General features: G+C 37.4%; 38 protein-coding genes across 38 annotated transcripts in view; 16 read left to right on the top strand and 22 right to left on the bottom strand.

Annotated features, from left to right (window-relative positions):
• CBG09349 overlaps positions 1 to 603 on the bottom strand; it is a gene marked incomplete at both ends in the record, with an annotated part of 2,149 nt that extends 1,546 nt beyond the window's left edge. The window contains 4 exons of the mRNA XM_002636842.1: positions 1 to 74; positions 121 to 356; positions 401 to 479; positions 532 to 603. The exon at positions 1 to 74 is cut by the window's left edge and continues 91 nt beyond it. Of these exons, the coding sequence (XP_002636888.1) occupies positions 1 to 74; positions 121 to 356; positions 401 to 479; positions 532 to 603 (461 nt within the window). The remainder of the gene's footprint in view (positions 75 to 120; positions 357 to 400; positions 480 to 531) is intronic.
• Positions 604 to 921: 318 nt separating this feature from the next.
• Cbr-hex-2 lies at positions 922 to 4,426 on the bottom strand (the record flags this gene model as incomplete). Its single annotated transcript, XM_002636843.1, has 11 exons — positions 922 to 1,081; positions 1,127 to 1,334; positions 1,379 to 1,631; positions 1,681 to 1,823; positions 1,870 to 1,991; positions 2,037 to 2,167; positions 2,483 to 2,935; positions 2,986 to 3,057; positions 3,110 to 3,295; positions 3,351 to 3,437; positions 4,364 to 4,426. The coding sequence occupies 11 exons, from the start codon at positions 4,424 to 4,426 to the stop codon at positions 922 to 924; spliced, it is 1,878 nt and encodes a 625-aa protein (XP_002636889.1).
• Positions 4,427 to 5,715: 1,289 nt separating this feature from the next.
• On the bottom strand, positions 5,716 to 7,783 carry CBG09351 (the record flags this gene model as incomplete). The annotated part of the gene is made up of 13 exons (XM_045237725.1): positions 5,716 to 5,777; positions 5,827 to 5,948; positions 5,992 to 6,106; positions 6,155 to 6,250; positions 6,305 to 6,414; positions 6,566 to 6,731; positions 6,776 to 6,885; positions 6,932 to 7,029; positions 7,071 to 7,183; positions 7,227 to 7,339; positions 7,386 to 7,495; positions 7,542 to 7,651; positions 7,699 to 7,783. The coding sequence occupies 13 exons, from the start codon at positions 7,781 to 7,783 to the stop codon at positions 5,716 to 5,718; spliced, it is 1,410 nt and encodes a 469-aa protein (XP_045094070.1).
• Positions 7,784 to 7,984: 201 nt separating this feature from the next.
• On the bottom strand, positions 7,985 to 9,393 carry Cbr-srx-117 (the record flags this gene model as incomplete). Its single annotated transcript, XM_002636845.1, has 8 exons — positions 7,985 to 8,132; positions 8,178 to 8,371; positions 8,530 to 8,693; positions 8,743 to 8,800; positions 8,848 to 8,942; positions 8,986 to 9,059; positions 9,109 to 9,269; positions 9,316 to 9,393. The coding sequence occupies 8 exons, from the start codon at positions 9,391 to 9,393 to the stop codon at positions 7,985 to 7,987; spliced, it is 972 nt and encodes a 323-aa protein (XP_002636891.1).
• Positions 9,394 to 15,171: 5,778 nt separating this feature from the next.
• On the top strand, positions 15,172 to 19,532 carry Cbr-acy-4 (the record flags this gene model as incomplete). Its single annotated transcript, XM_045237724.1, has 16 exons — positions 15,172 to 15,484; positions 15,909 to 16,123; positions 16,175 to 16,252; positions 16,302 to 16,402; positions 16,650 to 16,820; positions 16,867 to 17,265; positions 17,383 to 17,581; positions 17,628 to 17,840; positions 17,886 to 18,053; positions 18,105 to 18,188; positions 18,233 to 18,364; positions 18,415 to 18,494; positions 18,543 to 18,660; positions 18,705 to 19,055; positions 19,108 to 19,344; positions 19,389 to 19,532. 16 exons carry the CDS (start codon positions 15,172 to 15,174, stop codon positions 19,530 to 19,532), a joined length of 3,003 nt encoding a protein of 1,000 aa, XP_045094069.1.
• A 277-nt stretch (positions 19,533 to 19,809) lies between these two features.
• Positions 19,810 to 20,332, bottom strand: CBG09354 (the record flags this gene model as incomplete). The annotated part of the gene is made up of 3 exons (XM_002636847.1): positions 19,810 to 19,830; positions 19,877 to 20,017; positions 20,069 to 20,332. 3 exons carry the CDS (start codon positions 20,330 to 20,332, stop codon positions 19,810 to 19,812), a joined length of 426 nt encoding a protein of 141 aa, XP_002636893.1.
• A 2,331-nt stretch (positions 20,333 to 22,663) lies between these two features.
• Positions 22,664 to 23,519, top strand: Cbr-memb-2 (the record flags this gene model as incomplete). The annotated part of the gene is made up of 5 exons (XM_002636848.1): positions 22,664 to 22,791; positions 22,849 to 23,046; positions 23,098 to 23,185; positions 23,236 to 23,340; positions 23,388 to 23,519. The coding sequence occupies 5 exons, from the start codon at positions 22,664 to 22,666 to the stop codon at positions 23,517 to 23,519; spliced, it is 651 nt and encodes a 216-aa protein (XP_002636894.1).
• A 123-nt stretch (positions 23,520 to 23,642) lies between these two features.
• CBG09356 lies at positions 23,643 to 24,135 on the bottom strand (the record flags this gene model as incomplete). The annotated part of the gene is made up of 3 exons (XM_002636849.1): positions 23,643 to 23,866; positions 23,917 to 23,978; positions 24,080 to 24,135. 3 exons carry the CDS (start codon positions 24,133 to 24,135, stop codon positions 23,643 to 23,645), a joined length of 342 nt encoding a protein of 113 aa, XP_002636895.1.
• A 3,177-nt stretch (positions 24,136 to 27,312) lies between these two features.
• CBG09358 lies at positions 27,313 to 27,901 on the bottom strand (the record flags this gene model as incomplete). The annotated part of the gene is made up of 4 exons (XM_002636850.1): positions 27,313 to 27,405; positions 27,594 to 27,672; positions 27,717 to 27,799; positions 27,845 to 27,901. The coding sequence occupies 4 exons, from the start codon at positions 27,899 to 27,901 to the stop codon at positions 27,313 to 27,315; spliced, it is 312 nt and encodes a 103-aa protein (XP_002636896.1).
• Positions 27,902 to 29,307: 1,406 nt separating this feature from the next.
• Positions 29,308 to 31,792, top strand: CBG09359 (the record flags this gene model as incomplete). Its single annotated transcript, XM_002636851.2, has 12 exons — positions 29,308 to 29,432; positions 29,498 to 29,584; positions 29,624 to 29,748; positions 30,028 to 30,147; positions 30,195 to 30,311; positions 30,358 to 30,469; positions 30,516 to 30,665; positions 30,717 to 30,799; positions 30,959 to 31,179; positions 31,224 to 31,289; positions 31,332 to 31,654; positions 31,705 to 31,792. The coding sequence occupies 12 exons, from the start codon at positions 29,308 to 29,310 to the stop codon at positions 31,790 to 31,792; spliced, it is 1,617 nt and encodes a 538-aa protein (XP_002636897.2).
• A 164-nt stretch (positions 31,793 to 31,956) lies between these two features.
• CBG09360 lies at positions 31,957 to 33,741 on the bottom strand (the record flags this gene model as incomplete). Its single annotated transcript, XM_002636852.1, has 7 exons — positions 31,957 to 32,154; positions 32,203 to 32,303; positions 32,349 to 32,403; positions 32,952 to 33,037; positions 33,107 to 33,204; positions 33,554 to 33,615; positions 33,661 to 33,741. The coding sequence occupies 7 exons, from the start codon at positions 33,739 to 33,741 to the stop codon at positions 31,957 to 31,959; spliced, it is 681 nt and encodes a 226-aa protein (XP_002636898.1).
• A 2,363-nt stretch (positions 33,742 to 36,104) lies between these two features.
• On the top strand, positions 36,105 to 36,853 carry Cbr-zhit-1 (the record flags this gene model as incomplete). The annotated part of the gene is made up of 4 exons (XM_002636853.1): positions 36,105 to 36,260; positions 36,327 to 36,432; positions 36,481 to 36,745; positions 36,790 to 36,853. 4 exons carry the CDS (start codon positions 36,105 to 36,107, stop codon positions 36,851 to 36,853), a joined length of 591 nt encoding a protein of 196 aa, XP_002636899.1.
• Positions 36,854 to 36,966: 113 nt separating this feature from the next.
• Positions 36,967 to 38,094, bottom strand: Cbr-crn-2 (the record flags this gene model as incomplete). Its single annotated transcript, XM_045237723.1, has 6 exons — positions 36,967 to 37,259; positions 37,304 to 37,372; positions 37,421 to 37,509; positions 37,556 to 37,746; positions 37,791 to 37,855; positions 37,899 to 38,094. The coding sequence occupies 6 exons, from the start codon at positions 38,092 to 38,094 to the stop codon at positions 36,967 to 36,969; spliced, it is 903 nt and encodes a 300-aa protein (XP_045094068.1).
• A 199-nt stretch (positions 38,095 to 38,293) lies between these two features.
• Positions 38,294 to 38,994, bottom strand: CBG09363 (the record flags this gene model as incomplete). Its single annotated transcript, XM_002636855.1, has 4 exons — positions 38,294 to 38,425; positions 38,475 to 38,652; positions 38,698 to 38,808; positions 38,855 to 38,994. 4 exons carry the CDS (start codon positions 38,992 to 38,994, stop codon positions 38,294 to 38,296), a joined length of 561 nt encoding a protein of 186 aa, XP_002636901.1.
• A 184-nt stretch (positions 38,995 to 39,178) lies between these two features.
• CBG09364 lies at positions 39,179 to 42,118 on the bottom strand (the record flags this gene model as incomplete). Its single annotated transcript, XM_002636856.1, has 13 exons — positions 39,179 to 39,727; positions 39,782 to 39,871; positions 39,923 to 39,985; positions 40,515 to 40,622; positions 40,672 to 40,811; positions 40,854 to 40,936; positions 40,982 to 41,118; positions 41,166 to 41,339; positions 41,386 to 41,608; positions 41,656 to 41,761; positions 41,807 to 41,889; positions 41,934 to 42,094; positions 42,116 to 42,118. The coding sequence occupies 13 exons, from the start codon at positions 42,116 to 42,118 to the stop codon at positions 39,179 to 39,181; spliced, it is 1,920 nt and encodes a 639-aa protein (XP_002636902.1).
• Positions 42,119 to 43,807: 1,689 nt separating this feature from the next.
• Cbr-pas-6 lies at positions 43,808 to 44,764 on the top strand (the record flags this gene model as incomplete). The annotated part of the gene is made up of 5 exons (XM_002636857.2): positions 43,808 to 43,957; positions 44,001 to 44,193; positions 44,241 to 44,311; positions 44,357 to 44,486; positions 44,541 to 44,764. The coding sequence occupies 5 exons, from the start codon at positions 43,808 to 43,810 to the stop codon at positions 44,762 to 44,764; spliced, it is 768 nt and encodes a 255-aa protein (XP_002636903.2).
• Positions 44,765 to 46,724: 1,960 nt separating this feature from the next.
• Positions 46,725 to 50,207, top strand: Cbr-klc-2 (the record flags this gene model as incomplete). The annotated part of the gene is made up of 6 exons (XM_002636858.1): positions 46,725 to 46,762; positions 47,658 to 47,800; positions 47,846 to 48,166; positions 48,212 to 49,127; positions 49,178 to 49,286; positions 50,166 to 50,207. 6 exons carry the CDS (start codon positions 46,725 to 46,727, stop codon positions 50,205 to 50,207), a joined length of 1,569 nt encoding a protein of 522 aa, XP_002636904.1.
• A 1,623-nt stretch (positions 50,208 to 51,830) lies between these two features.
• Positions 51,831 to 55,291, top strand: CBG09367 (the record flags this gene model as incomplete). Its single annotated transcript, XM_045237721.1, has 6 exons — positions 51,831 to 51,939; positions 51,983 to 52,299; positions 52,351 to 52,779; positions 52,895 to 53,124; positions 53,269 to 53,377; positions 55,070 to 55,291. The coding sequence occupies 6 exons, from the start codon at positions 51,831 to 51,833 to the stop codon at positions 55,289 to 55,291; spliced, it is 1,416 nt and encodes a 471-aa protein (XP_045094067.1).
• Positions 55,292 to 59,698: 4,407 nt separating this feature from the next.
• On the top strand, positions 59,699 to 64,041 carry Cbr-glb-6 (the record flags this gene model as incomplete). The annotated part of the gene is made up of 15 exons (XM_045237720.1): positions 59,699 to 59,828; positions 60,013 to 60,295; positions 60,344 to 60,486; positions 60,535 to 60,737; positions 60,784 to 60,907; positions 61,231 to 61,325; positions 61,376 to 61,480; positions 61,528 to 61,596; positions 62,583 to 62,691; positions 62,746 to 62,967; positions 63,012 to 63,091; positions 63,456 to 63,515; positions 63,647 to 63,703; positions 63,755 to 63,898; positions 63,937 to 64,041. The coding sequence occupies 15 exons, from the start codon at positions 59,699 to 59,701 to the stop codon at positions 64,039 to 64,041; spliced, it is 1,929 nt and encodes a 642-aa protein (XP_045094066.1).
• A 25-nt stretch (positions 64,042 to 64,066) lies between these two features.
• Positions 64,067 to 66,855, bottom strand: Cbr-glb-5 (the record flags this gene model as incomplete). The annotated part of the gene is made up of 9 exons (XM_045237719.1): positions 64,067 to 64,191; positions 64,243 to 64,378; positions 64,427 to 64,705; positions 64,755 to 64,980; positions 65,027 to 65,166; positions 65,213 to 65,302; positions 65,569 to 65,639; positions 65,685 to 65,754; positions 66,793 to 66,855. 9 exons carry the CDS (start codon positions 66,853 to 66,855, stop codon positions 64,067 to 64,069), a joined length of 1,200 nt encoding a protein of 399 aa, XP_045094065.1.
• Positions 66,856 to 68,422: 1,567 nt separating this feature from the next.
• Positions 68,423 to 72,540, top strand: CBG27112 (the record flags this gene model as incomplete). The annotated part of the gene is made up of 12 exons (XM_045237718.1): positions 68,423 to 68,533; positions 68,586 to 68,756; positions 68,802 to 69,052; positions 69,356 to 69,722; positions 69,773 to 70,083; positions 70,131 to 70,702; positions 70,745 to 71,532; positions 71,581 to 71,714; positions 71,769 to 71,885; positions 71,976 to 72,047; positions 72,303 to 72,440; positions 72,486 to 72,540. 12 exons carry the CDS (start codon positions 68,423 to 68,425, stop codon positions 72,538 to 72,540), a joined length of 3,087 nt encoding a protein of 1,028 aa, XP_045098930.1.
• A 999-nt stretch (positions 72,541 to 73,539) lies between these two features.
• CBG27111 lies at positions 73,540 to 73,566 on the bottom strand (the record flags this gene model as incomplete). The annotated part of the gene is made up of 1 exon (XM_045237717.1): positions 73,540 to 73,566. The coding sequence occupies one exon, from the start codon at positions 73,564 to 73,566 to the stop codon at positions 73,540 to 73,542; it is 27 nt and encodes an 8-aa protein (XP_045098929.1).
• Positions 73,567 to 74,651: 1,085 nt separating this feature from the next.
• Positions 74,652 to 76,556, top strand: Cbr-ugt-48 (the record flags this gene model as incomplete). Its single annotated transcript, XM_002636863.1, has 8 exons — positions 74,652 to 74,913; positions 74,964 to 75,062; positions 75,106 to 75,241; positions 75,287 to 75,484; positions 75,533 to 75,686; positions 75,732 to 75,896; positions 75,940 to 76,238; positions 76,286 to 76,556. The coding sequence occupies 8 exons, from the start codon at positions 74,652 to 74,654 to the stop codon at positions 76,554 to 76,556; spliced, it is 1,584 nt and encodes a 527-aa protein (XP_002636909.1).
• A 57-nt stretch (positions 76,557 to 76,613) lies between these two features.
• On the bottom strand, positions 76,614 to 81,250 carry Cbr-cft-1 (the record flags this gene model as incomplete). The annotated part of the gene is given in 20 exon segments (XM_045237716.1): positions 76,614 to 76,796; positions 76,844 to 77,122; positions 77,168 to 77,402; positions 77,449 to 77,615; positions 77,657 to 77,749; positions 77,793 to 78,233; positions 78,278 to 78,432; positions 78,477 to 78,782; positions 78,830 to 79,046; positions 79,093 to 79,227; positions 79,270 to 79,344; positions 79,391 to 79,780; positions 79,824 to 79,970; positions 80,017 to 80,088; positions 80,099 to 80,266; positions 80,309 to 80,563; positions 80,610 to 80,683; positions 80,732 to 80,944; positions 80,993 to 81,199; positions 81,244 to 81,250. The coding sequence occupies 20 exon segments, from the start codon at positions 81,248 to 81,250 to the stop codon at positions 76,614 to 76,616; spliced, it is 3,819 nt and encodes a 1,272-aa protein (XP_045094064.1).
• Positions 81,251 to 81,973: 723 nt separating this feature from the next.
• On the top strand, positions 81,974 to 83,609 carry CBG09375 (the record flags this gene model as incomplete). The annotated part of the gene is made up of 6 exons (XM_002636865.2): positions 81,974 to 82,114; positions 82,217 to 82,282; positions 82,330 to 82,415; positions 82,469 to 82,991; positions 83,100 to 83,202; positions 83,248 to 83,609. The coding sequence occupies 6 exons, from the start codon at positions 81,974 to 81,976 to the stop codon at positions 83,607 to 83,609; spliced, it is 1,281 nt and encodes a 426-aa protein (XP_002636911.2).
• Positions 83,610 to 84,019: 410 nt separating this feature from the next.
• Positions 84,020 to 85,211, top strand: Cbr-grl-1 (the record flags this gene model as incomplete). The annotated part of the gene is made up of 5 exons (XM_002636866.1): positions 84,020 to 84,145; positions 84,194 to 84,358; positions 84,408 to 84,821; positions 84,867 to 84,989; positions 85,032 to 85,211. 5 exons carry the CDS (start codon positions 84,020 to 84,022, stop codon positions 85,209 to 85,211), a joined length of 1,008 nt encoding a protein of 335 aa, XP_002636912.1.
• A 266-nt stretch (positions 85,212 to 85,477) lies between these two features.
• On the bottom strand, positions 85,478 to 92,306 carry CBG09377 (the record flags this gene model as incomplete). The annotated part of the gene is made up of 22 exons (XM_045237715.1): positions 85,478 to 85,573; positions 85,621 to 85,792; positions 85,841 to 86,052; positions 86,751 to 86,891; positions 86,945 to 87,179; positions 87,227 to 87,406; positions 87,449 to 87,541; positions 87,589 to 87,784; positions 87,866 to 88,192; positions 88,245 to 88,413; positions 88,456 to 88,686; positions 88,735 to 88,829; positions 89,323 to 89,401; positions 89,449 to 89,535; positions 89,582 to 89,682; positions 89,730 to 89,802; positions 89,906 to 90,088; positions 90,148 to 90,333; positions 90,386 to 90,457; positions 90,805 to 90,876; positions 91,784 to 91,900; positions 92,175 to 92,306. The coding sequence occupies 22 exons, from the start codon at positions 92,304 to 92,306 to the stop codon at positions 85,478 to 85,480; spliced, it is 3,249 nt and encodes a 1,082-aa protein (XP_045094063.1).
• A 1,232-nt stretch (positions 92,307 to 93,538) lies between these two features.
• CBG09378 lies at positions 93,539 to 98,623 on the bottom strand (the record flags this gene model as incomplete). The annotated part of the gene is made up of 18 exons (XM_002636868.1): positions 93,539 to 93,671; positions 93,943 to 94,106; positions 94,155 to 94,322; positions 94,426 to 94,774; positions 94,824 to 94,942; positions 94,998 to 95,180; positions 95,226 to 95,443; positions 95,493 to 95,685; positions 95,733 to 95,941; positions 95,985 to 96,131; positions 96,178 to 96,391; positions 96,441 to 96,602; positions 96,651 to 96,838; positions 96,884 to 96,969; positions 97,014 to 97,161; positions 97,208 to 97,409; positions 98,061 to 98,164; positions 98,527 to 98,623. The coding sequence occupies 18 exons, from the start codon at positions 98,621 to 98,623 to the stop codon at positions 93,539 to 93,541; spliced, it is 3,084 nt and encodes a 1,027-aa protein (XP_002636914.1).
• A 134-nt stretch (positions 98,624 to 98,757) lies between these two features.
• Positions 98,758 to 100,815, top strand: Cbr-hpo-15 (the record flags this gene model as incomplete). Its single annotated transcript, XM_002636869.1, has 6 exons — positions 98,758 to 98,817; positions 98,866 to 99,034; positions 99,082 to 99,238; positions 99,519 to 99,756; positions 99,803 to 100,587; positions 100,632 to 100,815. 6 exons carry the CDS (start codon positions 98,758 to 98,760, stop codon positions 100,813 to 100,815), a joined length of 1,593 nt encoding a protein of 530 aa, XP_002636915.1.
• A 155-nt stretch (positions 100,816 to 100,970) lies between these two features.
• Positions 100,971 to 103,372, bottom strand: Cbr-nhr-47 (the record flags this gene model as incomplete). Its single annotated transcript, XM_045237714.1, has 11 exons — positions 100,971 to 101,159; positions 101,208 to 101,493; positions 101,546 to 101,634; positions 101,679 to 101,863; positions 101,898 to 102,207; positions 102,251 to 102,379; positions 102,426 to 102,575; positions 102,624 to 102,805; positions 102,856 to 102,973; positions 103,203 to 103,300; positions 103,351 to 103,372. The coding sequence occupies 11 exons, from the start codon at positions 103,370 to 103,372 to the stop codon at positions 100,971 to 100,973; spliced, it is 1,758 nt and encodes a 585-aa protein (XP_045094062.1).
• A 562-nt stretch (positions 103,373 to 103,934) lies between these two features.
• Positions 103,935 to 105,452, top strand: Cbr-dnj-19 (the record flags this gene model as incomplete). Its single annotated transcript, XM_002636871.1, has 5 exons — positions 103,935 to 104,717; positions 104,769 to 104,860; positions 104,931 to 105,037; positions 105,085 to 105,215; positions 105,264 to 105,452. The coding sequence occupies 5 exons, from the start codon at positions 103,935 to 103,937 to the stop codon at positions 105,450 to 105,452; spliced, it is 1,302 nt and encodes a 433-aa protein (XP_002636917.1).
• A 193-nt stretch (positions 105,453 to 105,645) lies between these two features.
• Positions 105,646 to 112,550, bottom strand: CBG09382 (the record flags this gene model as incomplete). Its single annotated transcript, XM_002636872.1, is given in 26 exon segments — positions 105,646 to 105,911; positions 106,523 to 106,640; positions 106,687 to 106,830; positions 106,873 to 107,040; positions 107,087 to 107,220; positions 107,265 to 107,389; positions 107,491 to 107,762; positions 107,808 to 107,993; positions 108,036 to 108,220; positions 108,265 to 108,372; positions 108,413 to 108,515; positions 108,575 to 108,688; positions 108,737 to 108,921; positions 108,967 to 109,154; positions 109,203 to 109,292; positions 109,334 to 109,637; positions 109,682 to 109,857; positions 109,902 to 110,110; positions 110,113 to 110,132; positions 110,178 to 110,721; positions 110,765 to 111,286; positions 111,330 to 111,617; positions 111,665 to 111,985; positions 112,036 to 112,138; positions 112,188 to 112,285; positions 112,332 to 112,550. Coding segments are annotated over 26 exon segments (5,190 nt in total).
• Positions 112,551 to 112,710: 160 nt separating this feature from the next.
• Positions 112,711 to 114,646, bottom strand: CBG09383 (the record flags this gene model as incomplete). Its single annotated transcript, XM_045237713.1, has 8 exons — positions 112,711 to 112,907; positions 112,951 to 113,079; positions 113,124 to 113,436; positions 113,487 to 113,784; positions 113,826 to 114,134; positions 114,167 to 114,271; positions 114,319 to 114,455; positions 114,566 to 114,646. 8 exons carry the CDS (start codon positions 114,644 to 114,646, stop codon positions 112,711 to 112,713), a joined length of 1,569 nt encoding a protein of 522 aa, XP_045094061.1.
• Positions 114,647 to 115,250: 604 nt separating this feature from the next.
• Cbr-grl-18 lies at positions 115,251 to 117,198 on the top strand (the record flags this gene model as incomplete). Its single annotated transcript, XM_045237712.1, has 9 exons — positions 115,251 to 115,497; positions 115,544 to 115,712; positions 115,932 to 116,052; positions 116,100 to 116,188; positions 116,237 to 116,276; positions 116,324 to 116,468; positions 116,515 to 116,694; positions 116,750 to 116,964; positions 117,013 to 117,198. The coding sequence occupies 9 exons, from the start codon at positions 115,251 to 115,253 to the stop codon at positions 117,196 to 117,198; spliced, it is 1,392 nt and encodes a 463-aa protein (XP_045094060.1).
• A 111-nt stretch (positions 117,199 to 117,309) lies between these two features.
• On the bottom strand, positions 117,310 to 117,828 carry CBG09385 (the record flags this gene model as incomplete). Its single annotated transcript, XM_045237711.1, has 2 exons — positions 117,310 to 117,453; positions 117,523 to 117,828. 2 exons carry the CDS (start codon positions 117,826 to 117,828, stop codon positions 117,310 to 117,312), a joined length of 450 nt encoding a protein of 149 aa, XP_045094059.1.
• A 5,173-nt stretch (positions 117,829 to 123,001) lies between these two features.
• CBG27110 lies at positions 123,002 to 123,587 on the bottom strand (the record flags this gene model as incomplete). The annotated part of the gene is made up of 2 exons (XM_045237710.1): positions 123,002 to 123,124; positions 123,396 to 123,587. The coding sequence occupies 2 exons, from the start codon at positions 123,585 to 123,587 to the stop codon at positions 123,002 to 123,004; spliced, it is 315 nt and encodes a 104-aa protein (XP_045098928.1).
• A 1,365-nt stretch (positions 123,588 to 124,952) lies between these two features.
• On the top strand, positions 124,953 to 127,570 carry Cbr-glc-3 (the record flags this gene model as incomplete). The annotated part of the gene is made up of 10 exons (XM_002636876.1): positions 124,953 to 125,011; positions 125,535 to 125,681; positions 125,727 to 125,892; positions 126,211 to 126,486; positions 126,535 to 126,620; positions 126,667 to 126,802; positions 126,851 to 126,995; positions 127,040 to 127,143; positions 127,188 to 127,440; positions 127,485 to 127,570. 10 exons carry the CDS (start codon positions 124,953 to 124,955, stop codon positions 127,568 to 127,570), a joined length of 1,458 nt encoding a protein of 485 aa, XP_002636922.1.
• A 367-nt stretch (positions 127,571 to 127,937) lies between these two features.
• Positions 127,938 to 130,655, bottom strand: CBG09388 (the record flags this gene model as incomplete). The annotated part of the gene is made up of 7 exons (XM_045237709.1): positions 127,938 to 128,078; positions 128,626 to 128,697; positions 129,117 to 129,293; positions 129,336 to 129,419; positions 129,476 to 129,564; positions 129,613 to 129,715; positions 130,521 to 130,655. The coding sequence occupies 7 exons, from the start codon at positions 130,653 to 130,655 to the stop codon at positions 127,938 to 127,940; spliced, it is 801 nt and encodes a 266-aa protein (XP_045094058.1).
• Positions 130,656 to 135,887: the final 5,232 nt, after the last annotated feature.

Here is a 135,887-nt window from a genome sequence, read left to right as displayed (position 1 = left end):
TGAGGATACATTGGGCTTCCGACTGGGAGCATAGCTGGAGGAGGTACTGGACCAAGCATTGATCGATACATGTTCTGAAAATTTCATCAGTTACGGTATTTTAACTTTCTTCAAGTCTACCTGTGGCACTTGAATGGCTCGTGGAGCGTAAGCTCTCGGTGGAGGTGCTTGCGTTCTGGGTTCATCAGTGGGTAGCATTGGTGCCTGAGTTCCCGGTTGAATAGTTAACACCCGGCGAGCTGTAGGAAGCGGTGGCTTTGGGAGAGATGACGGGATGGAAGCTGGCTTTGGTGGAAGCTCTGCTTTAATTTCTCCTGACAAATCGACAAAGCCATTTGTTTCTTTCGGAATCTTTTCTTAAAGAAACATTAAAAATCAAGCAGATTAAAAAGAAACAGACCATCTTTAGCTGTTACAGGCTTGTTGAGATGGTAAAACTCGCAGATCTCATTGGCCTTTACGGCACTTCTTCCGAGCGTCTAAAAGTCCAATCAGAAAAAAAAAAGTTGACCAGTATATTGAAGAAATTACATTATCTGCACTGTTTAATAGTCCAGCTGGAACGTATTTATCGTCGTCGCTGTCGGATCGCGAAGGTATCATCTTTTTTACAATGAATGAGGTTAGGCACGTCGCAGAGAGGCGCCAGCGACACGTTGCATCTAGCTACGGTAGTCAACGTACTGCGTACACTCTCACGCAAAAATGCAGACTGTGTGAGCCGATCTCGTTGCCTCTGCAAATAAACCTGTTGTCTCCGGAAGTTGACAGTGGTTAAAAAAAGAGAGATAATATAGTTAAAAAATTAAATTTATTTCAAACTTGTAAACAAGGATAACACAAAAGGAAACCCGAACAGTGTCCGTGGCATTTTCAGCTCAAACGACCCGATTGGCAAGTTCTCACAATTAACAATTAGAGCTACTTCCTGATAGGGAAATGCCTCTTTGGCCAAGCACGAAGTTTATCCAGTCGTTGAATTTCGTCCACATAGCCATGGAGTTTCTCTGACATTTCTCCGAGATTCTCGTATATAAACTCGTCAATTGTGTTGTCGAAAAACAGATCCTTCATTGATGCTCTGAAAATATTTGTGATTCCTTGTTTATTTTACTTTTAAAGATACCTGAGATCATTTTCAACTCGTTCATATTGTTGTACAAGTGATTGAACAAATGGAAGCATTTCCTTGTGATACCAGTTTTGAGAGATATTGTATTTCTTGTTGTAGCGATTGGCCCATCCCATCAAATGATGATTTTTGCCCAGTTCTCCATTGATTCTACTAAATAGATTTGGCACTTCACTTTGATAAATTACATAAGTTTGGAATCCTGAAAGAAACATAATTTTTCCGGAATAGATAAACAATAATCACCTTTATAATTGCATTGATTACTGACGATGGTAACTCCATCCACATTAAAACCTTGACATCCCAAGAGCTTCCCAGCTTGCCGCCTAGTTGTTTCCATGTCGGTAGATGGAGCATTCAAAGCGATTTGCATTTGCAGCATCATGGAAGCTGTTCCAATTGGAAGCGTCTCACAAAGTCCAGCCAAGTGATCATAGCGCTGCCATCCAGTGATGATTATACCTTGGAGTCCGTTCTTGAACTTTCTCTCTTGTGCCTTAAATTGATTTGTTTAATGTAATTTTTGATTTCATACAATTGTTCACCTGTTTGGTTTTAATCCAGTTTCTATTATTTGTTTCGTAATGTCTCACTTCTGATGCAGATGCTGATGGATAGTTTGCTCCTTTGTAAGCCGACGAGGCCCACATGGTAGGGAAGTTATCCGCCAGTGTGGAGAAGATGTAGTCTGAGAAGGAACTGATTTCACAAATTATCATATTCTCAGAGCTTACCGTTCAATGTTATAATATTTTCGGAGTAATCCCAAACTACGGGTTGAACGATTTGACCCAGTTCCAGGTTTTTGATAAGACGCGGGTCAAAGTCTTTGAGCATATCGTGCCAAGCGAGAATTCTGAGAAACTTTTAATTTTCGGGGATTTGAAAATTATAAACTCACTGAGCGTCCGCATTAATTTCTTGTTTGGCGAACTCAGCAATAGCCTTCAGATGAGCCAGTGCCAACAACTGTTTTCCTCCCGTCTTTCCATTCTTTTTAATCCAATCCAGAGATTCTTGACAAACTCCAAACTAAAAAATTTCAAAGATTTTTTAAAGGTGGGGGGACATGAAAAAATTAATGTTCTCGAAATTTCGTTTAAATATGCCCCTCGAGGAGTTGAACGTGTGGGGCGAGGATTGAGGGTGCGGCGCCGCTACCGACTCAGCTACACGGGCAAAGAGAAAGCGGTCGTCCGATTGCATACATAAAGGCGAGGACGACAGCTGTACGCAGAGTGACATTAAGCGTTGTACACCGTGACGGTAGAATGCATACTCTAGCTACAAAAAAACTACGAAAAATCTCCTGTCCCCCCACCTTTAAGATCATTAATTCTAACTCACCTCAAAAGCCTCATCAGCTCCAATATGGAAAAATGGAATACCATATTTGGAATGTTTCTTCACAACCTGACGAATCATCTCCTTCACATACTCAACTCCTTCTTCGTTTCCAAGACACAAAACTTGTGGATAAGCGTCATTCTCTCTGAACTTTCGCATCTCCTCATATTTTAGAATCCATTCCAAATGTCCAAAAGTTTGAACTAAAGGAATCACATCTAGCTTTAGATTCTTAGCTTCATTCAAAATTGAATCAACATCATCATCCGAATAAGCATCTGTATTTTTGAATTGTTCCAATTTTCCAGTCCATGGGAACATATCCTCCCATTCTAGAAGTATCCCAGTGGCTCCTCCTTTCGCAATCAATCTCAACATTTCCAGGAAGTAATCCACTTTTGGTGGGGCTCCTTTTAGGTCGAAATGGATTATAACATTTTTGTAGAATTCTTCCTGAATCGACTCATTATTAATTAAATTTTTTAAAAAGAAAAAAAATTCACTTCTCTAGAAGGACGATCCATTTTTGCAGCAGGCTGTAAACTCTTCACTGTTGGCTGGGCAACAAATGGATTCTGAAATATTAATCATTTCAAAAATGACATTTTCTTCGCAAACAATTCTCACATCTTTCTTTGATTGTTGTTCCACATTGCTATCAATGCTTTCCTCGAAATTCTCTCTTTTCTTTACAGGTACAGGCGTCTGTTGCTGGTTTTGCATAGAATCGAGTGTCCTTTGACTAATCCCTCCTTTCGGATAAGATGAGGTCATATGGACAATGAACAAACATATCGTTGTGAGAATAACCCCCTGAAAACAATGAATTTAACAGATTTCAAGAATTGAAAAAAACAACGTTTATTACCTTCAGAATAAAATCCATGGACCGTCGTCTAATGCAGCGAATCGGGAACATCTTTTTACATTTGATGAAGGGTAAGACGGTATTATTCTGGAATAGAACAAATGGGAATGTAAGGGATGAGAAGACCGGTTTATGAAAAAGAGAAGAAGGTTGGAAAGGAAAAACCAAGACCAAACATGCAAATGGCCATGTCCTTTTTCTTAAACAAATAATAAACTATAAACCAATCATGGTAAAGTGAAACGATTTCCAAGTGAACACTTGGCAGACATCGATTGTTGCAGAAGGCAAAAGACGGGCACAATTAATATGTAGGTGTGGCTTCGTGTCTTTCTTGATAAGCATGTGTAAATAATGGGGCTTCGAAAAAAGGTCAAAGATAGAAAATGACAAAGTAAGGAAATAGAGAAAAGAAGAAAGAAGAAGAGACTTAATAAGGAAAAATAGAGAAAAGAAAAAGCATATGAGATGAGAAGTGTCCAACAACGGTGGCAACATCTTAGCAACGAGTTAATAGAGTCTCTAGGTCACGAAACAAAAAATAATTAGGATAATTCTCACTAGAGTGATGATGACACAAAACATCTTAAACGGATTGGAATAAACAGAATAAAGAATGGAGAAAACGATGTAACAGAATAGAGAAAAACTCCAACTTGGAATCCAATTCGATTACTAGAGATCTCCCTCTGGTTTCGAAAAAAAAAGAAAATCAGACAAATAGTGAAAAGAAATGGAAAAACATTTTTATTGGTTTTGTGAGTTTCTAAAAATTCGAAAATCGTTTCTAAGTTTATAATCCTTTAGCAGATGATTAAGATATTGCAAAATCAACAACATATAAGACAAAAATGGCTTTCAGAACAAATTATTGTTTTCAAGAGAAACGGGAGCTGTCCAGAATGTCCCTCGTGACTTTTTAGTGCAGTTTCTGACCAAAGAACTTCTGGAAAAAAAAATCTAGCTGTATGTCTGATTCTAACATTGGCTTCGGGATTCTAACATTTGCCAACGTTGGCTTCGACTTTAACAAAAATTCGGGATTTCCAAATATGTCTTTTTCTGATAGAACACATTCTGAAATTCAGAAAATTCGAAAATTGTTATTTTCTTGAATTTTTCTTTATCTTCATTTAGATTCTTACAAGTATCTTACAAGTATGCACTGTCACCTAGGAAAAATTTAAGATTCAGATTTTAGGAGTTGTAAAATTTTGGAAGCAAAAGCGAAAAAAATAGTGTTATGCATGTCTGACTCTATTTCGAAACCCATTATGAAAAGAAGTAAAATTGCGCCTTTTAGGGTTCTTTAGAAGTTGTCAAATTTATAGTTAGTTAAAATTTTAAGAATCACAACACGGAATCACTCACTATCAGAAAAAGTCGAAACAAGGGAAAGTATGGCTAATAACAAAATCTTGTTACATATAAAAATATTTGGGCAAGTTTTCTCCCCCTACGAATTCCAAATTATACTGCTATGGACAGCATAACAAGCTCTCCGAAAGAGCCACAAAAAGGTCTGCGTCTCTTGACTCTCTCCCTTTTGGTAACCAAGAGAAACCAGGTGACTGAACATTTTAGAGAGGAAACGGAAAAAAAGGGAAAAGGGAAAGGGTTTAATTATTGAAAGTGTAGTATGACTGAATGGGAGTAGGTGTGTACTTTTTTGAAAAACTAGATTTTAAAAGTGAGAGTCAGAAAATGGACAGATGAAGTTCAGTCTCTTTTTGGCACGATGAATGGATGGACAGCATTTATTTTGCTTTTTTGCAGAGTAGTGTTTATTCGACCTGGAAGTTGTGAAATCAAAATCACGGTGTTTTTTCCGGAACGTTCTTCGAAATAATATTTTTCCCGCGTTTTTTCCGATGGAAAACAAGAACAGCTGAGTAGCGACTCAGTAGTGCAATTTATAGCTATCGCGTTCCGACTATTGTAGTTTTATTACGTTACTGTAGTATTATGGTTATTTAGGCACATCTTCATAGCGTTTCAAAAAAAACACTTTGAAAATTATCAAGCATTTTTCTTCATGTTTTTGAGAATTATATTTTCTATACAAAATGCTAAATGACTTTCTCACGAGACAGAAATGAAAAAAGAAGAAAGGGAATATTCAAAGAGGCCTGAATAAGATATTGGAAATTCTATCTGTTCAGAAGTACAAAATGGTAGAGGGTGAAGCAAAACCAAATGTGTTTTATTCGTTTTCTCTCTATCTGACCACTGTCTCTCTTATGCACACGGTATATCTAACAGCGTGGTGCAAAGCAAACAATATAAAACGGTGCGGAAAATGAAGGAGAAAGGAAAAAGGCAATGGTATTGTTAGTAGAGACACAATTTGATAAAAAAACATCTGCTACCAGATATTGAAAAGTGTGCAGATGAAGAGAACAATTTTGATGTGACTGGTAATATGTTCTGAAATGATAAGTCTCTTTTCTTTCTCTCGTCAACACTAGAAGCTCACCTGAGATCTTTGAAATATGATATCGAACTTTTGCTTCTCCGTTGCTCGCCGATCCTGAGAAATTTATATTAACAGATGCTCCGATTCCTTCGGCGGCTCCTCCAGTTTGATTGCCAGTTATTCTAAATTAATTTTTCAAGTAGAAGTTAAAAAAAGAAAACTAACACAGTGCTCATTGCTGATAATCCTTTTGTAGTAAACACGGTGATTGACAGAATTTGTTGGTTGTAAACTGTCACAGATTCAACGGTTGTTGAAAAATGACGAGATTGATTGCTGCCTCAATATTCAAAAAAGTATACCTACAAACTTCAAAATAAAGACTTACTGAGAGTAAAATTCAAATCTGAAGATTGCTGTGGATTGAGGAAACTTGGTGTGAAAACATATCCGATTCTTTCATCAGACACCATGAAAAAGTTGTCTGAACATAGTTTAATTATATGCAAATAATCAAAAGTTTTTAATATTTTTCAACCTGGCATGTTCTTTGTTATAATCAGATAAATAGAGCAATCTGTAAGTTCTACAGTAAATTGGGAATCCGGAAGTTGTTGAGGGAAAGATATATCAAGTGGTGAACTTGGTCTGAAAATTCGAATTTCGATTCTCTTTTCATTCAAAATGTTTGATTTACGTATAACTGAGAAGACGCCTAGAAACAGGAGACGGCGTTCCACTGATTATTCTCATTTCGCATGTTTCATTCTCCTGAAAATGCTTCATTCAGTTTTCGAACCCTTCTGACTTTGTTACGATTTCATTAAACTTCAAATATTTAACATAAAGTTGATTGGCATCTTTTGCAATAAATGTTACTGCTATTGTTTGATTAATCGAATCCATTTGTCCTCCATATTGATCAATAACAACTGCCGCTTGATATTTTCGATAGACTCCAATATCTGAAAAATGTTCTGAAATAATTGAATACGATGAAACAACAAACTGGATTTGATGTTGGCTATTATGTTAGAATACACAACTTGCTTCGTGAGACCAATAATTGTCACAGATTGATTAGTTGGAATGAATGGAACTACCACATGGCTACTCATTCTGAAATTTTTTATCAGTTTGGGAACATATCAGGGAAATTACATACCTTCCAACAACTGGACTACTTGTATCTGGGCCGTCGAAAATGAAATAACTATCGAATTCATCAAGAAAGAATCCGGAATGTGCTATATTCAATGCAATCTGTTAAAAAATTTTAGATTGTGAAAGAAAAATTAACTTACCTTTTCTCCTTCTTCGGCGGTGAAAGTAATTGGATCCTGTTGAATGGCCATACAATCTACATTGGTACCACTCTGATTTTTCTTCAAATTAGCTGTCCAAGTGGAATTTGGCACTGAAAAAATACATTCACATTGGGGTATTAAAAACATACAAACTTTCTAACCATTGAAACACAAGAAGGGCTTTTGATCTTCCTTGTGGGCCAGTTAGAATTCGAACGTATCCGTTCCCAGCGGTAGCAAACAGTTCCTCGTTGGCAATACTTATTCTAAAAATATATTTTGAAAATAACACAATTTTCAGCATAAGTTTACACTGTAAGATTCTTTTTGTATCCAACGGAATCAACGAATTCGATCACATCTTTATCCAATAAAGAGTTTATTACAGACAGTCGAAGATACGCATTCTTTTGAACAAAAAACTGAAAGAATTCATTTTATAAAACATTATATGGCTGTTGTACTTGCTTCATATTTACAAGTAAAGTTTGCCTCTATTGCAAACGGAGCTGTTGAGTTTTTCGGAACATAAACTGTGCCTCCTACTGGTCTGTCAAACAGATTTAAATGACCACAGGCTGAAAAAGAAAATTCGTTTAAATAGCAAGAATGTTTTTAAACTCACTAAACTCGGTACAATCAGTTCTCAAAATACAAAAAAAGATCAGAAACAATAGAAGAGAAGTTTCAGATGTTAGTTTCAACGTCATGTTGCCAAGACTCTTACATATTACACCCGTGTAAATTATCAATTGAGTGATTGATAAAAAAGCGTTGCCGATAGATTCTTTTCACACAGAAACGAAAAAATGATAGTATGCAACCGCACATGGTTCTCGGTTTTTTTGGGTTTACTTAATGATACATACGAGTTTCATTTTTCAAGTTTATTAAGTTAAACAAAAAATTTATCAGTTCATATGTCTTGAAGTGCTCGATACATTCCATATCATCATCGAAGGAGCTCCTTGTAAAGTTTTCAGTTGGTCCGTCGTTTTATAACCGAGTAGTGCACGAACACCTTTGTTGATTCGCTCATTCATTGCGTACATTATAAATCTGAAAATTTAGAAAATTACAGTGTTCGGCTTACAAAAAACTCACCCTTCGAAAGCTCTAAGAAAAACCATAGAAAATGATAAAGTTAGAAATTGAAAAAATAGGACCGGAAATAGTTTATAAGTCATTGTAGTATTAAGAGTGTCGAGTAGGATCAAGAAGTTTTGCGTAAGAGTTTGGAATAGAATCTTCTTGTTTTTTGATTTTCTAGACGTCGATTGAATAGTGGACATTGTGTTCTGGAACTATTAAAGACATCAGTCACAAGGTTTGACTGATCAGATTTATTTTTATTTTAACTCCAAACTTTGATTGACGCTTGTTTTTGTTTTTCTGATTTTTAGATCGTCAACCCATTCAAAATCTATTATGTTCAAAAGTTTCAAACATGACTAACCGAGTCGGCAATCAATCGAAAAAACAGAAGGAAACCACAGATACTAGTAATAATAACTATTATAATCATTGACACTATAAATATTGAACGACGGACTGAAGTACAGAAACTCTCTTCAGGTAGCCATCCGATATCTTTTAGACTGTACAAGTAGTGACAGTCTTCTGAAAATCAGCAGGTTTTTTTTTCATTTCAGTTCAAGAAGAAACAAACCAGGAAAAAATGCAATAAAAAGAAGAAATGATAGCACGAGGCAAATTACTATTCCTACCTGAAATTCATGATTCAGAATAGTTTTGTTTGGTTTCTTGAACTCACATTGCTCGGTGCAAACCTATATGTTCTGTGATAGAGATGTGGAAAGAAAACAGCCAAAACTCGATTACTCGTCAGAAGAACTTGTGATAATGGACCTGAAGGGAAGTAAGCGTACTTAATTGATTGCAAATGTCTCACCTATACTCCAACCAAACCAACCAACAAGTTGACCCATGAATGCATTGAACATGTGAGGCATGAAATAGTCGTTTCTGAAAAATCATTGATGAGGAAATATTAGACAATAGAAAAAAGTCTTACAGAAAAGTGACTGGGATTGGCCAGAAAAGATATCCAATACACACTATATCATTACCGAAACTTTTTGTGCAGCAGATTTTCAGAAAGCCATCTTTCTTTTTGACTCGCAGTAGGAGAGAAACAAAAACTAGTGTATTGAACACGGAACCAAACACACTGACCTGAAAAATGTATTTTTTAATTAAATCTAAGAAACGAAGAACTCACAATTGTCAAAAGGATCGCCGACACAATTCGAACCAAATCACTGGGCTGGCCGGTAGATAAAAACTCGTCTATAGTCATTTCTTATATATCTGAAAGTGTCAAATGAAAAGCGGAAAAAAAGGAAATACTAAGGTATCAGAAATTGAATTACGAAGAGCCTAGGCTGTGAGCTGCGTGTCTATAAAATTGCTGGAACAATCAGAGAACTGGGATAATTGGCAGTTTATGACACAATAAAAAGAAAAAAACGACCAATTGGTCACTGAAATTTATTAAAAAAACATTTATTAAAGAAGTCGTTGTCTATATTTTTCGTGAGAGAACCATGAACATTGAACACTATTCTTATTGACATTTTTTGGGTTTGTCAGATCAGATACGTGTGGAATTATAGAAGATGAAGGAAATTCCGGTTTGAAAAAAGAGACTGATCTGGTATAAAAAAAATAATGGGAGGAAGTTTGGAAAATAAGTTGCAAGAAGGCAACTTATAATCTTTTTCTGCTTCGAGACAAGAAAGTTACTCTCAATTTAATCGAGGTCCAAACCAAATTGTTTCGGCGTCAAAAAGATCGAAAAAACATACGACAAGACAGAAATGTTATGGAGTAGCTAGATTCTTAAAACGGAAGCAAAAATAATCAGGGATAGAAAGAGATTTATAACTGGAAAGCGTGTGACTTCATGCCAAATGCGCATTGGTGTATGAAGAATAAGAGAACCGTTTCAGCGTTAAGATTTGTACATTAAGAAGCAAACTGAATAATTTAAATAAACTATGAATTGTTTCTTCTATGTAATATATAATTCACAGAATGTGCTATTCCAGGAAAATCTAAAGATCTTATAATTCCCAGTGGCAATTTTTAGTCAATTTGCATAAATACTGGCGGCTGTCTTAATCATAAAATGCAATTATCGGTGTTTAGTGATTTTTGTTGTTTTTCCAAAAGTTCTGACACACTGAGGTTTCGATTCCAAAAAAAAATACATTGTGGAGAACGTAGAGAAGTTAATATATCCAATTCCATTGTTTCGAGATAGATTCAATCCACTTAGTCCAATCAACTTTATCTTTACGAAGAACATTTCAATCTCAGCTCGTCACTAGGAAGTTCGAGGAAGGACAACGATGGAACCACAAAAAAGAACATTGGAAATTATCCAACAATGGTCCTCGGAGACATATTTTTTCATAGAAAAAATATTTTCGTAGAAAAAATTGTTTCCACTTTTCCAGATATGCTGATTTCTAAAAGAGACATGATAAGTTGAGACGCTTTTCAGTACAAAAACGGGTCAAGATGGGGTGTCTTTCAAAAAATCGGCAAATAGCTAAAAAACTAGTGATTTTCGAAAAATTCTGAGAATGCAATGAAAATGGACGAAATTAATTGAAAGATACCTTGTTATATATCTTATTGATCGGTACTGTATATGGGCTCAAAGTTGACGGTTTGGATGACCTGGCACCTAACTAGCGAGCTAAATATGGTGATTTGACCAATCTTCAGAAGATGTGGGCACCAATAGGCAAATACTACTTCCATGTAGTAATTGCCTCCTTTCTGAAACCTCTGAATGATGTTATCAGAGCGAAAGGAAGTGGATTCGAAAATTTTTGTGCATCTGAAATTACTTAATCCAAAACTGGGATGATCTGCATATTTAGTTAAATCTGAACATCAAAAACATCCAACTGATAATGTGCCTGTCCGGCGACCTTCAAGTAAAACTTAAAACTTTCCCTCTTCCATTTGATAGCAGACATAGTGTTTACAGTAACCAGCAACCTCGTCTTCTTTTTTGTGAAAAGAAAGGAGCGACCCAATCCTCCAAACTGCTCCAGCTAATTCATCTTCAATTCATTGGGATGACGACCGTTTTCCTTTTTCAGCCCAACTCGAAATATTTGAATAAATTTTTCATGATACTTTTTATTGTTGATATTGCCCATTTCAGCATCCAAATAAGAAAGAGAACCGAGTGAATCTCGCTTCCAAAAACCAAAACAATTTCTAATTCCGGGATCATCACATGTTTTCTGAGGACCACCTTCTAACTTTCTTTTTTCCCACAAAATTTGATTTATTGGTTGTGTACACAGAAGGGAACATTCAGCAGCTGCAGACGATCGTTTTGTTTCTGAAATGTGTGTTTCCCTTGGTCATATTTTGAAAACAGCTACGAAACACATCGAAGAGAAGAAAGGAATCAAATCAGCTCCGGAATTGTTTCCATCTTTTATTGATGCTCTCCTCTATTCCACCAGCTTTCCTTCTACTTGCTTTTTGCTTCTTTCCTCCCAATTTCTTTTGTCTGTGTCTGCTTAGGGCTCTCTTTTGGGTTTCTTCTTTTTTCTTATGTTAGACTACTTACCCATTTGAAACATTTTGGAAACAATAGAATGTTTCTATTTGGGTTGATCGTAGAAAAAATGTGTGAGTCTATGTGTCTATTCAACTAACTGACTTTGGCGGCGGCAAAAAACACTAAACTTGATACTGTGCAAGCTGACAGTAAAAAAAGTTGTTTCGGGGAAATCAACTGTTTCAAGAATGCCTATTTTTTCCCAGACTCTAGTACCGAAAAGTAATGTGGTCTCCGGAAAAAATTGATTGTAGGTTCTGAAGGTATTAATTTAGACTGCTGAAAAATGCTTCCAATCTGAAATTTATGGCTCTATCATTAAATGACACATTCTATGCCAGCAGGATGCGTAGAACAATCTGGAATTCCAGAAAAGGACAAATTAGAGAATATAAAATTAGGAGCATTAGGATCACAAGGCGCTCTGTCCTTTTGTAGAATTGTAGATTTTGTCATTTGCAGATATAGTGATTCCAAAGACCCTGAGGATTTGAAAAAAGTCCGAAACTTCGAAAAAACATTGTTGAAAGTGAACATTATGCTAAAAAAGGTTGCGAATAGGGACGAAGATTCGAATTCCCCCGCAGTCAGAAACCTACGCCATGGCGGGGCTCCGCGTCGCTTCGAAACCGCGACACTTCGAAACTGCGAAATTTTCACGCTTCAATTTTTTCTTCAATTTTAAGGCTGAAAATTTCCATTTTTTAATTTCATTTTCACGTGACCGTGTTTTTTTCGGTTTCGAAGTGTCGCGGTTTCGAAATGACCGGTTTCGAAATGACAGGTTTCGAAGTTGCACGTAGTTTCGAAATGGACTGTTTCGAAGTGTCGCGGTTTTGAAGTGACGCGGAGCCCATGGCGGCGGTATGCCTACTTTTAAGTGGCCGACAGTGGTTTTTTAAGTGGTTTTTTTTCAACGTTTTTTACGTACCGTAGATAAAAACGGAAATTTTCCGGAAAAATTAGCCACTTAAGAAAGGTGTCCCTCCGCCGTGGCCTAGGATTCTTGTGCAGGAACCCAAAAACTCGTCCCTCTTCGCAACATTTTTGAGCAAATTTGTTGCTTTCGACGGCGTTTTTCAGGGATTTCAGATTATTTAACTTTTTTTTCGTTAAAATATTAGGAGAACAAATGAAATTGGACGCCCCCCCTTTAAAAGATCCTAAATTACAACCCCGGGTAATTTGTTATCTGGATACTATTTCTGTCATGTTTAACGTCTAGTGTGGGAAATCATTATCAGAAACTCGGCTCTAACCGTCAAAATTGCCACAAATTTTTCCGATTTTTCTCGAAAAACTGAAAGTGATAAGAAAAAAGGGAAAGAGCTAAGAAGAGCACAGAGACGAGAGTACAGAACAACAAAAGATAACATGGTGGTTTATTGATTGCATACACACAATAAATGTACGTATGTATTCAACACTTTTTTCGTCCTTTTTTTTTCATTTTTCATCTATCTCTCTTCCCAATTTTCGCACCTTTTGAGAAACTTCCTGAATTCCCAATTTTCTAACATTTATACTCGTTTTCTGATGTTTTATTCACTGGATACTTCTTGGATTTTTTTTCGAGACTTTTACACAACTCCATACTTGTAATCCGGGCCTTTGCCGGGCTTTCGCGGGCCCTGCCATAACTTCTTTCAGAATCAATGTTTTCGAACCAACTCGATCAGATATGATAGAGCTCCACGAGTACTACAAAACGGTATTATTTGGAATACTGTATCTTGTCTATGAACAGTGTTACAGAGCAAAAGGAGCAAAAAAAAGCAGGCACGCCCCGGGCCTGCCGGGCCCTGCGAGAAAAGCCACTTTATGATCTGTAACTTTGTTCATAGATAAGATACAGTATTCCAAATAATACCGTTTTGTAGTACTCGTGGAGCTCTATCATACCTGATTTAGTTGGTTCAAAAATATAGATTCTGAAAGAAATTATGGCAGGGCCCGCGAAAGCCCGGCAAAGGNCCCGGGATTACAAGTATGCACAACTCTCTTTTTTGATGTTACCCATCTCTTTCGAATATTTCTTTCTCTTCTATTCAGAACATGATCCTTTCCATCCGTTAGATGGGCAACTAACTCAATTAGTCAACTTCTTGGCTTACGTCTTCCTTTCTCTTCTTTTATGTTTTTCTACGAGTTTCAGACGACAACGACTCCCAGTTTTTCATGTTTGAAAAGATGTAATTTAGGGATGACATCCCCTTCTTCTTCCTTCTATTCAGTTCCTTTTGGGTTTTTCATTCCACCACTATTCTTTTCGTTTCTTTCTCATTTCTACCAAAAAAGCAAAAGAGGAACTCTGATTGAAAACACGGGACAGACTACTGCTTAGTAGGATTAACTGCCCTCCAAAGTTGCGCCCGTCATTTTTCAAACAAATTTTGAAGCGAAGAAGGAAACAAGGAGGGTTGGAATAAGTGGAAGGAGGAGGAAGAAACTTTTAAAGTCTTAAACGAAAACAAAATTCAATTCTTCTGGAAAAATGTTCTCTATTATCTCATAGTATATTCGCTCTTTCTATCTCTATCCTGATATATTAAATTTTTTGTGCCGATGAAAAACCAACTCGTGGGAGATATTGCATTCTTCTGAACACACTTTTTTCGCACTTCTTTTTCTTTTTTGCACACAATGGGAAATAATTGAATTCTGTTTGGAAGCGGTGGTCCGAGAAGGTACAATTGTTTTGTTTCTTTTTTATTTGGGGGAAGCTTGGGTCCTCAGAATCTTGTTTTTCTGTCATTTCGGTTGAGAAAGTATTGTTGTTTTTATTTGAGAAGTTTAGCTACAATCTGATAGTTGTGTACGTCATTTTCAAGTCAGAATCTGAGTGGGATCTCAAAGTACGACCATTTTCAATTTTGATTCATTGAGCTATAGTGTCCTGACGTTTTTGAATGGACGACTCCAAGAAAAAACACTTGAAAAATTGCTAGGAGCCAATTTTGTATATAGGGGAAAACGAATACACAATGCAGAAAGAACAAAAAAAAGATCAAAACGCTTCCTGAACAATTTTCCTGTGAAGTGAAATTCGATACCATCAGATTGAAAACAATATAAACTCTTGAAAATTACTTCTCACTCTTTTTTCTTTTTTTTGTTTTTTCTTCTTTCTCTTTTCCGTCCATTTTCTAACAAAAGTTCGTTTTTATTTCTCTTCCACCTTCCCACGATTTCCTATTTTCGTAGCTCAACTTTTCTTCAGTTTTCAGTTTCAATTCCTTCAGTTTCGTTCTCATAATTTTCATATTTTTGCATATTCCATGAACACACCTACCTCTCATTTCCTTTTTTTTTGTCTTTCTCTTCTTTTTCTTCTTCGCCTTTTTTGCAACAACGCTTCCCCGGATACGGCTCATTTTTCGACAACGTCGACATACATACATACACACTTTTCTTTTCTCTTATTTCCACGTTTCTTCCGTTCCTGACACATTTTGGAATTATTTTCAGAAAGAGCACGTCTTCAGAATGGTGGAACGAACATACAACTCAATCAGAACACATAAACAGACACGATTATCACAAAGGCCCATTTCCAAGAAAACAAGTTCAACGATGCGGGAAACATTTGGGTTAGATTCTGAAAAGAATTCTGAAAATGTATTTTATTTCAGAAGTCAGGTTCTTCGAGAACTTGAAATGAAGAATCGAATGGAATGTCCGTCGCTCGATGAAATTTTTTCATTTTATCATTTTCCATGGGAAAAGTTTCGATATAGGAAGAATTCGCAGAAAAAGAAGAGATCAACATTGTATTCTTTCTATTTCGAACAAGTCAACAGTGGGAGAATTCAGGTGGGAAGAAGGTTCAATAGTTCAAAAACATTATGGTCTCTAATTTTCAGTTCTCATTTGTGATTTTGTTGAGTATTTGTATTTCGGAAGCCATTTTCTCAGTTTTAGGGAGCTCGTGGCTCAATTTTTCAATATTATGTGTACTTACTGTAAGTGCTACTTTTTTGCTAAACCACCGTAAACACAAGGCCACCCTAAACTTGCACTTTGAGACAATTTATCTCGGTTCCTTTGAATTATTTCAAAAAGTAGTCAACTGACACAATGTATTTGATATTATATTAAACATTTTATCAGTTGACCACCTTTCGATATCTCTCACAGGAAATGGGATAAATGTGCTCAAAGTTCAAGTATAAGGTGACCTTCTATTAGAGTGTTTACAGTATATAAACCTGGAATTTTTTCAGCTTGTTATTTCAATATTATCATTTTTCCATGCCAAAAGGACGGAACTCGTTTGTATTGCAAGTATCATTTCCTGTGTGGTAAATTTTCGTTTTTGAATTTTATATCTAAACCCCAAATTCAGATAATTTCCGCTTGCACATCAATGCGTACTTCTGTCACATATCTTCTCATATTTTCAACATATTCTCTTTTGCCAATGTCTTTTATGTTAATGGTGGGTTTTTACTAACTACAGTAATTCAAATCGGAAATTCGAATTTTTCAGATTTTTTCAACGTTCTCCTTAACATTTCTCGTAGCGTTTCTCGGTGTTCTGTCGGACTACACAATTGGATATGATATTGTGAGATTAAAAATTGAAAGATTGAATAATTGAAAGTCTAACATTTTAGATTCTCACCAGGATAATGATGGTGATTTTGGTGAATGTTGTGGGAAGTTTGGTTTATTATCCAACCGAGTTTGTCCAAAGGAAAACGTTCCATGAGACGAGGTTAATAAAGCACAAATGTACCATAAACACTCTAGTAGAATGACGTTCCTAATATTGAACTTTAAGCCAATTTATCTCGATTCCTGTGAAAGATATCAAAGACTGACTAACTGGCGAAATATTATCAATATTATGATAAACATTTTGTTAGTTGAGCACTTTTTGATATCTTTTAAAGGAACCGAGATAAATTGGCTCAAAGTTCAAGTATAGGGTGGTTTACGGTAGCTTCGGATTTGTTTTTCAGGAAGTGTGTTCAGTCCCGAATGTTACTTGACAAGGAAATGCACAGACAAGAGAAGATTCTACTAGCTGTTCTCCCGAAAAATATAGCGTTCGAGGTGAAAAAAGACATGCAAGACACGCACGAAGAACGGATGTTTCACAAGATTTATATCCGGAAATACGAAGATATCAGGTGATTTTTAGATCAGTTTGTAACTGTCCAAAGTTTAAATTTTTAGTATTCTTTTTGCTGATATCTGTGGATTTACAAATCTCGCTTCGGAGTACAATCCTAAAGATTTGGTTCTTATGCTCAACGAGTTGTTCGCTCGTTTCGACAAAGTTGCATCGATTCATCAATGCATGAGAATCAAAATTCTAGGAGACTGTTATTATTGTGTCTGTGGAGTACCGGAATATCAGAAGAATCATGCAATAAACACCGTTGAAATGGGTCGAGATATGATCGAAGCAATCCGTCTTGTTCGAGAAATGACACTTGTCAATGTGAACATGAGAGTTGGTATTCATACTGGAAAAGCCCATTGTGGAGTATTGGGATTGAAAAAGTGGCAGTTTGACGTATGGAGCAATGATGTGACACTGGCGAACCAAATGGAAAGTGGTGGATTACCAGGGTTAGTGGTGGGCGAGGAGTAAATCTATTTGAAAAATGTGTTTTGGTGGGAAAAGTCAAGAAGTATGAGTTATGACTTATCAACAAGAATCAGTTCTCCATAAGTCACAAACTTCAGACGAGTCCATATCACTGATGCAACTCGAAAGTACCTGAAAGGTGCTTACATTCTGGAGGAAGGAAATGGTGCCAGTAGATCAAAGTTTTTGGAGAAGGAAAAGATCAGGACGTGGCTTGTGGTAGATAGAAGTCCAGATTATGACATGATCTGTGAAGAAACTACCAACCATCCATTGACGATTCCATGGAAATCTACAGTATGCCAGTAAAGTCATTTTCCTACCAAAACCATATAGTTTTCAGAGAGGTATCAGTAAACAAGAAAGGCTGACTGGAATGTCTACAAGAACAAGAGGTGCCAGCACGAGAAATGGATTGTCTGAAGAAGAAGTTTTAGTTGACAATGTGGATTCCCATTTGAGACAAGGAATTCAAGCAATCCATCAGGAGAATTGGAAAAGTATGTATTGTAAGGAGTGGTCACTGAAGTATAAACAACTTCGGGTTGAAAACAAGGTTAGTGTCTGGATGTTTTAAAGACCCTTAATCGATCATTTTCAGTTTGTGAGAATGAAATACAAGGACATTCCATTCCAAGTCACTTTGTATGTTGTGACAGTTTCGATCTGCACTGGTATTAAATTCGGATGGGCGAGTCTGAACATGTTCTCATTCATCCCACAGATGTTCATTCTTATCACCAGTATTATTATTTTCATTCTAACTAGGGTATGATTTTTTTTAAATTAACATTCAAAATTATCCTCTGGGACTTTCCAGGTTCTCATCAAATATGCTCGATTAGTTGGGATGGTTACTAGTGTTCTTTTTGTTTTGCTTTCCATGCAAATTGTAGTTCTAATGGTAATTTGTTGACATCGAGATGTGATTCATCTAGAAATGTTAAGGCAATGTATCAATCAAAACTTTCATGTGATCTGGAAAGCTGCTTCAAAAACAGCTACACGGATTTTTTCGAGATTTTTGAGATCTGCACTCTGGCTACATGCGTGATTTTGTCAGTAGATTTTCTGACAAAGGTGAGACTAGAGGTTGAAGTAGATTTAAAGATAAATCAAAAAATTTTAAGTTAGTGATGTCGCTGATTTACTTCTCTTCGTTTATCGTTTTGATTACAATGAAACTACTATCCATCGACAACAATCAAAAGTGAGTTTTTAACAAGATTTTTGGTAAGTTTCCAACATTTATTTTCAGCCTATTTTCAACATATGCCAACTTCTGTGTTTTGGCTTGTGTCACACTTTTATTGCTTGTCTTTAGTACCAGAAGGAGTGAGCTGATTTCCAGATACGACTTTATTTGGAAACTCCAGGTAACTAACTTTTCCTATTTCGATATCTATGAACATTTTCAAAGGCTCTCGACGAACAGCTGCAGATGAAAAGGAAGCACGAACAGAATCGAAGTGTACTCGAGAACATTCTGCCATCCCAGGTAGCGAAACATTTCGTTGAAGATGCTACAAGTGTCTCGAAGCTCTATCATGAATCTCGAGATAATGCTTGTATAATGTTTGCAACACTGACAGCATTCGATAAATTTTATATCGAATGTGATGGGAATAATGAGGGAGTCGAGTGTCTCCGATTGCTCAACGAAATCATTTCGGACTTTGATCAAATTCTGGATAGATCAGAGTTCAAGAAGATTGAAAAGATTAAAACTATATCAACGACATATATGGTAGCAAGTGGATTGGCAGGAGAGGTCTGATTCCTTATTGATATGAAATTCAAAATCAATTTTTGGTTATTTTTAGGAATGTGCTGATAACTCTCATGTGGAAGCAATTGCTCTCTTTGCCAGAGAACTCCTTCTCAAACTAGAATCTATCAATATTCACAGTTTCAACGATTTCAATTTGAGAATTGGAATCAATGTTGGACCAGTGGTAGCTGGAGTTATTGGTAGTGATAAACCACATTATGATATTTGGGGAAACAGTGTTAATGTGGCAAGTCGAATGGATAGTGGAGGAGTTGCTGGAAGGATACAGGTACTCGGATTAACCAATGAAACCAATTCACCTAATATTTCCAGGTAACCGAAGAAGTGAAAACAATTCTTGAACCACTCGGGTATAAATTCGAGTGTCGGGGTCAAATAAATGTGAAAGGAAAAGGAATGATGACGACGTTCTTCCTTTTACCACCAGAGAATTACGAATGTCAACTTTACAAGTGATTCCGTAAGCGGCTCAAACTGAGATCTATGACAACAGGTCACACAATGTGATTGTGTATTTATCTATTAATTCCAACCATATGGTTTTATTTTCTTGAAATCCAAGCTATTTAATTCTTGCCAAACCATCAAATGATTCGTAATTAATGTGTATTTGTACTATGTGTTTGTGTCTAAAATGAAACAAATAAATGTTCATTTTTCAGTGTCAAACAAAATCTTATCCGATGTATTTTGGCAGTAATTGAAAACCTAGATGAAATGAATTATACATAATTTACTGCTCCTCGACTATCCTCTGAAATTAATCAATTTCTTTCTGGAACTGTGGAAAAAAAACTCACCGTAAGCAGTGGGAGCATGTATTTATGAACGGTATGTGTTGAATCAGTGAAAGTTACCCGTGCATCTTTGTCGCCTTTTTTGGCTTCTTTGAGCAGAATAATGAGTTTATCTTGTTTCGGTGGTCCTTCTCTTCGTAGAACCTAAAAAATTGTGAATAGAGGAAATACACACCTTCGCCTCATATGACCTACTTGAAGTTCTGTAGTTCCGCCTGGATCGAGAAATGCGTAAACTGGTGACACTTTGAAAACCTCATTGTTTGAGCATTTGACTTTGAATACAACTCGGCATGTACCATCATTTGTTAGAATATGACGAGAAGCGCCACCAAAATCTATGAATTCGGCAAACGGAGGAAAGATTTTGAGGGAAACGGAGGGTCGAGTCGGAACTGATGGAGTTGGGATAAGGCAGGCTTGTCTGAAAGGAGAAGTAGAAGAAGAGTAGTTGGACATAGATATGAATAGGGTGTAAAAAAAACCAAAAGGACAATAAAAGAGGGATGTCCTTGCTTTTTGGGTATACATGTTTAAGTAGGTGGCTTCAAAAGTGTACTTTTTGAAAGTATGTATAGAAATCCTGCAAATTTTTAGCTTTTTTCAGACCCTACGATTATAGATTCTCATTCAAATCATTTTTGTACTAAGAATCTTAATTTGAATTTAGACTTTATGAAAAAAAAAACTTATGAAAAAAAAGAACGAAACTTGTTTTTGATTATTACATTCGTTTATTGAATTGCAATCTTTGGAAATTTGAATATTCAGGATCTACCTCATCAATTATTTCTCTTGGATGTTTCAGCTGTTATTGATACCTCTCTCCTTGCTAGGAACTCCGATCCATTCAGTATTCGAAGAATCTTAACTCTGAAACCAAAAAAAAATGTTTTCGTTCCGTCCAAAAAAGAGTCGGAAACTTCGAAAGCACTCAAAATGAAAAAGAAACGATTTCCCTTGGAAAGGGATTAGAATAATCGAGAGCAAGCAATAGCAATTGATGCGCCACACAAAAACAGAAAACAGACACATATCTGGAGAGAGGGAACCTCTCCTCCCGAGGGTATTTACTTCTGAAAGGAGAGAGGGAAACAACGGGGGCACGGAAGTGTAGGAAAAGAAAGCAAAGAAAGTCAAGAATAAAACCAAAAGAAGAAGAAGACAAGGTCGTCTTTAGTAAGAGAAAAAAACGAAGACGATGGAAAAAGAGAACGACAACATAATAGGGTTGGCTGGAAGTAATAGAGCAGTTCAGACTAATCGCTACTGTCTGACGAAGGTGGCGTATTCCGCTGACGTATGAGTTATTTTGGGATTTCGATGAACTTTTTGAAGAGCCAATACAGTATTATGCTAATTCGGAGCTGTGGAAGAGAAAATCGCGTAATTAGCAAATATTTTTTCTGTATATTTGTTCGTTTCCCAGCAATTTTTCAGATTTAGAAAAATTTTATTTTCCGACTTGTTTGGAGATTTTCAGCACAAAAGTTGTCAAAAAGATATAGAAATTATTTAAAAAAAAGACCGAAAAATTCAGGTTACGGTGATTTTGGCCACGCCCACAAGCTTTTCCCTTTCACAGATCCGATTTTTTGTACCAGAATAATACAGTTACTAACTAATTCGGCTCTACTAAAACACAATATAGTTTAGATTCAGAGAATTTCGAAACCTGAACTTTCATAAGCGACTTTAGCAGAATGTATGTCAATTGAATTCTTTAGAAATCTTGAGCAGAAAAAAGTTTCAAGAGGAAGTATTTAGTAGGATACTTTGAACACTTTTTTCAAAAAGTTCAAAATTATAGAAGTTCTGCAAAAACCCATTAATCAATTTCTATCCTCGTAAATCAGATTCATAGTAATATATGCGAAGAGCCTTATACGTCAGAGACAAAAGAAAAAAAACATTTTTTCGTCCAAAAATGAGCCACTTGGAAACTCGGAAAAATGACGGAGAGCTCACCGAAAAGCTTCCCGTCTCTAGTTTTTTTCTTATATTTTGTTCGTCGTTTTTCTCTCCATTGAGCCAGATCATTGTGCTACGCGGGCCATAAAAAGTTCATTATAAACCCTCCCACCCTCTCGTTTTATCGGGTCATGTCTCGTGGGGATTTCCGAAGTGTTGAAAGCTGGGGTTGTAAACATGGTTCTCTGTTAAATTTAGTGTCAGCTGCATTTTTGATTCTCTTTTTATTCGTGGAAGACATGAATTTGAAAATAGAAGTTAATTCAGAAGGGACTTCAGTTCCATTCAACTTCTTTGAATCCGAAACTGAATTGTTTTTGGTTCAAACGGCTTCCAGATTCACCACAACACATGTTTCAGCTCTCTCCTTTCTTATTGTTACCCACCCTTTATGTTTAGTCTCTCTCATTTGAAGCCCTGGATTAATTTCAGTATTCAGGAACGGCCAGAAACGTCTGTTTCTCTGCCGTCTCTTGTCTCTCCCTCGTGTCGGTGTTCCGCAATGGCGCAGCGAAAATTGAGGTATTTTTTGCTTATTTTTCCGATTTTAAAGCAGTTTATACTCAATTTTAAGAATTTATCATCCTAAAAAGAGTATTTCTGTTGTGACAATGCTTTCAACCATGACCTAAAATTATCGTCGCAAAATTCCGAAAACCGTTCTGCAACGTGTCTGAGGAGTGATGACGCAAGCGTAAGCCGCCATCGCATTCTCTACGCATTTTGTATATGTTGCTGCGTCACTTTCTTCCGAAAATTTCAGTGAGATATAGCTAATTTAAATTTCTATTTCAACCATAAAAAAATTTTACAGTCCAGATGGATACGCAAATCAAATCTGTTAGAGAAGAAGTCGAAAACGTGCAACTTCTTCTGATTGCGATTGATCGTCAAACTGGGAATCACGAAGTAGATCGATTGATTCAAGATGCAAATAGTAGTCTAATGTGAGATTTTCTTATTTAAATTTCTTAAAATCATGATATTACTTCTTTTCTTTTCAGTAAAACAGAAACACACATGTTTCGACTCGAATCACAGTTGGGAAGAGAGCCGCCAGCGATTCGACAAATGGCATCATTCAAAGTAGATCAGTTGAAAAGTGACGTTTATCTCATCAAAAGTTCCCTGCGCACAATGACAAATCGTCATGATAATCGAAAGAAACAAGCCGAAGAAAAAGAAGAACTATTGAAACGAAGGTATAGTACTCCAAAAACAAAGTCGCTGAATTTCCACCTTTTTTCGTTCAGATTCACAACAAATCAAGAAACACGCGTGAATTTAGGATTCGACCATGAATTGAATATGAACGAGAAGCTGAAATATTCTGATAACATGGTTTGTCTATTTTTCAAGAGATGGCAATTACTCATAGACATAATTTCCAGCTCGACCAGATGATTGCTCAAGGAGCTAGCATCTTCGAAGATCTTCAGCAACAAAAGTTCAGTTTGTTGAGCATAAACAAACGATTACATTTTTTGACAAAATCAGTAAGTCTATCATATTTTCAAAACTTCCGAACTTTATTCGTTTTCAGCTCGGTTTGTCAGATACTACGATTCGACTCATCGAAAAACGCGTGCGAGAAGACAAGAAGCTATTCTACATCGGTGTAACTTGTTGCTTGATTTTCATGTTTTGTTTCTACTACTGGTGGCAATATTGCTAGTTGTTCGGGTGAAACGTTATAAACATAAAGTGTAAATAAATTATGATCAATTTCATTTTACAAGGGGAAAGACGGAGAAGTGATATGAGATTCTTCGATGAGTAGATATTAGAGATAAATCGATTACTTCTTCTTACCCATGAACGGGAAAGACATCTGAGATCCATAGCCTCCCATTCCATATGGAGACATTCCTGATCCATATGGGCTCATTCCACCCATTCCTCCCATGGGTCCCATCATTCCATATCCTCCCATTCCGTATGGGCTCATTCCGGGCGGTGGCATCGGTGGTGGAATACCTCCGTACATTCCATTCATACCGTTCATTCCCATTCCCATGGTACCTGAAATTCCATATCGGTTTTTATAAATGTAACAGTTCAGCTGATCTTACCAAGTCCAAGACTAGAAAGAAGTGGGTCATTCATCGATGAAGAGTATGACGCAGGCAATGCACTGAAAAAATTTTTTACAAAATTTTGCGTTGCGAATATTGTTGATCTTTCAAAATTCTCAAACAGTTCCCAGAATGAGGAATTTGAAATTAAAAATCTTACCTCGAAACAGCGATCAAGCACGAAAAAGTCAAAGAAAAAACAGTTGGTAATTGCATCGTTTTTTTGTAAATGATGATGAAAGGAAATAGTCAGGGAGGATCAGGCAGCAATTGACTGCACAACACCAGTTTGGAGGTCTTTTTAATGTTATGCTCTGGTGGGCGTGACTGTTCTTCTCTCTCCTTCTCTTCACCTCGTACCAGAAGATATTCGGTCGAGTAAGCGCAGATGATCCAACCGGTTAACTGCGATGAAAACTACATTGATGTGCTGTCAGGAGACCTTGCACTTCTGGGATTAGATGAGAGGGCGGGGAATGAGAAGACGAAGAATAAAGCAAGGGAAGAGGAAGGATAAGTTCAACAAGAGTAAAGCTGACGACAATTTTAAAAGATTCAAACTTTGAAGTGGCCAATTCGTTGTCTATTCGAACTTTTTTCAGTTGAAATTAACATATCGTTTTAGGCAGTTTTAACTAAAAAAACAGAAGACTGGAAAAGTCTGAATTGGTCTGTTTCAAAAGTTTTTAGACTCTCATCAGGATAATGATGGTGTTTGGGGACAATTTTGGGAATCTTAGTTTATCATCAAACCGAGTTTGTACAAAGAAAATCACGGCGTTTTTTCAGGACGTAAAGTAAATGCTCTCTATTTAACGAGAATACCGTAGATGAGCGCGCTGAGTATCGACGCGCATGCTTTAATTTGAACGGCCGAGTCGCTACGAACGGTAGCCTGCATACCAAAAAAAGTGCGCGAATTAAAAAATATTTTTTTAATGTCCCGGAAAAAACACCATGAGAAAAAATCCATGAGGCGGGGTAAATCAAACACATACCGGAAAACCTGTAATAGAACACCACACAAATGTCAACTTCGATCTTGTATATCTCGGTTCCTGTACAAGATATCAAAAAATGAACTACTAATAAAATGCTCATCATAATATCAAAAATATTTTGTCAATTGATCACCGTTTGATATCTTTCACAGGAACTGAGATAAGTTGACTCAAAGTTAAAAGTTAGGATGCTGATTCGTTCATGGTATTTGACGACCTCCGATTTGCTGATTTTTGTGTGGCGTTCTATTATGCTTGTCTGAGAAAAAAAAGGTTAGAGAGTATTTTTTGCAGTCTTAGTACGGTAGCCATTTCGAAGCGGAGAGCCTAAATAGCACACAAACGGTGGAGACGCAGACACTTTTTCTCTGCGTCTCAACCTTTTTTTCTCAGACAAGCATAATATACAGTACTGGCCAAAAAGGTATTCGCAAACGATTTTTTGAGAGTAACTTTGCTGAAACTTAAGGGATCGATCTGAAAATTTTACTGTGCATGTCGTACACGGTGACGACAAATTGCGTACAAGGAAATTGCATCATTTTCAGAAATTTTTTGTTTTTTTTCAATTTTTTCAATTTTTTCGTTTTTTCACTTTTTTCATATTTTTATATTTTTGGATATTATGGTTTCTAAGAATGTTGGTTTTGGCTCCTATGTATTTAAAACTGTTTACAGACATGGCCAGACCCCTCGGAAAAAAAAACATCTCTCAGGACATCCGTAAAGCCATCGTCATCGGCTTCAGAAGTGGATGTTCCAAGGACCTCTTGGCGCAGCAGTTCAATGTTACTAAACGTGCCATCGAGAAGATCTTGAAGCAGTTTCGGGATGAGGTAATATTCGAAAATAGTATAGTTATGGAAAAAAATGTTTAGGGAGCCTTGGTGGAGCGAAAATCGCCTGGAAGACCGCGTATCACGTCGAAGAACATGGATCGGAACATCGTCCGAGCTTCAAGAGAGGATCCCCAGAGGAGTTCTACGGACATTCAGATGGTCGTGAAGACTCCAAATGAAGTCACACCATCCCTGAGAACCGTCAGAAGACGTCTTCAAGATGCTGGACTCCATGGACGACGGCCAGCTAAGAAACCATCGATCAGCAAGAAGAACAGAATCGCCCGCGTAGCATGGGCCAGAGCTCATCTCCACTGGGGACGTCAGGATTGGGCTAATCACGTGTTCAGCGACGAATCCTAGTTCAATCTGTTCGGTACTGACGGTATCAAGTGGATTCGCCGTCCGGTTGGATGTCGGTTCGATCCCAGCTACCAGCTCCAAACCGTCAAGCATGGAGGTGGATCGGTGATGGTCTGGGGCTGCTTCTCTGGGACTTCAATCGGCCCGCTGAGAAGAATTACGGGCATCATGGATCGCTTTGTGTATGAAGACATCTTGGAGAACACAATGAGACCCTGGGCACGGTCTACTGTGGGCCGGGCGTTCGTTTTCCAACAGGATAACGACCCGAAGCACACCTCGAAGCACATCAAGGAGTGGTTCCGACGCCGCCACGTGGATCTTCTGTACTGGCCAAGTCAATCTCCGGACTTGAATCCGATCGAACACCTCTGGGAGCATGTCGAGAGACAGCTTAGAGGGATCCGTGCCTCGAATGCCAACCAGAAGTTCGACCAACTCCAAGATGTCTGGCAGGCCATCCCGATGTCTGTCATCGACACTTTTCTCGACTCGATGCCAAGAAGATGTCAGGCGGTAATCGACGCCAAAGGCTTCCCAACGAAGTACTAAAGCTATTTTATTCATTTTCTATTGTTATTTTTCGTTTACCGGTCTATCCTAGATCTCAGAAGTCAAAGTTCCATTTACCGGGTTTTTGCAATTTTCATGAATTTTTCGATTTTTTTTCCATTTTTTGAAATTTTGACTATTCTGTTGTTGAATCAGTTTCTTTTACCGTTTAAACTTTGTCTTAAAATATCAGATTGATCCGGGAAGTTTCAGAAAAGTTATGCTCGAAAAACTATTTGCGAATACCTTTTTGGCCAATACTGTAGAGTGCTTACGGAATTTGAATTCGACGACATCGTGGATGATAATCATCCAAAATCATTACAGGATGCTTCGCCAAACACCTGACTCATACCGTAATTCTTCTCCCCCACAGCTTCTCTCTTTGCAATATTTTCATACCTCGTGGCAGTTGAACTATGTGCCTCTTATGCGATTCTGTCTGTTTTTTTTTGCGTAACACCACCGAATTTGCGTTTCGCTTTCAGCGGTTAGTCAGCTTACTGGCGGTGCAAACTGGTTCCACGGAACGTTTTTGCTGTTCAGTGATGATGATTCCAAATGGCGAAAAAAGAACAATATACACAGAGTTTATAACTACGAACAAAAAAATATCGAGAGAATAGGGCTTTATTTTATTACTTTTGCAATAAGTTCTCAGCAAATTTTTTCTTCATTGTATCTGCACTAACCGGTGGCATTTCCAATTGAGATCTGTCATCTACGACGAGCTGAAAAAATTTTACGATTATTTCCAGACAATCCAGAAAACACAAGATTACTTGTGGCTTCTGCACCACTGTTCAAACACTATTATGCCCAATGTCTGCGCTTTGTTTGAATAATTAATTAACGAACGATTACACCATTTCCGTCGAAAACGGTAAAAAAAATAAACCAGAGGATTACGGTAACTCACCGATAACATTCTTTTCGGTCTTGCCATCTTCATAAAGTTTATATAGTAACAGTTTTCACAGTAATCCATCATTGATAGTCTAGAATATGAGGAAATTGAACTAGCTATATAATCGAGGTTTACTTGAAAATCAAAAGTCCGATTCCACACCACCAGAGACAATAAATGGCAATAATTCCAAAATAGGAGGACTTTCTCTGAACTTTCTGAAAATAAAAAGAAGTCTAACAGAAATGTTGATCTTGACCCACATCGCCTTTGCAGTTTTCGCAGTGTGGGTTGGCATCGAATTCAACATCAGAATACATTGGAAATAAACATTTTGAGTACGATTTTATGAAATCTTGAAGTACGTGTGAACTTGGAATAGATTTGTTAGATGGACTAGAAAATACATCCGAGTGGTGGAACTTTAGAATTATATGTACAGTACCTTTCAATAAGATATAAAAAATCATATTTCTCAGTTCATTCACAGTTTTTTGACCATTTTTACTATCAGAAGCCTGAAGCTCGTCTGTCAAGTTTCCGAAAACTTTGAAAGTTTTGGAGGAAGTAAAAAAGACCTATATAGAAAAATTTTCAATTACAAAACCTCAAATATTCCTAGTTTTTTAAAAACTATTTGCTGATTTCTAATAGTGAGACTATCAAATGAAAATACGTTTTTGCATATCTTATTGACCGGTACTATAGAAATGACTTCTGTAACAATAGATTCATAAACTTTCTGTGTTTTGCAAATTGATTCATCAGTAGCTCTAAAATCGCTTCCCAATTGCTTCAAATCCCAGGAGATACCATAGCTTATCAATGAGAACTTTCTGATCTTTCCGCATATCGCATAGATAAAATACTAATCACGTTTCGCCGATCATCACCTACTTGATCTTCATGAAGAGACTCTTTTCACTCGTCAACCACTTCCGCATGTTTTGCTGTCAAAAAAAACCTGAAGAGCACCTTCTCTCGGTCACTCTATTTGTTCTGCGCCGATGATGGACGACGGCTGACCGCTTTTCACACTATGCATGAGAAATCTTCCGGTAAACATTGAGTGCTCAACGGCAATGAGTGAGGGACGAAGAAACGACTTTCTTAAGAAACTGGAAAAACAATTGGATGACATAGTAATGGTACTGTGGTTGTTTTCTTGATTGCTCTCGATAAGCTAATTGAAGGAGCCAGCTCTGGTTCTGGATTATTTTACGTATGAGATGACAGAGCTATGATAGGATTACTGTAGAAGTTCTTTTGTAATTTCATGGATTTCAGGTTTCGTGTCAGATGTCTCTATTGGATATCCAATTGAAACTTTCAGAGTCTATTGTCTTTGGGAGCTAACGGAGTACGGTACATACGTATTTTTCTGATTGTCAAGCAAAACCACCAACTCCTAAAAAAGTTCAGTAATCATGGGGGAATTGAAACAAAGTCCAAAAGTTGCTTCTCCTGCCTATCAGAAAAACATGGCATATAGGGTAGATGTTTGCCTAGAAGTGACACGCGGGCGCGCATGTTTCGAAAGCGGAAAACCCGTGTATTTGTCGGCTCCCTCTGACTCTCTCTCCTACCGCGCGGAGCATCATCGGCTACCGCCCAGTGCCGTCAAAAAGAGACCGCCTCCGGGTTGATCTGCACTTTCTCAGTTTCGGATCTTAGTCGGAGCGCACGCGAGACGATCTGCTCGATTCGAAGAGATAGAGACTTGAAAATGGATAACCACATTGTTTTGTTTTTGATGAGCAGTGGTGCCTTATTTCTAGCAGTTACTGGAAATGGTATGGAACAGATGATGACAGCAGAAGGACCTATAAGTCCTAATTTCTGTAATAGCAGGTATCCTTTATTCTTATATCACTTCCTTTAATCCTTTGTTGGATTCCAACTTTTTTTTGTTTCAGTGATATTTTGGAAGAAGCTGGTCTTATCAAATCTACACTTGGCCAGTTTTTGGGATACGAATGTAGTGAAGAATTCTATCATTGCAGGTAAGACAATTTTTTTTTGAAAGCAATATTTTTATTTAGATGGCAAAGCGACGGTTTTCGAACCTACCGTAAGAAATGCAAACCTGGATTGGTCTACGACGTTCTTGGAACTCAAAATTGCAACTATGATTATAATGTGAAGAGTTGTGGTGTCAGAAGTGGGGGTGAGTGTATTTTTGGATGTACAATATGATGATATCTCCAGTGGATTCTCCAAGATTCAACAATCAAGTCTTCTATTTGTTTTTCTCACCTTTAGTGTTTGACAGTGATCTTGAACACGACTCTGAACGAGATTGTGTTCAAACGCAAAATACAAATATAGTCTCCAGTGTCTCCCGTCTGGCGTATGGATCAAATAGGTGATAAGGAGAGAGGATAAATAGATTGGTTTCGATTTATAATTGTTATCTGAAATCATTGGAAAAAAAGAAAAGTTTTAGGACCTGTGCAATGTAATGGAACAGATTTCTATTGCTCACTTTCCGAACAATGCGTGCCAATGTCATCTAGATGTGATGGTCATTACGATTGCTCCATGGAAGAAGATGAGCAAAATTGTCGTAAGATTCAACCTAATTGCTTCATTCGTTTGAATAAAAATTCTCAGCGCTCTGTACTGCCGGAGAGTTTGCTTGTAAAGTTTCTGAGCAATGTATTTCCCTGGATAGAAGATGTAACGGATTGATTGAATGTGATGATGGAACTGATGAGAGAGATTGTGATGGTATGTGTGCTTGAAATAGAAACTTCTCAAATTGATATGTTACCAGTTTGCGGACATGGCCTCTTCCATTGTGGAAAGAGTAATGAATGCATTCCAATGGATGAACGATGTGATGGTAGAAGGCAATGCCCACATGGTGAAGACGAAATGCTTTGCAAGTGAGTCAAAAAACAATGAGCAATTGAACATAAAGGTTTGTTTAAGGAAACCTGAGATGGAGAAGAAGTTTACATGCCAATCTCGCGATTATGAAATTCCTACGAATCAAGTTTGCGATGGAATGCCACAGTGTCCAGACGGTTCTGATGAAGCATATTGCGAGTATCCTGGATCTCCAAAATCTCAAACAGCGATGTAAGAAGTTAACAGGGTGAAAAGAAAATTATTATTATTGCAAATTTTCAGCTCTTTCTCTTCTAATTTGACGCCAGTATCAGAATCACGTCCAGCTCCTCCACTCCCACCAGCACCACAACAGCCAGAACCGGGTTAGTAGGAATTTAAAATTGTGTATCATAATATCACAAATGTTTTGTTAGTTGACCACGTTTTGATATCTTTTACAAGAACCGAGATATTTGGGCTCAAAGTTGACAATTCCATTTTTTTTTCTATTAGAGTGTTAGTTGAACCTTTTTGAAATTTAGAAGAAACTGAAGAAGATTATGATTACGAACAAATCAAAGATGAAAACGCCCCAGCAGCATTCCCAATGATTTCTTTGGTTCCATTGCCACCAACGACAACTACAACTACAACCTTCGTTCCACCAACTACACGAGTCATGACAAGAGTTCCAGCTCCAGCTACCAGAGTTGCCAAACCAGCATTCAGTAGACCAAGACCAAAGCTCCCATCAACAGATGACGTAAGTTTTGAGTTTCTTTTTGAGAATCATTTGGGAAATTACAGAACCGGCCAACTGTGAACCAAAAAACTGTACAGACAACGAATACGAAAATTACAAGACCTCCAAAGGTGAAAAAGATGTTTTTAGAATAGAATTAATCAAAGTTTTAGGTAATCCAAACCAGCCGAACTAGCCTCCGAATCACCTCTCAAACTCTTCCTCCAACACGACAAACCACAAATTTCGAAAAGAAAATGCCACAAGCAATTGTTCAACCACCTCGATCTCCAGCTCTACCTCAACCAAAAGAAGAAAAAGTTTTCATAATGCAAGTGACAGCTTCTCCATCAGTTCGACCACCTCTTCAAGAACTTCCCAGAGCTTCTTCTGGATCTCGAGCGGTATCAAAAGCACTTCCAGTAAAAGTTCCGGGGGCAGATAACGACAATATTCTCGCTCAGATCACAAGTCAACTCAATGGGGGAATGAGTCCGTGAGTGAACTTTTCTGCAGATCTTAACCACCCCAGTTAATTATTTTCAGAGAGCTATTAGCGAAAATCGAAACGATAATCAAATCGGAAATGCAAGGTGGCGAGCCTCGTCACCGAAGGTTTCAGCCACGCCTTTGAAGTGCTGAAAATATTAAAAGATGATAATCAATTCAATGATCCTTGACAGTATTCTAATTCATAATTTATTGAGATGTTCTATTTGTGAAAATTAATAAAAAAGCTCAAACATGTTTAGTTATTTTGCTCAACCGGACAATCCCATAAAAATCTCGATGCGGGTGCTACATGTAATGAAGGTCATCAAATGACAATGGTCCCAGTAAATTATGTCTAATCATAGCCGAATTCTCCTGAGACACCGATGTTGAACATCTCCTCGAATGATCGATTGACGCTTGTCGACTCGCGGTCAGACTTGTTTTTCTATCCGATCTAGTTGGAGTTGGGGAACGAGAGAACTGCGGAGCACTTAGTTTCGTCTTAAAGAAGAAAGGAAATTCGATATGAAAATCTAGAATATCACTTACTTGTTGACTATCATCGGGACTCGATTCCATTTCTAATGTCTCTGGATCCATTGTGATTTTTGTTGTGACCTTATTCGTCTTGATAACTTGGCTCACAATTGCTAAAAGAAATGGGAAGTAATAGTTAGACTAAAGAGATTGCTTACATTTTAATTTTGGTTTGAATGCTGGTCCGTCTGGAATTGGTGGGGCAGCTTCGCTCTGAAAATGGTTGAATGAAAACAGGTATTATGCTTAAACAAAAATAAATAAAAGAGAGAAACGCCGGTGGCCGTGTTTCAAAATCCCACTGCGACAACTACCGTAACCTAGAAAAATATTTCAATTTTCAGTTTTTTTCTCGATCAATTTACTTTTTCAGTCAATTTTTTCGTTATCAGTAGAAAATACCAGAAAATATACCAGACTATCAATGAGCTACAAAAATCAGTTAAAAACGAAAAAATAAATCCTGAAAATAAATTTTTTTTTATGTTACGGGACCTTCGGTACAAAAAAAATTGGAGCTACAAAAAAGGTGGAGCTGTATAAGAGAAACACCGGTGGCAGTGGCCGAAGGTCCCGCAACGACAACTATAGTAACCTAATTTTCCGTACTTTTTCGCTATCAAAAATTGTAACATTCCGACTTGTTCTGGGAAAATAACAGAAAAAAAGAAAAAAATTAGGTTACTGTAGTTGTCGTTGTGAGACCTCCGGCCCTGACCAGCGGCATTCCTCTTCCACAGCTCCAACAGAATATTTTTTACCTCGGCGCATTGTTTTCTACGGAAGTAGGCAGGACGCTTCCGAAGACATGAGAAAATGACGCAGAGACCGAACAGAAGGAAAAATGCTGTAATTTGATGAAACCAATAAAACAACGTCTAGTTTTTCTAAGCACAAGTCTATGATCAAAACTCACAAACACAAAAACCATTCATCAAGAAAAATCCAATCATCATATCCATCTCTCCTTCCGGGCGGTTCACATATTGATGTGTTCTGTGCTCCGTGAGCCCACTGAAACTCACAACCTCTTTTATTTGGATTTATCTAAAACATACGTATCCCCTCCATCACTGTGTGCAACTTTTGGAATACTGACTGAATGGATCATTTCGACGAAAAATGGGTTCTCGTTCGAAATTGAAAAAGAAAACCGAATGTTGGAAAGAAAGAATAAATGGAATTTGGGTTAGCATTTCAGTGGGCGTGTTTGAAAATAAGTACATCATTTTCACACAGAAATTGTGCGCAGTGGGACTAAACCCATCAGGAGGATTAAGTGCACATCTTATTTTTCTCTCGTTTTTTGTCAAATAGAGTGTTAGAACTTCAAAAAAAGAAAGGATATTGAAAAGGAACTTACTTTCCTAAGTTCACTTGCTCTTGTTCATTCATGATTACTTCCTGATCGGTGGATCCTGGCATCTGAAATATCAAATGAATACGATCAGGTGATATAGCAAAACTTACAATTCCAAGATGACCGACTTCTGATGATTTGCTGATTGGTGCTCTCCAGAATGACGGGAAGCTGGATGAAGAGTCATTCATTAACAGATTTTGTATGATGATGGGGGGATAGCACAAAGAAACACTGGGGGTTTATAAAAAACTCAAATCTGATATTGAGGAGAAAAAGAGATAGATACACCAGCCAACAGTTGGTCCTTCCACCCTGTCATCATTTTGTTGAACACTCATTAATCTACAACTTGGAGTCACAGAAATTTGATAAAACAACTGCACTGGAAACAAAAGTTTCCAAGAAATTTTCACTGAAAAAAAATAGAAAAAGATAGTGTTTTTAAAAAAGATGTGGGACGTCTTGAAAGCCTCTCACATCCGGAGACCTAATTAGAAGACGTTTTCAAGAAGGAAATTAGACACTTTTATAGCTACTCGAATGACGGGGACCACAAACACCCAAAAGTGCCTTCAAAAAACCAATAGTCGTTCAGTTTCTGGTTACATCGTGATGGATTCACATTTTGGGGGTGCTGAATGTGAGTGCGGACTCAAAGCAAAAAAAGTGAGCACCCTCTACACCACTCGAAGAAACACATCTGTCATGTGCCAGGATATACGTGTGTGTAACCCTTTTGTTATATATATATCTCAAATATTATTGGTGAAAAAACTGGGTTCGCAACTGTCTGGAACCAAAAAAAACCGCATTGAAAGATGAAAGAGTAAATACTGGGAGCAATTGAACCATCTAGACCGAGAAATTTTCATTTCAAATTTTATGAGACTCACATAGTATGACAAATACATCCGGATCTTTATATGAACGTTTATTACTTACCATATAGAGCTTCATCACGACACATCAAAAAAAAATTCTACACATCAAAAAAAAATTCTGGAAATGTGTTTTTCTATTCTCACAGACGAATTCTAATTCAATGTTTAGACTTCTTACTAAAAATTATGACGATTCCCAAAAACAACAAATAGTTCTGGTTACATTTTCATTTTAGTTCGACATGCAGAACAATATTTTTGAACTACTGTAGTTTGGAAAACTGATATTCTGATTCGCCTTTCGGTACTAGACATTACATACCATACATCCTGTAATTGAAGGGTCCCCACAAGTTTGAACTGACTTTTCTTGGCTCCCACGCAAGATATCAAAAATGTGTCAACTGATAAAATATTTTTAAAAATACTTTTTAAAAACCACTGATCAGTTGACAACTTTCTTATATATTTGACAGGAACCAAGAAAAATTTGCTCAAAGGTAAATTTTAATAGACTCTCTATTACAGGTTTTACGGTATTTTTTGCTCACAATCATTTGTGAAGCATGCCCTTCTATAACGGCTATCATCTGTTATCAAGATCATCTGGAAAAAAGAAATAAAAATGCCCTAGACATTCTAATAGAAAGCCATCCAAACCGTCTTTGAGCCTGTATATCTCGGTTTCTGTAAAAGATACAAAAAAGTGGTTAACTGACAAAATGTTGATCTCAATATCAACAACATTTTGTCAGTTGTCCACTTTTCGATATCTTTTGGAGTAATCGAGTTATATGAGCTCAATGTTGATGGTTTGGGTGGCCTTCTATATGAGTGTTTACGGTAATTGTTATAGAAAATGACACATCATTGATTCAGAACTATAGCACTGGCTCAAGACATTCCCAACACCAAATAGCAAGAATATGAGAAAGAAGTAAAAACACTAACCTGGTGGCTCGAGGAGCAGATTCTTCAATTCGATTATCCATTAGGAATAAGGTCAGTAATTGTTTAATGGATTTAACGTACTTGACAGCAAGAAGATGTGAACTTTATTTCTCTATTCACTATTCGTTTTTTTCTTTTTGCTTTTGTCTGTTTGGATTTAAAGCTTTTCGAAAGTGGAAGAGTCTCGGATTTCTGTGAGACGCCGAACCGAAGAAGTACAAAGAAAAATAATATGAGAAGAATGGGAAGACGACGAATTGAAACCATTCAGCTTCTTTTCACATTTTTTTTATAATGATGTGCTTGATGCTTTTTTGGATTTCACTTGGGAATCATGAGAAGGATCGTATAAAGAAGATCATTAATGGAGGAATGATTTTTGAAAAAGTGAACATCTTCACATTTCTTTAACAAATGTGAAAACTGATATCATGGGATCTGAAAACACGGACATTCAAAAACTAGAAGTAAGACGGTTTGCAAAAAAAATTTTTACTGGGAAAAGTCATATCCCTGGAACAGAACCCTAGTGAGAATATGAACAGTTATAAATCATTTTTGAACACCCGCGCAAAAGAACCATTTCTGAGAAAACGCGCTCTACAGCACCACCGAAAATATTTTTTTTGGCGGTAGCATTTTTTCTCTCGTCTATTCGAAACTAATTTTACCTTAAACAGACCTGAAATTTTTCGAAACTTTGAAAAATAACCTTAAAAATGTTTTTCCCTCCCCGAAAATCCGTATCGAGTGCCACCCAACTCCGTGCGTCATCCCGAATCTCAAATCTGGAAGGAAATCGAACACTTGATGAGAATGCACGAAAAAACAGAAGAACAAGGCAGTTAGATGGACTTGAACAAGACAACACACATGTAAGTTCAAAAAGTTCAAACTCCCTTTGTAAGTTCAAACTCCCTTTCAATAGAATCATTATTCAGGATGATCCACATGCAAACATTATTTGGAACAAAGCAGCTCCAAAATTTGGAGATGAACTGGATGGTGGTCCTTCATCTGTTAAAAAAGCGAAAAAAGGAAAAGATGGTGAGATTTTTTCTGAGTTGCAATGAGACACAAGCTCACTGAATTTAGATAAAGCTGGACCTGCTGTTCATGGAGATAAAGCTCGCAGAAGAAAGCTTGCTCGACCGGAATTCAACAAGCAACGGTTCAAGAAATCCTTCAATGCACATGTCGTCGAACACAGTAAAATCATTCAAAGCTCAGCGGATGCCGATTATCGGCGAATCAATGCTTATTTCTTGAGTACAGCTCCACCATCCAGTAAACCACCTAGGAAATTTTGCGCAGCTTGTGGCAAAACGTCGAATTATTCATGCACTCGTTGTGGGGCACGGTAATTTTCTGATTCCTTTTCGAAAACCGCATCGCTTTTTGCAGATACTGCGGTATCAGATGCCGTGACGTTCACAATGATACCAGATGTATGAAATGGTTAGCTTAAATCGGTGTGTTCAGTGGTCCTCTAATTTTACGGGTTTTAACGTCATTTTTATCGAGCAATAAATATGTATCAAAATGAAAAAAAAATTGTTGAAGACGTAAAACTAAGCATGATTATTGAAGTTTGTAAATCCGCTTTGCGTTTTCGGTCGTGATCCTAGCCACTTCCTTTGGATCACGGCCAGAAAATGCAGCGATGAGCTCACAAACAGCAGCTAGAGAGCATGGTTCATTCCGGTTGAAAGAAGAAAACTGAAAACTTTTGATTGATATGTAAAGACTGTATTCAACCACCTTATGAAGGGCTGATGTCTCAGGAGTGATGAGATCCTTGATCTCTTTCGGAATCTTCTTATCATTAATCTTCGGATACATGTACGGAGCATCGGTTTCGAGAACCAACTTTTCTGAAAAAGAAATTACAATTCAAACTAAGTCAACTCCTCATTACCAATCGGAATATTTCCCGATCGTAGACCAGCTTGCACTCCGTTATCCGATCGATCTTTCCACAAGAATCCTGAGTTATAAATGATGAAAAGTCAGAAGATAAGAGCATGAAACGAACCAGTTAATCCAATATAAAGACCCATTTCCAAATATTTCTTCGCCTCGTCAACAGTTCCTGTGAAACAGTGGATGACCGCAGGTGGGAGCCTGTATAGAAAGAACAATATTTTTTTCCCAAAACGCTTGAACTCACGAAGTTCCAACTTCTGTCAAGATTCTGACCATGTCCTCGTGAGCTTCTCTTTCGTGAATGAAGAGAGGCTTCCGCAGTTGTACTGCCAGGCTTACTTGTTTAGCAAACACATCTTTTTGGACATCTTGTGGCGAGAAGTTTCGGTTGAAATCAAGACCACATTCACCAACAGCCACGCAACTTGGATTTTCCTGAAGTCAATTTATGAATCCATGCATGATACTATGGAGCAAACCTGGAGAGCTTTCAAAGCTTCTAATGTTCCGTCATTCCAGTACTTCGCATCATGTGGATGTACTCCTATAATGAAGTGTTACAAGAAAGCATCAAAGTGAACTTGAACCTGCGGTGAAATATAAGAACCCTGGATGCTTCTCAACGAGCTTCGCGCATTCATGACTAATTGTTTCACTAGTTCCGGTAACCATGATTTTCGACAATCCAGCTAGTTTAGCTCTATCGAGAACTTCATTCAAGTCTTTTTGATATGAAGGATGACCCAAGTTGGCTCCAATGTCGACAAGTTCGTAAAGGGCCATTTTTGCAAGGGAAACAGCTTTTCGCGAAATTCTAAGCAATTTTTGAGGTCTGTATTATTATCAACAATTTTAAGACATTTTACGAGGCTATCATCCAACAATGAAAGTAAAAAAGAATATTAAAAATAATGTTTATTAACAACAAAGAAGCGAACACACGATATCTTCTATGAATTCCTAACCGTCGATATTTAAAACTCTACTCCCATCCTAGATTACGCCGCACATTCGGGTCATCAAGTGCTTTTAGTTCCTCTTGTTTCTGTTTCAACAGCTGGTCGGGAATGTAGCGGGAATCTTCATCAGCTTTCTCATGTTCTTTGACTGTCATCTAAAAAACGGAAAACTTGAATTTTTTTCTTTATTTGTCACTAGCTTACAGTAACGCCAACTGGAATATGAGCTCGAATGATCTGGCTGAAAAGGGAAAACCGAGGTGCAGAAACTTCAGTTAGACGAACTACACGATCGTAAGTTGGCAGATCGATTTCAGATTCAGCTACAGTTGAGTATGGCTTGTAGGTGATCGCCTTCTGTGTTTGAGCAGCGACGGCATAGCTGAAATTATTGAATTTGTATTAAGTTTTCATTTTTCAAGTTTACCTATCACTAACAGAAAATCCAAATCGCTTAGCTGTCTTGTGAATGTACGCTTGGTACTTCTCAAGAGATCCAAAATCGTGCCCTTGAATCCGAACATTGATAGTATTGTATCTGAATTTGAAAAGAAACGTTGGATGATTTTCAGTATCTATCATACTCTGGAAACTCTCGCTTGTCTTGAAATTTCGGTTCATAAAGTAGACTCGGGTCGCGTTCACCAACAGTTTCGCGTAGTGATGCGAATCTCCGACTCTGTGAGGCAAGGCGAGAAACTACTGATACCGTTTTTGATGACATTCTGAAAAAGAAGGGTTCTGATTTCAAAGAAAATCACGCAGATTAGAATGTAAAATGCCGGAAAATACCCGGAAAAATTGCAATTTTCGAATCAGAATAAATTTAAAAAGCTCTTTATTCGTGAAGCAATATACATCACAATGACCAGTTGAAAAACGAATCGTTGAAAGCAAGAGAACGTTATTTAGAAGAATGGATGGCGCCCGGCAGAGGGTTGAGAGACATTTGGGTATCCTGTGTATCCTGATCCGAAGGGTATCTTTCCCAATCCTGGCATATGATTTCCAGTTGGATATCCTGGCTGTGGCATTGGTGGAGGTACTGTTGGTTGAGCATACGAATACGTTTGTTCTCGTAGAAGAGCGGTGAGGCGATCAGACTTTATTTTCCTGAGATGAGCGACTGTTTTCTTTTCCTTGAAGTGTTTCAAAAAGATGTCAATCGTAACGTCTCCATTTTCGAACTGCGTGAAGAGAGATTCTGCATCTTCGTCAGCTTCCTGAGCTGCCACTTGCATTAAGCTGGATGTTGTATCCAGAGATTTAGATGAGGAAATCGAATCTAATTGGTTTTTGAGTACTGTAACTTCTCCCTGGAGCCTCTTGACTTGTTCGTAAAGGTTGATAGTTTGAGATTTGGCTGCATCTATTCTTGGTTTTTGAGCCAAATTCCACTCTGCTAATGACTTGTTGGCAGCTAGTGCACTCTCTTTATCAGTCGGGATTGATCGAACCTGAAAACTGTTCTGTGTTTTACATAAATATCGGAGAGAATTTAGCCTACTTACCTGAGGAAGATTGACAATGATTGACTCCAAAAGCGCTTCGTCGTCCAGCAGCGCCATCAGTTGCTCGTTAGACATGTTTCGAAGATTAGCCTGAAAACATTTATGATCGAAAATTATCTTTTTTAAATCGTTAGAACTTACAGAAGCAGCAGAAACGGCAATATCGACATGTGACTCATAAGGGCTTTGATTGAACATTTTCAGCTGTAAAGTATGCAATTTATAAAAGAAATGGTTGAAAGGAGCAATAAAAAATACAAATTAATTTTAAATATTAAAGGTTTCCAGTTGAATGAAATTCTGTGTGGCAATCGAATGAGAGAAAACTCTGTCACGAAAAACGAAGCAAGGAGAGAGACACATGTGAATTAGGAGACGCAGGAGAGAGTACGCAACACATCCGATTTGACGAGCAGCCGAGTATGACGTCAGAATACTGGGAGGTTTGAATAACTAATCGGAAACAGGCATGAATCATCTTTTAAAACATTTATGAACAAGAAAAAAGTAAATTATAATAAAAAATGTCAAATGAAAGTTAGTTTACAAGTTTCCTAACGTATACCCGAGATGAACGAGAGATTTGGGTACTGTATCTTCAGCACAAACTGGATCCATTGAGACTCTCTAGGCGAATGTTGTCGATTGCCAGAAACTGATGTTTCCTGACATTCTCAACGACAAAGAAGACCTGAAAGACCCTTTTTTCGAAGCTGCAAACTAAAGATGTAACCTTTCTAGATCCTTCTTTCAGAGCCACTTTTTGTCGTCCGCGCCAAAATTTGTCTTTCCGTACCATAGGCGACTTATACGGGCAGTTGTCGAAAAGGTCAATACAGACCTGGAAAACTTGAAATCTATATACTGACTTATTCACAAGTTTGAGGTACCCTGAGTGTCGGACTGACTGACCGAATGTAGATATCGAATAGCAGAAGTGTGTCTTGGATCAAAGAAAACTTTGGTGACTCAGCCACAAAAATTTTTTGCTCCTGAGATACTGTATCATTTCCAACATATGCAAACCCAACTGTAATGAAATATGCAAAAAATTTCAACTTCGAAAATATACCTTTGGATTGGTCGTCCAGATTTACTCTCTGTATTCCGGTATGCCGATTTCCAATGAGACGATCACTGAGACTCCAAGCTTCTCTAAATGTTTGAGAATAGTGAAAGAGGATTGCAGGTTTGACTCACGTGCTTCCAACTCCACTCAATCCATAAAAACATGAATCTCCATCGTTGAAGGAACAAGTCAATGCTGAACAAAAAGAGAGTTCTTTAACGTTCACTTGAGAAGAAACTGCAGTTGAAACGGCCGTGCTTGTAACCGCCTGTAATTATTATCATTCTAAAAAACTGATCTTGAATTTATGCTTACTTGAATTCCAATTGAAGATGGGGTTTCTGATTCTTCTATTCCATTACTATCCTCTTCGAAAAATTTTTGAACGGTTGGATCAGTAGGCAAAGGTGGATTTCCAGTTATAAGGGGCGGAGTGGAGGAAGTTGTATCACCAATTGGAACCAATGAATTCTCCACTACTTCATCAATCTGCAACCTTCTTTTCCCGTATTGTTTGAATCATCAAAAAACAAACCAATTCACAAATCTGTCCATTGTAGTGAAGATTATCGACAAGTGCTATAGAATCTGGATCAATATTCAAGACTTCAATGCGAACTTTCAGACCATCTGCTGTTGTTGGAACGGAAAAGTTCAAAGGATTAGAGACGCGTTGGAGGAGATGACAATCATGAAAATCACTCCCTGATTTGGCGATACAGTATCTAACGTCTACATTAAGATTATTTGTCCAGAAACTGAAAATAGAAAGTAACAACTGGATGTTTCGGAGTTATTATCTCACTCCAACTTAACATCTGCATCTCCGTATTGACATGGAATTTCCATTTCGATTGCAGCAGTTTGGGATGCAACCATTGGTTCACCTCCAGCTAGTAGAAAGTTGTTGTCTAGAATTTGAATAAACAAACTATCAATATCAATTTTAGTGATACCTGGAGAGAAACTCAATGAACTACCAGAGTTGAATCTGCTAGGGTCAAATCTGCTTTCAGAATCTAACTTCCCTTTCCAAAATCTGAAAACCAATGAATAAATCAAACTATCAAACCCAAAAGTTACTTCATATCTGTGTTCTCTGCATTGTGCCAACTACAGTATTCCATTTCATCATCAAAATTACATGTGAGCTTTCCACCATCCGACACAGTTAGAAACGGTCTGTTTGGTAATGGAGTTAATGAGGAGATTGATCGGATATCTGAAGAGGAAGACTTGAAGAGCTGATGTCAAAATATAGTTACCATTTGCGGAGTACGGTAGGTTAGAAGTTAGGTAATCGAAATCAATTGCATTATCACTAGTCCGTTCCAAAGAAGAGACTCCACGAGCTCTAGCTCGTCGAGACGAAAATTGATCGTATTGAGAGCCTAGAGAGTGACAGCCGAGACATAGATCTAAAATTATGATTTGAACTATGATAACATTTCTTTAAGAACTCACTCAATCCAGAAAATATCAAAATCAAGATAGTGGATAGATTCTGTACCATACTTCATGAAGGAAATATAGTTTACTAGAAATATAAATTTCGATTTCGACGAGTGAGTAGCTTTCTCCTAGGAAGTTCAATGAGCGGTATTGCGCGCCGAGAATGAATGAACTACTGGTAAATTGCCTAATTGGGTTCGATGTTTCTCGGGAGTAACAAGAGAAAGTGGGTCAGTAGGTAAGAAAGGAAACGAGAAGGGTATCGTAATTTATTATTCAACAGTTATTATTTTTGAAAGAAGGGCACATTTGAGATTGCTTTGGAAACGGGTTTAAAAAATAAATGTTGATTGCTTAATCGACTTTTTTTTCTAATTATAGAGCTACTCTGATATGGTTTTTAGGTTGACAATTTCAGAGAAAGAGTTGAACGTTGAACCAAAAATAAAGCATTACGAGCGATTTCGAATCCATTTCGAGTTGAAAACCTTGAAATATGTTTGTAGTTCGGTCTATGGAACCGTTATTCATCTCTGACCGTTTGAGGCATAAAAAAAATATTCAAGCACGATAAGCCAAATATGTTTTTTTCCTAAAAACCTCACACAATTCAACTTTGCTACATCCGACTACTTTGAAAAAATTGGTTTCTCCAGAAATTCTAACTTGCTGTTTACAAAAAGGATTACTGTATCTGCTAAACGAATATTCAAGGTTTCTGTTATTTCGACACATAAAATTACTCTTTCTGAATGAATTTTCTCAAGACATTGAAGAAATGCTTTCAAAATTTGAAGGAAATATCGAATAATTTACAGATCTTCGTTGAATTCAGGTTCCCAATTCTGCAATTTATGTTTTCCTGATCTTTTCTAGATATGTCTGCATGCTTCAGCTGATTTGGTGATGTTCAACGGAATTATGGTGTTTGAGAGTTAAAGTATAAGAATTCCAAAGCTCGGCTACACTCGGCCCATTTTTTTCCAAGATGGCTCTTCCCACTTTTTCTTTTCCTTCTCCAGAAGGCGTTCCCTCCCTACTGCGGATTACGGTTGACAATTGCGCGTAAGGTCTGATGCATGCACACTCTCTTATATTGTCATCCTTTCAAAATTTGAAGGCCCTCGGAAACTTTCTTTATGATTTCAGTCAGCTTTTGGTTTTATTTGGAGGTTTTTCAATTTCGCCAGACTGTGCTATACGCTCTTCTAACGAAACTTTGTTAAATATTGAAATTTTATAATCGTTGAAAGCAAGTTAAAAACATGAGAGAGAAAACTTATCGGGTTATTCATGACAGAAATGTTTTTAAACCTTTTCATGAATGCAAAATTTTTTCTTCAAAAGACAATGTCTTGAATAACCTCATCGAGGGTCCGAATCCACGATAAATAATGTTCCTGAAGTTGTCACTCGCATTATCATCATTATTCTGGCACTTCTATTATCTTTCATCAATGCCTCTATAAACTTCTGTTGATTGCTCATTTTTACAGTCTTGAACCATGTTCCGTAATCAGTACGACAGTGATGTGACCGTCTGGAGTCCACAGGGACGTCTTCACCAAGTCGAATACGCTGTGGAGGCGATGAAGCAAGGATCCGCTACCGTCGGAATCAAGAGCGACACACACGCTGTTATCGTCGCCTTGAAGGTAGTCAATTTTTCAAACATGAAAATTGCAAAAAGCTTTTCAGAGAGCTCAAAACGAGTTGTCATCGCATCAGAAGAAAATTTACGAAATTGACACTCACGCTGGAGTTTCCATCGCTGGACTCCTCTCCGATGGTCGCATCTTGGCCCGATTCCTCCAAACTGAATGCTCCAGCTGGCGTTGGGACTACAAGCAGCCTGTGCCAATCAAGAAACTTGCAGAGGCTATGCAATTGAGTGAGTCGGAACTGTGATGAATTTTTTTCTTCAATAATGACTTCTAGAGTTGCAAGCAAACACTCAATACTACGGACGTCGTCCATTCGGTGTGGGAATCCTTGTTGCTGGATATGATGTAAAAAGCTTAAATGTGTATTTTTTGTACATTAAAATTTTATAGAAAGACGGAGCACATATCATTCAAACTGACCCATCTGCTGAAGTGGTCAGCATGCACGGAACTTCAATCGGAGCCCGATCTCAATCAGCTCGTACCTACCTGGAAAGAAATGTCGAGAAATTCGAGAAATGTGGGATTTTATTGATAATTTTGTACGACCTAAAGATAATTCTCATCTTTTCAGCCTCTCCAGAAGAATTGATTGTGCACGCTCTATTGGCTCTCCGAGATACTCTCCCAGCGGAAGAAAACCTCAGCGCCCAGAACACCTCTATCGGAATCGTCGGAAAAGACGCTCCATTCACTCTTCTTGAAGATGGTCAAGTTGCCGTTCATCTCAACCAAGTCTCCACTCACCCACGTACTACTGCTCAAGCTCAAGGCGACGCCGAGCCAATGCAGATGTAGATTCGGACTTGAATTCAGAACATGTGAATAACTTCCGTTCCCGTTTCTTTTTTATTTGACGACCCGTTTAATTTATCGCCGGTTATTCTCCTTCTCATTCAAGAATTAAATTATTTTTTGCGCCAATGAAAATCTTCCATTCTCTGATAGGCTTCCGAGAAAGTCACATATGTTGGAGAAAGAACATTAAAGGAAGCTCTCTTCTTGTCATTCGGACCCATGTCTTCTGTCCATTAATGATGGATGTCTTTGCCGTAGTACACACCACGCCCCAAACAACTGCAGCTATTCCCCGGGCGAGGCATTATTCCATGATTCTCTTTAGTGTTCCACACGCTCCTTTCCCTTCGAATTGTAAATCAGCGATGGGAAAATAGAAGAAGAAAAGGGGGAGGAGTGAGTAGTGGAGCAAGAAGAGAAGAGTTTCAAATTTCGTTGAATTGAGATTGAAATCTTCTTTGTCGAAGTCAACCCATTTCTTTCCTCTTTTTTTGTTTTGCCTAGAGGCATCTGGCAAATTACAACACTACTCTATTCTAGATTTTCTGCTCACGGCGCCGTACCCGAATAACAAAAACTTGCTTATATGGAAATAAGAATAACTCTGCTGGATTGTCTCTAGTCGTCTAGACCCCAATCAATGAATTTTTTTGAGAAGACACTTCTGGATAAAACCAAATATAAATCTCTTCTTCTTCTTTTTCTTCTTTCTTCCAACAATTTTCTTTTTTCTTCTGACAAGAGAAGAGAGAAAAGAAGAAGAAGAAGCGCCCTTAAATGAATTTGTATCGAGCCAATGGCATCGGCTTGCCCCATGTCGGAGAGCTCTTTCTTCGCGCCCAGTCACAATGTTCTTTGGGCAAACTGGAGCCCTTCCAACGTCAATTCAGCACTTTTTCTTTACTTTTAGGAGACGTTTTTCCTTGAAGAACACCCCTTCAAAAACGTTTTTTTTTCTGTCGAGAGAGTTGACGAGTGTCTAAATGCCAGTTCCTTCTTTGGAGTAACTCTCCAGTCTATTTTTTTCTTTAATTATTGAAAAAAAAATTTTTTTCTTCAAAGAAACTTCTGATATCACAGGAAGCAGAAGAGAATAATTTTAATGAAATTTGATATCGGTCAGTGGATATGATTGATTGATACTTGTCAGTTTCTCCGAAACGACATAGATATCCATAGAACTCAATTTTCTAATTGTTTCCCTCCAATCCATGATTTTATACCGTAAAACCTGTATTAGAAGGGCAGGCCCTCCTATAGTTCCAAGGTACCTACGTAGGGCTCTTCTTTTACAGGGGCCCTTCTATTTTTTCCTGGAGCTTTTTCCGAAAAATTTCATCGAAAAATTCGGCGAATTGCCGTTGAAATTTTATAAAAATCTATTTGTTTCACTGAAATTGAGCAATTTTTTGAGAAAAAAAAAGATGTTTCACAAGTTTCTGTGGAATTATAGGATGTCCGGAATATTTTTCACTGAAAACGTATGGAATATTCTCAATTTCAAACAACACATTTTGAAGGGGCCCTTATATTACAAGTTTTACATATTTTTGTATTTTTAATCTATACCACAGATGAGCGGAATTCCTTCTCCCTTTTTCCGTTTCCGTCTTCCTGATTGTTTCTCATTCTTCCGGATAATTCTAAGAATTTCTATTTTGAAACTTTAATTTTTACAACATTTTCTAAACCGAGCTAAATCATATAATGACGCCTGAAGGAGTCGAAACTCCTCTTTCAGGTTGTTCTCAAAATTTTCCAAAAAGTTGGATTTAAAAAATATCTCCTTCTTGTTACTTCCGGATTTCAAAATTTTCATTCCGCTCATCTCTGATCTATACGACTCCCGGTTACTGTACAATTATTTGATTAACACACTCTTCTCATTTTCAGACTACACACTAATCCTGGATTTCGACACAGTAGTGTGTTCGACGAAACCTCCAAACTGGACACCATAATGAGTTTGGCAGGATCCACAATTCAGGCATATCGCCAGTGAGTTTTTTTTTTCAATTTACTGAAAAAGTGACTCACGTGATCAAATAGAGTTCCATCTATAAATTTATCAGAGGGCAAATAAAGTTCCAAATTTTTTTCTGAATTTTGATGTTAATTCGAAAACTTTTCATTTAGAATTTTTTAAAGTTTCGAAATTTCAAATCGGTTCAATACTTTCACCAAATTGATGAGAATTTTGTATTTATTTCGTTGACCCAATTATTTTTGAGAACTTCTTAACTGATTTTCACATCTCAAATCGTCCATCCTTTTTGAAAAGGCCGTGCATCTGGAAACAGTGCCTGTCTCCAAATACACAGGTGGACAAACACTAAATTCCCAATTGTGAATCCACCCAGAATGCCATATAATTGTTTCGCAATATCCTCCCCTCTTCTCCGCCTCGGTCTCTCTTTTCTGTTCTCTATGTTGGCCAGCGACGATCAATATGAATCTGCACTCTCCTCGGTTTCCGTTATGCCTCGATCATCTGCACACGTCTTTCTATTCTCCGACACGAGAGCGGCCAGGACGGCTTTCGGTTAATACAACCAACATACACAATTTCTAAAAAACGTTGTTTTCCACACTCTTTATTAGCCTTTTTGAAGTCAGAAAACGATCCAAATAAGCTCCGTTTCATGACAATTCATTAATGTAGATGCATGTGTTTTACTTGATGGTCTAGAACTAGGGTCTTTATAAATAATGTTATGCAGGATCATGTGACATAAATGTAGCTGCGAAATGAAAATTTTTTACCTTTCGGAAATATTCAATCATCATAAACTTTTTGAATTTTCGTGAGTTTTGGGACCTAGGAACTTTTTTGTTGTCGAGTTTGACTTTTATCCATTCAACGTTTTCCTATTTTCGTTGAATTGATTTTCAGACGAAAAATAGAATCGCTGGCGAAGATGTCCAACATGTCGCAAGACGACGTGACAACTGGTTTGCGGACCGTCCAACAGGGTCTTGAAGCTCTTCGTGAGGAGCATTCAACCATTTCAAACACCTTGGAAACGAGTGTCAAAGGTTAATTGAGACTTCAATTTATGTTCAAAATGAATTATGTTTCAGGTGTAAAAGATGATGAAGCTCCGCTTCCAAAGCAGAAGCTTACCCAAATTAACGATAATTTGGATAAACTGCTGTGCGGAGTCGATGAGACTTCTATGATGTTGATGGTGTTCCAACTGACCCAGGGAATGGATGCTCAGCATCAGAAGTACCAAGCACAAAGAAGACGTTTGTGCCAGGAGAATGCGTGGCTTCGTGATGAGTTGAGCTCAACTCAAATCAAACTTCAAGCGTCGGAACAGATGGTTGCTCAGCTGGAGGAGGAGAACAAGCATCTCAAGTATATGGCTTCAATCAAGCAGTTTGACGATGGAGCTGTACGTTTCGGGTTTACCAAGTTTTATCTTTAGTATTTATTTCAGCAAGCCGACACCAAGACTGTCGTAGATTCTGGACCACAACCAGTCACTAGTGAAACACTTCAAGAACTTGGATTTGGTCCTGAAGATGAGGAAGATCTGAACACTACTCAGTTCGCACAACCAACTCCAGCTCACTCGATGGCTGCTTCTGCTGCTGTTGGATACGAAATTCCAGCTCGTCTCCGTACTCTTCACAATCTTGTCATTCAGTATGCTTCTCAAGGAAGATACGAAGTTGCTGTTCCATTGTGTAAACAAGCTTTGGAAGATCTTGAAAAGACGAGTGGACACGATCATCCAGATGTTGCAACCATGCTCAATATTTTGGCTCTCGTCTACAGAGACCAGAACAAGTACAAGGAGGCTGCAAATCTTCTGAATGAGGCTCTCAGTATTCGTGAGAAATGCCTAGGAGAGAGTCATCCAGCTGTAGCTGCCACCCTCAATAATCTCGCAGTTTTGTTCGGAAAACGTGGAAAGTTCAAGGACGCTGAGCCACTTTGCAAGCGAGCCCTTGAAATTCGTGAGAAAGTATTTGGAGATGATCACCCAGATGTGGCCAAGCAACTCAATAATCTTGCACTTCTTTGCCAGAATCAAGGAAAATATGAAGAAGTGGAAAAGTATTATAAGAGAGCTCTAGAAATCTATGAGAGCAAACTAGGACCAGATGATCTTAATGTGGCAAAGACCAAGAACAACTTGTCGTCAGCTTACCTGAAACAAGGAAAATACAAGGAAGCAGAGGATTTGTATAAGCAGATTCTGACTCGAGCTCACGAGAAAGAATATGGTCAAGTCAGTGGAGACAATAAGACAATTTGGCAAATCGCAGAAGACCGTGAAGAGAATAAGCACAAAGGAGAAGGTGCAACTGCTAATGAGCAAGCTGGATGGGCTAAGGCTGCTAAAGTGGACAAGTAATAATTTTTCCGGAATATTCAGCGAACAATAATTAGATTAATTTCAGCCCAACAGTGACCACAACTCTCAAAAATCTAGGAGCTCTTTACCGTCGACAAGGGAAATACGAAGCCGCTGAGACATTGGAAGACGTTGCGTTGAGAGCCAAGAAGCAGGTGCGTAACGACGAAAACCCCTGAGCTTGCCAAAATTTAAGCCTAATGAAGAAACTCGTTTTTGCATCAACCGCTTCTCTATCTTTTTCTTCCACAGCACGCTCTATTTGCTAGATTAACCATAATATAAGAAAAGAATATTCTAAATGTTGTAAACCGTTGTATGCGTCTCCCTAATTTAAAAAAATCCTTTCATAAAAAGAGATTCATTGATTTCTCCAACATAAGTCAAGCAGTCCATAATTAATTTTCATTCCCATTTAACAACAACATAAAGGCTTTTGTATTATAGTGATGTGCTTTAGATTCTGGTCATTCGTTCTCTCTTTTCAGTATTGTTTCCTCTTTCAGCATGAACCACTTCGAAGTGCAGCACTTGGAGGTGTTGATGAAATGAGCCAATCAATGATGGCATCAACAATCGGTGGATCCAGATCATCAATGACAACGAGCACATCTCAGACTGGATTGAAGAACAAACTAATGAATGCACTCGGATTCAATTCCTAAACGTAGCACCACTGAGCTTATTGTTCTTGTCCTCCACAGAGAGAAATTATTTCAGATAAATGCTTTTTTATTTTTCATTTTTTCTGTTGTGATGTGCATGATTCTTCATTTTTCAATTGATTTCCTTTTCCCTGTACTTCCAATTTTATTCCAAAAAACTTGTTTCCTTGTCTCCACCAGCTTTTTTGAAAGCTTTACATTGTATGCTTACCATTTCTTTCCCATTTCCATTAAAGAGTTATGGCAACAGTGTTAAATCGAACGGCTCCTTTTTTTAAACATTTTATTTATTTATGACGAGCGTGTTATAAATGAAGGGTTTCTTCGCTTTCGAAAGAATACAGATCATCACAAAACATACAATTTCAGTTCGCCGAATCAAGGAAAATGGATCGATCTGGCATGTACTAAACTCTCCTATCTCCACAATTGCTATGCTCCAAACTGATGCTTTAATTTTACTTGCAGATTGAACAAATCAACATTCGGCTTAATTTATGATTGTTCCTCTTTTCATGCTTACACCAAGAAAAAATAAAACAAAGCTTTATAATATTGATAGAGATGCAGACATTGACTTGTTTGGAAATATAGGATCATGGCATTTCATATACCGTAAAACCTGTAATAGGAACGCCCTTCACACTGTCAACTGTGAGTTAATTCATCTTGCCTCCTGTGCATGATATCAAAAATCTGTCGACTGATTGAATGTTTGTGATATAATGATTAACAATTCATCTATCGACAACTTTATGATATCTTTTATATGAATCGAGGAAAATTGGCTGAAAGTTGGAAGTTAGAGGTTCCTTGTTTTACAGTATTTTCTTTTTCATGACTAGCTGAAAGCTGTTGTTTGAATAAGACAAGTTTAAGAGAAATCAAAAAACGAATTAATGTGTTGTGGTTCTAATTAGATTATTCATCAGTGTTGAGCGGAATTACAAGTTTGCTTTACAGAAAGAAAGAAACGGAACGAATTTTTTGACGGAAGATGAAAGACGGAAAAACGAGTAATCTGGAAGTTTAGTAAATTCAGACTTTTGCATCAGTTTTGCAGTTAGTAGGATCCGATGAAAGAGTTTCGAAAAATGTTAAGTAAAAATTCAACTAATTCTACGACAATTCTAGTCTTCTGTAATTTTTTTTTCGGGATTTTACGCAAAACGGAAAACGGAAGACGGAAAGATAACATTTTTACGGAAGTTGAAGAGTCACCCGTCTTCCCGTGGAAGACGGGTGATCGTACTTGTAATACGTCTGGCCGGGCCGGGGATGCCCGGACCTCGGCGGGCAGGCCCATCATTTTACAAGTATGCGGAAGACGGGATTCCGCTCATTACTGCTATTCTCTGCACTCCCCACATTTTCCGTTATGCCTGATTCATCTGCGCACGTCTCCGACTCAAGAGCGTTCCGACTCAAGAGCGACCAGGACGGCTTTCGGTCAATACAACAACATATACGTTTTCCAAACAACGTCTTTTCCAACAAACTTCATTATCCTCTTTCAAGTCAGAAACGATCCAAATAAGCTCAGTTCTTGGGAAATTTCTAAAAATTGATGCAGATGTTCTGCTCCATGTTTCTGGTTTAGGTTATTTATAAATAATGTTTTTCATGACCATGTGACACAAGTTTTTCCAAAATAACTTCGAAAACTCCAAATATGACTCCTAAAACCGTTCGATCATCAAAAATCATCAAAAAGTATAATACATTACATCCTCCAGAAAACCTTTTCTTTTTCTGTGATTTTTTCTCCTTCTTGTGAACACGGTCATTCGGTCATTGTTCTGCTTTCGATAGGTTCATCCATCACTTCAAGTATTCGAGCCATCAGAAATTCAAAAATTCGTCAGTTCAAGAATACAATCATCATAAACTTTTTTGAGCAGAGTGAGTTTTTGAACTTAAAAAGTTTTAGTTATCTTTTTTTATCGAATTTATATTCCAACCATTTAACATGTTCCCACTTTCACAGAGTTAATTTTCAGACGAAAAATAGAATCACTGGCAAATATTTGAACCATGACGCAAGACGATGTAACAACTGGTTTGCGGACCGTCCAACAGGGTCTTGAAGCTCTTCGTGAAGAGCATTCAGCTATCTCAAACACCTTGGAAACAAATGTCAAAGGTTAATTGTGACAATTCAGTTTATGTATAATACATTGTTCCAGATGTAAAAGAAGATGAAGCTCCACTTCCAAAGCAGAAGCTTATCCAAATTGACGATAATTTGGATAAGTTGATGTGCGGAGTCGATGAGACGTCTATGATGTTGATGGCGTTCCAACTAACCCAAGGAATGGATGCTCAGCACCAGATGTACCAAGCGCAAAGAAGTCGTTTATGCCAGGAGAATGAGTGGCTTCTTGATGAGTTGAAATCTTTTCAAATCAAACTTCAACAGTCGGAACGGATGGTTGCTCAGCTGGAAGAGGAGAACAAGCATCTCAAGTATATGGCCTCAATCAAGCAGTTTGACGATGGCGCTGTACGTTTTGTGTTTTAAGTTTCTGGACCAATTAATTCGTTTATATTTTAGCAAGCCGACACAAAGACTGTTGTTAATTCTGGACCTCAACCAGTCACTAGTGAAACTCTCCAAGAACTTGGATTCGGTCCAGAAGATGAGGAAGATCTTAACACCAGTCAGTTCGCACAACCAACTCCAGCTCCTTCGATGGCTTCTGCTGTTGTTGGATACGAAATTCCAGCTCGCCTTCGTACTATTCACAATCTTGTCATTCAATACGCTTCTGAAGGAAGATACGAAGTTGCAGTTCCATTGTGTAAACAATCTTTGGAAGATCTTGAAAATACCATTGGACACGCCCATCCAGATGTTGCAACGATGCTAAATATTTTGGCTCTCGTCTACAGAGACCAGAACAAGTACAAAGAGGCTGCAAATCTTCTGAATGAGGCTCTCAGTATTCGTGAAAAATGTCTGGGAGAGACGAAAACGTGGAAAGTTCAAGGACGCTGAGCCACTTTGCAAGCGAGCCCTCGAAATTCGTGAGAAAATTCTAGGAAACGATGATCCGCATGTGGCCAAGCAACTTAATAACCTTGCACTCCTTTGCCAGAATCAAGGAAAATATGACGAAACGGAAAAGTATTATAAGAGAGCTTTAGAAATTTATGAGAGCAAACTGGGACCAAATCAACCTGAAGTGACAAAGACGAAAAATAACTTGTCGTCAGCTTACCTGAAACAAGGAAAATACAAGGAAGCAGAGGATTTGTATAAGCAGATTCTGAATCAAGCTCACGAGAAAGAATATGGTCAAGTCAGTGGAGACAATAAGACAATTTGGTAAATCGCAGAAGACCGAGAAGAAAATAAGCACAAAGAAGAAGGTGCAACTGCTGACGAGCAAGCGGGATGAGCAAAGGCTGCTAAAGTGGATAAGTAAGAATTCCCAGAATAGTAACTAAGTGAAACTTGAATTATTTTCAGCCAAATAGTCGCCTCAGCTCTCAAAAAACTCGGAGATCTCTATCGTCGACAAGGAAAGTACGAAGCCGCTGAGACATTGGAAGACGTTGCGTTCAGAGCCAAGAAGCAGGTGCGTTACGACGAAAACCCCCGAGCTTGCCAAAATTAAGACAAGTATTTAAATGTTGTAAACAGTTTTATACGTCTTCCTAATTCGATAGAAACCTTCCATAGAGTGATTCTACACTGCTGGACATAATTATAAAGTCACTTTTATTTTCGAGTTTTTTTCGAAAACTGGGAAAAATGATTGAACAGCATATGGTTGTCATAAATACTATTTTGAAATGTCAATTAATGAATATCATTTGATACCGCTATCGTTTCTTTATTTTGGAAATTTCGAAAAAATCGAAAATATGACACAAAAAAAGTGGACATAATTATAAAGCCACTTGAAACAATCCAATATAACTTTAGATCTAGGTATTAAAATGTGAGGAAACTACAAAATATAGCAAATACAACTCAATATAGTCTTATTAACATGAGAAACTTGGTTATATACTCATAATTTTGTCTCATCCGTTTTTGGCCGACTTACACTGAAAGTGAAGTTTTTCGTTAATAGCTATTCTGAAAATCATGAGGACTTTAATTTTTTGAGTGTTTTAGTATTATTCTCAAATGCATCACTTATTTAACTATCGAAAACATCATGCTTTTTTCACCAACCGAAACAAAAACCTGCATTTCTATTCATTTTGGTCGCTATCTTCCGAGTGATACTGTACCTTGCTCAGTAGACATTTGATTCAGCTGATTAGCATAAAATGAAGATACGCTTGTGTTCATTTAGTAACATACATAAAACAATGGAAAACTGTATCTGTGTTCATAGAATCGGCAAATTTTCGGACCACATAAATTTCAAAGAAAAAATTGGGTTATGGGTAGGCATGTATTAGGAGTTGTTTTGTGAGGAAGGAGTCACGCAATCTGAAATTTCTTTTTTTAATCACACTTGCCGGTTCTTCAACTTCCATATGAACTAGGGAGATTGTTCAAGAATTCCGGTATAGAGAAACAATGAACCCTGGAAAACTGCAATTTTTTGAAAAAACATGACCTATTTCCGAGCTTTCAATTTTTGTTTAAAAACCGTTTCACCTATTTCAAAGATGCTGAACATATTGAACAAGTCAAAAATCATGTTTTTGTAGTGGACGTCTCTTTTCGGAACATTCATTCCGAAGAGATATATAGCACTTTCTAAGGTTAGAAGCGTAGATGATTGACTGTTTTTTTTCTTGCTTGAAGTGTACCTATCAAATTTTGCATATTCTATTTGCAACGTTTCCGTTTCTCATGTTAATAAGACTATATTGAGTTGTATTTGTTATATTTTGTAGTTTCCTCACATTTTAATATCTAGATCTACAGTTATATTGGATTGTTTCAAGTGGCTTTATAATTATGTCCACTTTTTTTGTGTCATATTTTCGATTTTTTCGAAATTTCCAAAATAAAGAAACGATAGCGGTATCAAATGATATTCATTAATTGACATTTCAAAATAGTATTTATGACAACCATATGCTGTTCAATCATTTTTCCCAGTTTTCGAAAAAAAAACTCGAAAATGAAAGTGGCTTTATACTTATGCCCAGCAGTGTATTATCTTTCCAATATAATACAATAAGTCACTTATTAATTTGCAATCCAATTTAACAATCAACCACAACAAGGCTTTTGTATTATAGTGATGTGCTTCAGATTCTGGTCATTTGTTCCCTCTTTTCAGTATTGTTTCCTCTTTCAGCATGAACCACTTCGAAGTGCAGCACTTGGAGGTGTTGATGAAATGAGCCATGAATGCACTCGGATTCAATTCCTGAACTTAGCACAAAGGACTGAGCTTATTGTTCTTGTCCTCCCCAGAGAGAAATTATTTCAGATAAAAGCTTTTTTATTTTTCATTTTTTCTGTTGTGATGTGCATGATTTTTCATTTTTCAATTGATTTCCTTTTCCTCGTGTTTTAGTCCCAAACAAAAACCTGTTATAAATGAAGAGTTTCTTTTAATTCGAACAAAAATACAGATAATCACAAAAATGACAATTTCAGTTCGCCGAATCAAGGAAAATGAATCGATGCGGCATGTATTAAACTCTCCTATCTTCACATTTGCTATTCTCCAAACTGATGCTGTAAATTTATTTGCAGATTAATTTTCATTTCAATTGAAGAAATCAACATTCGGCAAAATTTATGAGTGTTCCTCTAATAGTAAATTGTAATAATTGCATCAAGGAAAAATAAAATAAAACTTTGATAGATTTCCATAAATTTTGAACGAGAATTCAAAGAATGTTCCGATGAAAAATTTCGGAAAAAAATGACGGGGAAAATAGAAGGGACCCTTCTAACGGAAGGGTTCCTGTAATAGAAGGGCCCTCTGGATGGGCCTACCTAGACATCATAAAAAAAGACAACAAGATGATGGATTTCGAAGGTTATTGTGAAGAGAAAAATAACACAAACATTTGTTGTCAATGACTAATGGTGTCATAGATATGTGAGAAACAGTCTCTGAAGGAGGATCAGTGAAATCCAATGATCTCGTGGGAGGCCACTCGAGAAACTGAGAACTATTTGTATAAATAGAGACCGGAATGTGTTGTTCGTCCTTTAGTCGCCCACCAAACTCTTTCAATGCATGTACTTTGTTCTTATCTCACCTGTAACTGATTTATAATCTACACAATTTTTTGCAAATCCACGTTTCCGATATTTGTCATCTTGCAGATAGGGTTTTTATATAAACAGTGTATCTTATATCATGTCGGGTTGGGCTTTCAAAACCACTTAAAGTTAGACAGAGACAGAGTCAAGTGACACCAAAACTTATCCAAATAGACTTTGATTTGTGATACCACTTGTACGATATGATTTTGATATAAAATAACATTTAAAAGTCACGGCAACAGAAGTTTTGTCTGGTCTCGTTGGTTTTGTACTCTTCTTATGTCCCACTGCCTGAGCCTTGCTTTTCTATGTTAAAGTTTTCTGTTCTAAAACTTCGACTTTTTGAAAAGCCATGTTCTCTGAAAATCTAAGTTAAGTTGGGCCCGTTGGGTCAAGTCCTTTTCTGGTGTTAGACCCTTGGAGGATTAGTTTTGAAAAGACCATTGTCATAGGAACCTGGCTCAAAAAGTTTCGAAGGATGATCTGAATTTTTTGAAAGGCACCAGCATATGACGTTTGGAGGTTGGACTTGAATATTAACTTTGTCGGAATTCTGTTCAAATACGTTCCCTCGAGGACTTGAACTTGTGGACCCAAAGTTGGAGGTACCGCGCCGCTACCAGCTGAGCTACGGTGGCTCAAGCTGAGGCGGCCGATGGGATTTATCGTGGCGACACGATAGCAACGCGCTGTGTGAAGACTAAACACTGTACACCATCACGTCAGGATGCATACCGTAGCTTCAAAAAAACTCCGAAAAATCTTCTGTCCCCCCTCCTTTAACATAAATTCCACAGATCCAGATTTTTAGGCAATAACAATATCTTCATTTTTAAACCAATAACTCACTCTGAATGAATCATCCATCAAATAATTTGAGATCTTCAACTAAAATGGATTTTTCTGACACTGTTGTTGTTGTTCGCTCTCGTAAAAACAATTCCATCCATCTCCGGGTTTCGCAATAATTTCTGACCAATACGCTACTCTCCATCAAACCACAAATCCTGAATTTTTGTAGCACCGAATGGAGACACACAAATCTATCAGAAGTGATATACGGATATTCATCGCGTGCCCCGTCGTTTTCCTTTCAAATTCACTTCTTCTCTCTTCTTCTCATCAAATAACGACTTCCGTGAGCCTCGCATAAGCATAATTCAAGCGACAGGAGCTCAAGAATAAGTAGACGAAGTAGAAGAACAGGAGAAGCTCTCCTTTTCTCGTTTCTTCTTCTTTTTTCATCATCCTGATTCGGACCCACCATTGAAGATTAGTGGAGGATTAGATGAGACATATGAAAAGAGACAACGATGTACATTCCAAATCTCACTAGTATATTAAAAGGGTCATGTGATGATATTTGATTAGATAGTCACTTTTCTATATTGATATTTTTTGTTTGAAAAGAAAGGTTGCCCTCCAAGTATACAACGATGTCTGAAATTCGTCTAAAACTCATTTTTAGCTTTTTCTGGGTCCCTGTCGTGGAGCAGAATGAAAACAAGGTCATTTAGACTTCCATAACAACCATCATGTTCCGGTTTTAATGGTTATTTTCATGTCAAACATGTCCTTCTCATTCTCTCTGATCCGCCCCGTTTCCCATAGAATCCATCAATTGAGCCCTTCTCTCACTCTTTCTCTCTCTCTCTTCCGCATAGCAGATGTATATTAATATCACCCCAGAGAAAACCTTGCCGAAAAAAGACGCAATTAGGCGTCGCGGACCCCCATCTAATGTTCTTCCCTTTACTTTTCTCTTTTCTCCAGAGTAGGCTTGATAATTTCCGAAAAAAAAACATGCTCCTCCTCTCTTGTCTGCTCAATTACTCGAAAGGGTCATCTCTTTTTCTTCTCTCTTTCCAAAAAAAAAGTCGTTCTTTGCCCCTATGTCTTTCAGGATAAATAAAATAGGCCCCGTCTTTTTCGTTGTTTAGTGTGGTGTTACGTCTTCTTTCTCCTCGTCTTCTTTTCTTTCATCGCCGACGTCGTCGACAACGTCGTCGTCGTGTGTTTCTGCTCCGTTTAATTCCAATTTACTAGTAGCTTCACCTCCTTTTCAAACTCTTCAAATGTCTGAAGATTTCGGGTTTTTTCTACTTCTTCTCCGCCTTCCCGTTTCCTAACTACTTCTGTCTGTCTACGGAAAATCGGAAATCCACTAGAAGCATCTCGAGTCTATTTTGTCGTGTCGATGTAACGGAAACGACGCTTCACAAAGTATATCATGTGATAGTGTTAGGGAGTACTTTTTGACAACTGAACTTTTGTCTCTGTTTATTTGTCGAGTGCCACATTTTTTCTCTGAACATACAGTAGAACGTCCTTAACCGCTTAAAAAAAACGGTTTTTAAAAGTTCTATGAGAGCAAAAAGCCAGAATATCATTATCTATTTTTGCAGAGAAGCGTGAAAATGAATGAGCAAGATAATTGATCTAAAAGACACTATTTATTCTGTGTATAACTTTCAATTGGATGCTCATAGATTATCTTGCTGACATTTTTTTTCGTACTTCACTAAATCTGGACCACTGTTGTCCTTTTTCACTCCGAGTTTTGAATCATTTTTGAGAATTTGAATAAGTACCGTAAATACTCTGATAGAGTGCCACCCAAACCATCAACTTTGAGATCATATATATATATCGCTTCCTGTTGAAAGTATTTAAAAAAATGTTTGTCATAATATCAAAAACATTTTGTCAGTTAACTATTTTTTTATATCTTTTACAGGAAAGGAGATATATGGGCCCAAAGTTGAAAGTTTGGGTGGCACTCTATTAGAATGTTTATACTGTAATTGAAAATACAACACGTTTTTTAGAACGTTTCGTAAATGCGCTAGGAGGTTAACACTACTGTACTGTATACTATACTGTAGTAAAAAAGTGAACTGCTTAGTCGCTATTCAGCGGTACCTGCATTCCATCGGAAAACGCGCGGGAATGATTATTTGAAAACAACGTTCCGAAAAACACACCGTGATACAGTAATATTGAGTAATAACGGTTTCCACAGAAAGTCTTTGGTGTCCTTTAAAATTTTCGAAAAGCTAGAAATCTCAGATTCTTCTGCTTTCAAACTAGAAATAAGACCCATGAAATTTAATAATAGGCTTGAATAGGACATAATAACAGACTTGTCAACTTCATGTTGGGATAAGTTTAAAAAAAGGAAAAAAACTTGTTGAGTTCTTGGGAGTAACAAACGAAAATGATATATATATATATATATATATATATATATATATATATATTTCTCTTGTTCAAAAAGAGTATTTGATTCTGAGAGTAATAGCTATAAAAAGTAGTCGTCGTTTCTTCTACTTCTCCATTGTGCAACCCTTCACTTTTCCGGTTCTTTCAACTCGGTTACTCTCTGTAAATATCTCTACGTCTATCCAATTCTCTTCTTTTATTTTTTTTTTCGTTCACTCCTCAATTCGGAGACTTTTCCATCTTTCTATCTCTATTCTTTTCTTTATTTCTTTCGCTTTTATGGTCCTTTTGTAGTCTCTCAACCCTAGCAAAATACGTCATCAAATGAGCCATTCTCACTAGTCACTCAGCCGCGCATTCTATCTCTCTGTTCATTGATGTATTTCTCGTTTTTGGGCTTTCCAGAATAACATTCCACAACTTTTTTTTGGATGTTTCAAATTAGAATCTTTGTTTTTCAGAAGTCTGGATTGTTACAAAAATGGGTAACCAATCTACAAAATCATCACACGGTACCACACGGGTATCTCATTCAAAATCCACTCATCATAATTCAAGTAGAGTAACTTCTGACGTTATTCCGAGATCAGCATCAGCTATCTCTTCCCATGGTAAGTGAACGCCTTCCTTAAACTTATTCCATACTAATTTATGATAATCGGCTCGAGATTCTGAATATAGATAAGCTGACTCAAATGGAGTACAAATTTATTCATCTTTCCCATTTAGCTCCAAGGTTTCATAAGACATTCAGCGCAACGTTAAAATCAGAAGGTACAACAACATAACTTTCAGACCGGTATTACTCGGAATCCCACTCATCATCTCCTCCAGCAGTTTGTCCAGTTTCTGCTCCTGGAAAATATCGTCACGTGAAGGGGAAAGATGTACCGCCCATCAGTTTGGCAGACGAATATAACAATTCGGATGATGAAGTTTTCTGTTCTACTAGATCTTCCAACCAGTCTCCGCTTGCCAATTCAGACAACAAACGACAAAAAATGGGGTCAACAGAAAATCGTCGATCCGTCGATTCCGAAAATTCAGACTTTTTAGAAGCAGTAACTCCTCGAAGCCAGTTAGTTATATATCTGCAACGAATCGTACAAAACTTTGTTATTTACAGCATATCTGTGAAACGGACAGTTAGCAGTGGAATGGAACATGCTGCCGATCATCCGAACATGCAAAAAAGTAGCTCATTGAAGTTCACTAGGGGTGGAGTTCGGAATGAAACAAAAGAAACTACACCATCAACAAGTTCCAACCGTAAGAATTTTTCATTATCATTTCCGGAACATTTTTTCTGAGTTTCAGCAACCATATTCCCCTGCATCCATCAGTTCCTTCATCTCACTCAACCTCAAATTTTGTTTGTGAGAAAAACCTGGAATCATGCGAGAAATCAAGGGGCACTGGAACCCGCAATTAGTATATTCCGTAATTCGTTTTTCAAAAATCCTGAAATCAGACAAATGATCATGTTTGGAACGAAAAACGAGGGTCATGAGAGGTTAAAGGCAGGTCAAAGGATTCAAAGAATGTAGAGGAATTCAGTATTTTCAGAGACACGCTCAGTTATTCACAGTTTTGATGGATGACCTGATTACAAATCTAGATTCACCATCAGCTACGGTAGCAGGCCTACGAGAGGCTGGAGAAAAACATGTGTGGCATGTAAAGAATCAGTGTGAGTTTAAAAAAAAAACCCTTATAGGCTAGATGTTGATATGACTCGCAGTAGGGAAATTAAATGTTTTTTTGTAAATGCCAATGTTTTGTAACGAAACTTATTAAGTTTTGCAAATATTACCTCAATACACCAAAAATAGGAGTTTTCTGATTTAAAAATCTGAAATTCGAGTTTCTTTGCTCATAATTTTTTTTTTGATAAATTTCTACAAAAATATGGGTTGTCGGGACCGCCGGTAGAAATTTTTTCAAAATCTGCTAGGCTCTTCTCATCTCGTGTATGGAAAAAAAAACTGGGCGGAAAGAGAATACATATTTCAGACGGTTGCCCATTCCATGCTCATCTTATGGATCAATTTGCCACGGCTATGATTGAAAGAACACTAGAATGGGGAGAGAAGAAAGATCGAACTGAGGTAAACTTTATTAAGAAATTCATTGCCCATTCTATTTCCCAAAATTTCAGACAACGCAAAGAGGATGGACCAAAATTGTGTTATTTGTGACGGAACAGTTGAAAGAAGGATTCCAGGACGAGCAGAAACGAGCGAGAAGAAAGAAAGCTCAAATGGTACGAATGATAGTATTTTAAAATAACAAACAAAATTATATTTTTAGAGTAATTCTTTCGAAATCTCATCGAAAGTGAAACAAAGTGACATGAAACGATTTCATACAGTGGACAATGTGTAATTTCTAATTTCAAGCTCAATTCATCTGGGTAATAGGTGATAAATGATAATCCGGTTGCCTTTTTTATATTTTTTTTGCTCTAAACATAAATATGAATGAATGTAAAATATTTCTGTATGGCTGCTCTTCACACAATATATAGATGAATCGTTGTTGCTCTTGTGCAGGTGAACAAAGAGCATTGTAGTACCAATGTATGCATACACAATGCATTTTCTCTCTTGGCACTTTCTCTTCCAACTCGTTATCATGGTTTGGCGAATCGATAAGCTATACGGTCCCACGGGTTACGATTCTATTGAATTTTCTCATTTCTTCACCAAACACTTGACCGTTGACGAATTCGACTGTTGGCTGTGTACTGTTTTGACGAAATTGGCTAAAATTAAAGTTTATAGGTTTTTTGGTTTTTTTTTCACAAGGTTACCTCCCAGTTAATCTTCCTGAAAAACGTTTTTTCATCAGCTATTACAAAAAATGGAAGTTGTGGAAGAGAAACGCCGGTGTCCGTGGCCGAAAGTCCCATCCCACAACGACAACTGCAGTAACCTAAAACATGTTCATTTTCCGGATTTATTATTTCGTTTTTCAATACTTTTTGTCGAGTTATTTGTAATTCTCCCCCCAAACGATTCGGAAAATTCTATTTTTAATAGTAAAAAAATTGACTGAAAACGTACGAAAATCGAGAAAAAATACTGAAAATAAAAACAATTTTAATTTACTGTAGTTGTCGTTGTGGGACCTTCGGCCACGACCACCGGGGTTTCTATTCCACAGCTCCAATTTTTTGTACCAGAATAATATTCTCGCTGAAATCCGTTTTTAATGACCTAAAAGTAAAAAAAAAATATTTGAAAAATTCGAGATTCCAGGATTTCAATGGATTATTTGAAACCCGTATTGGGCACGACCAGTTTCTATCCAATTGCAAGTTTGAAGTCTTTAATATTCAATAGAAAAGTTTTGTCGTCATTCAGAATGTCAACTCAATTATTCCGGATGGAATCGTTCGCGAAAGACGTCAGTTCTTTGTGTCGAATGATTTGAACATGACGAATGATAATGGCCAGCAGCAAAAGTTCGAGGGTAAGTTTGGGATTTTGTCATTTGAAAAAGTTCATATTTCATAATACCTTCCAGGATACACTCACAAAAGTGTTCTGGATTATTATGCACCCGGAAACAACAAAAACAAATTGTATCCAATTGTCAATACGAGAACACCATCGAGACCAGCGATTGTTTATTTTGGAAATGAACGCTCTGATCAGATTCACAGAAATCAGAATTTGAATTTTCGAAATGTAAAGAACCATCCGTATTTTGTGGTCAGAGTCCGATCTCATCCACCACCGTATCAAGGTTCATAAAGAAAATGTTAAAAGTTTCTATATTTAATTTTTCAGACACTGGACAGAATACATGGTCCCAAGACTGGAATATAGATCACGAGGATTCCAGGCGTTTTGAAACTTCTCGAAGCTCGGTATGTTTTCTTTCAAATCTCCACCTAATCGAATCAAAAATCGGTTACCTAGAAAATGTTGCGCCATAAATTAAGGGAGAGGGTTAATGTTAATAGGATAGCCTAATCAACACACGATTTATCTTTCGTCGTTTCTTCCTTGGTTGCCATATGGGCGAGGCGAGTTTTTGGTCATGATTAAGAAACCAGATTGAGAGTCGAAATAAACAGAAACAGAGACAAAAAGATGTGGGGAAGATACAGTGATGATATGTTCTGATACATACGTAATCATGTTGTTCTTTTGTCTGTTTTAGTATGCAATTTCCTTTTTTGTTACTTTGTAATAACATCTTCTGATTTACTGTTATATAATTACTTTCAGCCTGTCAAACTATGGAATGATATGGACGATAATTCTCGGAATTTTGAAAAAATGAGTGTTGTAAGTTTTTTGGTTTTTTTTTGCAAATGTTATAGGTTGGGTCTTCTGTCAGAAATCAAAGGACTAAAAACCGGTTCGACAAAATAACGTCGTCCGAAAACCTATACTTTCCATGACAATTCGTGTTTCAGACTTCCTCCAGAAGAGCATCTGACGATCATTCAAGCACAATGAGTGGAAGCTCTGAGGTGAATCTAATCCTTTTTTCTCTGTGAAATATATCCCTTTCTCAATTTTAGATCATGTCTATGCATGACCAAATCGTTCGTTTTTCTGCAAGCTCTTCTGCTCCAGAAGACACGACGACAAACTCTTTGTTGGCAGAAAAAGAGGCAACACTTGTTGTGAGACTCGAACATGAACTCACTCAAGCTCAGATATGCGTTAGTTTTTTTTTCCCCGCGAATTTTCCTTTCTAAAGACGTCACTTTCTAAGAACCATCGATTGAATCAACAACTGAAAGTTCTTGCGAATAGCAGTGACAAGGCGATAAAGGTTGAGCTGGCAAATGCGAAGGTGGGTTAATTATAGTTTATTAGTAAGTCATTAATTAATATTCTACAATATTAGCTATCATTGATTGCTCCATCACTCGATATACTTTCTTCCAAACGTGTAGAAAATCTTCCTTGACATGTTTTATGCAAAGTATTTTACAGAGCATGTGAATCATACCTGAAAATCAAAAGTTATTGAGAAACAAAGTTCAGAAGAAAAATAACAAACCATCGATAAAAGATTTTCGAATGAGAGGTGGACACACTTCTACCACTAGAAATTTTATAACGAAATCTCGGATTTCTTGAATTAAATTCATGAATCCATCTTCTGGAGTGTACGATTGAATCGTTTTGTCTAGTGCCTGCAATATGTCCCAATACGTAATTTTTATGGGAACATGAACAATTACCATCATAATTTGATCCGACAAAGCTAAAAAACTCTGACTAGTCTTGTTGGCTTCAATTGGTAGTGTCATTTTCAAGTTGTGTGTCTTCAAAAGTTCCGAATAACTTTTGAATGCAGACTCGCACAATGTGATTCCAGCTTTTCTGAATCCATACAATTCCACTTTCTTCCAATTCTCTTTCACTTCCTCCATCTCCTTTGGAATCAAACACTGAGACAGATAATTGGCTCTTTGGATTTCGATTCCCTCTCCCATATGTAGTCGAATTGTTTGTAAAAGCTGAAAATGTTCCAAACTTCTCTATAATTTCGTTATGTTAAAAACTGACACAAATCCAAGAATGCTCAATTTCATCATCCAATGCATCTCCTCCATTCAAAACAAGCCTCATTGACTCCAAAAGACAATCTTGAAATACTTCGAAATGTGGTTCACAGGCATCATAAAAGAAGTGATGAGCTCCCATTTCATTAAGCATCCGTCTCATTCCATTTCTATCGTCTTTATTTTGAATTATCATATTCAAAGCTGCCTGGAGTGATGCGCAATGGTGTCTGAAATGAATTGATGTCTTACATTTAGTCATTCCGGCATATCAACCTGAAATAAAAATCTTCAACAAGTTCTGGTTTCCATGTCTCATCAATTCGACCTTCGATTCGTTTTCCAAATCCCCATATTGGCCGAACTTGTGGATATTTTTCTAGCATTGTAAGGAAGCAACCTCGAATTGCCAGACCCTGTGGCAAGTTTATAGTTTAGAATCTCTATATAAAATAAACTGACCTGTTTATTCGATTTCTGTAATTGGATCCAATGAGCCCTGGCCAATTCAAAATCATCGTCAACAATTCGCATACTTTTTCTGTATTCTTTCTGGAAAAATCGAACTATGAAACTGGGTTTCTTGATTCATACCGTAAAACTTGTAATATTTAGAAGGGCCTACATTTTAACATCAAACCAGTTTCTCTAAGTTCCTGTCAAAGATAAGAAAAAGTTGTCAACTGATAAATTGTTTATCAAATATGTTTTGTCATATTTTTGATATATTTTTTGATATCTTTCACTGGAATCGAGATAATTGAGCTGAAGCTTAATAGTGTGGGGGCCTTTCTATTGCAGGTGTTACGGTATCTTACCTCAAGTTGCCTGCTCAGCTGATCATATTCTCGGATTTCTTCATGAATCGCACTTAAGGGTCTAGGCTTTGCTGTAATGCCTCAATTAATTATTCTGTCCCTATCTTTTCCCATACCTTTTGTGGAAATTTTGTCATGATTGTTCTGAACATTTTCGATTACTGTTGTCAGTGTCTCGTTCACAAGCTGAAAAAAGTGTTGGTCATGTAAAGTGAATATTCCTTCTCTTTAGTTTTTTTTTCTAGATAATCACAACGCAGATTTAATTACTAGTCCATGGAAATAGGGCAAGGATAGAAGCGACGCGCATGAAAGAATACTTGAGGTTCGAGATCATAATCTTTCACATCGACGAGACGAGAGAGGGATAGATACAAAAATGAGGGACACGCATCGGTGTTCCACCATTCACATTTCATTATGTGGTCATGAAATTCTAAATATTATTATGGGAAATTTAGGTTTGTCGGAATACAATGATGGTTTTTGTTTTCTGGATTTTACTCCAGTATACTGTTAATGTAAGATAATCAACTACCGTAAACACTATAATAAAATGATTTCAACTTTTAGCTTTGAGCCAATTTTCTCGGTTCCTGTGAAAGATATCAGAAAGTGGCCAACTGAAAAAAAATATTTTTGACATTATAATGAACATTTTGTCAGTTGGCAACTTTTCAAATCTTTTACAGGAAATTAGATATGGCTCAAAGTTGTCGGTTAGGTGGGCGTTCTATTAGCGGTTGCGGTATTTATGGTTTTCTTATGAAAATTGTCTGAAATTGCTCAGTTTTGTAGATACGTTTAAGAACATTTGTTATTTGTTTTTCGATGTTTGGCCAGAAGGTTAGGTTATTTTGTTTAAAAACGTTGTATTGGAAAACCGGTTATGTCAAAAGTTATTTTCAATCGAGACAACTGTTAAAAACGAATCACATGCCCAGAAATTTCCAGAACCTTTCTAGAAAAATGCACACCTATTTTCCTTCTTTTCGCAACAAAATAATCATTATCAACTGGTTTTTTGCTCTCCTAATCATAATATTTTAGTGTGCTGGCTGCTGCCTCGAAAGTGCAATTTCTCGTCTCCTCCCCGCCCGTCTGTTGATAATCACAAAAGACAAACAACGAGACGCAATTTGTATATAGAAATGAATTTTGGGGGTGACGAGCGAGAGAAGGAGAAAACAAAACAATTCATTTCCCAATTACTTTCTTCTATACCTGTGTTATCTTGAATTCCTCGTACATCTTCCCGATTCCGATGGTCGCCGTCGTTTCGCTCATCTCCTTCCTTAAAAAAAAGCACCCAATTTTTTTCATCCTCGTTGCCTTCTCAGTCAAAGTCCGAGAAAGTCAAATAAAAAATAACTAACTTGGGCAAACAATAGGCAAAAAACGAATCTTGAGGTTGTTCTTATTCTTAGGCTCTCTGCGTGCACCTTCTTCACTTTTTCCCTCTCTTCCTTTTCTTTTTCCTAAAAAATTACACCCTGTAAATCTTGAGAAATGAATCATGTTCACCGGTTGCTGCCTCCTTTTTCTCCAGAAAAGGAGGCAGAAAGGGAATAGTTTTGGTGGTTTTCTCTAGACCCTCTTTCCTAAACACCTTCTTACTCTCTTTTACATTATTTGCATTCCCCTTCCTGTGTTGTCGACTGGTCGGGGTGTGCATACCATTATAAAACTATGCACAGGTTGCGACTCTGATATACATGGTCAAATAATGTTTTTGTTTCTTGTTTTCATTTTATTCGCACCTCTCCGTGTTAGAAAACATTTTGAATACAAAAAAAGTTTTTTTTTCGGATTTTTTCCGATTTTCAGTTGAAAAACATGTATGATTTGGCTTGAAAAACAGCTTTAAGATTTTCAAAAAATTGTTTATAAAACATGCATTCCTTTGAATAAAACATGTTGCTATGTCAACTTGAAATCTCTCATGTTTTACGAATCAATAAGCATCTTTCCCCATCCCTCCTCCCCCTTCTTTTCCGTCCCGAATAAGGTACTTATAAGGCTAAGCATGTTCCTATGCATATTGATTTTTGTATTGAATTGAAGAGACTGAACTGGCTAAAAATGGAATCAAACAAATAAAAAATATCTTCCGATATACTTTTTTCTGAAAATTCCCATGAGAATCTAAACGGAGGCGTCTTTTATTTTCCCAGAATAATAAAATTCGTATATTTTAAATATTTTTATTCTTCTCACCTGACTTTTCAAATTTCAAACGTTACAGAAGCAACTGAAGGATCGTGTCAATGAGGTGGAACAGTTGAAGAAGCAGAATACAAAGTTGAATACAGATAAGTGAGTTGGTTATATAATTTATTAAAAAATATTTTATCAAAAAAAAATATATAAATGTGGGGAAGTGACTACTACCACTGATGGATGTGTTTATGAGACTCTCTCCCTTGAATCACGAATTTCCGGTAGGCGGTGTCATAATCTTCGTGTGAGATAGTAGTTGATAAGAGGATGGCTGCTTGCGTGTGAACACGCGATGCTTGCAAATTATTCATATTCAGTCTCCCCATCTCGATTTTGAATCAACTTGTTTTTGAGTCATTCGAAATAGCTCAACAGCTATTATCCACGTGATAGAATTCTTGATGAATTGATGAGAAATGGAGAAGAAGGATGTAGTCTTTGGGTTCTGGGGACAGCATAATATACAAAAATCTCAGAAATCGAACCGAAACACAATTTCAAAACTTTCTATGAATCACCATATATGGGGTTGGGCGGTGGTTACCTGAACTGAAATGATTCATTCGGTACATTCCTTTTTCCACCATTTTTCCGCATAGTTTTTTGTTCAAATTTTTGTTCTTTTTCTAGGGCAATGTGGTTATCAAAACAACCTCAAGATGTAAACGCTCTCTTGGCGGAGAAACAAGAGCTCCGGAAACAATTGGACAGAGAGCAAAGTGAAAAACAGGAACTGTTCATGCAGGTATTCTTATATCCAAACTGATCATAAAATACCTGTAAAAAACGAGTTGCAGATCAATTCTATGATTGCAAAGTTGGCAGATTCTGGAGATCAAGATGAGATTAATCGGTTGAAAAGTGATGTGAATTCGTTGAAAAGAGAGCTGGAGGCGGAGAAAATTGCATCAAATGCAGAAGCAGCGAGACTGAAATCGGAACTCCAGAAAGCTAGATCTGAAATTCAAGTGAGTTTTTTTGTGGAGAGTAGAATGCTATTTTGAGAATTTAAGAATTCAATAAACGATGGTGACAAAGAAAAGGAAGCGATGGAACAGGAAATTGAAAATCTGCAAAGGCAACTGAATATCAAAACTGCTTCATTACAATCTTTGATGTTAGCCAAATCGGATACCAATAAAACTGACAAACTGACAGAAGAAAATGAGAGTTTGAAGTTAAAAGTTGACGAACTTCAGAAGCAAGTTTCCGCGTTCACGACGCAGATTCAGGATCAAAAACTGGAAATTGCCAAAATGAAAGAGTTAGTTTAAAAACTAAACTGTATGCATTAAAGCAAAGAAAAAATAAATAAATACCTTAAAACCTGTAATAGGAGGATGTCCTAACTTTTAACTTTGAGCCAATTTTTATCAGTTCCTGTCCAAGATATAAAAAAGTTGTAACTGATAAATTGTTTATCATGATATCAGAAGTGTTTTGCCAGTTGACACATTTTTTGTATCTTTCACAGGAGCCAAGAAAAATCAGCTGAAACTTGACAGTGTTGTGGCCTTCTATTACAGGTTTTACTCTATCTGATCAACAAAAAAAAAGAAATGTTCAGTGCCGTCTCTGTCGGAGATGTGTCTCGCCAAAACCTGGATTCATTAAGTGAAAAATTGTCTGAAATGGATCGAACTTTGAAAGAGGAGCAACAGCAGAAATCTCAGTTGAGAAACCAAACGGAAACTTTGAAAAATGCGTTATCCACATCTGAAGACACTCTCTCAAAACTGAAAGTCAAACTTTCCCAATTTGAAGAAAATGCTTTAGAACTCAAAAAGGAAAATGACAGACTGAAAATGTCGGAAAGAGATGCGACACTTTTTGATAGTGGAAGGATAAAAGAATTGCAACAAGCACTGGGTGATGAAAGAGATAATAACGCAATTTTGAATGTTCAGTTGAGAGAGAAAGATGGAAAAATCGATGTGAGTTTGTTTTTTTTTTGGTTTAAAGCTAACTTTTCGTTTTCTTCAAGCGGATACAAGTTGATCTTCTTGCTTCTGAATCTCGAGCTCAGCAGGCTGAAGAAGATGTTAGGGAAATGAAAGATCGGATATTGAAGGGGAAGAAGGATGATGACTCCAACCAGCTGCTTCAAGATGAACTCAGAAAGGCTGAAGAGAAATACCAACAAGCTCAGAAGAAAATAGAAAACTTTGAATCTTCAATTCAGCAGCAAGAATCTCAAATCAGAGAGCTTGACGTGGCTTTGATGGAGTCAAAAAGACACTTGGAGAAGTTAGGAGAACAGAGAAAAATGGAAGAAAGTACGGCAAATGAGGAGATGTAAGTATTAGAATTTTATTGAATTCTTGTTCATTTGAAATATTTAGAAAAAGACTGAAATCTCAAGTACAACAATCAGAACAAGAACTGGAAACACAGAAGAAACGAGTGGTGGAAATGGTAGAAGACCGGAAAGTTCTAGAGTCAAAAGCTTCAGTTGCCGACGAAATCAGCACATTGATGAGTTCGTTGAATTCATTGAGAGAAGAGAATCGACAGTACGAAGAGGAAGTTCGTTCACTTCAAAATGATATCCGAAGTCTCCAGGATGAAGTTTATCAACACCAAGACGCAACTTCTGAATGGAAGAATAGAGCTGAACAAGCGGAAGAAGATATGGAAAAGCAGAGTCGTAGAGTGAAAGACACTGAATCTTCACGAGGTGCTGAAATTACAAGATTGGAGGACGAGAAGAGACATTTGGAAGAACAATATGAGAAAGCTGAGGAAGAGAAGGATCAGGCAATCAAACAAGCTTCCGAATCTGTTAGATCAATGAAGAGAGAAATGACAGAGGCTTCTATTAATTCTGACCGGCAAATTCAAACGCTGAAAGAAAAAACTGACAGTTTGACGAGAGAATTAGAGTCATCAAAAAGAAGAATGGAACAACTTCAAGGTAACATTTTGAAGAAAATCATTTTCCATTTTTTTTTTTCAGAAGACCAAACAAAGTTTGTCGGATCCCATGATGAAATTAAAACGCAATTGATGAAAGATCTTCATGAATCTCAGGAGGGAATGGAAAAATTGAAAATGGAAATCGGTCAGCTGAAGTCAAAGAATGAGACACTGGAGAGAGATTTAGAAGAGTCTGAGCATTTATCTGGAAGATTGAAGGAGCAACTGGAGAAAGCTGATAAGAAGATGGAGGATACTAAATCACAGTTGCATGAAGCCGAAGATCTGGCTGATCGTCTTCGAGAGGCACAGATTTTGAGTGGAAATGTGGAATCCAAGTTTTCTGATTTGCAAAAGGAGAACAAGATCGAAATGGAAAAGATCTTGGAGAATCATAAGAAGGAGATAGAAAAATTAAATGAAGAGTTGAAGAAGAGTCATACAGAACATACTTCATTGGAGACTGTTTTGGAAGAGCAACAGAAGGAATTGGTGCAATTACAGAATCAATTACAAGATGAGAAAGAACAGAGTTCAAGTTTCATGGCATTGAATCAGAGATTGAAGAAATCGGAGAAAGAAAAAGAAGCACTGCAAGAAAGATTACAGGAGCATACTACCAAGAGTTCAACTAATTCGAAATCCATTGAAGATTTGGAAGAGAAAGTGGCCGAGTTGGTGAACACTAACAATTTACTAGTAAAAGATGTGGAGAAACTGTCAGCCTCATTGGATTCCAAAACTCACCAATTGAAAGAAGCAGAATCAGAAAAGAAGAGAATTCTAGAAGAAATAGAAGATTTGAAGAGTTCGACACCTACTGAAAATGTGAGATTAAGAATATGCAACTCAGTTTCAAAACAATTTTGTTTTCAGCCTGAAATTGAAGAGTTGACCACTGAGAATGCTCGTCTTGCTGGTGAACTTTTGAAGTTCCATAGTGCCGCCGAAAAGTCATTACAACAAGAAAAAGAGAAGATTTCCAAGCAGTTTGAAGAGCGTTTGAAAACGTTAGTCTTTCTTTTCAAAAAACTGATAAATCCGAAAATAAATTCTGATTACAGAGCGAACCTGGAGAAAACTAGACTTGCCTCAGAACTACAAATGGCAGAATCAAAGAGAAATACTCTTGAAAAGCAGGTGGATGATCTTCAGACTCAAGTAGAAACTGCCGAGAGACGGTAATTTAATTTTCTTTTCACTTATTGCTTGATTTAACTGTTTTCGCACGATGGTATAACTTGCACGGTTTTGTTCTTGTGATATTGCAGACGACGGGTGGATATTCATCAATTGGAATCGTTAAGAGAAGAATTGGATCAAACGAAGAACGACAATGAAAAGTGTGTGTTTGACTATTTACTATCCGTTAGAGATCATGTGCTCTTCCATACTAAAATTGATTTAAACTGTGATCCTCGGCTTCACCAACTGAAACTCGCAATTGAAAAATTCTAGAAGTTCTCTTGAAACTATTTTGTTCAGCTATCATTTGTTAATGGTTTTTTATCTACGTAGTTTTGTTTTTTAAATGTAATTTTGTTCAGAAATTTAGTTCAACTTCCAACTATTCCATCTTAAAAAAATTTATTTTCCAGGTTGAAATCTTCAACTCCTGTGGCTCCTCCAAGATCCAACACAAGAACAATATCGAATATGTCTGCTATGACCAACTGGACTCAAGCTGATTTCAGTGATTGTGAAGATTTGACAAGGCTTCGAACAGAAATTGACAAGTGAGTTTTGGGTTCGTCATTTGATTCCGGAAAATTCTGTTTCAGACAAAAACGGTTGATCATTGTACTTCGTCGCAAACTCCAAGGATTGCAACAATAAGGTTTTTATAATTTTATAGAGATTCCATTACTGAAATCATTCTATTATTTGTGATTATTTTTCGGGTTTTTCCTCCTTTTTATTCTGTGATTTATTTGTTTTCCTAGTGGTTTTCTTTAATTATATCAATATCATTTTATCATTCACACAGTGCCTTACCAAAACTTCAAATCAGTGCTCATATATTGATAAGATAATTCATGTGTTGTTTTTAAACCTGGATTGTGCAGAATTGTAGCGAAATTTTTTGTGGGTCTTGCCTTTCTTTTTCTTTCGCCTGTTTTAATGAATATTGTGATTTTTATTGAGAATATATCAAATGAAGAAGTCTATAAGATAATGGAAACAGAGGAGATTTCAGTAAAATTGACACAAAAAAGTTGTTATACATAACCAGAATGGTGCTCCTTCGGAGCGATTCAACCTATTTATGACGAAAAATTCGGGCGGTACAAGGGGAACAAAGTTATTTAGGGGTACAACATTCACAATTCGTGGGTACAAAGTTCGAACTTTTAAAAGTATTTTGGCCGTCTTTCAGGTTTCCAATCACTGAAAATCCAATCACTGAACATTTTGGGGGATGTTAAACAGACTTAGATCGAAAACTTTGCTTTCACAGAAGTTTTCGAAAATTCCTTATAAAATGTTCAAAGTGATCGAAAACTTGACAGATGAGCTCTAGACTCAGGTAAATGGTCTAAATCAACTGGAAAATACCTTTTTTAAAATGAAAATAACAAGTTTCAATAGTGTACTGATTAGCCAGACTTTCGTCTGTTGATCCCTTTCGCCACGTAGAGGCTCAGTGCATGAAAGGGAAAGTGGTTTTTTCACCGGGGAAAAACACCAACAAAAAACCCCATGGGCTCCTAGACCCATTACCGTTGATACAATTTCCATTAGTTCTTATTCAGTGCTAGAAGTCTATGTCAACAATAGTTATTGTTGTTTCATTTTCTATCTTTGATTAAATCTTTTTTTTTGAAAGGGGGACGTTCAGTGAAAATAATTCAACCTAGCCATGGACCCCGAAACATGGCGACCCTTAGGGCCTTTTAGTACTTTTCTCGCAATTGACCAATCAAAAGACCAAAAAAGAAACAACAATAAGGAGCGTCTGCAAAGAGCTTCTTATCAGTGAAAAGGTGCAAGTGGAAATTATCCAACGAGTAATAAAGCTGAGAGAGATTTCAAAAATAAGCGTTCTTTTTTCAATACGTGGAATTTTTTAAACGTGGACAGAAGAAGGGGCGTGACCTAATATTGATTGATTTATTGTATAACGTGAATTGATGAAAAAACCAATAAACATTTGAAAAGCTAGAAAATTGAACATAACTTGAGCTTTCTAAAAAGAGAAATCGAACAGTAAAATAAATAGGTTAAATCGGGCACATAATTCGGAGGGTACAACAATTCGGGAGTACAACGGGGTACAAAACTAAGCCTTTTTCAGGTATTTTGTACCCCCGAATTGAAGATTTTGTACCCCTAAATTGCTTTGTACCCCAATGACCCCTAAATTTTTGTACCCTCCGAATTATTTGCCGTTAAATCGCGCCGAAAGCGCACCAGCCAGAAATACAATAATGTATTCAAGAACTCACTATTAGAGTGGTTTCTCACCAAACTCGACACAGTTTCAGCAGACATTTCAATAATCATACTACATATTTCGAAAACTAAAACTGTTCAATTTCAAAAGTGTAGGATCACATTTGATACTTCAATTTCAATAGAAAGTCATTTTTTCTTATGAAACGTCAGCAATACATGTTACACCACATAGTCCAAATTCTGAACTTATGTTTTCAGTGTTTATCAGTGGACTTTCAACAAAACTCGATCTATGTACTTCTTCGAAAAACGGAAAACCCTTTCCATATGATGATTATTGCAAAAATCATTTTAATGTCATCATTTTCTGAGTTCAAACGAAGTTTCATTTATATAATCACTCAATGGAAGATTCAATGCACTTTCTTACTGATAAGACCTGTTTCAGGCGTAATAGTCTATGAACCTGAAGCCTTTCTTCTCAATACTTTTCTTTCTTTCCTGTTGAAAAATTTTACTAATGAGAAGTTATACTTTCAGTTTCAAAAAAAATGATTATCCGGATAATCACACTTCTTGCACTATGCTATTCAGTTAGCTCTCACAAAATTCTAGTTTTCTCTCCAACTGCAAGCAAATCTCACATGATTTCCCAAGGAAGAATAGCAGATGAGCTAGCCAATGCAGGTCATGAAGTTGTTAATTTTGAACCAGACTTTTTGGATATAACCGATAAATTCGTACCATGTAAAAAATGCAGAAGATGGCCAGTTACTGGACTGAATAACAAAAAATATAAATCAATTCAGAATGGTAAGGTTTTAGTATAAAATTAGATTATCCATAATATTTGAAAATTCCAGAAATGTCTGCAAACGTATTCCAGGAATCTTCACTTTGGAGTAAAATCTTTAATCAGGAACGAGATTCACATGAAGACGAGTACACTAATCTGTGTGAAGGTAATCCTAAAATAGAAAACTGAATACGTCAATTAATTTTTAGAAATCGTAACAAAAAAAGAACTTATTGAAAAATTGAAGGCTGAAAAGTTCGATGCCTATTTCGGAGAACAGATTAATTTGTGTGGAATGGGATTGTCGCACATTTTAGGAATAAAACACAGATTCTGGGTTGCCAGGTATCCATTTACTTCATTTTAATCTTTTTTTTAATCGATTTTTAGTTGTACCATGAGCGTTAGTATGAGACACAGTTTGGGAATTCCAACACCTTCAAGTTTTCTTCCATTCATGTCTCCATTGGATGAAAATCCAGCTTCTTTCTGGCAGAGAGCTAAAAATTTCATTATTACAACTGCCCATATCAGAGATGAATATAGAGATGTGGATTGGACTGATCAAATGTTCAGAAGACATTTTGGGTTAGATCGATTTTACTTATTTTTATCGAAATTTTAATATTCTTTTAGACAAGGCTTCCCATCAGTTGATTATCTTGCAAAAACTTCTGATATAATTTTTGTTTCTACCGACGAGTTGCTGGAACTACAATCACCTACATTGGCAAATGTTGTCCATATCGGTGGATTGGGAATGTCAAATAAAGAAGTACCTCTTGATGGGGTAAGTTACTTAAATTTTAACATTTGTGTTCTCTGGCTTTTTTAGGAATTCGCAAAAATTATGAATAACGGAAAAGAAGTAGTTCTTTTCTCTTTGGGAACCATCGCAAACACCACAAATCTCCCTCAAGTTATCATGGAAAACTTTTTGAATATTACTCAAAAATTCAAAGACTATCAATTCATTGTTAAAGTTGACAAATATGACAAGGTAGGTGATTTCAAGTTTTTCTTCCTGACAAAATGGTTTTCAGAGAAGTTTCGAACTTGGAGAAGGATTGGAGAACGTATTGGTGACCGATTGGGTTCCTCAGCCTGCTCTTCTTCCTCATCCAAAACTGAAAACATTCATAACTCATGCCGGTTATAACAGTTTGATGGAAGCAGCTCATGCTGGAGTTCCAGTTATTCTGATTCCTTTTATGTACGATCAGCCAAGAAATGGAAGATTTGTTGCAAAAAAGGGTTGGGGAATATTAAGAGATAGATTCCAACTGATCAATGATCCAGATGCTATTGAAGGAGCTATAAGAGAAATGATCCAGAATCCAAGGTAAGATTTAAAAAATAAAGTTCTGAAGATGAAAAGAAAAATTATAGCTACAAACAAAAAGCATCTCGCCTGAGGAAACTGATGAGAACCAAACCACAAAATGCATCTGAGCGTCTGATCAAAATCACAAATTGGGTTTTGGAAAACGACGGAGTTGAAGAATTACAATACGAAGGAAAACATTTGGATTTATTCACTTTCTACAATCTCGATATTCTGATTGTTGCCGCATTAATTCCAATTTTAATTTTTATTATCCTTCGAATTTCAGATATCACAGTGGTTGTGAAAAGCGGGACAAAAAATAAGAAAGAATAAGAATTTCAGAAAAATTAATAAATATTTGGTTTAACTTATTTTAAACAATTAAATAAATTAGTTCGAAAAATTCAAAAGGCATTTTTGAAGGGATCCGAATTCATTAATCAGGTGTTGTGGGGTGTCGATTGTGAGAATTACTCCATTCTCAATCACAACAACACGATCACAATGCTCCACGTCTGAAAAGTCCTCGCCTATCCATAACGTTGTGCTCTGTTTTGAGCTTTGTCTCAGAGCCTGTAATAAGATTTATGCTCATGTTTCTTGTTTTTTGATGTCCTTACCTCATTCACCAACGATTTCGTTGGTTCATTCATCAATTTCGTTGCTTGATCAATCACAAAAATTTGACCTCCTTTTAGAAGAGCTCGACAGACATTGATTTGGCTTTTCTGTTCATTATTCATGGATTGAGAAGATACCATTTGATGGAGCCCATCGGGTAAACTTTTCACATATTCTCTCAGCTGACATGCTTCAATTGCCAACCAGATATCACTATCAGCAAACTGGCAACATGGATCAATATTGCTACGTAGTGTGTCAGAAAATATTCTTGCATTCTAAATTCTTTTGGTAATCTTTTGTATTGTTTTTTCTCTCAGTACCTGCGGAATAACTGTGATTCTAGACCGTAGAGTTCTCACACTCATCTCAAAAATATCCAAATCATCTACAATGATATGACTCTCATTATCAGCCGAGCTCATCATGATCAGCGTCATTGCCAATTGAGATTTTCCAGATCCAACTTTTCCGACGATCCCCAGTTTTTCTCTTTCATCCACGACCAAAGAAACATCCTTGATTACATGTTTGTATTTGTTAGCAAATACATTCAAACTGAAAAATAGAGGTCTGTAATCATATATAAAAATGTGTATCTTACTTTTTGATTTCAATTTTTCCGTCATCGGGCCAAGAATCTCGAATCGTGCATTTATCAATTATTGGCTCTTTCGGATAGTCTCGAACATTACTGATTCGTTGAACATGAGGAGTAAGGGACTCGAGACCACATGTAGTTCGGATAAATGTGGAAACCAGTTCACTTATCTGAAAACTTTAACATTTGTTGGCTCAGACACCATACTTACACATAATATAGATGCAACTGATAATGCGAACTGGGCATTTCCAATATATCCAACTTTCAGACAAATCGATGCAATAAAGAAGCACATGCAAATCTGAAAACCAAAACTTATTCAGAAAATATATCAATTCAGAAACCAATAAGTTTGAGATGAAATCGGTTCTGAGGGCGATCCATCGAAGAGTTGAGGATTTTGCAACACGACATCTTGTTAGGACGTCCGCGTTTACACTAGTTTTCGCGAGAGTTTGTCGAGTCTGTAATGAACAAATTTTCGATCTTGTTTGAAAATATTCTCTCACTTTTCCAAATGTTCGAACCATCAAACGTGCTTCAAAATCTTCTGTGGATCCAACTAAAAACAGATATCTTCTTTGCTCTTCTAAACTCGAAATTTTATGAAGAGCAGGGAGGAAATATCGGAGAAGACCAAAAAGGAATATCAAGAATGCAACTGCGAAAATCGCAAAAACTGGAACATTGACACAGACGATTGCAAAAATCGTAAGAATGTGTAAGGAGCTTTCGAATGAGAATTTAAAGTAAAGTGGAAACTGGGTATCAACCAAATCAAGGTCCTAAAAATGAAACTTTTTCTTGGCCATTTCAACTGATAACTTACAGATGTGAGCATTTGCATCAGAGATTCTTTATTGGTCTGTGATAAGAATATCATTGGGACAGCGAACATGGCAGTTGTAATGTGATGGTATAGTTTTCTCGATGTTTCTACATTCGTTAGAACAAAGAATGCATAAGACAGCATTGTGGAAACAACTGAAAACTATGTGTACGAACTTTTTGAATGTTTTGAAACTCACTAGCAGAGACAGCAAAAAACGAAATAGTTTGCATGAAGACGTACTGCGGACAGTTGTCACATTCAACTTTCTTCCAAATGGGATCCAACCAGAATGAGAGCCAGAAGAATGCAAGAGCTTGGAATACAAATCGACATATCAGAAGAACGATGTAGAATGCAGAGAAAATGAAGGATCCACTTCTGAAGTAGAATGGATAGACACTTCTGTTCTCGAAAGTCGGAGCAGTGTCTTCCATAGACTGTTTCTTCTTTTTCTTTTTCAAAACCTTGTCATCGAACATCACAGTCTTCCGTGGTGGTTTCTCTTAAAGTTCAGTTACATTTTATGCCCTGAAAAATAAGTCACACTACCATCTGAATACTTCTCTTCAATTATCTTATCAATCTGACTTTGATTGAAAAGCTCATTCATAATTTCACTAGCTTCCATAATCTGGTCATAAGTTCCACTTGTCTCAATCTTTCCATTTTTCAGAACATGAACCGTTGAGAATTTCTTGATGAGCTCAATGTTATTTGTGGCCAGAATTACGGTCTTTTCTCGGAGGTATCCGGCTTCTCCAAGAACCTAAAATTTAAAGGTTTCTATTCCGCATGTTCACAAGAAGAATTACCCTCGTGAAAACTTTCTTCGATGTTGCTCGATCCATTGGTGCAAATGCTTTATCAAGTGCATAGATATCTGCATCCTCATAAAGACATCTTGCTAATGAGATTTGAGCTTTTTGAGTAGATGTCAAAACATATCCCTGAATTAAATGAAATTCTCTGAACTATTCCGAAACCATTACCTTATCTCCTAAAATCGTAGCATCGCATCTTGGCAAAGAGAAAATATCTTTTTTCAAATCACATGCAACGACAACCTAAAAATATTTTAGATTTCTACCCATTCATTTTTAATCAATTAACCTTGTCATATTTTGACTTCACATACTCATTTCCAAACAAAATATTGTCTTTGAGAGACTGCGAAAAAATATATGGATTGGCAGGTGCAAATGAAATTCCCTTCGATACCCACATCTTTCCTTTTGTCAATTTTAACTCTCCAGTTATTGAAAAAAGAAGAGATGATTTTCCGCACAATGGAAAACCAATGAATGCATGTTTCTCTCCTCTGTTCACTTGGAACGAAACATCCTTTAAAGTGTCTTCTTTCTCGTTCCATGAAAAATTGGCTGCCTCGATTTTTATATCGACATCAGGTTCCAATGGTGGGAGTGGCGCATTTTTAGAGTTCACTTTTGGAGATTGTTTGACAATTAGGAATTGATTTATTTTAGTTGCGGAGTGGAGAGCCTTCAATAATTAGTCAAATAGAGTAAAGAAAATAAGAACTCACTTTGTTCACAATTTCCAGAGATGGAATAATCACATGAAGAGGTCTTCTCATGTAGTTGAAAATTGCAATAAGAACAAAAGCATCTTCGAATCGAAGATCACTAATTTCATACTGTAGTCCGTAGACCGCAAAACTCACGAAGGTGATCTGAATTCATAAGAATTATTAAATGGTTCTTAATAATTAATTCTACCACAAACGGAGAAGTGACATTGAGAGAATGCATGAAACTGTTGATTGACAAAGTTTTCCGGAACACAGAAAGCTGAAATTACTAATTGAATATATTTCCAACCTTTTAAAATAGCAACCTCTTTCCCTCTCATAGATTTTAACTTCTTTGCAAAATGTGATTCCCAGGAGAACATTTTGATAGTTTCCATTGAATTTAAAACTGTCTTTTCGAATTCCACTCGACGATCCCGACATCCCAATTGTACTCTCTAATGATTCAGAACTTATTTCCAGTTAAAAAAATAACTCACCAAACTCTTTTTGTATACATAAGAGTCAACAATATTCAACACAGCATATACTAATGCAACAATTAGAACAACTATAATTGTTCTTGTTCCAAGTGTTTCCCATATCCAAAACAGGGCAATCGTTAATTCAATCAACGCGGAGCAAGAATGGTGAACGTAGATGAGGGCATTTGAAACTGCTTCTGAATGTGTTGTCAGAAGTTTCGCAATCTTCGATCTACTCCATTCGTTGTTTTCGGAAGTTAGATGAAGTGCCTGACGTATTTTGATAAATAGTTTTATTTAATTATGTGTGTCTCACTTTTTTAACGATAATATTATTCAGTACAGTAACCATTAATGCGCTGTCCTCTCCGACCAAACAGGTATGAACTCCTAAATGAATTCATCTATTTGGAAATTTAGATTCCAAGTCCTATTTACCAAACAGTACTGATTTGAGTTGCATGAAGAATAAAATCAAGACTGCGATTATGAAAAAGTTGAAAAGAGTTGCTGAAATTTCAGCAGAGTCAATAAGATATTTGAGTAATAATATTGAAGCATAATCTGCGAATATCGCACACATTCTGAAAGCAAATGCGGAAGCAAACGACTTCCAGAATTTCATGAGAATTGAAAAAATTACTCTTCGTTCTGAAATATAAAGAATTCATGAATTTTCAATTAAAAAGTTTTCCTTACTCCATTTGAATCCAGACATGACTCGATTCGAGTATTGGTCATCTTCGAGAATTGGCAAATCGTCTACCGTAATCGTAGATGATTTACATTTTTGTAAAAGTTTGGAGACAGGAAGCTCCAAAAGTCTTGAAATGTACGAGTTCTTTTCTTGCACATTTTCAGTCTCACTTTGAATTTGTCGGGCGTTTTTCGATAGATTAACACTTACTAAATAAGGGAACTAAATTTATTGTTTGATACAAAAGGCTCACCATTCATAGTTTAGTGAAACATTGACTTGACTCAGTTACTGTCAAAAAGTGAAAAGAAACTACGAAAACTGACAAAAACCATTTGCATAAGTTGATATTTTGAAATTCAAATTTCAGTTTTTCGCTTTAACTTTTTCGTGTCTCATCGCGGAGGATGGCAGGAATGTAATTCAAGGGAAAGAAGATAACTTTTTCGAATACATCATAGTTAATTATAGCAGATCCTGAGGTATTGAGTCGAACTATGAGATATTTAAAACCTTGAGAATAAATTCGGAAGTTCTAGGTAATCAGCTGAAGATATATTTCTAAATAGTATTTAGTTCCCATGTTATAGAACATTAGGTGCCTCTAATTGAGAAGGAGATATCCCAAGATTGTTATTCGGTGTCTTTTCTAAGCAGTGTTTTTTTGAATTTTTCTTCTTCATGTCATGTTTTTCATTTCTCTTTTTCATTCTTGAGTCTCTTGAATCTTGACGTCGTTCTCTTCATGAAACTCAGCGCGCGCTCACACGAGAACGACACTCCGCTATCCCGCTTGCGCTCTGTTTAGCAGAGTACAAATCTCTTTTGATTTTTCTCGCCTTTTTGCATTTGAGCCAGTTAAAAACTAATTTATCAGTTCTCCTCAAATGAATAGCCTCTAAAAACATTCACAAAAATTTTCACAATGTTTGATGATAGTCTCAAAATCGGAAATTTCAGTCTTGCGGTTCGATTAACCTTTTATGAGCCGCCTGAAGTTTGTTCGCGTTGGACTTCCTTTTTTCGCCCTCGTCTTGGGAAGCGCGTACGGACTCCACTTTTTTCAACAAGTCAAATTCGATTTTCGAAAAATCAAGCAAGAAGACGATAATCTTGAGCTTTTGGTGCGTTTTTGTGTGAACACCCTCCTCTACTCATCCCATTAACTCTTGCTCTCCTCTCCGTTAACCATGTTCCATTCGCATTTGTATTCCTCTTTTTTTCAGCGATCAGATTTGACAAAAAGCGGTGTGCGATTGCGAGAAGGAGTAACTGTAGACTCAGTCTATAAGGTAACAGTTCATGCAATGATGTTCCTTACCAACATTGAGGATTACAGGAAGTAGCAGCGCTCGACACCGATAACTGGGAGAACATTCGCGGTCCAAGAGACACCGAAGATCTCACAGAGTACAACCGTATTAAGTAAGTCTATTCAGTTTGAGTAGCTTCTTGAATTGATAGTTTTTAGAAAACAGCAGCAAGAGGCTAGCCGTAAAGCTCGCGAGTCGAAAACTAATGTCTGAGAATATTCCCGACATTGATCCAAACGAGCAACTTCCAATCGCCCCTGGCCTTCATCAAGATTTGGGAATCGATAATCCACCTGAGCCAGATAACGCATCAATTAGAGCTGAACGAGGATCACCAACTCCATCCTCTGTTACTGTTGATAACGCACCGTCTCTTCCGGATCGGTCGTTTTCGAACTTGCCAATAAACGACCCGTTCTCCAGTGACATTCCAGAAGTTCCGATTCCATCTTCTGCTTTATCGCTTTCCAGTCAAGCCCTATCGGATCCAGTTCCCACTCCTTCCGATACTTCTAGACCAGGAATTTCTCAAAACGACGAACAGACATCGAACATCGGCCATCCAACGGACCCACAAGAACCAAACGAAGTGAACAACGAATATTTGGCGCATCTTCTTGATTTGGGTTTCGACGAATACACTGCTGAACTTTCGTTGAAAAGAACTAACAATACAGGAGTCGAACAGGTGAATTATGTTTTTTTCGAGTTGCGAATCAGGGGCTAGTCTTCTTATCGACACCGCGTCTTTTACACTCAATGATGAAATATCTATTTCACTTTTAATATTTTACAGGCAGTTGCTTGGATTGTGGAGCGATCGAACGAGAGCGATTTCGACGACGATTCTAGCAGTAGTGAAAACGAAGTAGAGGAAATGGGAGCTGTTCAGTCAACTTGTAAGAATTTCTCCTGTTGTACCTTGTCAAATGATTTTTTTACAGATGGTCGTACGCACAAAATGGTACTCGTTGCCAATATGAGCTTGAAGATGGGTACGGGAAAGCTTGCAGCTCAAGTTGGTCATGCTACTCTCGCTGTATACCGTCAAGCTATGAATTCGGAAGCAGGACAGAATGCAGTGGCTGCTTGGTCCAAACATGGTCAAGTTAAGATAGTTCTGAAAGGACAAAGTACAGAGCAATTGATGGATTTGTGCAAAGCAGCAAAAGACGCAGGATGTTTCTACTATCTAGTTCAAGATGCTGGTTATACTCAAATTCCACCTGGCTCTCGAACGGTTCTTGGAATCTTTGGAACGGTTGAACAAGTCGATTCAGTGACAGGAGGATTGAAGCTTCTCTAAATTTGGTTTTAATTTATACTTTATTGCGTCATCTCCACCGATTTATCCCGTTCTTGAATAGTGCAATGCACCGTACGCCCAGACATCATGTTATTGTTCTTTAATGAATGAATTGAAATCTGTTTTCACTTGTTTGCAAATCCCACTTTCATGTGTAGTTCGAAAGTGACTTCAAAAGGCCGAGCTTATGAGAAGCCGTTGAAAGAGAAAGCTATTAAAATGGGTTTCTCTGCTTGTTTGAAACAACGAAGCGCAACGAAAACCGCCTAGCCATTTTGAGATTAGCAATAATGAGGGCCGATCCCGGGTGGCACAAAATACTACCAGTTTCGGTTCCTTAATCTTCTATAAAAGAGTGACGCAACAAAGGGAAAAGTCATTTGCCAAAAGAAGTTTCGATTAGAATCGAAATGTTAGCTCCGATACTTTTGCTTTTGTACTTTTCTGTGAATCCGTCAGATGCCAATTGTGGCGGATACTTGTGTGGATCAGCTTCATATTATCAACAGCAACCACAACAGATCCCAAGATATCAGGTAATTCAGTTTGCAATTCCCATTTCCGGATATTGAATAATCTTCTAGCCATCATACACGCCAGTTCAACATCCATCCCAGCAACAAGTTCTACAGTACTATTACCCCGCTAATACTTATCAAATTGCTCCACAACCAATGCCCCAAAAAGTGACTCCACCTGTAATCTCGCCTTCTCTTGATAAGGAAACACCAGTTTCTACGGGTAAAATGGTAATAATCCGTTACAATGATACAATCCTGAATAAATATAAAATCCCAGAATTATGATGAATTCGAGAAAGAACTCGAAAAACTGAAACCAGCATCAGCAGTGACGTCTGAAGACAAAGTGGATAACAAACTGGATTTGGCACTTCTGAATGCTTCTATTCCAACACAATCGATCACATACATTCGGGAATTCCCAGCAGGATACTCTCCAGAAGCTTTCATGACTCGTCCACTTCCGTACCGCCCTGTTCCATTTGTACCTGTCCAACTTCCAGCAGCCTGTCAACAGTACTTCATGCCTCGTCCGATGCCAATGCAACCACAAGTTGTCCAACTGCCATCCGCTTATGTAACCGCTCCTCCGATTTCCGTCCGCCAACAACCCGTGTCCATTCTTCCGCCTCCAATTAACGATTGCTGCGGAAAGTGTGGAGCGCCGTGTAAATTTAGGTCGAAAAAGAATGTAAGAATAGCTTGTACCGGGGATAAATATATTCCGAATCTTCAGGTAATCGCTTTGGCGTCAAAGATATTCACAGCTGAATACGTTCCACGAAGAGATGCAGACAATGAGGATGAGCCAAAAGATCCAAAATGCAGTAGCGAGAAATTGAAGGATCTTATGAACAAGGTAAATGTGTTCAAGAGTTCAAATAACACCATTTATTTCCAGTACATCACAAGGACCGTGGCTTTATCCAAACGACTAATCCAAAAGAATGCGGAAAGTGAACTGGGAGGATATTTCTCCGTTTTCTGTTCGATTGACGATTTCAGTTATGTTGCTCGAAGTGAAATGTTCTGCCAACTCCAAAAGAATGATATCACTTGTTACGCCTTCAAACACAAATAGATCCTTTATATGTTATTTTTCCTCAATATTTAGGCCTCGATCTTTTTTCGCTTGCCGCTCACTTTAATAAAGTTCAAACAGAATTTTTTCAGCAGAAACTAACGAGTTTATTAAAGTGAACAGAACACGATATTCACATAGATTCTTACAAGATACAACAATTGAAAACCCTCAAGTAGCGACCGGCACACGTAAAGTTAAAGTATGTAGGTTTAAAGTAAAACAACACAAAATCTCTGAGTATCAAATTAAGCAAAACGACATTCTTAATGCTCGATTTCTAGGTTTTTCACTGACAATTCGTCCATTATGATTTTGGATGGTTTGATTATTTCGTCTGGAATGATCACGACTTCTGGTTTCTGAAAATATCCAAAAGTTTAAATCATTGATAAGAATTTTAACTCACCACTTTTTCATCACCATATTGTACATTGTAATAGTCTTTGGCAGCATCTAATTTTAGATAACTGTAATCCTCTGTAATATCTTCTAATTGTGTTGCTAACTGCATTCGGATGTCGGAAAACTCGATTCTCTCTTCTGGATCTGCACTCCAGCATTGTATCATCACATCGTAGCTGAAATAAACAATCAGAAATTCAGAAGGGATGGGATTCTAAACTTACAAATTCTCCGGACAATTATCCGGTTTCTCTATTCTTCCACCACTTTCCAAATGAGGAAGAACGTCTTCTGGAGGCATTCCTGGATATGGTGAGCCACCCAAAGTGATAACTTCAAAAAGAAGGATTCCAAATGACCAAACATCACTTTTTATTGAGAATTCGTAATGCCGAATTGCTTCCGGAGACATCCATTTCAATGGAAGTTTACCTCCCTGAAATATTATTATCACGAAAAAGTTCAAATTTCAAATTTCAGCCAATTTTTCTAGGTTTCTGAAAGGAATATAACAAGTTCCCAACTGATAAATTGTTTATCACATTGTAAGAAATGCTTTGTAAGTTGACCACGTTTCGATATCTTGCATAGGAGCCAAGAAAAATCAGCCCAAGCTTGGGGCAAAGGGGCGGTGCTTCATCTAGCAGGTTTTACGATATACATACGGGAAATTCTCTTCTATTTTCATTATATAAATTTGTAGAGATATAAAAGTTTGTTTTCTAGCTGGCTTTCAACCAAAAATTTAGATTATCAAAAGGCAATTGTCCGTTTTCCGATAGTCCGTCGATGACCCGCCGGCGGCCCGTCAGTTCTCCGAGCAGCAGTAATTCAACAGGTTTTTTGTTGTTTTAAAAAAGTTCGTAACTACTAAAGTTTATCCAAAAAGAAATTAATTTAAAACCTATTTTGTTAGCCAGAAAACTTGAAAATGATAATGTATTGCCAAAAAAATTTGTAATACATATGCATACCGATCATTTTAGGGGTTAAAGAAAATTTTGGACTATGGACCATTCTTTCCATAAAGGACATTCTTTGCAAGTGGATCAGTTCACTGCTTCAAAAAACTGTTTTTTTGCCGATAGAGCCATTCATTCTCTTACAAAAGTGTGATTCATATTTTGCCCTCACCTTGCTCTTATATTGTGACTGATCTGCATAAATGTAGCGACACAATCCAAAATCTCCAATTTTACACGCAGTTCCCTCATGAACCAATACATTTCTGGCGGCGACGTCACGATGAACGAAACCTTTTTGTGACAAATATTCCTGAAAAGAGTCAATTGACCGTAACATATGTTTACGACCACTAAGAAACTAACCAATCCGTAACTGATTTGAACTGCGAACTGGAGTAATTGTTTCAATGTCACAATCATATTCGTGTCATAATTGTCATTTTCGGGAGGATCGTGGTAGTTGATTCCAAGATCATCCAATTTCATCATGTATTTACATCTCTCACGAAGGAATTGAAGTAAATCTCCGTTGTCACAATACTCGACAACGAGACACAGAGGCTCGGATTCTGTTACACATGCCAACATATTCACTAGCCTTAAATTACAAAAATTCATGAAGTAACAACAATTTGTGTCTATTACCTTTCATGGTATCCTAGTGTTTTCATCAATGCAATTTCTCTCAAAAATTCATGTTTTGACATTTCGTCTGCATACTCGGGTAGCATTTTCACAGCCACTTGACAGTTCTCAGCTCTCATTAAATTAATACCGAGTGGAGAGTTGGCATCTTTGTGAGCTAATGACTTCCAATTAGTTTTCCTGAAAACTTAATCGTTTTATAAAGACATTTTGCACTGCAACCCACCGAGATAAACAGCTCCAAACGCTCCGGAGCCTAGTTTTTTATCATTGTGAATTATCAAGTTTCTGCGCTCGATTTCCCAAATGTCGTTTCTGAAAAAAGTCATTATTTTAAATGTTTTTCCAATTTGAAGACATACTTATTGGCAGCGAAAATTGGGAAATCCGTGTACGGGTTTCCATGATAGTTGCTCTTTCCCATTTGTCCCATTTTGAACTTGAGCTTCTTGTCAGACTTCCATCGGAAATAATACCAAATTCCAGGGATAGCCAATCCAATAATAGCGAGAGATCCCAGCACGATTCCGATAATCATTCCTGTTTGATTGGGTGAAGCTGGAAATTTAATTTTACTTGGGGTCCTTCATTTAGATTGGGAGCCCAAAATATTATGAAAATCGTGCAAATTATACCAACGTGGGAGACGAGTAGATGTAGTCGTAGCTGGTGTGGTTGTTGTGAAGTTTTCAAAATCATCAGGTGTTAGTTCAGTAGTAAAATTAGTGAAAAGAATTGTAGAATTGTCCAATTGATATTCTTCAATATCTGTTCCATTCGTTCCATTTGTTCCAAATGATTCACTCCCAGTTTCGTTCCTTTCAACAAATTCTGTGGTGTTATTAAAATCATAATCAAGATGTCTTTGTGATCGTGAGATTACACTGTCCTTATTTGTGTTAGTGTGTGAAAACCCATCCGGTTGAATTAGTAATTGATAAGGAACAAGTGAGAAAGAATAGTGAGCTGGAAGTGGTGCAGATAAAAACACAAAAAAGTGAAACTACAAAAAACTTACAATGTTCAACTAGCATTATCTTTGCTGCTCTTGGTCTTACTGACTTCGAATCTATTGTCAAATCAGGAAGAGTTAGATTTCGAAGATCTTTCACTGCACAAATAGTGATACCATACAATGTTTTAGGATGGATTCCTTGCAATACAATTGATCGGTTCACATTTTCAGCCTAAAATTCATATTTTTTCTGTGAACTAGATTTCGGTCTAACCAGACAAGATCCTGATCTATCAAAGCTCTTGCAACTAGTCTCTGTTCCAAGAACGTTCGTTATGTTAACACCCAAAAAAGCTTCTTCCTCTTTGGTATTGAATTCCATAGCTGCTCCATAGATTCCGATATAATAAAGAGTTGGTAGTTCATTAGTTCTAGTGACTGGTTTGAATGTAACATTTACAGTTAAATTCGAAGCTGGGTCGTTCAGATTTTCACGATCTCTAGCCTTTAAAATAAAGAAAACATTGACCAAAAATACAAATTAAAAACTTACAACAACAGAAAACGCAACATTGTCCACCATTCCACAAATCGGCGACGGGTAGCTGGGAACTTTGAAGCATGGAGCGTTTTTCACAATGTCGCAGTCTGAAAAAATAAGCAGAGTTATCATTAGAACAATGATGGTAGAATTGTTATTGTTTTGCTCTTTTTCACTATTGGCTACCGTAAAACCTCTAATAGAACGACACCCGGAACGNCCACTTTGANCCTATATATCTCACTTCTTTTGAAAGGTATCAAAAAGTGGTTAACTAGTAAAATGTTTATCAGGATATCAGCAACATTTTACTAGTTAGCCACTTTTTGATATCTTTTGCAGAAAATGAGATATATAGGCTCAAAGTCGACGATCCGGGTGTCGTTCTATTAGAGGTTTTACGGTATTTTCAATTTCAGAATCAACTTCAAGAAAAGACTCAAAATGACTGGACGGTTCAGAAAAAATTAATGGCAGGGGGTAACGGCAGAATACCGGTACGGTTATATCGTAAAAACCAAAACAAGCAAAATGCAGAAACGAGAAAATGATTAAATTGAGATTTCATAAATGTGAGCCGACACGCTAAGAATTACTTACCAACTTGAATTGTTTGTAATGCAGAAGATGGCGGAGATGGCATTTCTGTCATTGTGTTGCACTTTTTACTGGTCACACTCTGAACTTTTGATGTATCGAAAAATATCTTATAGATCTTATTGATACCTGAAGATAATAAACATAACGACACTTTCTCTCCATCATATCGGACCCAATTGATGTTGAAATAGTACTGTTTTCCACATGGACCATCTTTAAAAATAACTTATTTTAAGATGAAAAATTGTCGTCGGCCTACAAAATCTGGAACTGGGATTCCTTGACTTAAATCAGGGTCAACACAAGATATCAGGTGGAACAAAGGCATCACATCCAGGTCGTCTTGTCCAAGGAACCAGGCTGAATTCATTTATATTCGAAAATTGGGTTCCAGTCAGTTCACTTACGATCAGTTTTATAGCGGAATTCTACATGAACTGTAGCGTTGGCTGTGTAAAAATCGCTGACAAGTGTGGTGTTCTGAAAAAAAACTATTTTCAGATTTTATATTTTTCAAGTCCGTTCTCTGTTTATTTTTTTTAATCTACTGAAATTTGGTTTTCACCAATTCCCTCTGACTCACAAAGTATTCCATTTCCAGCAAGTCAAGTTTTGGATTAGCTGTTGGTTTTGGGCTGGAGATCTTCAATTCTTTACTCTCGTTCCCAATGCCATCTTCTGAAAACGCAGCAACTGTAACTTCGAGCTCGGAGCATGGATCGATGTTTGTCAAAGTGCTCAGATCGACGCTCTGCTTCTCCGTAATCTGATAGAGAAATTAAATGTACAATTCTTCTGCCAAACTAAAATCGTAGTGTGTCTCACCACAAAATCGTCATTGGTAAACTTTTTGCTGCTCATAGTTCTATACCCGACGTAGTACATGACAGCACCTGGTACATCATTCCATTGTAGGCCACGGACACCTTTCAGAGTCAAATTCGATGGAGCTGGAAGCGTTTTTTCCGGTACTAATTCCCCGTTACAAGTGCTCCAACAAGTGTTGTCTATCTGGAATTAGTCTCTGAATGAAAATACGAAAACTCTCGTTTTTGAAACTTACACATAAGTTATCATTATTGAACTTCTGACATTGTGGCTTACAAGTTTCCAGAGATTGCTGAGCACTGGCATTCTGAAAGGAAAATCAATTTTTTTTTGAGCAAAGTTTGTATAGAATTCTGACGTATTACTGTTTTTGTTCATAAAAGTCTAAACTATGACCAATGTCAACAGTAAGGAGCCAAAACAATACTACTGTAACCTTTGTTGAAAGGTAAATGATCACTTCCGAAAAAACAGCCTGAATTCGTAAACAATTCGTCATTGAAAAAAAGTGTTTCAACTCAAAAAAAACTTTTCGAACATTAAAAAAGTATATATGAATAGGTTACCTTTTCAACAAAGGCGACACATTGTGCAACACATCGCAAGAAGCATCCTTCGGCTTTTGACACCAATTGCTGGTTCGAAACACAAAACAGTCCGGATATAAATATAATTAATCGAAGTTTCATTTGATTTGCATAGGTAACCGTTTTGAAAGTAATTACACTGAAAGAGTGAGGATTTTAGAATTAAGAAAAAGCGGAAGTACAGGAATTTTGAAACGGTTAATTGAGTAAGGCTCTTGAAATATAACTAATTGAAGAACCATAAAGTGTTCACACAAGAAGAAATTAAACCAGAATCCATATTACCGTATTTTCTCTAACAAAGCACACCTGCACCGTCAACTATGAGCGCAATTATCTTGATACGTGTGAAATATATCTAAAGTTTGTCAATTGATAAAATATTTATCATAATAGTGCCAATATTTTACCAGTTGACAAATTTTTGATATGTTTTACAGGAATGGAGATTATTGATCTCAAAGATGATGTGTTGGGTTATGTAATCAGAGTTTATACACAAAGAAATAAGACCAGAATCTTGTTCATGTCTGTTTCAAAATTTCATGGGTGTAGTACAGAAGTGGGAAACATCTTAACTGTATACTTAACTATTTTTAAATGCCGTGAACAATCTAACAGAGTGCCACCCAAACCGTCAGCTTTGTGATCATATAGAGAGGTCCTGTAAAAGGTATTGAAAAGTTGTCAACTGACAAAATATTTTTGATGTTATGATACAAATTCTGAAAGTAGACTACTTTTTGATATAATTTACAGGAAGTGGCATAAAGTTGATAGTTTGGGTGGCCTTCTATAAGATTGATTACGGTACTTTTCCTTGTAGTAAGTCTAAATGAACAGGAGGATTACAAGGCAGGTGACAACGGTTAACTTTGATCTTTCTTCACTATAATCTAACTTCAAAAAAAGGGAGAAAAATCATATATGCAAAATCTGATAAAATGCGTACATAACCCGAAACGGGTTGGCGGGTTGAGATGAAAAAGGACACAGTATTTTGCGCGGAATTCGCCCAGTTTATCTTGATCGAAATGGAATAAAACATGAAACAGATTTAGATACCATGAAAACAGAGAAATAGAATGGATTTGTAAGAGAGCGAAAGATACAGATAGAAACAGATTGGATAGAAAGGAAAGTAGTGGACACATGTACTTGAACTTGAAAGTTTGCTAACTGATGTTGAAATCGACTTTTCTCTAATTAGAAAGAAGGAACTTTGAAAGTTAAAAACAATTGGCTGATTTCAGTAGAACAAAGAACAAATTCTGTTAGAAGATATGTACTTTAAAGAATGCCTCAAGATGGTTACTGTGGAAACAGATGTCTCTACTTTCTTTTAAATGCTCTACATAAAAAATCAAATATTGAAGATTCAAAGGAAATCATATCGATGAAGCTTAAAACCAACTAAATCAAACTTTCTGATGAGACTAAAAACTCAAATGTTCTGGTAGGAAGACCAAAAAGAATGAAGCAAACATTCTCGAAAGTCAGACAAAAGGTTAACATTTTTGCTTGATGATTTACTGATTTAACAGAATGATGGTCTCCATGAGTCATCATGGAAACAAGATCTGACGTCAAAAGAAGAGGGAACTGGTTCAGCTAGAGAGGTTGTATATTGATGTCACGAGTGATTGAGAAAGAAGCTGGTTCCCGGTCTTTGCTCCGAGAAGAGGAAAAATGAAAACAAGGTACAGTAATCTACTTGATGAGGAAGACACATCCAGTATCATGAAGTGATCGAATTCGATCGATCGACCTAAATGAAAGTGACAGTGCCTCTCTATACCACTAATCATAAATGAAAGCCTAGGCGGGAGAGTGGAAAGAACAGTAAATAAAAATGAAGAATCGATTTGTGCGCAATGGCAAAAAAAAGAGCGGAGCGCGAGAAAGAACCCGAGAGAAACGAAGCGTCAGCGCCTCCGTGGGTAAGAAACATCGAACCGGTCGGTCACATCGCAATGCGCATGTTCTCGAATCACAATGTATTGTGTTTGGAAAAGAGAGAGCGACGACAGACCCCAAAGTAACGGGCTGGACGCAGGACCCAATAACTTTCTTTTGTGAATTTTTATTAGCGTCTATATGTGTACTTTTTCAATGATAATGTGCCTTTTTTGTGCTTGAGAACTTGTTCAATCTCAGAATCTAACGTGGATTACTGTAGTTCAGATTCCATAGTTAGAATGTAGAGATTGAGAAGACAAGGTGTAAAGTACCCAGAGCAACGTTGAGCAGACAAGCAATACACATCCAATGTACTAACTGTTTACTAGCTTTTATAATAACTAAAGTCACGTACAGGCGAGACTGTGGCTGTGGATTGGTGGAAGATGACATTTTTTTAATCCTGTTTTTCTGTTTTGATACAATCTTGAAGTCATGTTTCATTCAACTAAATCTAGGTTACTGTAGTTGCCAAAACTTGGGCCAAAGCTTTGGCCACTGTAATAACCTACACGAAAGATGAAATACTGGAGTTCTCCTTTGTTTTCAGTTTTGAGGATTACCATAGCTTCCTAGAACGGAAACCGTTTTTATGTTGGAAATAAGTAATCTTCTTATTATTCTTCTATAAAAAACGGATATTTGGAAGCGAAAAGCATGTAGGCGTGGCCAAAACTACCGTAACCTAAAAATGTTCAGTAATTTTTTTTTCTCGATTGCTATTGCTTTTCGACAATTTTTGTGCTGAAAACCTGCAGTTGGAAAATAGCATTTTTTAACTTAAAAAATTACCGGAAAACGGCCAAAAATCGAAAAAAAGAAAGTAAACTAATTTTTGCTAATTACTGTAGTTCAGCCGTGGCTCTTCTACAGCTCCGGTTTTGCATATAGTGGTGTTGTTTCCAATTTTGGGGTTTACTGTAGTTATCTAGAACTGATAGTGAGATCGTTAAGAGGATCCTCATTCTATGTCGACTGAAAAATGTTAAAATTATGAAACATTGTATTCAAAATTGTCTGGAAAAGAATGGGGCAACACAATTTATTCAACATTCAATAATTCAAAAAATACAATAGAAACGAGAAAAAAAACAAACAACTGGCACACAACAATGAAAAATTCTAGTTTGTCGCTAGTAACCGGAATTGGACAGACGCATGGTGTCTACTTGGTGATTACCATTTCCCTGCAATGATAATCATAATAACAGCATCATTTATCATCAACGCTCTCTTACTCTCTTACCAATTGTTTTTCACATCAGCGGCCATCATTCGTAACAACCTTTTCCTGTGACCTAGGATTTTGTTGATTGACGTGACCACAAGTGGCACTTCAGAATGCAACAACTTCGGTGGCTGTCGACGCGCCAGAATGTTCAAACCATTCAACGCATCCTCCAAGTTAGACTGAACAAAAAATCAAATTAGAAAAAAAAATGAAATGAATGGAACTACCATATTAGATTCTCCATTCTTGACAATCGCGCATAAATATTTTACAACTGTACGCAAATCATCCATCTGAAGGGGTTCCGAAATATTCAGGAACATTGGAATGGTACGAGTGACATGACTAGGAATCACACCTTCGATACTGATTGTTTGAATCACCACAGGAAGCAACTGAAACAAGTTTAGTGTTTTTTTCTCAGGCACGGAAAATGAGAAATTCATTTTGAACACCAATAATTGAAAAATGTTTCAATAAAGAGGTTGAACAACGAACCATTGCATACTGTTTCTTCAATTGTTCCGAATCCAATGGGACGGCGAACTGCAAAAGATGTGGAAGCATTTCGACGAGTCTATGCTTTTTCTTTCCTGATTCTTCAAACTTTTTCTTAAAAATCGGCACAATTTGGCAGAAAATCCGTTGTCTCCAAAGTGGACTTCCTGTTTCATATCGACACTTTTCTGGATTACAATCTGAGCTCTCGAAATCCAAAAAGTACTCGAAAGATGAGCTCGCATTCACAGTATCATCTGACGCAATCTTGTCCAGAAGCCCTTCATAAAGGTTCAAACAAAATGGAGCATTTCTCAGAAGTTTCGCTTTCACTTCAGCTAGATGATACCTGAAAATTACTTTTATTTGGATTCCAAAACTGAAACAAAATAACTTACTTTTCAGGAATGTTCATCTTGTCATCGAGATTAAATCTGTTGACACATGCAAAAAATAGCTGTCTAGTGGATCTTTCGGGCAAACTGAATTCGGAAACTTTTTGAAGATCTTGAATACTCTGTAAATACATCGAAAAGTTTAAGAGCTTGACTATAGAGACATTTTTAGATTACCTTATTTTGTAGGTAAGATAGGATGTATTTCTTATCAAACAGTAAGAGTTGAGATTCTACTTCTGCCAAAATCGAATATTGTGACGCAATTTTATTCATAAACTTTTGGTGTTCTTCTTCTGGGAGCAATAGAGAAGCAGTTTGCAAAACCATTGCTACTCTTTCGGGATCATCGCAATCCACCTAAATCAGTTATAAATGGAGGTTAATTTTCTGGATTTAAAAAACCTTGGAATAAACGCTCTCGAATGTTTCAAAGTAATCCATAAATAGTTGCTCATTGTCAGTGCATGCTCTCATCAGTTCCACATAACAATCCATTGATCCCTCTGCTGTGGAATTGTTCATTCTATTTTTCAGTTCCGCTATTACATGATTTCTCAGCAAACTCCATGCATCTTGAGATGAACTCATTGCACAAAGAATTGGAAGAACTTTTTCCGAATCTAAAAATTGTTATCTTATTTTTGGGAAAATGTATTTCATTGTACTAACTCCATGTACTGATCGCGTTGTCGTTTAGAACTATCTGAACTTGATCGAAATATCTTGATGTATAATTCCGTATCAGTTTTAGAAGGCTTCGAAGCTGGACATCTGTGTTAATTGGCGTTCTAAGGGCAAGAGCAATGTAGCTTCGACACTGAGACACCAGATCATCCGATGCACACTCAAGCTGCACGTAAGTCTGCAAATGGCTCCAATAATAAACGGAACATTAGGAAAAAAACTCACTGATGCACACTCATAGATAGATGTTAAAGCTTCTTGAGGCTTATATTCCCTTGCTCTCGAACACGATTCGATTATGCTCTGCTCGAAAACTTTCAGTGTGTCAATAGACAGACCCTTGTTAGCAGAAGCTAAATGAATCCAGTTAATGAGATATTCTAGTCCTTCCTGTACAATATCTGCCTTGTTACCGGCAGCGTTGACGCTATCTCCTGAAAATTATTTATTCCGGGAGTCAAAATGAATAAAGAGTACCGTGAATCAAATTGAGAATCCAGGCGATAACCTGATTGAGAATTTGTTTCGCATGGTTCGAGGGCAACGAATGGAAAGCACTTCTTAAAAGATGTAATGCCTTTTTACAGAGACCCATTTCAGCTTGAAGTACAAAAGGCTCAGAATCTGCAAGTTTAAAAATAAAATCAGACAAGTTGAAGGATAAACCCACTTTCAATAATGTTACTAACAACTGCCTCGATAGCTCGTTGATTATTTTCTGATGATCGTACACACATTCTGACTAATGCTTCGAATGACTCAGCCACATAAGGCAGCATTTCTCCTTTATTTTTCGGATTCAGTCCAACTTTCCGTACTCCGTCGATCAGAGGTTCCAGAAGTGACAGATTTTTCTGTGCTGGAAACCTATCACATGCGATTATCTAAAATTGTCTATCGATATTTTTTGTTATGAGCAGATCTTTGAAATACCAGAAGATTCAGGACGTCTCTGTATTCTTCATCGGAACAATCATCGTCGTTCAGTTTCTCATCAATGAACAAAAAACAGAAAGGAGCGAAAGAAGGAGATGAGACCAGACAAGAAGCACACGATGCAGCAAGATATTCTCTTGTGATTGTGTCTCCTTTTTGCTGAAATAACGTTTCGTTAATTTCTTCTGACAATAAATCTTTTCTTGCCGGTTTAAACTCGACTGGGAAATAGCAAGCAATCGTCTCAAACATGTCTTCTGTGAATGGACCCAACGCTATGTTGCTGGAAACTTCAAGGAACGCCGAGAACATGTGCACTAAACATCTTGGATCTCGTTCTCCGGATACACTTTTCATAAATGTAGCCAGGAAGTCGGAACCCAAAGCTTTTAGGTCTGAAAATAATACATAAGACCTACTTTCAATTGAAAAACACTTACAAGAAATTTTATTTTTCAACAACCAGATCAGAATATCGTACTGTAGTTGACGTTCTTTTTGAGACCAACTTTGCATATTTCCTTCTCTATAAAACAATATAAAATTTTATGAATCCCACCATTCTCCTACTTGAACAAAATTCGAATAAGTGAAACTTCCAAATTATCCGGAAGATTCTTTGACTTCAACACCAAATGATGAACTCCACGAATTACAGCGCCTCCAGTTAAGGCTGAGGACTCGATAGAATTGAGAAAGTAGTTCAAGAGGAGAGATACTGGAAATAAACTGTTTGAGTTTCGAATTTTCGATTCGGATCAGACCTTCTTCTTTCTGTAGGAAATCATATGGAAACTTGCTTATCACTTCAATGATTCCTTCAATAGTTTGCTCTCGTTTTTCTGGGAAATCGGACAGCATTCCATTTCTTTTGGCTTCCATGAAATTAGAAAGTGACATAGATCTCTCTTCTACAAGAAGACGATACCAATCCTGGAATGATTTATCATCCTCGATACCGTTCATCTGAAAATTATTAAAATGTCATATTGGAAATTCGTATATCTACGGATTGTTCGCAAGAAGGAAGTTTGGATCATTGTTTAATGATTTCGAGGGATTGTTTTGGTGACTCTTCTACAACATCTAACAAGACATGATACTAAATACAGTGTTGATTGATTTTCAAGCACAAAACATATTTCTGATAAAAGAATGCCGATGCAGCAGTCACTGCAATATTTTTTGAATAAACTGACGCAGTCAAACCGAAAACTGAACGAAATCTAGTTTTGGGTTGATTATTGAAATCAAGCACAGAATTTTTATTTGTATTATTGTTGTGCGAAAAATTGGAGCGAGAGAGTATTTTTTGCAGTCTGAATGCGGTAGGCACCTCGAAGCGACAAGCCTAAACAGCGCATAGTCGGTGGAGACGCAGAGAAATATTTCGATTAACTGTCTGCGTCTCAACTCCAATTTTTTCGGACAACAATAATATTTACAAACAAAACAACCGTAACCAAAATTGTAATATTTTCATGTTACAGTAGTTTTGGCTCTGGCTTCCGACCCCGGTCACGAGATTTTCTCTTCTACCGAGAAGTATAGGGAACGACCCACATCTCAAAATCATGAAAAAAATCCCCAAATTCATAACCTTTCCAACCTAGATACTTTATCAATAACGACTCTTTTGACCTTCGGACATGGCGCGTGTCGACGACAAGCGCACCACATTTCCCGGGAAAAACTGTGATAACCCAAATGGTGGCGGCTGTCTGTAAATAGAATTTGTGCATGAAATGAATCTGATTATTTCTGATGGGAAAGCAACTCTTTGCAAAATGCATCCAGATTATTTAGTTTTTCTTCTGCGATACTTTCGACAGGATACGGGATAACTTTTGGATTTTCGATTTTACATTGTGAATCCTATCCATCAATGGTTCCCGAAAGCCACAAACGAAGAATTGATAGACGGACGTCCTGCGTTTTGTAGTCATGAACTCAATATTTCGTTTTTGTAAAAACCAAACCGTTCTTATCGACCTAATCCAATTCTCTTATTCGTTATCTTTCCAGCTTTTTGTTTCACTTTTTTCCTTCACAAAATGCTTGCAATCACTGATGTCACTCAAACCTTGTGAGAACATCAACGGAGGCGGGCACACTTTCCCATTGATAAACCGCCGCATTGGCTTCTTCTCATTCGCATTTGCATCTCTTTTGCTTTTCATTTCTTTATGTGAATCACAACATTTTTTTCTTTCAGACACTTGTGGTGGTGCTATCAACCTAAAAGCACCATTCAATTATAAAAAACTGGCTGATCTTTTGGCTTTCCGCTGCTTGAATCGTTCCACTGACTGTAATGTCTGTAAGCGTTCGAATCGTGTTAATTGTAATCATTGGATGTGGAATAACGGTTCAGGTGAGGAGAAAATAATAGTGAACTTGACAAACTGGTGAAACATTTCAGAAGGAATCAGAAAAGGGGGAACCATCAATAAAACCTTCTATAGCCATTGTCGGCGCCGGTATTTCTGGACTATCAACCGCGCGTCGACTGATTGAACTTGGAATCGATGACTTTGATATCTACGAGGGTCTCGACCGGATCGGTGGCCGAATTCACGCTATCCCTTATAGTGAGTTTCCAATTTTTCGAAAGTCATTTTGAATACTTGATTTTCAGAGGATGGTTTCCTGCAAATGGGAGCTCAATTTATAAATGGAGCCGAGAACCCTTTGTACAAGATTGCCAACCGTCTTGGATTGATTGCTGATGTGGTATCTGACACTGCTCATGTCGACAATGCACACTTTGCTTTTGGAAACCAAAATGTTCGAGAGTGAGTTGGCACAAACAATTGTGGCTACAATAGGTCTTTTGGCAACTCGATCAAATGATTGTTTGTTTGTTCTGTAGTAGGTGTGAAAGCCTCGTGGCATGCTTTCGCATCAGCTGATACTGTGAGCTGCTAGTTTGATAGATCAGATGATCAAAAATAATCGTTTCAGAAAAAAAAACTTATTTTCGAAGTGTCAATTAGGAATTTAGCTTATTAGATGATATCGGGCAGGATCAGACAAGCACACGGCTCTGTGATAAGGACCACTGATTTTTTTCAGAGAAGACATCAAGACATTCTTAGACTTCACTTCGAAGCTAGATCCCAAATACAGAAGCATTGCAAAACATGACGAGAAAACCGCAAGGCGCTACACTTTCAAAGAGATCTTCACCCTGGATTATATGCACTTCTTGAAAACACAGAACTTTACTGAAACACAAAAGAATGTTTTTGACTCTTTGGCTCGGTCTTTCCGATCTTATTGGGAGTTCGAATGGGCTGCTGATTGGAGCACGGTAGGTTGATTATTTTTACTTTTTTCGCTGCAATCTGAGTTTTCAGCTTAGCGTGCATGTTCTAAAAGAGTGGAATGATTATGGACCAGAATGTGAATCTTTTGCTACCAATAGAGTTGGATTCAAAGGTATTCTGGATGACATTGCTGCACCTATCCCCAGAAACGCATTCAACTTCAACAGCCGTGTTGAGAACATCAATCTCAACTCGAACACAGGGAAAATTCAGTTGACAGTAAATGACCATCTTGTGCCAACAGAATACGATTACGTCATTGTCACCTCTTCCCTTGGCGTCCTCAAGAAATATCATCATATGATGTTCACCCCACCACTTCCTCGACAAAAAATCGAAGCAATTGAGAAGATCGGATTCGGAGGATCATGCAAAGTATTCTTCGAATGGGATCAACCGTTTTGGTCCAACAACACTTACTCGATTGCACCACTTCCAGTCAGAGGAATGATCAGTGAAAAATTAGATGCATTCGAGGAAGAAACAACTATTCTTCAAGTGGTCGATTGGGCTCCAAACGTGTTGAGTGCGTGGTATGCCGGAAGAGGACATCAATTGGTGGATAATATGTCAGAGGAAGAGTTAAAGCAGAGAATGACTAGACTGATGAGAGAAATGTACAATGATAATGGGATTCCACCCCCAAGCAAGATTATTAGAACTCAACTGACAAAGAACGAGTTGCTGCTTGGATCCTATTCCTACATGACTCAAGTTCAAGCTCTATCTCACATTTCTCATTCTCAACTGGCAATTCCAGTGAAACTCGAAGGAAGACCAAAGATTCTGTTCGCCGGAGAAGCTACTCATCACAGGTAACACTGATTAGAAATTTCTTTCAACTGCTATCTCTTTTCAGACTGTTTCAAACAACCATCGGAGGTTACCTAAGCGGTCGCAGAGAAGCTGACCGAGCTGTCAATGATTGGTTTGGAACTCGATATGGTTTTAATCAAACCAACAAGATGGAAATGGAGGACGTCTCATTGATAAACGAAAAAAGAAACGTCCCATATATTTCACAACCGATAACTTCTATCTAATTCGATAATTTGAGAGTGAAACTCATATAATCAACTTTAACCAGATATAATAAATTTCATTTATTTGCAAGAAAAAAAGTAAACTAAATGTGAGCTAATGAAATCCTGAGGATGATATTTTTCAGAGATCAAACATATGTTGAAATATTAATACATTATACATCTTCTCCTGCTGTCTCGCTAGAAAAAGTGAGACATCCACCAGCACCTCCCCCGATCCCCATTCGTTGTTGAACCGTCGACGGTCGTGGGCCAAGAGACGTTTCCTTCACCAAAGAATTCATTTCATGTAATTGAAGCATGTCCAACACTTGCAATGATTCATTCTTTTTCGCAGCAGCTCTCTGAAAAATTCATCGCGCTAATAAATGAAATATATATGGGAAACATACTCGAATCGAAGGCATTCGCAGAATTATTGAGGCATATCTCTCATTAGCGGCATCAAACGTATAAGCTTTTTGAAGATGTCGAAAAAGTACTGCCAGGAGTTTCTTCTGCTCCGCGATGACGTTCCTTTGTGATGCAGAATCTAGGCCTTCCGTATCAGGATCGAAAAACATTATAGCTTGGAGAAGAGCGAATTCTGTGGTGGAAAAATTCAGCTGTCGGAATGGTTTCATAACAAGATCTATCATCATCGTCAAAACTGGAGTGATGCCAGAGAGACTAGAGCTGCTGGAAATTTAAATCTCAAATTTTTCAAAAAATTATTTTCAGAAGAACTAACCTTGAACTGATAGATGGAAACAGTCTTGGTTCCACCATGGAAATCGTCTTCATAGCTCGTTCATTCAAGTTACACGATGAAGGACGACCCTGAAAGGAATCCTTCAGTCTTTATTATATGGTTGGAAAGGTACCGGTGGGCAAAATTCTCTAGCTTCGAAAAAATTGTGCATATCAGACTTCCCTTCGTGGCCGGCAGTAGGATGTCCGTAATCTTGAGGGATCCATGTACCGTAATCTGCGGGTAAGATTCCGTATTCAGTTGGGAGTTGAATCATGCCATCTGTGGTTGGAACATCCATTATTTCTTGTTTTATTTCTCTGAAAAACGGTAAATGAACAAACTACCGTACGTATAAATTCATTCCCTTGCCTAATAGGGACGGGCATCTTTACTTTTTCTTCGGCAGATTTATCAAACATTATTCCGTTGTTGATAGATTGCTGTATACACTGAGAGAGCAGCATGTTCGTTAAGTCATCGTGAGATTCTTCTCCATTAGTCTCTGCACTCTGCACTCTAGTGCATCCTCCCGAATTATTATGGACAAGACCGGGTAAGTCCGGCCTCTTGCGAACAACATCCGATTTGACGTGCTCAGGTGTACGGAAAGCTTCACACATGATCATAAATGAGGAAGCATGATTCGTAACCATGGCAACCTGAATATAGTAATTAATAAAAAAGAACAAAATAGAGATGTACCTTATCAGTATAGGGAAGAGATCTAAATGTTGAAAATGTTTTGGCCCAATCGATGTACAATGCGATGAGACGCTGCCTCCAAAACGGCATTTTGTCGTCCCGATGAGTTAGAACAACGGAATCAGACCACTGTAAATCATAATGAATAATGCTCGAGGGTTAAAAAATCACTCACTTCACATGAAATCGGTTGCATAAATCTGCTAGGGGCATTCAGAGCATCTTCTAAAGTTGCGTACGAGTGGAGGTCGGCGCATCTACTTAAAAGAAGAGTGAAATTATTCTCCAGTGTTGTCAAACGCTCAGCAATAGGATCGAGACAATTCTGGAATAGCCGGGGTGTTAGTTACTTTCTTAAGCTTTTCAAACAAACGAAATCAATTTTGATATCTTTCATGTCACAATTTTCAGGACTGTCATCATTCATTTGGGGGCTTCCTGAAGAACCATCTCTCATGTGCAAATTTTCAAAATGGTGTGTTTCTTCCTTGTCATCATCATCATGCTTCCTCTTTCGTTTTGTGTAACCAATTCTGTCACGATCTCGTTGAATCGCTGAAACCATTATTTTATTAAATACAAAAACTTGACAATATTTAACTTACAATTTGTGTCCATTCCGACGGCCAAACATTTCTGGAGTCGACAAGCACGACAAGCGCACCGAACTCCTTTGTTCACATCACAATCTTTATTTCCTTGACATACGAACTCTCGGCGATTCTGAAAAAAAAATCAATCTCGAAAAATGTCTCAATTTTTTAAGGCACATTGAGTTTCTCACTGAAAACAGTAACTGCTCACTGTAGAATAGGGCGCAAAAAATTCTGATGGTCTCAAACGGAAATTCGCGAACAGTTTTTAAATTAGTTTTCAAGTTTTTTTGAGGTTTCGCAAGTGTTTTTGAAAAAATTATAAATTGTGAAGTTTTTTCAAATAAATGCAGTCTTACTACAATTGCTCGACGAAAAAACGTTTTGCATCCATTGCATGAAGCTACGCTGTAATGTTTTCCAGTAGCAACATCGTCACATACAGCACATAGTGTTCCTGACATATTAAAAATGTATTATTAAATTTTTATTCATTAAAACCCTAACCTGGAGGCAATTTTTCACTCATTCCAGCAGGTACAGTCTTGTTATTGAATATTTAGGTGTCAGTAATAAGGAAACGCATTGATTTTCAGCCGGCTGCACAGCCTGAATAGAGTATATGTGTTGTGTGTAGTTGTATACGTGCTAAGATTATTGGTTCTGGAGTGGTCACGTCTTCTCGGGGCGCTCACTGAGAAAGCGACGCCTTGGAGCCTGCTGGCGCACCGACGTCCCCATTTGCGCGTTTTGTGTGTTGCGTCACTTTATCGAGAATTTTCTTTACTGCCAGCACCTAAATTTGGATCGATGATGCGCACTCACGCACGTTCGTTCTTCAACATTCCAATTGATTTTCGCCGTTATTGATCAGCTCCGAACGAATGCTCGTCCAAGGACTTCTTTTTTTCGGTTGCTTCCTACATATTTGTAGAAAATTGCGTAAGAATCAGCATTAAAAATTTCTCAATCTTTGTTAACGATTCTCATTTAAATTATCTCTGAATTTCTTCCGCTTTAAATTTTCTGTTATTTTTATCTCTCGTTTCAGCATCTCCGGTTTTTCCTTACATCGGTTTTTTTCAGGGGGAATGTTTGGTGGAAGTAGCGGTCCCGTGGATACCACGCTCTACACAACTCTCAATGTGAAACCAGATGCAACACAGGCCGACATAAAAAAATCCTATTTCAAACTTGCGAAAGAATATCACCCAGATAAGAACTCAGATCACGGAGACAAGTTCAAGGAGATCAGTTTTGCCTATGAAGTCCTTTCGAACCCTGATAAGCGACGACTTTATGACGCTCGAGGTTTGGAAGGCGTTCAAGGAGGCGGTGGTGGTGGCGGTGGTGGCTTCCCTGGTGGTTTGTTCTCCCATTTCTTCGGACAAGGAGGAGATGACGACGACGACGATGATGATATGGGTGGACATCCGTTCGGAGGACTTTTCGGAGGACTCAACAGAGGAGGACCACGTCGGCGGAAGTTCCAAGACACTGTTCATGCTCTCAATGTAACACTCGAGGAACTTTACCTAGGAAAAACATCCAAACTGAAACTTTCCAAAAAGGCTCTGTGTAAAGTATGTGAAGGTTCTGGCGGAAAGAAAGGAGGGAAATATAAGTGTGACGGGTGTCGTGGTCGAGGAATCAAAACTGTTGTTCAACAAATCGGCCCTGGCATGCTTCAGCAGATGCAAGTCGCTTGCGATGCTTGCCGTGGAACAGGAGGAAAAGTTCCAGCAGGTGACAAGTGCAAAGGATGTAACGGAGAGAAATACGAAAATGTATCCAAGATTCTGGAAGTTCATGTTCTGCCCGGTATGCGACATGGAGATAAAATCACTTTCAAAGGAGACGGAGATCAACCAGATGTAAGCGTAGCTAAAGTGCATAGTTGTATTTACTGTAATGTATTTTTTTAGCCGGATGGAGAGCCAGGAGACGTTGTTATTGTTATTCAACAAAAAGAACATGATATTTTCAAGAGAGATGGAGATGATCTGCATATGACAAGGTAAGTTTGACAGTTTATTTGGATCACAGTCGTTTATGTTGGGTAAAGTTGAAATACTTTTTATTTTCAGAAAAATCTCATTGAACGAGGCTCTTTGCGGTTACAACTTCCTCATTAAGCATCTTGACGGTCATCCTTTGGTTTTACGAAGCAAACCAGGAGACGTTATCAAGCCGGGTATGTGATTAAATACAATAATTCATTTGTCATATTCTCTTTTGCAGAAAGTACGAGAGGAGTCGTTGGAAAGGGAATGCCAAATAAAAAGTATCCAGAACTCAAAGGAAACCTTTTCGTTGTCTTTGAAGTGGAGTTCCCGAAAGATCACTTCCTCGATGAAGAGAAAGCTTATAATGTAATTTTTCCAAAAAACAACGTTTAAAATATACGATAATATTTTTAGGTTCTTCGTAGCTGCTTCCCAGCCACCAAAGTTGTTAATGCTCCACCTGGAGCTACAGAAGTTTCTGTGATGGAGTACGATGAAAAGAAATACAGCCGAGGACGTGGAGGAGACGCTTACAATGAAGACTCTGATGATGAGCAACAAGGAGGTCATCATGGACAAGGAGTCAGATGCCAACAACAATAAACACTTCACAAAATCTGTTTTACAATCTTTTAGTCACCCTATCCTTCTCTCTCCCCCACTTGAAAGAATCTCTTTTCAACTATCCGTTTTTTTTCTGTAGATATTATCAATTGTTATTGTTGCAATGAATTGATTGCATGAGGATCAGGAAAAACTCGGAATAAAGAATGTTTTATTATTAGAAACTTTGCTATCACATAAGACTACAGACATGGGACTTTTTAGAAACTCCCCCTCCTTTTTTATTTTCCAAAAGCGATTTGAACCGTGTTACCGCCGCAGTGACAGCTCCGAGATTTCGCAGGTCGAAAGTGTCGAGTTCAGCTTCTTCTGGAACATGAATATGAAGGTATTCTGCGAGATGACGACGACATGGAAGAATTGCGATCTTATTCAAAGTTTCCTCCTTAGCAATCGGATCATTAAGGACAACAGTTAGAAGGGATCCGTCTTGGGCACCTGAATAAAGAACTGGTACTAGAAATTCAGAAATGAAAAAACAGACCGATAATTACAAAGAAACCATCAGGGTCATAACTCCAACAAGTGATTGTTGCATGAGGTCGGAATGTTCCAATTAGTTGACAATCGAGAACACGAAAAACTCTGAAAAATGGTAGATACTGTAAATCCTGTATTAGAAGGGCCGGTCTTTCTATTTTTCTAGTCATTTTTTCCAAAAATTTTCATTGAAAAATTCGGGAAATTTTAAATTTCAAGCAGCCAATTTCGAAGGGGGCCCATCTGTTTTCCGGACACGGGGGTAAAATCGGGTACATGGATTTGAATCGAGATTTCGCGCTTTTTCCAGTCGCGTGGCGTAAAAATTCGCTGAGTAGCGACTCACGTAACGTTAATTGAACTGCGAGGGTGATACTGCAACTCCCATTCACATACGCGCCGCGTGGCGATTGAGATAAAGCGCGAATTGTCGATGTACCCGATTTTACCCACATGTTTTCCCAATCCACTCTCGGAGGGTCTTTCTATTAAAGAGATCCTTTTAATACAGGTTTTACGGTGTTCGTTGAAGTTAAATGCAACAAATCACCTCAAAGTTTTATGTCCACTGTGATAATAGAACACATATTGACCATTGGGAGAGAACGAACATGTAACATCGTTGACACCTTCCGTCACGTTTCCAATCAAAGTTTTTGCAACTTGACCACTTCTCATATCAATCACCTGAAAATAGAACTACAACTTTATCAGGTATGGCCAGAAGACTCACGAACAAGCCACCTTTCGCGGGAGCAAACAGTCCAAGCCTTCCATCGCTTGAAACAACTCCATTGAATTGGGTCAATGTTCTGTGGAACTTCCGAACTCTGATATCCCACACACTTGCTTTGTTGTCACTTTCAACTACGATCACCTGGATATTCTGGCTTTATCAAATTCTGAATTATCTTTGTACCTGGTTACTATTCGATGGCATCGCTATAATTTTACTGATCATCACGTCCTTCTGCTTTTTTGATTGCCTTGGGCGAAATTTGATTTTTTGAGTCTTTTCAACTGCGTCAAAAACTAGAAGACTATCATGCCCTTTGAATAAAGTAATGACTACTCCGGTGACTTGATCCTAAAATGGAAGAATACAACAATTTGAATAAGAATCAAGGTCATACTCGAAGAACTGCGCAATCCTTGAACAGTCTGCATGGATACTCAAAATTGTATTGCACACTGAAATCTACGACCCTGTATATTGTAAGTCTCGCAATTTTCTGTTCGGCAGAATCCACTTGACGGTAGATAACACCTAGAACTATACCTTCATAACTACTCTTCAGACGAAATTCCCACCTATCAACGCTTCTTTATTCATGTAAAAAATTTGGAAAACATTTGGAGCATGGATTGAATGAATAACGGATTGCGTTCGTAGATCCCAAAGGAGTAATTGATCGGATTCGATTGCTACGATTGTTCTAAATTATTTTGAGAAAAAAGCTTTGTAATGTGCAATTACCTTCCATCTGAAGCCAACAATGAATTGGAGACCACAGCTCCATGAACGTTTGCAACAAGAGATGCAATATAACGATGAGACTTTATATCCCAAATTCCAATATTCTTTCTAGTTTGAACTGCTGCCAGTGTCGGATTATCTTTTGCCACAGAAATTTTCTCGATGGATTGTTCCATTGTTGAAACCGAGAACGACTTCTCAAATATGTTTTCCATATTCCAGATTTTTATTGTATGGTCGAGTGAAGATGAGATCAAAATGTTTTGGCCAAGTTGACTAACAGAATCAAGATTCAGAATTCTTCCAAAATGGGCGTCAAGAGAGCGGAGAAGCTGAAATACTTTCATTTCGTTTTTGATGCATTTATTTCTACTCACTTCTGTCGATGAAACATTCCACAGAAACAAATGTTTTCGGACTCCGGCTACAAAAACTGTATCATGTGAGGCAAAAGTTACTGCAGTAGTTGTATGTCTTGGACGAATTGGAATGTTTCGAACATTTAAAGGAAGTTTCAAAAAAATTGGCTTGAAGTCACAGTTATCACGGTACAACAAGAAACTCTGAAAACCAGAAAGTATTTTGCATTAAACATTCAAACTCACATCAATCATGACACCAACTATCCATGGATTCTGGTTCGGACTGCTGCAATTTCTTTCAAAGATTTTTATGTCGTTGATTCGATTCAGAAGTCCTTCTTGAATAACTTCTTCTGTGATGTATTTGGATTCGGAGAGAGTAATACGGACCAGAGCAAAGTTATGGTCTCCGTCAGGATCCAGACAACCTAAATGCGAATTATCTTCCTCCTGTACGGTATATTCAACTAACTTTTGTGTGCAATACATGCGAATCCTTTTCTGAAATGGTTGTCCAAGAAAGTGATGGATGCCTCACAATAGAAGTTACTGATCTTTCCCTTTGATTGTGTTTTATCATCTGAATCAAATAAAAGACTTCAATTGATTTTAGCAGTTACCATTCAATGTTCCCTTCACTACCAGCCTCCATTCATCTCGTTCTCCAGTCCATAAAAGGAACATCATGTTCAGTTTGTCTCGATAGAATATGTGAATGATATGCTGGAATTACACTTTTTAGTTATTCAAAATTCAACCCAATTCCTCCTATTCTCACTCACATTATTATCTCCTTCGCTCTCTGATCCTTGACTAACAATATTTCCATTTACAGTATAAATCAAATACTGGGATTTGGACCACATTAAGATGTTGTTGTTACCCACAAATCGGATCTGTGAAACAATACATTTGAAAACAAATAATTTTAGTTTAAAATGTACAGCCTGTAGTTCCATTTGAGTTACAAACGGTTCTGGATCTATTGCTGTGAACTCTCCAGTTACTAACGATGCAACGATAATTTGATTGTTGTTAGTGTATGCTGCAGCAAATTTATCATTTTCCGAAACAGCTAATCCAAAGAAAACTCCATCAATGTTGGGGTTCACAACTCTTGCGATGTCACCTGAAATAATTCGAAGAATTGAAAATTTCCAATGTATCTAGAAACCTGTTGCAACATCCCAGACTATAATCTGTGTTGAGGTGGATACTAGAAGTTTTCTATCCGAAGTCAACTGCATTCCAAAAACTGCAAACTGATGTTCTTCCAAAGAGAATTTCAGTGGCCCTCCAGGAGCATGAAAACAGTGATGGGCGGGAACGAATGCGTTGTGTTGTGGACCTTCTCTATCACATCTGTAATAGATGTTCCTACTTTCTGTTGATGAATACACGTAGACTCACTTGATCAATAATTTGCTCACATGTTTGTTAGTAGCCACAAGTGGAAGAAGTCTTCCGAGAAGTTCGAACGCAAGCATAGACGGATTACGGCTAAAATTTAAAACTATTTTCATTCAAAATAAAATAAGTACCTGAGAATACTTGCTGAAAGTCGCAATGCGTCGACTGCCAATGTCAGTTGTCTCAGTATCTCCACATCTCTGACATTCTGAATCGCATCTTCGTAATCAGCGATCAGAGATTGTAATGGAAAACTTGATACTTTTGCATGAAGAAACTCATAATCGAAAAGACAAAGTGACAGTAGTTCATCAACTCTCCCAGATCTCAATAGATGATACGGTAGCTCACTCAACTTTCTTGTGTTGTATCTATGATTCCCGTCTTTTGATGAGAAGACGTTGGGCTGTTTTGGCACTTTTCTGTCAGCCAGACCTGTAAAAGTTCTATATTATAGAGTTTATGAGCTCCAACAGCACCTTCATTTTCGGTCACTCCAAATCTTTGTTTTTGCATTTCGGTGTACTGATACGGCTTCGGAACTCCACCCCACACACCCAAAAAATATTCAGCCATCGCCGAATGACAAGTTTCCAGATGGTTCACATTTTTGAAATACCTTTCGATTGCAACTTGTCTGAATTGTTGATGGTACCTGAAGCAACTAGTTGAATCTCTCAAGAAATAATTGTAACACACCAGTTGAGGACAATGACGCCATCAGCAGCTCTTTCTGATAAGTATCCAGGAAGATCAGATCTTATTCTACTCCAGAGGAGTGGTGGAATCCTTCTTACTGGCGGAAGATGGTATTGGTAGATATCATCGAGTACCTTATCATCAAGAGATATCAAGTCTTCAACTTCAGAGTCACTGATTCCTGATCTAGCAGCAGAAATGTACGATAAGCATGGGAAACAAGCAGTTTTCCTGAGAAATCCTTTTATCTTATCTTTAAATAAATGAAATTCTCACCATGCTGACTTTCGGTTCTATGAAAAAGGACATTAATACTTTCTTGTAAAGATGAAAATAGAATAGTTTCTTGTGGCCGAGAGTAGGATTTCCACCTAGCCACTGCTGCGAAAATCAGTTTCACAAAAAGCGGAAGAGTACATTTATCCAGAGCCTTGGATACAGTATTCCATTGTCTCTCCGACAGTGTTCTTCCTTTATCCGACAACCACTTTTTGACTACATCATTTCCAAGTTCTTTTCCAAGACTTGGCACTGTTAAATATTGTCGTTTGTCTTCAATTAATCTCAGCATTTTTGAATAAATCAAACTTGCTCCAGGCGTTAACGATGCGAAAAGTTTGACAAATGGAGGGAGAGAAGGTGGAAACCAAAGAAGTTCGTGAGCCCCATCAATTGTTGAAAGAAGATCCAAACTGTCAAATATAATGACTAATGGTCGCTCTCGAGTAGCCAGATATGTGATCTTTTTGAAATGTTGGAAGAGTTTAGAAAGTTCAGTTGGAGCAGAATTGTTAAGAGATTCATCGTAGTTTAGAGCAATCTGAAATTTCTACAAAATGCTCTTTTCGCACAATAAAAAATACCTGATTACAAACACTGGTCAACAATGGAGCAATATTCGAACTATCCGGACTTGTTCCCAGGAACCTCAAAAGTACAACTGGCTCACAAGTATTGTCATACCAGTTCCGGATCTCTTTTGCAATTTTCGCCATGAGTGATGTTTTTCCACACCCGTTCTCTCCTTGCAAAATTATCGGAAGATTCGAGTTTCCTAAAACGTATTGCTTTGCACAATTCAATTGTTCATCTCTTCCAAAGAACATATCGGAAACCGTAGATCCAGTTGTAAGATGTGTAAGAACTTCAGTGAATAACTGATCTCTGTATTTTTCATGTTTGGCCATTGCATTATCAACCATTGTTGTAATACTATTATAGAAATCCGAACAGAATTGACGAATGTATTCTGCATGATACTGAACATCGATTCCATCTCTTCCAACCCATTCTACAGTTGATCTTCTGATATTTTGCATGGCAAGTTTTGCAGGAACACGTTCATCTCTCAGGTTGGCTAGAAGTTTCTGAGCTTCTGAGTTTACCTGAAAAAGTTTTAAGAGTGTTAGATCAATGTACTAATCCTACATGATTGTGAGCGATATCCACAAACTTTGAAGCCGTTTTCATTTGGGACAGAGCAATATTATTGATGTGTCGGATGTAACACAAACAGTGTTCATTTGGATTCTTTGCTTTCAAAATACCATGAACCACTTCTCTTTCTGTCACTGACATGAAATAGTTATGCATGGCTTCATGATCCAACAATCCTTTTTCATAACAACTTCTTGCTCCTTTTCTCAACATTTGCTGCATTTTTGCTTCACATTCCCACCATTGTTTAGCATCTTGTTCTTGAAGTTTCGGAATTCTCTGAAGCAGCTTTAATTTTCAGAAATATATCAAAATACCAAACTCACTTTGTTATTAAAATTGACGAGAATTGAGCTGATTTGCTGAAGTACAAACATGGGCGGTACGGAGTTCGTATCTTCAATATACCAGCTGTCTAGCAAAGAAATATCCTCATGCTCTTCTCGGAGAGTTCGCTTCAACAATTCTAGCTCAGTTGATAGAATTTCAGATGGAATCGGTCGATATCCATATTTCTGACACAAAAACACTACAAAGTTGGCTCCAACTGAAAGCCTTTGACAGTTTGCAATTTCAGAGAGACATAGCTTTGTTGTCATGTGATCATCAGTGGATTCATCTCGAACGCCCCATCTCATGTCGACCACCTGAACATTTCATTGAATTGAAAAAAAAGAATCAGGATCCTGAGTTGTACCTGAAAATCGAGACCGTATGTCTCACGACAATATTCTTTTAGTTTTGGGTAAATGTCCTCCATCAAGGCGTTTCTTTCGACTGTCGTATCCGTGAATGTTGAACTAAATTTGACGAATATATGAGAGATTGACAGAAATAGAACTTCCAAACCTCGTAAAAACTCGAACAAGTTTGCTCTGCGGTTTTGGAAGATTTGCGAATTTCCCAGCAAACACTCGATCAAAAGTGTCTTGGGTGATCGCATCTCTCTGAACAGTTTCATTAAATTTCAACAACTCACAAAATGTGAATTACCTTCTCTGGAACGGCTTTCTGTTCATTGTTTTGATTTAATAAAAGATCCAAACCAGTTGTGCTTTTTGAGTTTCCATTTTGATTCTTTTGAAGATTATGAGGAAGCAAGAGTTTCGATTCGATACTACTTTTCTTGCTGATTCTGGTTAGATGTGAGTTCGAAGTCGATTTAGACCGTTTTTTAATAGCATCTACTTTCGAAATTGAAGATGAATACATATAGTATGAAAAGAAATGTGAAAATCCAGAAGACTAGAATCTGGGTTCTGACTCAAGACTTCCAACTTCCGGTTCCTGTTCCCAACTCCAAAAAATTTCACAGGTGAACGATTTATAGACATTAGTAGGCAGGAGACATGAAAAGAGCAAAATATAAAATCTAGAAGAAAGTGGTCGTCCTATTGCCGGAAATTGTAAAGTTTTTGAGAGGAATCGTGTACGCGGAAGTCCAATCTCTTTCGTGAATTGAAGTGATTTGTTGAACAAGTTGGGATTTGGCAGTGGAATCGTCTGCACGGATAACTATTCCAATACCAGCAGTGTATTGCCAATAATCTGACGACCAGTTGGATGTTCCTGGAATACAAAATGGAAAACATCGAAGAAACAATATATTTACCAATGTATGCAGTGCTTTCAGTAACAAAGTATTTATTATGATAGACTCTGGCGTATGGGATTTTCCCGTACCCCATATCTGGAACCTGAATCATTCGAATTTCAATAGATCCCTTTTTGATACAATTGTCTGAAAATATAGCAGCTAATGAATAATTTCAAATAAACTTCTACCATTCGAATCCCACTTGTAGCACGGTAAATGATCTGAAATATCTTGGAGTGAGTATAAGACTCCGTAAGCTTCCGGATATGTATGAGGCCATAATGAAACCATAAATCGAACATGAACACCTCTTTCAAAGGCAGCTCTTCTGATTGCAGTATCCAGTTCTGGTTTCCATTTGTTATTATTTTTCAAATACTTTGTGGAGGGTGAATAGTCCATCACAGCCAAATGTAGATAATCCTGGGCTTCGTCAATGGTTTTTATCATTGCTACAAGGTCATCTTCTCTACCACAAGCTTGGAATCCCGGTGGAGAAGCCTTTAAGTGGGAAATTTAAAAAAAAAAGAGTTTGGAAATCTAGAACTCACCGAAATGTACATCGCTTGACTACCTGTGGGTTGGTATACACTCATTGGAGTCTGATGGTTAGCTGGAGTGGATACCCTGCTATCCCATTGCTGTGGAATAGTTGCACCAGGTGCGCCCATTGTCCAATAAATCTCGAGAAGATTTTTCAAGTCATTTGCCATACAGGGACAGTTGAATACAGCAATTCCAAGCTCCTTTACATTTGTCAAAGATCTCCAATCGAAATTCGCAGATCCAATGTAAAAGTGTTTTCCATCAACGGACCAAGACTTTGTATGCAGAATACCACCAGGGTACCTAGATATTTTTGAATTAAAATAACCGTTAGAACAACTGACCACTGTGTGAAATCTAAGCTTCTCACTCGAATTCTCCCATTCGATTTTTGTACGAGATTTTCCGTTTCCCAATATCCTCCATTTTCATAAGTTTGTGCAATTCTAACCGAAATATTCCGATCGACAGCAGTAGATAATAATGTGTTGTAGATTTGTTCTCCCTGAAATAATTTTTTTAAGGAGCCAAAAAACAATAATTTCTTACATTGTAGCTTGTATTCGTTGGATCTGTAGTATAACCATCTCCAGTATCGTTCACTAGAAGACTCCAATAGTAGCTGCCAATCAGAATCTCTTGTTGTGCCTCTTCTAAAATGCTAACTTGGTATAGTTTTTTATACCTAAACAAACTCATTAATCTCATCCAACAATCAGTTGTAGAGTTGAATATATTATAACTGGAGTTGAATTGCAAACCGGCAGGAATAGACTCACAGATCACAAATCTAAAAATATGAATTTAAGAAATAAGTATATTTTTAGGAATGCTCACTCGCAAGTCTCGGCGCACTTTGGCATTTCGGGTAATTTACAAGTACTATCCGAAGAAGGGCAATAATTATTAGAGTAGTTATTGTTGACCACATTCCCACCATTGTTTATATTTGGGTTCACAGCAACGAAATACGTCTGATTAGGTTTTATAATTAAAATTACGGAAGAAAGAAAAATACATGCGTTTGGTTTTTAATTAATCTTTCTGGAAACCTAAACTATGAGAAACAGGCAAAAAAGCCTACCGTAAGCCAAATGGCAGTTGTTATGATAACTGCCACAATAGCCACTAAAGAGTGACTCAGTAGTAGTGATCTAGTTTTCATTCTCAACACGTGTAGTACATATAACAGTTTAGAATGAAAATAATTGAATCACTCCAGTGATACGAAATTTCAGATGATAAGGAATGCAACAACGCAGAAAGTGGCAACATTCTACTTTTTATCAAGCACGCACTGATCGTATTAAAGACTTAACAGTGGAGGTTTACTTCTGGAAAGGACTACTGAGGTAAAAGTATATTCTCATGAGACATTTTTTATTCAGTTTCCATTTTCACACTCCAGATGTTCGATCATCATCATTCTCTCAGACTCAAATTAGTTTCCGTTCGTTTTCGGACATCTCTTTTTGCTTCTAGAAGGTTCAAAACTAGCTTCGAGAATATGGACGGGACCGACATATAACAATGGAGGAGGAAGACGAATGGCCGTATCCTGGAAGAAAAGACAACCGAAAATTGCGTTCGAAACGAATCCACACACTCCGAAGAAGTCACAATAATTATTTCGAATTTCGACAATCGTATTATAATAAGCTAGCCCACTGCCTTTTTTCTTTTGTCAAGAAACTACGAAATCGAGAGCGAACGAGACTAGCAAAGTTTGTGTTGTTGTCTCTGATGTGAACTGATTTTCGAAATATCTAATGGCCAAGAACTTATTTTTCTTCTTATCACTTGTATTCTATCTACATGAATCGGGTGCCATATTTTTTCCGCAATTGGGGTTTGGTGAGTTTCAAAGTGTTTTCTTTTCTTCTATCCACATGAATCTAGGATCCATGAACTGTCAATGTCAAAGTTCTTGTAACTCTCCTCCATCACAACTCGGATGTTTATGTCCTCCTCCGATGCCTTGCTATCAACAACCAGCTCAAACTTTTTATACACCACGTGAGTCAATATTTATTTGATTTCACTTTTATCCGAACATGTTCAGCACCTCCACCAGTTATCTACCCTTCCTATCAAAACCAACAACAACCACAGCCATCATCTTCTTATCTGGCGAACATTCCTCCATTTATGCAACAATATGCACAACCTTCTTTTTTCTCAACTCCTCCTCCAATACAAGTACAACAACTTCCACCGGGAACTTCTAGTTTGTAAGTTATATTGAATTGAATTGTTCATTCGAACTCTCAAATTTTGATACTGATCATAAAAAAAAGCGATTTCCTGAAGTCGGTCTTATCAGTGACTGTTTTATTTGTAGTGAGTGTGCTTTCCGTTATTACCTATAAAAATTTGACCAAAGAGGTCAAGTATATCAAGAAACAATTACAAGATTTTATGTGGAGCATAACTTGACCAATTTTTTTCAGAAATTATCCATCAGCATCCCAAATGTTTATCGCTGAACAATCTCTGAAACCTTCATACTCGTTCCCTGGATCCGCAGGACCTCCAGCTTCATCTGATTCTCAAGAAACACTAAATTTACAAGTAGTTTCGTTTCCCATAGCTTGTTTCAATAACATCCTCATATTCAGCCTCCTGCTATTAAGCAGAAAGAAGAAACATTCGAGCGTCCAGTGAGTGAGAAGAATTATGTGAATACTGCAGACAGGCCATTATCAGAGTAGGTTTCAAAGCTTATTAATATGTTTTCTAATCTTTTAAATTTCAGCATTTTCTACGAGACAGGCGCTTCAGAAGATGATAAAGAAGTGAGAGTGTTTATTTATTTTGATGATTTATGATAGAAGTTTTCCAGATAGAGAGAAATCATCTGCCCATTTTGACGAGTACTGAAGCGGTATACAGGAACACGGACACTGCAACAAGAACAAATTCCGAAAGTTCAACTTATCCATCGTCAACAATTGCAGTGACAACAAAGAGATATGAAACTGCTCTTAGTATGTGGCTCTGTACAAAACTTCTGTTTGAACTTCTTTTGTTCAGAACGGGGCGAAGGTAACAGCGATATAAGTCAGTCAGGATACGGCTTTGAAGCAGCTTCCACATCCGAACCGATAATGTTAGAATTCCTGGAACATCCCAGAAAGTATGAGAATCAAAGTCCAAACAACACAGATATCACAGATGTGCCAGATTTCACAAAGGAAGTTGATGCGTTTTATAGTGAGTAGTTTTAACACAGAGGTCTTTGTGAATTTCAGAATTTTGTGAATTTCAGAAAGTTCAACAAGTAGACCAATTGAAACATTTGAGTATGGGGCAGTGAGAGATGCCCGAGATTCATCGGATAAGGAAACATCAACTCCGAAGTTTCCATTTGATAGAGAAGAAGAGGTGTCACCAAAAAGTAAATGGACTAGTAAGAGGAAAACTCGAGAGAAAGAAGATAGTTCCAAGTGCAATAATTCCATTCTCAAGGATTTGATGGAATTGGTTTATTTTTGAAATGTTTTCAGTTCTAAAATATCTTAGTGCTTTCAGAAAATGACTGGATCTCCCTCGATATCAAAACAAATGATCTACTCAGCTGCCACTGAAATGTGGATGGGACGGAACGTGAATGTCATTTGCTCAAAACATTCCTTCTCATATGTCGTCGTGACGTCTCCAATATTCTGCGAACACAGAAAGAAGGCATTGACTTGTTTTGTTTTCTTCCAACCTTGATTGTTTTCTTGTTAGGATGCTCTAATAAATTATTATTATTATTATTGTTTTTTAATAAGAAAAAAAATAATTGGCAAAATATTTATCTTTAATAGTTGTGAGCTGAAGTTTTTACACAGTTGAGATAAGAGATCGTTCCGTAGAAAATGAGAATTGAGGATTTTCAATGCATCGAGAATGAGAGTTAGATGATGAAGTTACACTTCCAGAGTTGAACAATTGACGGTATTCCATTAGACATGGATCCATGGATAACTGGAAAAAAAAGATCCGATTACGAAAAAAATGAAGAAGTGCAAAATTTCGAAAAGAAAATGCCGTTACCTTTCTATCAATCACAAATTTGCTTGGCTCGACAAATCGAGCATTCATTGAAGTGCGTCGAAACTTGACCTCTTTTCTGCTATCTCTCTGACATATATTACACTGAAAAATTAAATAATCGAGACGATAACCTAAATCTAGTGATATGACCTGTCCCAAATCAAAGCAGCAAACACATATACAAACCAGAAGACTGGCAATTGTAAAAATAAGAAATATCACTAAACCAATGGGATAGTGGCAGTTACAGGTCTGTGTGGCAATACTTTCTGATAAACCAATTACAGGAGCGAATGTGGTTGGCATCGCTAAAAATTGTAAAAGTTCGGTCGGAGGACAACATATATCGTGATCTTGATCGAGATGATTTCATCAAAGTAAATAGATGAGATCAGTTAGAAATCTCATGATGATTAAATTCGAAATTGTAACCATACTTGTAATCCGGGCCTTTGCCGGGCCTTCGCGGGCCCTGCCATAATTTCTTTCAGAGTCTATATTTTCGAACCAACTAAATCAGATATGATAGAGCTCCACGAGTACTACAAAACGGTATTATTTGGAATACTGTATCTTATCTATGAACAAAGTTACAGGTCATAAAGTGGCTTTTCTCGCAGGGCCCGGCAGGCCCGGGGCGGGCCTGCTTTTTTTGCTCCTTTTGCTCTGTAACTCTGTTCATAGACATGATATAGTATTCCAAATGATACCGTTTTGTAGTACTCGTGGAGCTTCATCATACCTGATTAAGTTGGTTCGAAAACATTCATTCTGAAAGAAGTTATGATAGGGCCCGCGAAGGCCCAGCAAAGGCCCGGATTACAAGTATTGTAACAAAATGACGATTTTGGGCGAAATGGGCTCATTGCTCAAAAAAAACTTTTCGTTGCCCAAAAAATTGGCAGTGTCATATGACACAATCTGGAGGCGTAATACTAATTTGTTCTAAATGGTCAGTTTGAAAAAATAAACAAAAAAAGATGAAGCAACTGACGGGGACTTCTAATATTCAGTTTACAATTGGTATTCTTCCTCAAAAAAAAATACTTGCTGGTTCTTTTCCAAAAACTGAGTTCCTTGAAGGCTTGGTCCAAAGCAGTGGACCGAGCAGGACGGAACAGAAATTCCAAAATCAGCTCGACCAGCTACAAGTATGAAAAAAAAAATATTTTTCGGAGGAAAATATTATTATTACTATCGTCTGTCTTCTAGTTTAAACAGTTGAACTCAGAATCTAGGTGAAGAAAAAAAGCGAAGACACACAGACACATATATCAGTAATCAAACAGCACGCGCAAAAAAAAGAAGAAATGGGATATGTTTGATTTAACACTCACGATAGATACGCTATATTGGCTGCTGTCATGGAGAGAATAGATAAATGAAGTAACTTGTCTGGGGGTGGGGGGGGGGGGATCATGTGGTAAAGAAACGGGTTTGTTTTGAGGAATGTATGCTGTATTGAGCAACACAAAAAGTACTAACTTCTACAGGGTGCGCCAAAAGTATGGTCACACATTCAAAGTGATGTAACTTTTAAAAAATGACCCGTATAAAAACAAAATTTCAACAATAGTTTACTGAACAATTTCTAAAAATGAAATTATAAAAGTTGTTCGATGATTGCCTTTGTAATTCACAACATCCATGAGTCACTTTGGAAACGCATCTACTGTGGCACGGAGGTATTTTGAGGATAAATTGACCCATTGTTGATCCAAACTTCTTCCCAATGACTTCAAATTGAGATGCGGACGTGGTGGCACTCTCGACTAAACGATTCCATATGCGGAATAGTTCCGCAGATTCATCTCTGGAGACGAGGCTGGTCATTCGCAAGGCATGCTGAATCTTGAAAAGTTGCCCGTGCAACCTGGTTGAACAATATTCGCCTTGTGGGTAGGAGCACAACCCGTCGAACAGTCTAAGCATGGTTTCTAGAACGGGATTCGGTCCACGGAAGCACATACCTCTCAAAAATTTTCTCCTATTAGTTTTCGATGTTCACACCTAAATCTACAAAAAATTGAATTCGGGGATTTTCGCACAAAAAACCATGACGATCTGAGGATATGAAGCTTGGTTCGTCATGTTACCATGCCAATTAGATAGCTCAGATCTCGGGGAAGTAAGTGGTAAAGAAACGGGTTTATTTTGGGGAATGTATGCTCTATTGAGCAACAGAAAAAATACTAACCTCTACATCTTGGAGCCATCGTGCCATGTGAATTGGACCACCTTCGCCAAAAAATAAATAATATGTAGTATGCATTATGGAATCGACGACTGAGAATGGGCGGCCGATATGAGTCCATAAAATGTTTTATGAGGAGTGAAATAAGGAAATATTTTCAGGGAAAGAACGGGAGCTCACATATATTATAGAATCTGTGCTCAGAAAGAACCTGAAGAAATATTTTAAAAAAATCATTTTCTAGTTTCGATTAACAGTATAATCGCCGAGATAATCCTAGGAGAAAAAAAAACGCAAAATCTATGCAACCGAAATTTGTGGTAATCCCTCTTGGTAATCCTTTTTGATTAGCTTTGAGTGACCGGAAAAAACAATATATTTAGTTGCAGATCCTTTATCCGTACCTCGAAATCCAATCCAATCATGAGAGTTCAGCCCGAAAAATAAAGATTCCTTCCTTTTTTCCTCCTCTCAAAACTGTCATTTTCACACATTTATCCAAATTTATACGAATATCTTATACGCTTCTTATACATATGTTATCGTTGAGTTCTTGGAAGTTCTGAACTTAAAGTTCTGTGCATCCTTCAGATTCTCTGAAATTCTCTGCTGAAAAATCTCGTATCATGTCCATCGATATGTATTCATGACCATTTGAATATAGCTAGACATCGTCTCAGCTTCTTTTTTTCCTCTTCGCATCATTATTTTTTTGTCTACTCGTATCCCCTGTGTTGCTCCTGGAGCCCTCCAATTCTTGGCGGTTAGATACCCTCCTCATACATCGTTTTTCTCTCCCAATTGTGTTTCTTTTTTCTCGTTTTGAGAAGAGAAGAGATCATAGCATATTAGGAAGCATGCGCCAAACAAGTACATACATAATTCAGTGCTCTATGGGTTCCAATTGCTTCCAATAGTCTAAGTAAGAGAGGAAATAGGAGGAGGAGACTTATAATAGATGATTCTTTCGTTTTTCTGTCGTCTTGGTGCAATCGGAATAGTTCATTTTCTTTTTTGTTGTTTTACGACGTCAACCATAACAATAATAACAACAATAATAATTTTGATAATGGGATAACAATATCAATAGGCCTCCACTCAAAATGATGTGTAGGGGATGAAGAAGAAGGACGGACAGAGGAGAAAAACCAGAGAAAGAGTGTGAAAATAATTATGTTTTCTTTTTCTGAATGAATACTCTATTGGCTCCTCTTTTCTCTTTATATCTTCCGATTCCGTTTTTTTTGGATATTCTCTTTCGAAGACACAGATTCTTTTTCTTCTTCGCCTACTTTTTTTCTTCCCAGAAGAAGTTGGATTTGAATTCTGATGCACGTGCGAAAAAATGTGTCAGTCAGGGAAAGAGAAAATGTTGTAAATTCGATTTGCGAAGGTGCTTCCGTTCCACCACTTTTTCATAGAGTTTCCTTATGAGCTTTGCACTTGGAAACTGATATTTTTCTACTTTTTGGGAATTCTTGGGAGACAAGTTTACAGTTATACTCGAATTGTATTTTGAATCTGAAACGAATACTCACTAGCCAGTAGTAAGAAAACTGCATCTTCCGATTATTTCATGGTCTGTAAATTCCACTGAATCGAATCCAATCTTACAGCTTTCGCATTTTCTGACTGAAATCGAATCTGAATTTCTCACGTTCCATGTTGGAGCTCCAAGGGCCAGCCTTGGTTACGAATGTCTGACTTTTTTTTCATACTTCCAACGGGTCTGCCGGGCGTTTCAATTTTGAAGGCCGGCCAGTCCGGCACTCGATAGTATTTTTACAAGCATGATTAACCAAACGTGTTATACTAGGAGTTCGGAATTTTGCAGAGATGTTCCGGTTCCGCGCTTTTTTGATTCCAGGTTCCGAATTGCGTTAAATATAAATTTGTCCGGATTCCGGGTGTTTTACGTTCGGGATTAAGTATTCCGGAAAATCATTCGCGCCATCTCTGGAATTTGAATTAAAAATACAGAATTTTTTATACCGGACCTACCGGGCGGCCCTCGCCCGAGTGCGGGATTCCGTGGCATGTATGCTTTTTTTCAAATCATTCTGAATTTCGAAACTCTTAGATTATTATGAATGCGGTTAGTCCAACTCAGCCTCTGGAGGATTTCTGTTTATTATAGAAAATGTATTGTCTAGGTTTTTTCTGGCGTCATTGTTGTTTTTCAGCATTGTTCTGAACTTCATTAATAGTAAGGTTTAAAATAATTCATCGAGTTTTTTTATTTTTAAATTGTTGGAATGATAATTTTCGATAATTCATGAGGATCTAACTTATGACAGATTTTTTTTCGGGTTGATTCAGTTATGCGTAGAATCCAAGGTTACATCGAAAAAAGGCACATTGAGAATACTTAGAGTACTTAGAGTTTATAATTTTGAGCAAAAATATCGGTATAATCAGTAAAAAATTCGTTTTTCCCGTCCCTCCCATATGTACCACAAAATCCCATATATCATTAGAAGCAATGTACCCTAGATGTACCTATGGTGCTGAGCCTTCCAGGTACTATTTTTAGCTAACCTGTAAATTCCAAAAAAGTATCTTATACAGTGCGTTTCAATATTATACGTCCACTCTTGTTTTTGGCCGTAACTTGAGAACCGGTTGAGATATCAATCTAATTTTATTAAAATTGAATTCAGAGCAACAAATTACATCTAGAAAACCATTTTTGAGAAAAAAATATTGAAAACTACTCGAGATACAGAGAAAAATCTGAAAATGTGACATTTGCAACCGTTTCAAAATTATACGTCCACTCTCAGAATCAATGCTAAAATAGAGAATAAAAAATATTTCAATACTTTGTGGATGAACCTTTACCAGCAATGACATCGAAGAGACGATTTGGCATCGATTTGATAAGGTTTTGGATGTATTGGGTGCTCTTAGTCTTGAACTCCTGCTCCAGCAGACTCCACTCAGCAATCAGCGCATCCCGAAGCTCTCCAATACTAGCATACTTCTTTCCATGGCGGTAAAGACGACGAACCAGCTCGCCCCAAACATTTTCCATCGGATTCAGATCTGGAGAGCAAGCTGGCCATGGCAAGACATCGATGTTTTTCGATTGGAACCAGTCCAAAGTGGAGCGGCTGACATGGATTGCAGCATTATCTTGCTGAAAAATGAACTGGCGGCGACTGAATCGACGACGAAACGGGATAAGGTGGTTCTGGAGAACGTCTTGGTAGTCTGTGGAGTTCATTCGACAAGTGGTGAAAGCGAGCTCCAAGTATCCAGCCGAAGCAAATGCTCCCCATACCATCAAACTGCCTCCCCCGAAATTCTTTTGGCAAAAACGGCTGGATCCTTCCGCAAGTCGTGCCAGTACGATTTGAATCCGTCGGGTCCATCAAGATTGAATTTTTTCTCGTCCGAAAAAATTACCTGTAAAAGATAAGATAATTTGGATAGATAATTTTAAATTTAATACCTTATCCCAGTTGGTTCTCATGTTTTTTCGAGCGAAGTCGAGACGGCGAGTTTTGTGATTGTCAGTGAGCTTCGGAGCAGGGCGCATGACTGCTCTTTTGATGTTTGGATCATCCTTAAGAGCCCTCCAGATTGTACACTTGCTCACTCCAAGATTCAGCTCTTTTTTGATATCATTACAAGACTTCATGGTGTTTGAAGCCACACGAACGATTGATCGTTTGGCTCTTGAATTGAGTTTTGGAGGACGTCCAGCCTTGTTGGGTTGATTGTTGCGGGTCCGGTTCGATACAAAACGATTAATGCAATCGTGGGAACGATTTAGATGTTTCGCGATAGCCCTGTTGGTCCAACCAGAGGTTTTGAACGCGTCGATGAAGGCTTTTTCAGCATCAGTGAGCAAATGGCCACGAGACATGTTGAAAAGTGGAGAAAAACAAGGAAAAGCATAATGAAAAAAGTTTCTCACATTGGCAGCAAAAAACAAAACTAAATTCAAGCTTTTCCGGCTCCGCCAAAGGTCAAGATCGACATACCTTTGAAGTGGACGTATAATTTTGAAACGGTTGCAAATGTCACATTTTCAGATTTTTCTCTGTATCTCGAGTAGTTTTCAATATTTTTTCTCAAAAATGGTTTTCTAGATGTAATTTGTTGCTCTGAATTCAATTTTAATAAAATTAGATTGATATCTCAACCGGTTCTCAAGTTACGGCCAAAAACAAGAGTGGACGTATAATATTGAAACGCACTGTACTTGTCGAAATACTAATCAATTTACTTCTTCCGTTTTCCTATTCATCGTTATTCTTTCTTGTCTCCCCCAATTCGTTTTTGCTCTCCGTCCAACAGTCTCCGTTGTTTTCCATCATACGTTCTTTTTTCCTTAATTCTAGTCAAAGTCGTTTTTTTGTGTTACTCCGTTTCGTTTTCTTTCCTTTTTTCCATAACTCAATTCTTAACAAAAGAAAAGCTCAAAGTCATACACTTTGTCGAAAGGATGCCTTTCACAAGATTCGATCAAGTGAATTTTCCAAGAAAAAGAAACGAATTTGAAACGAAAAAGTTCTCTTCAGTGATCCAAGATTCTAGGCCCTCATAGCTATTGGCTTCTGGAAAACAAAAAAAAGAAGAAGCGGAGGAAAATAATTAGCGATATAAAATTCCCCAGATGGGAGAGAGAGAGAGTCAGTTTGGTTTTCTCATCCGTTCACAATAAATATCTGAGAATCTCCCAGTCTTACTTCTAAATGAGGCTCTTCCTCCCATTTTCCCATTTTAGAAAAATAGCAATTTGGTGACGGGAAAACCAAAAAACTTGAAGAAAGCTCTTCTCAGTTTCGTTCTCACGCATCATTGTCTCCCTCTTTTTCCCTTCTCGTCTCCTTCTTTCTCCAACTTTAACATCACCTCTTCTTTTTTTGAAAATGTTTCATTTTTTCTTCATAACCTGTATATCCTCATGCACAAACCCTTCCGCATTCTCTCATCTTTCAGTTTTGCTCAAAAATAAAAAAAGAGGAGAAGTAAAAGAAAAGCGACGCATGGAATCTGTAATCCCATCGTCTTCTTTCCATTCGCAAAGCGGCTCGATTCAACGACCCTAATGGCTCATTAGCCTTGTTATGACTTTCTTTCGTACTACTCGACACACTGTGAGCAGCATCAAATTAACACTTTTTCTCTCGACTGCTTCTGAATATATTTCGCTTCTGGAGGTCGCATCGTCATCATTCTTACACTACTTCTTTCTTCGGATTCACACGTCTTCTTTTGTCACTTGATGAACCGTCGTTTTTATCTTCTACCTCTACTTTTCATTTTATTGTGGGCAGGTGAAGGGTAAGTTTGAAATTTGTTTCATTTTCAAATTCAAAACTTTCTCACAATCAGGAATCAATTAGTGTAGTGAAACAGTTTCAAACAGGAATACCTAAAAATAATATCTCAAAATTTGCAAGCTTCTATACCAGAAAGCTGGGACAAGCACCATTTTAAGATTTCAAATTTTACATCTTGAATCCCACCCTGCTTAGCTATAGATTCTGAAATCCGGAACTCAGACATTACCGTCTGGAACTGAGAATAATTCAAAACGATTTTTGTCCAGTGTGGACTTAAAATTCGAAGGCCAATACATTTCTAGGAAAATCCGTAGAACGCATGTAATAGAATAAAAGGAGTACACTTCGTTTTTTGTTTTTTTTTGGTTGAGTCTCCATGTTTCAAACATTCAATTCAATCCGACCCATTTCGTGCTTTGTTCTATTATCCCGGAAGGATTTGGGTGGTTCTTCTTTCCAAGAAAAAAGACAAAGTTCAAATGTATTTTGAAACCGACGTTTTTGATTTCTGATTCTTTCAGAGAAGGCGATGCTTCCTCAGATACCGAAATCATCAAAAAGCTTGTCGGAAAAGGATACGACTGGAGAGTCCGTCCACCGGGGATCAACTTAACAATTCCTGGGACTCATGGAGCCGTGATTGTGACTGTAAATATGCTAATTAGAAGGTTAGTATCAAATTCAAGGGCGTTCTGAAAAGTTCAGTGTTACAGTATTTCAAAAATTGACGATGTGAATATGGAGTACAGTGTTCAATTGACGTTCCGTGAAGAATGGGTAGATGGACGATTGGCATACGGTCTCCCAGGGGATGATACTCCCCCATTCTTAATTCTGACAGCTGGACAACAGATCTGGATGCCAGATAGTTTTTTCCAGGTGAGAGTTTTTGACTTTCTTTCTTTCTTCCAAATAGGCTCGGAGTACAAAAAACTTCGAGAAGACTTTTTTTATTTCTAACTCATTTGTTTAATTTGTAACACATTGATTTTATAAGTGACTGATAGTCCTGAATCAATAAATTATTATTATTATTATTATTAAGACTACTGAAAGATTTATGACAATCTGTTCAAGTGGGTCATTGAAAAATAAAAAATAGTACAAGAAACAGCTGGCAGTATATTTTTTTCATAGAACACCTTATCCTTTAGTTGTAGTTTCTTGTTGCAACCAGACAAAATGATCCATTTCCAGAACGAAAAACAAGCTCACAAGCATGACATTGACAAACCAAACGTTCTTATTCGCATCCATCGAGATGGCTTGATTCTGTATTCTGTTCGGATTTCAATGGTTCTTTCCTGTCCAATGCATCTGCAATATTATCCAATGGATGTTCAAACATGTCTGATAGATTTGGCTTCTTATGCATACACAACAAATGATATTGAGTATCAATGGAAAAAAGATAAACCTGTTCAGTTAAAAAATGGACTTCATTCATCGCTTCCAAGTTTCCAACTGAACAATGTAACACAGTTCCTGTGATTTGATATGAAATACAAAAGTCTATTTCAGGTTTACACCGATTTATGTACCAGCAAAACGAACACAGGAACTTATTCTTGTTTGAGAACAATTCTGGAGTTGAGAAGACAATTCAGGTAACTATAGGGAATGTGGAATTTCAAAATAATAGGAGAATTTCAGTTATTACCTACTTCAATTATATATTCCGTCTACTATGCTTGTTATCGTATCATGGGTATCTTTCTGGTTGGATCGTGGCGCTGTACCTGCTCGAGTCACTCTTGGAGTCACTACTCTTCTTACCATGACAACTCAGGTGAATTTTTGATGCCACTACAACCAGTCCATATTCTTGAATTTATAGGCGTCTGGCATAAATGCAAAATTGCCTCCCGTATCGTACACAAAAGCGATTGATGTTTGGATTGGAGCATGTCTCACTTTTATTTTTGGTGCTCTTCTCGAGTTTGCATGGGTTACTTACATATCTTCTCGGAGTTTCTACAAACGTAAGCGACCTTATAATCATCTTTTAACTATGACATGCTTTCAGGAAAGAAAATATGCTCGAGTAGGAATTCTTTATTGGTGGAGACCAGACAAGCATTGATAATTCCAAATACAGTAGTTGCCAACTTCACGGAACAACCGACAGATGTAAGTCATTAAATGCTTCATACTTGAGCTCCACTCTTTTTAAGGAAGTTGAAATGGGACTCACTGATGCTCCAGATGTTTGGGTTCGTCATCAGAACAACGGGAAAACAGTAACAGAAGTAAACGGACTGCTAAATCACACAAACGACGGGTCAGGAGAACTCATTATCATTGACTCAAAACACAAAAACCGAAGATATGTTTTGTGGAACAACTTCAAGAACTTGAGATTGGTCAGATGGGCTCGAAGAAGATTGGATGTGGATGATAATGCGAAAAGAGCAGATTTGATATCAAGTGAGGGAATGGAAACGGAAAATGAAATATTCTATAATTTTCAGGAGTTATGTTCCCCACTCTCTTCCTAATTTTCAACTTTATCTACTGGACAAAATACTCGCAGTACCATGTCCCAGCAGCTATTTAAACTTTTATTCATATTAAATTTTTATTAATTATTGCTCCTAAATTCTCTCTTCATAATCATACCTCACCATCCCGTGATCTCTTTTCACTTTCCTCTTTTATTCATTTCTGAAATTGTCCTTTTCATCCTGTAACGATAAAACCATATATTCAGATATATTTATGACTCACAGACAACTCGAGCAAAACAATACACGTAGTGGGAAAAGTAGGGAAACATCTAGAGGAAAAATAAAAAATGAAAACACTGATAACTGACAAATGGCAACATTCAAAGTGGTCAGAAAAGCAAATCCTGGAATTTTCAGTGAGCTAGAGGTAATTGTTTTCACATTCTGTTACCCGTTGACTAGAAAAGTTCTAAAAAATCACAATGCAAAGAAAAGAAAGAAGGAAAAAGGGAAGATTGCATATTGAGAAAGAAAATGGGCGGTTTTGAGAATTGATAGCCATTTGATCCAGTCAAGAAGTAGCAAACGTTCGCATCCAGAATTACAGCCATTCACACCCTGAATGGATATTTTTACATTGGCTTAAAGGGGGACTCCGACCAAAATTTTTATTGCATTAAAATGTGTTAAAATTTATCTATTTTTCGAATATTATCGCAAAAAAATTGGAAAGAAATCAAAAATCCCCGAAAACGCCGTTGAAAATGAAAAAAATTCAAAAAAGGTGACGCCGAGGGACGAGGATTTGAATTCCCGCGCAGTGAGAAACCTAGGCCACGGCGCCTGATAGCATTATTTTCAAGTGACCGACAGCGTTTTTTAACGTTTTTTGTCTGAGATAAAAGCGAAAAAACTCCGGAAAAATTGTCCGGTAAGAAAGCCGCGCCGCTCGCGTGGCCTAGTTTTCTCACTGGAAATCCTCGTCCCTCGGCGGCACCTTTTTTTGAATTTTTTTCCTTTTCATCGGCGTTTTTCGGGGATTTCGGATTTCTTTCGAATTTTTTCGCAATAATATTAGGATAATAGATAACTTTTAACACATTTTAATGCAATAAAAAATTTGACCGGAGTCCCCCTTTAAATGAATTTTGCAAAGACCACTCACCTCCTGTACGTTACTCTCTGTACATGTACATCTTGCCATTTCTCCACAGTGGGCTTTTCGCAGCCTCAATAGCTGGAAAAAATCATATTCAAAATATTTATCAACTCGCCAATATAGCTGAAATGTTATGTGTATTTAACTGGCTAGATTTCTCGGATTCGAAAGAGCCTTCTGGCTGAAACCGTGGAAGCTCTCGAACTTTGCACTTGGAAAACAAGTAACGTAAAATCTATAGTAGAACGGACTTTTAATCTTAAACTTTGAGGCAATCTATCTCGGTTTTTATCAATTATATTGATGAGTTGTCAACTGATAAATAATGCGATTTATGTTCCGGAAGAGTTGAAAGCGATTTGTTTTGCCAGTTGACCACTTTTCGATATCTTTCATTGGAACTGACAAAACAAATTAGTTCAAACTGAACAGCGTGGGTGCCATCCTTTTACAGATTTTACGGTGTATTTTTGAGTCCATATCCTCCTAAAACTCACATTTATGAGTAACTTGTTGAAACGACTGCATGCTACAGTAACATCTCGTTCAGGAGAAATATGCCCAATAACTGTTGAAATCTCAAGAATGTATCCTTGCTCTTCTTGTTGCTCATCCTGGCTCATTTTGTTTTTGCATTTTGACAAGTTGTTACCATAACATTGTTGATCACAGAGCTGAAATTGTAATTGAGACATCCAATTCAGATTTCCACTTACCTCTCTACCGTATCCTCGATAAGCTAGAAAAACATGCATGGGCAACTTTTTTCCAAAAACCATATGGTATTGAACAGAAGCGATCTATAAATTTTTTTTTCAATTTCTGATTCCTTCGAAATCTGGTTCAAATTACTTACATTCGCCGCTTGCTGGTCTGAGCATCCGGGACGAATGAAACAAGATGAAAATTTTCGGACATCGTGACAAATTTGAATTTGTCGTACACCTAATTAATTTATTATGATTCTGTGGTTTCAAGTGGATGAAAACTTACGTTTCTTCTTATCCATTGGTTTACCATCTGGTGCTATTGTAGTTTCGTTCTGATTTACTACAGGAACATCCCGTTTGTGGAATATGGGTGGATGAATTGCTGACTGAATGGATATACTTGTGATTTGGTTTAAAAATGATCTACGAACACAACATTGAATTTATCTCATAGGAGAAGTTCGAACTTTAAGAGGTACATGCAAAATTTTTGGAGTTTTTGAAAGCATGTTTCGAAGTTTGAAGACAACAAAAAGAAGGATAAGGCGGAGCTGTTGCTTCGTTTTCTTTTACGTGGGCGGCCTAACAATGAGAAAGTCCGAAAAGTCAAGACAAGACTTACAATTAAATTGGTTAGAATTTTGATAGGAAGGGAAAGAGAGAATGAAAGCTATCAGGATACGAGGAAAAGTAAGAATTAAAGGAACACTATGATCATCAACTAACTCGACGAATACTCCGATTGAATTGCATGAATTGTGTTGATAGAAATTCCTGTATTTTGTTTTTTTTTCAGGTTTTTTTCAGGTGAATATTCCGAGTAACGGAATTCAAAAAAATTCCTAGAATCCGGAATTTGGACTCCGGACATCTCTGGTATAAAACAAAATGAATTTTCACAAATGTTTTTTTAAATAAAAATAAATTTTTTGTCAGTTCAGAACCGAATTCAAATACCGTAAACACTCTAACAGCGTGCCACACGAACTTTCCACTTTGAGCCTATATATCTCATTCCCTCTAGAAGATGTCAAAATGTGGTCAACTGATAAAATGTTCATAATAATATTAAAAAAATTTTGTCAGTTAACCACTTTTTGATATATTTTACAGGAACCGAGATACATGAGCTCGAAAATGTGGATTTGAGATGTTGCAGTGTTCACCGTAGTTGCGTTATGGAAATCTTACCAAAAATGCTTCCCGAAAACAGTTCTCCAATTCCAGCTCATAACATCGTTGTGGCTCGTCGTCATTCGATAGTAGAAATGGATGGACGACTAGAAATAATGAGCCGAAAGATATCAGCACACTGAGCATAGTCATCCAGTAGCCATATACTGAAATTGATATGTTTCATTTTTTAGGAAAAAGAAGAAGAAGAAGAAGGCGGAGAAAAAGTGAAGTGGGGAAAGACATGAGGAAAGCTCGGAGGTTATCAATCTTTTGAGGGACGGGTAAGAGAAATTGAGAGTCTGCGGGGATTCATGGATATATTGAAAAAAGAATATAGTTTAAAACGGCAATTTATATTTCAAAATTTTGAGAATTCTCAGATTTGAAGATCTTATAATAGCCACGCTAGGAATTGAAAAATCAAACGATAAACTTTATAAGATCATATATTTCTAGTTTTGAGTGCAGTTGTGGGTCAGGACAGGATGAAAAAAAAAGAAGCGAGAGAAAAAAGATAAATTCAAACACAAACCAAATTTGAATAGAGGGAGAGAGAGAGAAGTCGATGCGTTTATGGGGCATCTTCTTCCACGTAGTTCTTCATTTTCCGGAGGGACCAAACTATTTCTCTCTCTCTGGACCTCAGTTATCTTCCCTTTTCAGACCCACTTTTCCCTTTTTTCTTTTTTTTTGCACAGACTGATCTTCATCGATAAAAGGATCGAAAAAAAAGGAGGAGGAAAGTAGAAGTAAAATGTGGAGTAAAAAGAAAAAAGATGAGGATATGGGAATTTGAGCCATGGAAAAGAAAAAAAGGGGTCTTCACTTTAGGCATCTCTCGATGTTTATATCATCTACTTTCGAAAATGTCTCATCCATTTTACTTTTTTGTTTTTTGTCTGTCTTCTGACGATGTACAACATCTTTGAGAATTTCGTTGACATGTTCCAGAATTTTCAGATTTGTTTTTGAGTTTCTTTTATCGTTGTCAGCAACGTCTTCTGAAAATATAAGAAACTTCTAAATTCAAGAATCATCGTATCCTCCCAAAAACGCCTACATATAAAACCAAACGGGATAAGCTGTCAAAAATTTGCAGTTGAATGTTTGAATTTGATGTGCTAAACTCGAGATCTCGCATTCACATCTGCTCATGGGGGCATCAATTTTGCGGAACTTGTCCGTGCCATGTGGTAGTTTTTTTCCCGATGATTTTAAGATTGTCCACGGGAGATATTTATGTTCAGGAAGAGTTGAAAGCGATATTCACAAATTTTGAGTGGAAGAAACTATGTCAAATTTGAGCCCATATATCTCCTTACCGGTAAAAGATTAAATTATGTTCAACTGATAAAATGTTTATCATAATTTGAAAATTGTTTTGTAGCTTACCACTTTTGATATCTTTTCCAGGGAATGAGATATATGGGCTCAAAGTTGAGAGCTTTGGTGGGTGGCACTCTATTAGAGTGTTTAAGGTTTTTTTTTTTTTTTAATTAAGTGGTGTACAGGGTGGGGATTAATTATTGCGCCGATTTCAAGAACATGTAAAAACTTCAAATCAAAAGATTTTTTAACGAAATGCAGCCAAGATGTTCAATAAGAAATAACAAAAAAGATGGCATTAACAGTTTTTGAGCTTTCCTCCGTTAGCTTCGATAACAGCTCAAAGTCTCTTCAAGAAGGAGTCTACTACAGCACAGGAGTAGCTGACTTCCAAATTGTCCCATGCCGCGGCCAAGGATCTAATCAGGGCTTCCAAATTAGGATAATTTTTTGTGACTTATTGGGTCCAATATTCGCATAACGAAAAATACATGGGATTGAGTACCGGACTGGAAGCTGGCCATTGATCTATAGTGGTAAAAACCCGGAAATTGGCTTGGCACCGCTGCTGAGTGAGATTTGTAGTGTGGGCAGGTACACTGTCATGTTGGAGTGTCCAATTGGCGTTCACAAGACGTGATTGGGACCACAGCAGTACCTCCTACTTCAAAAACGGGTCGATGTAGTATTCTTCATGGTTTTTGTCTCCAAAATCGACACAATTTCACCATCTGAGCATTTCTCACCAAATACGATCACCACGGCCGAGTGGGATGCCTTATTTTGGATTTTCCATCTTCTTCATGCACTCTAATGATCGATAAACATGATGCGGGTGTTCTGACCGTTTTTGTTCTCCTCAACTGTGGGCAACTTTTCATCTTCGACACCGGCCCTCACGTCCGTGCCGTGCGCGTGCCTCAAAGAAGATATTTGGATTTTTCAGTTGTAACCCCTTGTTACGGTCCGTTAGGAAGGCGTCTTTTTGTATTCGATACGGAATCATATAGAACTTGTTCCGGACAATATTTCTCATAGATTTGGGACAGATTCTGAACTACGACGCCATCTTTCTGATGCTCCTATCGGGATTCCACCTGATTTTCTCTCTTACGGCTTTGACGACTTCAGGAGTCGTCACAGTCACCAGACGGCCGCTTCTTCTCATATCCTTCAAAGTTCTCAACATTCTGAATCGAACGAGTGTTCGATTGACTACTGATTTCACAAAACCAAGTTTTAGCGATCCCCCAAAGTTCGGATCCCGTTTTTGATCCTTCCATACTAGGAGTGCGGAATAGAACAGCAGCCACCTTTACCTTCAAAGTTGACATAATTGACTGAAACTCTCAGAAATAGTTCAAAACGAGATAGTGATTCTGAAAAATAGTTATGTGTGCAATGTAGACCGTTCTGCAGGCGCCAGAGCGTGCTCAAAGTTTCGGCGCAATAATTAATCCCCACCCTGTATACCAGTTAAAATACTAAAGCTAGAGATGATAGATTGATAAAGACAAAAACCATAGAATACAATATAATACCTATTCAGCTACACACAATGGCTATATAACCCTATCGAGTTGTTTTTAAAGAGAGATATGTCATTTGGGAGTTGATCCTGAGCATAACAAGAAATGGATCAACACCGCCCAAAAATCTTCTAAAATCAATATGAAATCCTGAGCAAAAAGCAACTAGAATTCCGTTTGAAACAAGGAACATCTGCTAACCATTTCCCTCCGTCTATTCTACTTACACATTATCTACAACCGATGTATGGAACACATAAATTATCATGTCAAAGAGGATAGTTAATTGAGGAGAGAAAGGAGGAACCGAGGATGCTTGATTCTTTCCGGCGTATTCTTTTTTTGAAGAAAGAGAATAAAGACAAGTTCAGTTGGGTAGACACACAGAAGGATAGTAACGAAAATGAATGAAAAATTTTCGCTAATCTAGAGAAGGAGTCACACATCATGTAACCTAGATTAACGGACGGGCAAAATGAGAAGATGTGGAGGAAAAGAGAAGAAAAAGCAAGTAATTTGAATTTGTCAATGACAAGAAAACGACGTGTGAAAACGAGAAGCTCCGAGGACTTTCATCTAAATAAGGTACTATTTTGACATGTTCCATTTTCGGGTGGCAATGAAATTGGATAGGAACGAGAGTTCGAGGGAAATATCATTGAGAATCTATCTGGGAATACATTGTCTTCTAAAAAAGGACAAGAGTAAACTTGAGGGTTTCCGTTCCCGGCGAAAATAGAAAGCAAAAGAAAGCGTTTAGGATTAGCGAGGGACCCGAGTCATTCATCATCAAAAACGATTGCCGTTAGGATTCAAAAAAAGGTTCTCATACAGTATCCACCCGGCGATTTTTTCGGAATTTCATGTGAATGTGTTCGAACGCTCATCTTGTATTCATAACTTTTGAAGATTCAAAAATCCGATATCAGTGGAGTTAGTTTTAATTTTCAAAAAATAAACCTGGTGACCAGTAATTGTGTATTATTTTGTCTAAAGTAACAATTTTAAAAATTGCAAAAGAGGGAGAGGGAGAGTTGTTGTACCAGCACAAAAACGAAGCTTCAAGTCAACTCCGTAAAAACAAAAATATGCCCCTGACTCTCGCTTGCTCGGCTTGTGCTCCGCGGCATACACGGCCACTTGAAAATAACCGCCGTCTGATTTTGAAAAATTAGCATCATTCCCCAGGGATAATCATTCAGATGGCGTCTTTATCTTAACACTTCGTACAATTGTCAAAACGAGGAAAAGAGGAGGAGCAGAAATGAATGGGCGCTAGAAATTGTGTCAACTCGTTTTTCTTTTTTTTTCAAACTCTAAACTAAACTATTACATTTTAAGTAGGGGTCCACGGCACAAACAAAAACTAGAAGACAAAAAAAAACAAAAAAAGGAGGTCGTGCATTCTCGGCATTTCCAAAAAAGATGCCTGACTAGTTGACAATTGCCTCTGTAAGCATGTATGCGGTAGACGCCGGAAGTTGTTCCGTGTGCACTATACAAGGCGTCGACACTCATAATGTCTTCTGGCACTCATTCGAATCCCCCTACTACACTTTCTCTATTCCGCTGTTCCACTATTTCGTATGTCAGATGGATCTGATGGATTCAAACTGAAGCTTGCCTTGCCTTTTTTGAATTCAGAAAACATGCCAATTCAACGAGAAGGTTCGTAATGCAAGCTGAAGGATTTTGCTGTAGCTTTCAGGTGTACGCCATAGTTTGTTTTTTCTAGGAAGAATAATTTTCGAATTAAAAGAATAGAGAACTACTGCAACCAATAGAGAATCCAGTTGAAACTTCAACATTACTCTGGAACTAAACGTACTAAATGGAGTTCTGGCTGCAGAAATTTAAATAAATATCAGTGTCAGATTACATGTTTGCTAACCAATCTCATAGTTGGTTTAGACGTGAGGGGGAGTAGAAGATTACTCTCAGTTTTCAGGAAGGCTCTACAAACGATTTGCAAAAGAGATGCAAAACACAAAGAAACCTTTTTTGAGGATTTCTCGCAAAGATATAGACGTCATTTTCAAAGATTGGGTCATTCGCTCTCGTCGAGTCATTCATAGAATCTCAAGAATTAATAAATGTGGGAGAAGAGGTGTATTATGCTTGTATGAAAAATCGGAGCTGTAGAAGTGAAACGCCGGTGGTCATGTCCGAGGGTCCCACAACGAAAACTACCGTAATCTAACATTTGTTCATTTTCTCGTTTTTCACTGATTTTCGACGAGTTTCTGATGGTACCAGGAATGGGAACTATTACACTTGAGAACTGATACAAATAAGTCGGATAATGAGCACTGGTTAAAAGAAAACTGCTACAAGCGAAAACTGCACAAATTTAAAACGCGCTTAACGGCTCTAATACGTAGATCAGAATCCAACCTTTTTGGAACAATTGTTTGGAAACGATCTCGTTCTTCCTAATATTCTTTCAAAAACATTTTTTGACCTGTAGTTGGCTAACTTTTTCACTTCTCATCTGTAGCAATTATCATTTGAAAGTTTTTGATAGTCA

Source organism: Caenorhabditis briggsae, assembly GCF_000004555.2.
Source record: "Caenorhabditis briggsae complete genome, chrV, whole genome shotgun sequence".
Classification (NCBI taxonomy): Eukaryota; Metazoa; Nematoda; class Chromadorea; order Rhabditida; family Rhabditidae; genus Caenorhabditis; species Caenorhabditis briggsae.
The sequence above is the reverse complement of the archived record's forward strand: the minus strand, read 5'-3'. Positions and strand labels throughout refer to the sequence as shown.